Genomic DNA, 144,179 nt, shown 5'->3' with positions numbered 1-144,179 from the left:
TCAATACGAACCTAAGCCAGTAGGTCCATAAGAGTGTAGTGATCTCATTCAGCAAACTCAATTTTCTACTTTCTATCTCCCTTTTCATTTAGAAAATTTTCTTTTTATCTCTAAAAAAATTGTTTACAGAGTTCCATCAGTGATTCCTTCATACTTGTTGAATGCAAAACCACACACAGGCTCATCATATCTCGTAAGATATTTGCCTACGGCCTGTTGTCAGGGGTCTCAATTATTTTAAGAAAGGGCAAATAACACTTTAAGGATAACATAATCAGACATGCTTAGGCCTATACTTAATTTTATATTTATCGATTTTATATTTCTTTCGAATTTACAGCCATTGTGAATATGTAATATGATATTACCAGATCTTAACAACACATACATCTTAATATGGCCTACAGAACTTAGTGACATCAACACACCACTGAGGTTTGTAGTGTGTGGCACACCTCGCAATTGGTGTTGCGGTGACCACGCAATTCGCGTCCCCCCTGCTGAGTGGCGTCGTAGTCACCACCCAATCCGCTACCCTAAAGGGGTACACACGCTGGATCCTATGTGGCAACAGCAGCAAAATGAACTCTTTCGATCCAACGTGTTTACCTGAAGAGGAGTTATATAATGCTCAGGCTGTGAATGATACTTAATATACATGCACTGAGAAATTGTACACGTGGCATACATTTACTGGACGTGAATTTCCTGCGTAAGCCTTTGGGTAGGAAGTTCCTGCGCTGGGAACTCAGGTGGAGCCCACTGTGATGTCGGTGAAAAATCCTATCCGTCCATCCATTTTGTAAGTTCATTTTAGGACATGTTGCAAAAATTAACCGTATCCAAAGCTCAAGTGATCCTAGAATGTGATAATTAAACGTCCACAGTTAAAATTCAGAAGTTTTGTTTCATGCTAATGTTTTTATCTGCAGCTCATCCCAAAATAGAAATGAGTTATTAACAGTATGGATGGCACGTAAACATCATCGTTGAACCCAGAAAAGTTTCAACGGTAGACCTCATTGTTGAAACGAGGTATATCCACTCTGCCGGTTAGCTATGGATCTAGGTGTGCTTTGGATACCAATCGTTTTTGGTAACATGTCCTAAAATGAACTCAAAAAACGGATCGGGGAGAATTTCTCACAAACATCACAGTGGGCCACCTAAGTTCCCAGCGCACAACTTCCTGCGAAATCCACATTTACTGGGACGCGGATTAGGTACTTTCCCCGCCTGTTGAGCTCGGGACAGGCGGAGGCTCTGCGGGGCGACTGAGGGTCCACCGTGATGTTTTCATTTCATCCAAAATGGTTCATCCGTTTTTCCATATCATTTTAGAGTATTGAATCAAAAATGGAGAAGATCAAAGGCTTAAATGGGCCACAAGGTGGGCATTAAATTCTTAGCATTAAAAATTTCTCAGGAACCACAGAAGTTTTGGATCAAGATGATATTTGTTTTTTTCAATTCACCCAGGTGCATGCAATCGTATCAACAGGTTGGATGGCAAATAAAAAACACGGTGAACCCTAAGAAGGTTTCAACAGTGAGCATCCTTAGCAGAGATGCTTCCTGTGGTGTGGTCCAATTGAGCGTTGGATCTGTTTTATTTTTTATTACATACTCTAAAATGATATGAAAAAATTGATGGACGGTTTGGATAAAATGAAAACATCACTGTGGACCCTCAGTGGCCCTCAGAGCCTCCGCCGGTCCCGAGCTCCCAACAGGCGGGGGAAGTACCTAATCCGTGCCCCATTTACTAAGCTGTGGCACGCACCTAGCACTATCTCTAAATCACAATCCCAGCATCATTATTTTTGTTCAATGATCCTAGGATCTGATTCGAGAACAATTGCTTGTTAAAACAGTAACTTAATTGGTTTATAGCCGCCCATCAAACGTCCACTAATCCAATCGTCAGATGTCAAGGAAGGATTTTATTTTAATTTTTGGTTCGTGATGCATCTAAACTGGGAAATATAATTTGGACGGTTTAATTTGACTACTTCCATGCCACGTGAGGAAATTATAAGTAATTTCATAAGTGCCTGCATATCATCATCACACCCTGTAGGAGTATCAATGTTTTTTTCTTACCTGAATCATGAAAATGTTAGAGACGGTTGCATGTTTTTTACCACTGCACGTTCCGTGGAAAACACAAACCTTAACACACACCATATGTGCCAGACTACTTAATGAATTGTAAATCAGAGCCGTCCATAAGGTGGCCCTCACCATGAAGATGACCATATTCAAAATTAAGACGAGTTCATCAATCAGATGGACCACACTCTTCTTCAATCTCAAACCATTGGTAGCTCTTCGAAAAAATCCATTCTTTTCATTTAGGCATGGCCAACCTGATGAGCTGACTAGCCTGATTTTTAACCTTTGGTTATATTCAACGTGGAGGCCACCTTATGGAAAGCTAAGATATTGTCCAACGATATCGCCAGGTTGGCACACGTGCTGCGTGTAAAGTCACGTGTGAAGAGGATGCATGTGTTGGGACAGCAACTGTCATTCCCTCCAAAACCGTCGCTATGTTAGAGGAGGAGATTTCACTGACTTAGTCTTCGCCAACCTCACCAATTCATCACACCCTCTCAATCCGCTATCCTTTCACTCCCATTTTTTCAATTACCTTCTCTTCTCCAACCTCTCGCGGCTGCCGAGATATGGAGAGAACTACATAGAATTGCCGGATTTCACAATCCGATCCACTCCAAATCCGGCACTAGGACTCGGAAAACCGCCTTCCCGGAAATACCCATGTTTCAAAATTCAAATCTTCATTGAGAATTCATCCCAATACAATTAAAAGAAAGAAAAAAAGAAATCAAGAGGAATGGTACTCCGAGCCCTTCTCCTCACATTTTTCTTGGTTTCTTACATAGTTTCTAAAAGCCATGCACAAGACTACGATGAAGAAAAAGCCGCACCCCCACCGGCGTTAAACAACTGCAATGGGGTTTTTCTATCATACGCCTTCAATTCGCGGGAAAAGGAGTTTCCGTTTGTAAAGAATGCGACAGCGCAGGCCTATGCATTTCAAGCCTCGGTGATGATATTGAATGCCAGCCCTAACGATCTCAAGGCGTGGAAGATTTTTATCGGTTTTCAATATGATGAGATCTTGGTGTCAGCTGATGGGGCCGTTCTTATGGATGGTGAGGATTTTCCTGCTCGTGTGGGGAATGGGACGTATCTATCTGGTTATCCGCAGACAGATTTGAAAACTTCGATAGAGACGGCTGCTGATTGGAATCAAATTCAGGCGACCATCGATCTCAAGGGAACGCAGTTTGGGTTGAAACCGCCAAGGACTCCAATGCCAAAGACGATACGGCTTGCCAATGATGGTTTTAAGTGCCCGGCTCCGGTTCGTCACAGTAAGAATTTCCAGACTCTTTCTGTATGTGGGTGTGCGTGGGAGATGATTCAATGCAAATGATTTCACTCTAATTATGGTGAATTTGTTTTCTGTTGAATGATTTGTTGTTCCTGGCATGATGCATTGATAGATCCACTTCGACCATATGATTTGTCACGTCTCATTTCGCCATGGGGCGAAAAATCATACCAATCCGTTACTCAGGTGGACCACACCACTTAAAAACAGTTGAGAAGAGAGGTCCACCATTGGTTTTGTAGAGGGTCAACTGTCCTGTGCAGGTGTGATCTAATTCATTCCTAGGAAACATGTACCTTAGATGAAGGGATGACGTCGAGATCAGGCCATTCTAATACACGGGTGGACCTTACTGCAATCAATGGTGGGTATCTCTCTATCCACTGTTCCCTATCATTTGGCCCACCTGAGTGTTGTATGCGGCTGAATTTTGGTTCCATGGCGAAAGTAATATATAGGCATAGTATGTGCACTTTGCACACTCACCTCTCACATGCATGATTTTAAATATCAGCAACCAAAAGACCATAAAATCAATGTGGCATATGATCAATAAAAAAATCAAGATAACAAAATAAAAATGCATATTTTTATTTACTTAAATCTTAAATAATATTAACTTTATTTTTCAATACAGGTTATAAATTAACATATCGATAATAATAACTTTGTATTTACAGTCTCTTTTATCCTGTCATTCAAAACTATATCATCTTTCTTTTTTTTCTTTTTGTTTTTTCTTTTTTTTTTTAATTATTTTTTTTAAAGGAAGGTGGAAATCATTCCACCTGATCTTTATTAATGTAAATCTGGAATTTACCGCCATTCGGGCAGGTCCCAACAAAAAGGTCTTGTTACAAAACTATATCAAAACTATATCATCTACAAACAACATACATCATGGGATCACTTCCTACAAATGTCTTGTTAATTCATCCATAACCAGTGTGAAAAGGTAATAGCATATTGATTGCTATGATGCAAGCTTATGGTAATTGAAATGACTACGATGCAAGCTAATAGTAATTGAAAACTCATTGATCCGTTTACTAATGTGAAGATTATTAGTAGAAAGATGAGTAAGCTCCCAATTTGTATATGCTGGCACCAGGGGTTGGTATTGAGCCCATAGCTTTTCATGTTGGTTGTAGACAAACTACCAAGGCATTTGCAAGAAGTGATCTCATGGTGTATATTGTCTGCAGATTATATAGTTTTGATTCACATGATAAAAATAATAATATTGTTAAAAAAATTTAAATAAAAAAAAAAAAAAACTGATATAATTTTGATCCCATGGTGAATGTGGTGCATGTTGGTGCTTGAAGATGAATAATGGCATACAATGCTTGTTCTTGTCTGGAAATGCTTCCATTTCAAGTAATATGAGTACAGCTCTACCAATGTAACCTGCGTTTTCATGAGGAATTATCTTATAGTACTCGAATAGCGATAAATTGTTCCTGGCAATTTCTCAAGAGTTTCAAAATTTGCATTTTTCTCGCAATATTATCAGAAATTTTTCGTTGAAGATAAATATTGAAATATTTTTTGTAAATTAGTAAGTTATTTTAAAATTTTAAAAATAAAGGTATAAATTATTTGTTTTAACTGTTAAATGAATTTTGTTTTAGAATCGTTATAAAATTGTGAAAGATTGGAAAATTCGAGATTTTTAAAATCTTGTAATTATATCATCTATTCAGAATTTGGCGATACATCATGGGATTTTAAAAATCTAAGCAATATCTGTCACAATGGTCGTTAACCCAGGATATCAATGAAAGCCCTGGGGCCTGAAGTCACTGCAAGTGGTCCCAATGATTCATTGCTAGAACATTGATCTGATGGGCCCCACCTTCAATGGGCCATTCAAGAAACTTCTCGAATCTGGAACAATCCTATCCCTTCAAACAGTGTCCTACCAATAGAGTAAAGTATAGCTATGGCCCACGTCAAACAATAAAGTAACAAAGACTGGCTGACGAGATCTTCCAATCAGTGGATACTCGAGACCATTCAAGTCCATGATGCGGCCCATCAGATGGACGGTATAGATGATCAAACAACTGGTCCAACTTGTAGGGAATCAGCTTCCTGGGATTATAACCCTAACCCTAATACAGTTTCTCTCATTTAATTTCATGGACAGTTTCCATCCAAACCAAACCCTAACTTGTTATTGCTTCAATTTGTGCAGAGACAGAAATGCATGTGTGCTGCGTCTTGAACCCTAAATTCAAGCCCAACGTCACCAAACCGACTAAGTTCCTACCCCGTCAGGACGGCGATCTCCTCATCTCTTACGATGTAATAAATTCTTTTGGAGGAAACTACATGGCCCAGGTGTTGATTGACAACAAACACCCGCTAGGCCGCCTAGACAACTGGAACCTAACATGGGAATGGATGAGAGGAGAGTTCATCTACTCAATGAAGGGAGCCTACACGCACAAGATAAGCTATGCAGACTGCCTCTACGGCGAGGCCGGGAAGTACTATAAAGACTTCGATTTCACTCCCGTCATGAACTGTGAGAAGAAGCCAATCATTTCAGATCTCCCTCCTGACCGAGAGAAGGACGATGTAGTTGGAAACATACCCTTCTGCTGTCGGAATGGTAGTCTTTTGCCTACTTCCATGGACGAGACCAAATCAAAGGCTGCCTTCCAATTAATAGTGTATAAGATCCCGCCCGACATGAACCGGACTGCTCTATATGCACCCCAGCATTGGAAGATCAATGGAGTCCTCAATCCAGCCTATAAATGTGGACAGCCCATTAGAGTAAACCCGACAGAGTTCCCAGACAAGACCGGGCTGCCGGCGGTGACATATGCCATTGCTAGCTGGCAAGTAGTATGCAACATAACTCGGCCGAAGAACAAGAATGCTCGGTGTTGCGTTTCATTCTCCGCCTTCTACAATGACACTGTCGTCCCATGCAATACTTGCGCTTGTGGATGTGATGACACATCGAATTGCAATCCGGACGCCCCAGCATTGCTCCTCCCATCAGAAGCTCTTCTTGTTCCATTCGAGAACCGGACGGCAAAGGCCAAAGCTTGGGCTAAAATAAAACATTATCCCATCCCCAAGCGTCTACCGTGCGCTGATAACTGTGGTGTTAGCATCAATTGGCACATATTCACCGACTACCGGAAAGGATGGACAGCCAGGATGACTTTATTCAATTGGGATGAATACACATTCATAGATTGGTTCACGGCGATTCAGATGCGCAAGGGCTACTACCGCGGCTACGAGAATGTGTATTCATTCAATGGAACAAAGATGCCAGAAATCAACAACACCATCTTCTTCCAGGGCCTGTTGGGATTGAATTATCTGATTGGTGAGACAAATGGGACTAAACCGTCTGTGGACCCACGTGTGCCTGGGAAGCAACAATCAGTTATTTCATTTACGAAAAGACGGACGCCGGGGATCAACATAGCTGCTGGTGATGGATTTCCTTCGAAGGTGTATTTCAATGGGGAGGAATGTGCAATGCCTACCCATGTTCCAACAGCAGACGCACATCGATCCCGTGTTAATTTACTACCCATGATTTTCATCACAGTAATGATCTTTGTGTTGACGACAGATCGACTCTGCTGATGATAATACAGGTTTCTATTAATAGCTGATTCCATCGGGTTGTTCTTCCGGCAGCAGGCGTTTGGTTTCAATGTGCATATCAAAGGCATGTTGGGATGCTCAATTGAAATGAATTGCAATAGATTGCTCCAAGAAAAGGGGGAAATGACCAAGATTGAAACGCATGGAGTTGCGAAATGGAAATGGTGCTTACCCACTTTGGTCATTACTTATTTATCAATTGTTTTATCACAGTTCAAATCAATTGAGCATCCAAACGCATTCTAACAGTCTAAATCGTAGGGGAATAGCTTTTCATCTGATTGCGATTGTTCCGGTCCTAGCTACTGAACTCCCACGAACAACAAACTGATACTCAAGAGCCAATTACCGAATCGTAGTGAAATGCAGCGGAATTTGAAAATGTGAAGGGGAACGAGGAAGAAGTACTAACCATTGTATGTGCTGGATTAGAAGCTGCAAAATCAGGGTATGAGAAGTACCGGTTCATGAAGCAAGACAATTTGATAGCCGTATGACACTTCCATTTTCTATATTGGCTAAGGATTTGTTCTTTGGTGACTTATTGAAAGGATTAAATGAGATGTTTTCTTTCTTCATGTGCTTTTCTTTGAACATTGATGATGAAGAATTTTGTTGAATAGCTTACTTTCACATGGAACTATGCCTAGTTTTGAGGTATGTGGGTTTGTATATAATATTAGAGTCCGGATCCTCTGTTATCAGGTCAACAGAGAATTCCTGATACCCTATTTCTCATTGGTCCATGTCACTACTCACCAAAAAAATAAAAATAATAAAAAACAGCTTCGGACGCCAAACCATTAGGGTAACAGGAATTTTCTGTTGACCTGATAATAGAGGATCCCGACTCATAATATTATAGATTATTTAGGCCGAATCCACAACAAAGAGATGCGCACATGGCATCTAATCCTTCCATCATCTTCATCACTTCATGTTCTCCTTAGCTGACGCAGGGAAGGACGTGAGGTTGAGCACCGTCTTCCTCAGAGGAGGTAACAGTTCCGAATCCACGAAACTTTCTCTAGACTCCTCACAAGAAACCTCGAATCCACGAGGAAAAGAAAATAGAAATAATTCTAAAATATTCGAAATAATTTTATTGATGATGAAAAATGAGATTACAACTCTTTAAATAATGCTACGAACCCTAGGGAGAAGTTTCGGAATTTAACTACAACTAAAACTCCTAGAAATCGCGACTTACTATAAATAGTAAGCTTACTATTTATAAACGGTCATGATACGCGGTCAGGTCCAAGACATTGAAAGTCCACGAGATCTCTATGTCATCCGGAAGATCAACAACCTAAGCATTGTCATTGATCTTTCAAAGGATCGGCACCAGTCCAATATTTTTACTCTTCAAGTTGTTGTATGTCCCGGTTGGAAATCTCTCCTTGCATAGATGGACTATAACTTAGTCGACCAGCTCGAACACCTTTTGTCGTCGATGCTTTTCAGCTTACTCCTTGTACTTGTCATTCGAGGCGTGTAACTTGTCTTACACTTCAGCATGAATACCTATGATCATGTCTGCCATATGTTCTGCTACAACGCTCATGCTTGAAAACTTGGGCAAGGGAGACTTCCCTATCGAGCAGTTTACCATGTTATTAAATGTGAATTTCGCTTGAGATAATGTCAAATCTCACTACTTCGATTTTTTCCCTGAAATACATCGAAGAAGGTTTTCCAACGTGTGATTCACAACTTTAGTTTGCCCGTCGGTCTGTGAGTGGTAGGCACTGCTGAATTGAAGCCGTGTACCAAATCTATTCCACAAAGTTCACTAGAAGTGGCTAATGAACTTCGTATCACGATCAGAAGTAATAGTCTTAGGAACCCCTTCTAGTCACAAGACATCTCTGAAGAATAGATTTGTCACGTGTGTAACATGAGGGTCTTCTTGCATGGAATGAAGTATGTCATCTTTGAGAAATGATCTACCACCACGAATATTGAATCCATGTCATGCTATGTTCGTGGGAGACCCAGCACGAAGTCCATAAATAGGTCATCCCAAGGGCCGTCAGGTATAAGTAATATAACGTAAAGACTCATATTCTAAGACTACTCCTTGGACACCTGCCAGACATGACAGCGATGCACTGCTCTACCCATGTCATGTACTAACTGCGGCCAGTAGTACTGTCATTCAATAAGAACTCGTGTCTTATCCCATCCTAGGTGTCTACTAAGGCCACCTCCATATGGCTCTTGGATGATCTGCTCCCTTAGCGAGCTTTTGGGAATGCAAAGTTGATTCCCTTTGAAAATGAACCCGTCTTGTATATGTAGGTCATTAGGGTGACCTTCTTGGCATCTAACTTATGCGTCCTTGAACTCGCTGTCGTCAACATATATATCCTTAAGGCGCTCGAACCCGACAACCTCATTGTTCGTATTGATTAACAAAGTTGCACGACAACTCAATGCATCAGCCACTTTATTCTATTGCCCACACTTATCTTTCAACACAAATGTGAATTCCTGCAAAAATAAAATCCATCTAGCATGCATACGATTCACGTTAGCTTAACTATTAATGAATTTGATAGCTTAATGGTCTGTATAAAGAATGAATCTCTTTGAATCAAGTAATGTTTCCAATGTCACAGTGCTTGGACCACTACATACAATTTGATCTCATATGTAGACCACTTTTTGCATGCATTGTTAAGCTTTTCACTGCAGAAGGCTACTGACCAAGCTTCTTGAGACAAGATTCCCCCAATCCCGACGTATGAAGCATCGCATTCAACTTTGAATAGTTTGTCAAAGTTGGGAAGCACAAGAATCAGGGTTGTGGAAAACTTGTGTTTAATTTCGAAAAACTCATGTCGACCTCATCAGTCCACTGAAATTGTCCCTCCTTCATGCAGTTTGTAATTAGAAATACAGTAGTGCTAAAAATTTTCACAAACCAATTATAGAATATCGCCAATTTATAAAAACTTCGTACCTCATGGATGTTTGTTGGGACCGACCATTCCCTAATGGCTTTCACCTTTTCTTCATCCACTTGAATGCTCATGAATGTCACTACAAAGCCCAAAAACAATAGGATGTCAGTCAAGAAGCTACATTTTTTTAAATTAAGATACAATTTATTTTCAGTAAGCACTTGAATAACCTTCTTGAGGTGTTCCATATGGTTTGCTTCGTCCTTACTATATATTAAAATATCATAGAAATAAACTACAATGACCCACTCAATAAATGGTTTCAGAACTTGGTTCATCAACCTCATAAATGTGTTAAGCGCGTTCGAAGGACCGAAGGGCATGACCATCCATTCATACAACCCTTCCTTGGTCTTAAAAGCTATATTTCATTCATCACCTGGCCATATTCGAATATGATGGTATCCGCTCCTTAGGTCCAATTTGGAGAATAATTTTGTACCCTCAAGGATGTCCAACATATCATCTAACCGTGTTATGGGAAACCTATATTTTATGGTGATTTTGTTGATGGCCCGGCTGTCGACACACATGCGTCAACTCCCATCTTTCTTAGGAGTTAATAGAGTTGGTACAGCACATGGGCTCATGCTTTCTGAAATAAGACCCTTGCGGATCAGTTCCTCTACTTGCCCCTATACAATTTTGCACTCCGAACTCATCCGATAGTGTGGACAATTGGTATGCTGGACACAGGGACAAGGTCGATATGGTGCTAGATATCTCGCATGGGAGGCAATCCATCAGGAAGGTCATCGAGCCAAATTTCTTTACACTCAAACAGCAATGGTTTTAGTTTCTCAAGGATGATGGTGGGATTAAGTTCTTTCCCCTTTACAATTAGTGCATATGTTTGTCATGTTTCTTTGGATTCCTTCACAAAGTCCCGTATGGTTAAGAGAAAACAGTCCTCCACTTTAGAAGTTTCAAGTGGTCCCTCCGGATCCATAGGGGCCAATATAGTTTTCCGGCCGTCCTTGACGAAAATATACACATTATCTCACCCTTGATGAGTGGCGTCATGGTCGGATTTCTGAGGTCAACCGAGTAGTAGTGACATGCCTCCATGTCAACTATATCGCATACTACTTCGTCTTTATACTATCTACCAATTGAAAAGGATATGGTGCAATGTTCAATTACATTTGTTTCACTGACCTTCTTGATCCAACTAATTGTATATAAGGAGGGATGACGTTCCATTTTCAATTGTAATTTTTCTACCATGACCATAGAGATGATGTTCTTGTTGCTCCCACTGTCGATAATCACATCGTAGACTTTTTAATTCACCATACACCGAGTTTAGAAGATGTCATATTTTTGTGGGTGAACCTCTTTCCTTGATGCATACAATAATTGCCTCACGACGAGCAACTCCCCATAATCATGTTGAACCCAACCTATCTCATCCGCCTCATCTTTTATGGCATGCTTCGGTTACTGAACATATGAATCTTTATTGGCATTTTCATCACTACCATCATTAGGGGCGAGGTCCACCACTTATCATTGAGGATAAGTATTTGATAGGTGACCCAGCTGGCCACAACGAAAGCAATTGTCCGGTCTTGGCTGAGCATAAGGGTTCGGGATCCTGCTTAGATCAGCAGCAGTCGATATGCCCCTTTGGGTCTTAACTTACCCACTTCCCTGATCTTAGTTCATGGGTGTAGGAGGTTGAGTCTGTGCTCCTATGGGCTCCTTCCCTCTGGGCTGTGGAGCTCCCTAGGGCAAACCGACCACAGCTACCATAGCATAGGATGGGTCCGCGTGTTGGAACGTTCAAGCTGCACTTCTGCTCGGGTAGCCAACTTGATTGCATCATTCATCGTCCAAACAAACTGCATCTAAACTAGATCCTGGATCACCATATGCAATCCACTATTGAATCAGGCGACTTGTTGCGATTCAGTCTCGACCAAATCGTTTCGCGCAGCCAAGCGGTAGAATTCTTATGCATAATCTCTCATCGACCGACTACCCTACCGACAATTCTGGTATTATTGGGATAATACCTTACCATAGTCACTAGGGAGGAATCGGGCATGTAGTAGTTACTCCATCCGTTGCCATGTGCGGATTGGTGCTTTTGTCTACCTAATCCATGCGAGTTGCAGTTGCTCCCACCAAGCTAAAGCTCTACCCTTCAACTTATAGGCCATAAGCTTAACCTTTTTTTATTCAGAGATGTCCGTATAGTCAAAGAATCACTTAACTTCGAAAAGCCAATTAAGGAAATCCTCAATGTGTACTTGGCTATTGAAGTTTGGAATATTGGCCCTCATCTTGAACTCTCGATCTATCCGATCTACTTGATCGTTGCACCTTGTCTGGGATATTGGAAGACCATGTCGTCAACCTCCTCGTCGCTGGATCCCCTTCCTCAGGAATAATCCTTTGGTGCGCTACCGGCACCATCTTGAGATCAGGGTGATTAGGAGTTCTGACAATTGCTGGTGGCGAATTACCACAAGGAACATAGATTTGTCCTATGGCCTCCTTCATGTGATCGATGGAAGCCTGTAGCTCTTACATAGCTTACCAATTCTCTCACTATACTTCTTCAAAAGCTGTCAAAAGACGATTCCATAGAGCACCATCCATGAGATTGTTACCTGACCAGTCGTTAGAAGCCATCGATCCAAGGAGAAAGCCTCACTCTGATACCAAATTGACATAGGGAAGGATGTGAGGTCGAGCATCGCCTTCCTCAGGGGGATAAATGTTCCGAATCCACAGAACTTCTCTTGACTCCTCACAGAGAAACCTCAAATCCACGAGGAAAAGAAAATAAAAATAATTCTAAAGTATTTGAAATAATTTAATTGATGATGAAAAATGATATTACAACTCTTTAAATAAGGCTAAGAACCCTAAAGAGAAGTTTTAAAATTTAACTACAGCTAAAATTCCTAGAAATCACAACTTACTATAAATAGTAAGCTTATTAGGCAAAAATAGTAAGTATCCTATTGGGCTCAACTGCATGTTATTATCCTAATTATTCTAAGCACTTTTTATGTTGGGTGCAAATCCTAAAGCCCGACGGATGAAGAGTTATACTCAAACTAAAACTTATTATAAATAGTAAAAATGAAATTAAAACCGGAATTTGATCGTTGATGTGATTTATTTTGCAAATTCAGCGTGCGCAACCTAGCATAGAAGGTTGGGTGGCTAAAGTAGCTTGTCCTACCCCAAAATCATATATGGTATGTCCGATAGCTCATTCCGGTTTACGAGATATATCCATTGTAAGTAGAGTTGTACACGAGCAGAGTTAGCTCGGTAACTCACTCGACTCGGCTTGAAAAAGCTCGACTCGAATCAGCTCAAAGTGAGTTCGAGCCGAGCACGAGCTGATTTTTTGTGCTTGAAATGAGTTCGAGCCGAGCACGAGCTTGACCTAGCTCAACTCGGCTCGACTCGAATACTACTCGAACTCGGCTCGACTCGGCACAGGATATATACACCCTTCCAAACACAGAAAAAAACCCTACCCCTTTTCAAATCTACCCAACTCGGGCCTCACCTAATTCACTCCCATTCTTTAAACGGTGCGAAACTAACACAGGAGTACCAAGCCATTGGCATGGTCGTAAATACAACCTATTAAATAGTTGTGATTGCGAGACCTTCTCTCCCAAGCAAAATCCCAAATTCCTTATATTTCCCAACTCCTTCCAAAAGCATCCTCTTTCCCAATCTCGGTTCTTCGCTGCTCCAAGAACCATTCATCATGGTTCTCGAGGTTTGCATCTTTCTCTCCCTCTCTTTTTGACTAGGGGTTTTCATGTCATCGCTGATTGTTTGTGTTTTGATTAGGCGACAATGATCTACATTGACAATTCGAATGGATGAGGAATGGCGACTACTCCCCGACCCGATTCGAAGCGCAAGTTGATGTCGTTAATCTCATCTACGGCACCAAAACATAGGCAATGGAAATCTCCCCTTCCTTTTTCATCATCTCTCCATATCTCTCTAATTTTATCGAATTAGGTTTTGAATCACATTCCTTTCTAGGGTTTCTTTGAAGACTCGAACTCGACTTGAAAACTCGGCTCGAACTCGGCTCGAAATTTGCTCGAACTCAGCTCGAAATCTACTCGAACTCGGCTCAAACTTGGACGAGCCGAGCACGAGTTGTTGTTCCGATCTCAAAGGCAGATCCAAGCCGACCACAAGCTAGGACGCAAGCAGTCCGAGCCGAGCACAAGCTGGGCAATACTCGACACAGCTCGTGCTCGGCTCAACTCGTGTACACCTCTAGTTTTAAGTTCTATTGGTCCAGATCTTCTATCATTGACCGGGCCTTTTTTATCCATCTTGGCCATGAAAGTGTCCACGACCTGCTCCACATCATTAGCTCTGATAAATCACTCCCACACTCAAGTGGGCCGCACCATTAGGGATGGATGGCCTGGAAGTCCACATTAGCACTGCGCTACTATAGCAAGTTAGGGACAAGCATAAATCTCATTCTCAGTAAGCTATTCTTGCACCTTTGTAGTAATGTTTTCCACATCCACGTATGTTTGTGTGTAGTGGTTGGCATGGATAACGTGAACCCAACCCTTACCGGACAGTTTGGCTGGTGACCTTTACACCCAGCTGGAAAAGCTCACGTAAACCATTTTTTGGATCATTTTTCGACATGATCCAAAATATGAGGCAGATCTAAAGCTCAAGTAAACTACATCACATGAAATAGTGAGGATCCAATGCCTATCATTGAGAAACTTCTCAGGGCCACAAAAGTTTTGGATAACCTAATATTTGTGTTTCCTCTTCGTGAAGAATTCGGATCCTCTGCTTGCAACAAGCAAGAAAATCCTGCTTATTGCAATCTAACTAGACCACATTATCACATATTGCATTTAATGCATCAATGCTAACATTGTAAGTGATGACATGGACTAATCACAATGTAGAAAAATAAGTGCTTGGGGTACAGTGTGATGTATATGTTTTTATCCTTGCTGTCCATCCAAATCATTTTAGGGCATAAGCCAAAAAGAGGTATATTGGAGGATCAAGTGGACCACACCATGAGAAGCAGTGGGGATGAAAGCCTATTGTTGGAGACTTCTTCGGGGACACAAAAGTATTGGATCAAGTTGATATTTATGTTTTCCCTTCATTTAAATCTACGTGACCTTAAGAATAGATTGGATAACAAATAAATATCATGGTGGGGCCTAGGAAGTTTTCAACAGTAAGAGTTCAATCCCCATTGCTTCTTGTGGTGTGGTCCACTTGAGCATTCGATCTCCCTCCTTTTGGGGCCCATGCCCTAAAATGATATTTCAAAATAGATTGATGGCATAGATAAAGTTGGGCCCCATAGAGCCCCTGATGGACCATCCATCTTGAGCTAGGTCCGAGTGGGGTTGGTACACAATCCACACACAATTTTATGTAGATATTCCTTCCATCCATGGCAAGTCCAATCATGTAAACAGTTTTAATCATTAAGAGGTATTTGGATCATAAGTTACTTTGGATATGCTACTTATGTTACAAGTAGCTTATGTTGGTTTCTACTTATTCTGCTAATAAGTATGTTTGGTAATTAACATATCAACTAAAAAGTAGAAAAATATGTTTAGTTTCGAATATCATAAGTAATTATCCCTTAAGTTTGTTTGGTGCCCTTTGCATCCACCATCCATCATTTGGGGCCAATTTGATGTGGACCATTCATTGTGTGGCCCCGCCTTTGATGTGGGTTGTCCATCATATGGACCCGCCTTGGTTGTGGGCCATTCATCATTATGGCTCGACCTTTAATGTGCATGCACCATTCATTATGTAAATCTCACATTTGATGTTGGTCGTCCATCAAGTGGGTTCCAACATCAATGTTATTATCAACATGTGGGGCCCACCTTCAATATCCATTGCCCATCATGTGGAGCCCATCTTTGATGTGGACCATCCATCATGTGGGTCCCACCTCTGATGTTGGTCATCCATCATGTCGGGTCCACCTTGGATATGGGCCACTCATCATTAAGGCTAACCTTTGATTGGGACTGTCCATCATGTGGGCCTCATCTTGATGTGGATAATCCATCATATGCGGCCCACCATTATTAATAATTGCATGCCCCTCATGTAGAGCCCACTTTTGATGTGTATTGTCCATCATGTGGGCCCCACCTTCAATGTTGGTTGGCTCGCCTTGGATGTGGGTCATTCATCATTAGGGGCTGACCTTTGGTATGGACCGTCCATCATATGGGGCCACTTCAATATGGGTCATTCATCGTATAGGGCCTAGCTTCAATGTCCATTACCCATCATGTAGAGCCCACCTTTGATGTAAATTGTCCATTATGTAGGCCCCACCTTTGAAGTAGGTCATCCATCGTAACAGCCTACTTTGGATGTGGGCTTTTTATCATTATGGACTGATTGTTGATGCGGACCATTCATATGTAGGTCCACATTAATACGGGATCATCCATCATGTGTGACTCACCTTTTATGTGAACTATCCAGCGTGTGAGCTCCAGCTTCAATATGGACGGTCCTCCACGTGAGGCTTTCTTTGATATGGACCATGAGAGAGAGCCTCCTATGAAATGTAATGTGAGAGGAAAAGTTATTTTTAACACAAAAGTTATTTTTATTACTTATTAAAATAAATAACTATTAACACATAAGTTATTTTTATTATGATGTTTATCAAACTAATTTAAGTGAAAAAAATAACTTAATTACTTAACATAAGTTAAAAGGCAACTTATTTGGTGGTATTACACACCCAGATCCATAGCTCAACTGGTAGACTGAGTGGAAATACCTCATTTCAACGCTTGAGGTCTTGGTATCGATCCCTCATGAGGGTGGCTAACATGAAGTGCGTGTACAAAAAAAAAAAAAAAAAAGTTATTTGGTCCAAGCCTTCTGGCCCATAAGAGAGGGATTGAAGGCTCATGTCAGCCATATTATTGGATATCAATGTCAACTGTATGTGACGAATCATGCACATTTATTACGTCTTGTTGCATGGACCCCATATTTATATATATTATGTTGTCCACAGTAAACTAATAAAGAATCCACATTTATCATAGTGACTTAGATGCTGAGCCCTAGTCATCTTTGGTTCATGGTCCTACCAGATGTACCATTTGGATCATCCGAACAGGCAACCATTTGGGTAGATAGGATTGAATCATTAAAAGAATTAAGAGATATAGATGTACATGAGTCAAGTTAGCTCAGTCAGCTTGCTCGACTTAACTCGAAAAAGCGTCGCTCGACTTGACTCGAAAAAGCTCGACGCTTGAAATTGGATTTGGACGGAGTCGAGCTGGTTTTTGGAGCTCGAAGAAATTTCAAGTGACTCGACTTAGATGACTCGACTCAGATCAAGCCTCAACTTGAATCGACTCGAATCAAATCAACTTGATGACTTGGTTATTTTGATATTGATGTTGCTCACCGAGTGTTTGATAAGAGGAAGGAATGAATAAATGAATACAATATATATATATATATAGAGAGAGAGAGAGAGGAACGCTCAGCTACGCACCGACGTGCGAACCTTCCTATCAACCGTTGGATAAGGTAGATGGTCGGGATGAAGGCGCTTAGCACGAGCTTAAAAAAGCAAGTTTCCTTCTCTCGGACACCTCTTCACCCACTCTCCAAAGGATGCGGCGAAAGCCTTTTTACATAAAATTCTTCCGCTGAAATGCTAGGTAGGTCCCACCAAGATGTTAGTGATAAATCCACGCTGTCCATACATTTTTAAAAATAATTTTATGGTATGAACCCAAAACTGAGGTAGATTAAATTCTTAAGTGAGCCACACAGTGTTGATTGAACTCTCACCATTAAAAACTTCCTAGGGCTACTAAAATTTTGGATTAAGCTAATATTTGCTTTTTTCCATCATCCAGGTCTATATGACCTAATCTACAAGTTGGATGTCAAATAAATATCACGGTGGGCCCTAAAAAATATTTAACGGTGAAAATCATTATCACCACTGCTTCCAGTGGTGTGGTCCACTTGAGATTTGGATCTGCCTCAGTTTTGGGATAATGCCCTGAAATGATAAGAAAAAATGGATTGGCAGGGTAGATTTCTCAAAAACATCATGGTGGGCCCCAACTAAATTTCTAAGGAACTTTACAAATTGCGTGCATCATTAGGAGCGGATTTGATTTCATGTGAAAGCCTTTCGCAGGAAGTTCCTGCTCAAGAATGCTGGGTGGAGCCCACCACCATGTTTTTTGGAAATATACTCTGTTCATCCATTTGTCGAGCTCATTTTAGGAAAATCGACCAAAAACGAGGTGGATCCAAAACTAAAGTGGGCCACACGAGAGGGAAAATTGGGGAAAGAAATACCTACCGTTGAAACCTTCCTGGGCTCCACCTTGATGTTTATATGCCATCAAAACCGTTTATAAGGTCATTAACATAGGGATGAAGTGAAAATACAAAAACTTTATACTGAAAAAAAGCTTTTATAGTTATAAAAATGTTTCAACAGTTGTCACTGAATCCCTACTGTTTCCTCTTGTGTGGCCCAGTCGAGTCTTGGATCCACCTCATTTTTTGTTGCTTGTCCTAAAATTAGCTTGTAAAATGGATGAACGGAGTATATTTTCCAAAAACATGGTGGTGAGCCCCACCCAGTATCTTTGCCTAGGAGCTTCCTGCCAAAGGCTTTCGTAGGAAATCTGCGGCACGACAAAGGTTGAGTAGCTGACGCGGATTGGATACTGGTAAAGGTTGAGTAGCCAGAGTCGCTACTAAAGTGGTGTCACCAAGTTCTGTGTGCCCTACATGATGTATGTGTTGTAGCCACCATGAAGTATGGGTTTTATCCACACCATTCATCCATTTTTTAGCATCATTATATAGCATAGAACCAAAATTTAGACAGATACAAGGCTCAAGTGGACCACACCATAGGAAGCAGCGGTGATAATAATTCTCACAGTTGAAAATTTTCTAAGGCCCACCGTGATTTATATTTGTCATCCAACCTATTCATAAATTTACATAAATCAGGATGAAGAGAAAACACAAATATCAGCTCCATCCAAAACTTCTTTGGCCCCCATGAATTTTTCAACGGTAAGGGTTTAATCCCCACTGTGTAGCCCACATCTATCTTGGATCTGCCACAATTTTGGGCTAACAGCTTAAAATGATGAAAAAAATGGATGGACGGTGTGGATAAGACCATAGAAAACATCACAGTGGCCACTCAAAGCTACCGCCTGTTCCTAGAGATGGGCGGAGGTAATACACCATATGCATCCCTAGGGCTATACACGAACCAGGCTAGCCTGATTAAATCACTCGACTTGTGTCACGCCCCAGACTCGGTAACCGGACTCACAAGGAACCCGATGGCCGGTTCTGGCCGCAACAGCCTCCGTAGTACCCCATTCTCGGCTCCTGAGGTAGGTTCCGATCTTGGGATCCTACAAGGAGGATTTTCATAATAATATAATCACTTCCAATGCGAGCATACCCAAGATCACAGCAAGTACATCTGAGAATAACAAAGGCACACATCACAAAATTCACTAAAAATTTAAACTTTTACAATCATCCAAAAGGTCCAAAAGGACATACATGAGAATAAAAGGAAAAGAGAGAGAAATCAGCAACACTGGAGTCCTCACTGCTCAACTCTACTCCACGCTCTGCTGCTACGGCGCCTACCTAGAGTCTCCTGCACGTATCAATCGTGCATAAGCTTATAGAAGCTTAGAGGGTGGTGTAAGTGTGTGACAATGGTGCACAGAAGAATAGTAGGAGGTATAAGTAGAGAAGCATAATCAATGAACATATCACTAGTCTTACCAAGGCTTACCATGAATGCGATGCAATAAGTAATGGGTGTCATACCAAGGCAATGTATGAAAGGGGGGCTTGTACAGCCAATGCTAATGCGATGTAAGTAATGTCAGTGCTCATATCCAAACCATAAGTCAAGTACATTTTCAATCATAAGAAAATCACCGGGGTCCATTACACTGCTGAATGACTGCCGCTCTGCAGACCCCGCACAGTCAAACGAGCGTAAGAGACCTCACTACCCACCTGTGGACAACCAATCACCAACAAGGCCTGAAGGTAGCGGACCCATTTACGAGCTGGTCAGACTCAGCCTAGCAATGCCTCCTCACACCAGGTAGGTAAGGCCACACCCCTATCCAACCGACTACACGACAGTGGGAGTCGCGGCCTAACGGTATAAGGCCCTCGTGCGCTCATGTATTCCACCCGGTCACGGCGGTGGAGCAGATCCTTGGTACCATGGAAGTTTTGGGAATCTCACCCATGGGCATCCTACGCACCCAGTATGCTCAAGTAATATTTTCGGTGTCCACACATGCGGTCATCCACAAATGTCCCTATGGAGGCAAGGCCCTGATGAAGCAAGGGCGGTATCCTCATGAAATGCGATGCCAATGCATGAGTCACACACACAGATCATGCATAAGTTTCAGGCCCTCAATATGTAAAAGGGGAGAAACTTCATCCCTGAATGACCACTATACAATGCAATCAATCATACAGATGATGCATATGGGTCGCAACGATGTAAGTGTGCTACCTGAGGAATATGAAATTGTCTGTCCCAAGGAGGGTCAAGATCTAAGCACATCGACAGGTATTCTAAGAAGAAGAGAAGTCCTCTAGTGGGAGCCCAGTACTTTGGGATGACCCACAAACTAAGAGAGAGTCAAAATTCTAAGGAGGAACAGTCCTAGACAGGCCTAAGGTGGGCCTTTAACCACCTATAAGGGCCTCTATGGGCCTACCTTAGGGCCACCAAGGAGGACATCCAACCTCAACTGGGTCCCAAAAGGTAGCCTACTACATATGCAAAGAAAGGTCTAAGGCACAATCAACCCATGGCCTAGTGGGCCATACGCTAAGCCCAAAAACAAAGGCAACCTGGTGGGCCCTTAAGCAAGGTTAGGGCCCAACCAAAAGGGTCATAGGTTCATTTATTGTGGTGGGCCTAATGGGCAGCCCATTATCCCAGCATATGGGAAATTCTTAAATTTTTAACACATGTAAGTTGGGCCTCACATCTCGGCCCAAGTATGGATTTATTATAGTGGGCAAACAAGGGCCCAACTACTTGAGTATTTGGCCCATAAGGCCCATCACAATGACATGGTAAATATAGGACCCAAGGGTTCAGTGGGCCTATCAAAAGTTCCAGCCCAACCAAGGCTATAAGGCCCATACTTAACTAAGAGACTAGCCCAAGAAGAATCCTATTTGGGATGGGCCTTTAATCATACACTAATTAAGCCTAAAAAAATAAAAATTAAGATGATAAGATACTGACATAAATCCTCCTCAAATCTAATGGGCCATATTGCCCCAAAGAAAATCTATAGGCAACAGTTATTGGGCTCAATGCCAAATTCCAGCCCACCCAAATTTCTGGGTTGGTTGGAGTTCAGCATTAGAAGTATTTCTTAGTATAATTAATTCTGGATGGCTCACACACATCACTGTAGGCCCCACCAGATGAGAGAGGATATACAATACATATATGAAATGGGCCAGACTGTTAGAATGCAAGCCCAGCAGTAGCCTAAGGCAGGGATGTCCCATGTGTAGGCAGACCTATGGGCCTGGGGTATCTGGCCCAAAAATTCACCTAATGTGTTCTAATTAAATCAAAAGGGGGCAATTATGATCGATCCCCTAAGGACCCTACATAGATGGGTGGTGGGACATTCAACACATCAAGGTGGGCCCACGAAGCAGGCTAGATGCCCCAGCCTGGGCGTCCCTGCCTAGCAGACCACTTCTAGCCATACCACGGGCAACTCGAATATATTTTGAGTCTAAGATTTTACAGAGTGATACTTCCATAGGTGACCTACACCCCCACAAAATGTTTTTGGACACTTATAAATATTTTAATTTATTTAAATAAAATAGACTATCCAGAAAATCAGACTGACCTGGACGTCCCAACGTGGTGGGCCAGTCCGGCCCTTGCCACGGTGTACACAGAGGTCCATTGGCCCTGAAATTTGGTAAGTGGGTCCTATAATGGGTGGAACATATCTCCACAAAATTTCAGAATTTTTAGACATATATAAATATTTTAATTTATTTAAAGAAATCAATCTGTCCTAAAAATCGGACTGATCTGGGCACCGTATTGTAATGGGCCAGTCCAGCCACCACCATGGTGTGTACAGGTGTCCATTGGCCCCAAAATTTTGTAAGCGGGTCCTACCATAAGTGAGCCACTTCTCTGTAAAATTTTATGATTTTTAGATACTCATAAATATTTTAATTAAATTAGGAATTTCAATCTGTCCAGGAAGAGATGTTGCTGTCCATGCATTGTTTACCCAATGAGGTGGGCCCAACCTTCATCCAAGAAGGGGAAAATGGAGGTTTAGTATTTTCTTCATAAAATAAAGTAAGGTGGGGTCCATAAAAGTGGCCCATCCTTTAGAGAAACCAAGCTGAAGTGTATGTTTTCCCTCCATACATGTGGGTTGGACAGCCCAACAAGGTGGACCGCCCACCCCTATGGGCCTCCTTTTTGGGTACCATATCATGGACCATCTGAGGTATGACCCATCACACCTCATGGTGGGGTCCACACCTTCTCATTACACCCCATACTTATAAAGAAAATAATGACAATCATGATCCAAAAATCTACGTAAAAGATTGAACATGACAATCCATGCAACAGTCCAGGTTTTTGGACAGCAATACATGGCTGGACACATCAGCCTATATCTCAATAATCTCAGCCATAAAAAGGGTGTGTGGCCTTCCTCAGTGGGCCCCACATAAGTCCAGATCACATACTAGAACTAGGACACTTGCATGCATTGATTAAGGTGTCCGATGATCATGGAGTTAGGTGATAAGAGCATCCCATCTTGCTGGATTTTTATTTTTATTTATTTTGGGACATCCAAGGCCCACTATAAATGGGCCACACACACACTATCATCCATACATCAGAGTAAAGAGAAGAAGGAAAGAGAGTAATCCGGCCATGGGGGTAGGGCCCCGCCACTAGTGGGCCCTCCCAAGAGTGAATCATACCCATACAACTACATTGATTGTACATGCAACATAAAATCACTACATGCATGATATATAATTGCTATGGATGGTTGGGATGCCATCCCAACATGATCCTTAAGGTCTAGATGACCTTAAGATGGAGTGGATCATTAAATACATCATGATGGGGTCCATGGAGAATGGCCCCATCATGGATCATGACATGCATGTAGGATGGGCCAAAGGACCACATCCATGGGATCAAATGGGATCCCCACCATGGATTGGTGGGTCCCATATGATCCATCTAGAAAGAAAAATAAGATCAAAGGGTAGAAAGAAAAATCAATAATTATAATCACCCACCTTGAATCTTCAAGCTACCACCAACACTAGGTACTCCAAGCTCCAAGCTTAAAGGTTCAATGGTCAAGATGAGTTTGTGGTGGCTAGATGGAGGAAGAAAGGAAGGGAAAGTTGCTGGAAATTGGGAGAGGGAGGGCTGAAAATTCTACCATGGAAGATGAAAATGAGAGAATGAAGGAGGAGAGAGAGGAAGGGAAGGTTGTAGGAGAGTCATCATTACTCTCTCTCCTTGGTTAGAGAAAGAAATCATGACCTATGGTGATACAAATAATGCTTGCTTGGGTAGGTTAGGTGTGGGTAGTGTTTAGGATGGATAGTGTTTATTCCATGAAAATTGTAGTGTGTGTGAGTGGTGTGCATGGGAACTTGTGCATGAGAGTGGTCCATATGCTTTTGTACAAAAAGTGGGCCACATGATGAAATGCTCACAACTTTTGATCTATAAGTCGGATGAATGCACAAGACGCGTCGTTGGAATTGCAACGACGATACGAACGAGATAGCATAGGTCTCGGGCCGATCCGAGTCGGGTCAAAGTGACCAGACTCAAGGATGACCGCAAACGCTACCCAAAGATCGCGGGTTGCCGAAGTTTGATCGGTAGGACCGCGGGACCAAAAAGAACAAAATACATACTCACACACACACATGCACACAAGCGAACTCGGGTCGGGTCTCACAACTTGGCTTGAAAAAGCTCAACTCGGCCCGACCTGAAACTGAGTTCGGTTCAAGATGGGCCATTTTCTTCAGCTCGAAACTGAGTTCAAGTTGAGTTCGAATAAGTCCCAGTTCGGCTCGACTCGGTCCAAAACCCAACTCAACCTGGCCCAACTCGGCCGTTTACATATACATTTTAACCATTCATTTGATAGCCGCTGACTGGATAGCCTGGATAGTTTGACACGTTTCAATTTATGCACTGTCCACAATGAGATGTATAACTTGAATGGCCTAGATTCACCCAAATACAAAAAGAAATTATAATGTCCTGACTAGTTAGATTTTTTGTGGAGTCTATAGTTCAACTATCTAAACCATTGATCGAGGGCCTTGTAATGGGATGCGGATTACCTGCCAAAGCCCTTCCCATGAACTTGTTGTAAGGTCCGAAACTCGCCCGATTGCTTACCAAGCCGAGTTCAGGCTAGACATGTTGGCCCGGTGACCGGGCCGGGCTGGGTTCAGGCTGGGTTTAGCTGGTGACCGAGTCAGGCCGGGTTAAGCCCAATTCGACTCGATTCGGCCCGATGTACACCCCTATGCATCCCTCACCTCCCGCACTGATTAGCTGCTGATAGGTTGAGTAACAGACTCCCCAATGAAGTGAACATCACCAAGTTCTATGTGCCACACCATGATGTATGTTTTGCATCTACACTGCCCATCCATTTAGAGAGATCGTATTAGGGCATGATCCAAAGAATTAGTCAGATCCAAAGATCTAGTGGACCCCACCATAGAAAATAGTGAGGAGAATGATGCCCACCATTAAAAAGTTCTATGGGCCACAAAAGTTCTCGATCAAGCTAATATTTGTGTTTTCCCTTCTTTCATGTCTGCGTTAACACATAAACAAATTGGATCTCAAATAAAAATTATGGTGGACCTTTTGAAGGTTTCAATGGTGGGTGTCACTCTCACCACTGTTTTCTATGGTGAGGTTCACCCCAGCCTTAGATCTACCTCATTCTTTGGACCATATCCTAAAATGATCTCTCCAAATGTATGGACGGTAGGGATATAACACATACATCATATTTAGGGTACACATAACTTGGTGACGTCACTTCAGTAGCTACTCTAACTACTCAACCTCTATCAGTATCCCATGTGCATCCGCTACTTAACCTCTATCGGGGATTTGGATTTCCTGCAAAAGCCTTCCTCTGCTGGGAACTTAGGTGGGGCCCCTATCATATTTTTGAGAAATCCTATCCGTCCATCCATTTTTTGAGTTCATTTTAAGATATGAGGCCAAAAATGAACCGTATCTAATTCTCAAGTGGGCCGAAAACATGATAATTGAATGTCCATAGTTAAAATATTCGTGGGGCCAAAAAAGTTTTGAATCATGCTATTATTTGTGTTTTTAGTTCATCCCAGTACAAATAACGTTATTAATGGTATGGATGGCACACTACAAGAAAACCCACTTTTACGAACGAAAATTTTCGCCGCTAAATGAGCTTTTTTCGTAGGTAAAATGTTTTACCGATGAATTTTTTCATTGGTAAATTCATCGGTAAAAGACCAAGGGAAAAGGCTTTTACCAACGATTTTTACCGATGAATTTTTTCATTGGTAAAAAATAAGTAAAAAACTTTTTCTGATGATTTTTTTCGTAGGTAAGAATAATTCACGATACTTTTACCTACGAAAATTTTTGTAAGTAAAAATATTTACAAAACTTTTATCGACGAATTTTTTCGTTGGTAAAAAATAAGTAAAAACCTTTTACCGATAATTTTTTTCATATGTAAAAATATTTCACGATACTTTTACCTACGAAAATTGGATGAGACTTTTACCTACGAAATATTTCGTAAGTAAAAAAAACATGAGTGAAACTTTTACCTACAAAATGTTTTGTTGGTAAAAGTCTCTTTCTTTTTTCCACATTCCAGCACAAAATTCCTGATATACACCTGTTACAATATATTCTTCCTGATATATACTTGTTATATAATATATTTCATCATATTCACATTCACATCCATCTAAACCTAAAATACGTAAATCCATCCAAACATAAACTACATCCATCCAAACACAAACAATCTTATCTACATCACATTCATCCACGCATAAATACATATAAGTTTAACATCATAAATAAAATACAAAAAATTATTCATAGCATATTTCCTGGTGGGGCTCACAAAATTAAGTGTGGTGAACACATCACTGACTGTGCACACACACCTAGGTCCTTACTCATGCCTTCATGGTAGATTCAAAATAGTTTCAATACAAGGTCACAAGTTCAAGTACCCATTGTAGCCGTAAGCTACTCTGGTGTGTGAGTGTGTGTTAAAAGAAAAAGAAAGAAAGAAAATGCTGATTTATCTTTTGGGTTGAGCCTAATGGTACTTGGTAATTTCTCATCAGGTAGAAATTATTATTAGTTGTTTTTAAAAAGGTGAGATTAGGCCACTTATAATTATATTAACATGATAAAATATTGTACGTATATTTGAGCAGGCACCACAAAATAAACAATCCTATGGAAAAAAAAAACAGATGAAAAGAGAGAAAGAACATATGAGAGGTGATCATTATCTCCTTTGATGGATTCAAGCTGCATGTGCCCTACCCAACTTTCTATAAGGAGAAGTTATATGGGTCTTGGAATAATGTTGGTGACAAATTCACCTTTTCTATTAATATTATCATATTGTGCTAGGACATGACTCTAAAAATGAGATAAATCCAAATCTCAAATAATCTATGCTATAAGAGATAGTGGAGATGGAAATAGATGCATTGTGATGCTTGAGTTCAAGTATGCTTGCCAACAAGCAAGATTTTCTTGTTTGTTGCCATGTGATTGGGCTACATTATTACATCAATTCAGTTCGGGTTCAGGATCGGGTTTAAGTTTGGGTTTTCAAGTTTAGGTTAGGGAGTTGAGATTAAGATTAGGTGTAGGTCTAGGTTTAGAAATTTGAGAATACATTTAGGTTTTAGTTTTAGGTTATAGGTTTAGGTTAGGTTATAGGTTATAAGCCTAGGTTATAGGTTATAGGTTTTGGTTTAGGTTTAGGTTTAGGTTATATGTTTAGGTTAAGGTTTAGGTTTAGGTTATAGGTTATAGCTTTAGGGAATTGAGAATAGGTTAAGGTTTAGGTTTAGGAAATCAGGTTCGGGTTCGGGATCAGGTTTAGGTTTGGATAAACAAGGTTAGGTTTAGGTTTAGGTTAGGGAGTTGAGATTAGGATTAGGTGTAGGTTTAGGTTTAGGGATTTGAGAATACATTTAGGTTTTAGGTTTAGGTTTAGGTTATAGGTTTAGGTTTAGGTTATAAGTGTAGGTTATAGGTTTAGGTTTAGGTTAGGTTATAGGTTAAGGTTTAGGGAATTGAGTTTAGGTTATTGGTTATAGGTTATACGTTATAGGTTAAGGTTTAGGTTAAAGTTTATGTTTAGGTTATAGGTTTAGGTTTAGGTTATAGGTTTTGGGATTCGAGAATAGGTTTAGGTTAATGTTGTAGGTTATAGGTTTAGGTTATAAGTTTATGTTAATGTTGTAGGTTATAGGTTTAGGTTATAGGTTTCGGTTTAGGGATTTGAGAATAAATTTAGGTTTTAGGTTTAGGTTTAGGTTTAGGTTATAAGTGTAGGTCATAGGTTTAGGTTTAGGGAATTGAGTTTAGGTTATAAGTTATAGGTTTATGTTATAGATTATAGGTTATAGGTTAAGGTTTAGGTTATACGTTACGTTTTAGGTTTAGGTTATAGGTTTAGGTTTAGGATTAGGTTATAGGTTTTAGGATTTGAGAATAGGTTTAGGTTATAAGTATTGGTTTAGGTTAATGTTGTATGTTATAAGTTTAGGTTATAAGTTTATGTTAATGTTGTAGGTTATAGGTTTAGGTTTAGGGATCTAAGAATACATTTAGGTTTTAGGTTTAGGTTTAGGTTAAGGTTACAGGTTTAGGTTATAGGTTTAGGTTTAGGTTATAAGTGTAGGTTATAGGTTTAGGTTTAGGTTAGGTTATAGGTTAAGGTTTAGGGAATTGAGAATAGGTTAAGGTTTAGGTTTAGAAAATTGGGTTCGGGTTTGGGTTTAAGTTTGGTTTTCAAGTTTAAGTTTAGGTTAAGGAGTTGAGATTAGGATTAGGTGTAGGTTTAGGTTTAGGGATTTGAGAATACATTTAAGTTTTAGGTTTAAGTTTAGGTTTTAGGTTTAGGTTAAGGTTATAGGTTTAGGTTTAGGTTTAGGTTATAAGTTATAGGTTATAGCTTTAGGGAATTGAGAATAGGTGAAGGTTTAGGTTTAGGAAATCAGGTTCGGGTTCGAGATTGGGTTTAGGTTTGGGTTTTCAAGTTTATATTTAGGTTAAGGAGTTGAGATTAGGATTAGGTGTAGGTTTAGGTTTAAGGATTTGTGAATACATTTAGGTTTTAGGTTTAGGTTTAGGTTTTAGGTTTAGGTTAAGGTTATAGGTTTAGGTTTAGGTTATAGGTTATATGTTATAGGTTATACCTTTAGGGAATTGAGAATAGGTTAAGGTTTAGGTTTAAGAAATCGGGTTCGGGGTTGGGATTGGGTTTAGGTTTGGGTTTTCAAGTTTAGGTTTAGGTTTAGGTACTAGGGAGTTGAGATTAGGATTAGGTGTAGGTTTAGGTTTAGGGATTTGAGAATACATTTAGGTTTTAGGTTTAGGTTTAGGTTTTAGGTTATAGGTTTAGGTTATAGGTTTAGGTTTAGGTTATAAGTGTAGGTTATAGGTTTAGGTTTAGGTTAGGTTATAGGTTAAGGTTTAGGGAATTGAGTTTAGGTTATAGGTTATAGGTTGGTTATACGTTATAGGTTAAGGTTTAGGTTATAGGTTAAGGTTTAGGTTTAGGTTATAAGTTTTGGGATTTGAGAATAGGTTTAGGTTATAAGTATAGGTTAAGGTTAATGTTGTAGGTTATAGATGATTTTTGGGATATCTCATAACCTAAAGGGGACACATCAAATCCACGCTGTTAATGTTCAACACACATCATGATGGGGCCCACAAAACTTACTAACATCAATTCTCAGGTTCTCATGAGGTCAGTAAGTTGGGTCACAATTTTGACCAGAATATTTGGCTCATTTTACATGTCTGGTCCATTCACTCTATTTTACTGATCAACACTTTCAATTTGACTAGTTACTCGCCTCAATCAGGCCACATAAGAGAAAGATATTGGGCATATAAGATTGATCAACAATTTCAGTGAAATTTGATTTAAACATCTGAAATTATTTACTCTTCAATCTGAACTGATTAGATTATCCAAAAACGATTAAAGGTTCAATTAGTGGATGTGCCTAATAATTTAGTAATTTTATTTTTCACAGATAAATTTTAATTTCCATTTCAAAATAACATTTTTTTTTCAAAATGTATATTTTTTTTACTCTTTTAACAAAATATCATTTTTATTATAAAATATTTCAAAAAAATTTAAAATACAAATTCTGAATTTTTTTTTCAAAATCTCAAAAAATCTCATATTTTAATTTTTTTCTCAAAAATTTCAAAATTCCAATTTTTTTCTTCAAAAGCATCATTTTGTTCTCAAAATTTTTCTCATAGTTAAAATTTCTAAACTTCTCAATATTATATATATATATATATATATATATATATATATATATATATATATATATATATATATATATATATATATATATACACACACACACACACACACACACACACATACACACACACACAAAAAAATACTATCTTTACCGACGGTTTTTGTTGGTCGATAAAAAATATTACCGACGGTTTTCATCCGTCGGTAAAACTCTTACCGTGAAACTTTTCAAGGCAGCGGGAAAATTTTTTACATTAAAAATTATATCATTATTACCGACGACATACGAATATTTTTTCATCGGTAAAAACATTATTCCCGACGGCTTTGGTTCGTTAGTAAAACTCTCACCGCGAAACTTTTCAAGGCAACGAGAAAATTTTCCAAGTTAAAAATTATATCATTATTCCTGATGAAATTTTTCACTGGTAAAACATAAGTTTTACCAACACATTTTTTTCGTCGGTAAAAACATTATTCCCGACATCTTTGGTTCGTCGGTAAAACTCTTACCGTGAAACTTTTCAAGGCAGTAGGAAAATTTTCTAAGTTAAAAATTATATCGTTATTCCCAATGGCTTTGGTTCATCAGTAAAACTCTTAGTGGGAAAATTTTCTATCTTAAAAATATAACAGTTTTACCGACGAAAATTTTCGTCGGTAAAAACATTATTCCCGACGGCTTTGGTTCGTCGACAAAATTCTTAGTGGGAAAAATTTATCTTAAAAATATAACAGTTTTACCGACGAAAATTTTCGTCGGTAAAAGTGGTTTTTTACCAACGAAAATATTCGTCGGTAAAACTCTTACAGCGAAAGTTTTCAAAATAGCGCGAAAATTTTCTTTCTTAAAAATATAACAATTTTACCGATGAACATTTTCATCGGTAAAAGTGGTTTTTGCTGACGAAATTTTTTTTTGTCGGGAAAAATGTTTTTATCGACGAAAATTTTCGTCGGTAAAACTCTTACAACGAAAGTTTTCAAAACAGCGCGAAAATTTTCTATTATAAAAATTAAAACAGTTTTACCGATGAAAATTTTCATCAGTAAAAACATTATTACCGACAAAAAAAATTCGTTGGTAAATGTGTTGTTTTACCGACGAAAAAAAAGTTCGTCGGTAAAACACTACTTTTACCGAAGAAATTTTTTTCGTTGGTAAAAATTTCATCGGTAAAAGCTCTATTTCTTGTAGTGGCATGTAAACATCACTATCAAACTTAGGCAGGTTTCAATAGTAGAAATTTCCCTAACTACCTTTTCCTTTAGTGTGGCCCACTTGAGTCTTTTATCCTAATAAATTTTGGTCTTATCCCCTAAAATGATCTAAAAAAACAGATGGACGGAGAGGATTTCTCACAAATATGACAGTGAGCCCACTTGGGTTCACAGCGCGGCAACTTCCTGCAAAAGGCTTTCGTAAGAAATCCGCGTCCGGTATCCAGTCCGCGTCCCCTAATGACGCATGCAATTTGCAAAGTTTGTTGGAAATCTAGATGGGGCCCACCATGATGTTTTTGAGAAATCTACCCCGTCCATCCATTTTTCCTTATCATTTCAGGGCATTATCCCAAAATTAAGGCAGATCCAAATCTCAAGTGGACCACACCACAGGAAGCAGCGGTGATAATGACTTTCACCGTTAAATATTTTTTAGGGCCCACCATGATATTTATTTGACATCCAACCTATAGATTAGGTCATATAGACCTGGATGATGGAAAAAAAAAAAAAGCAATTATCACCTTGATCCAAAATTTTGGTGGCCCCAAGAAGTTTTTAATGGTGAGAGTTCAATCAACACTATGTGGCCCACTTGAGAATTTGATCTACCTCAGTTTTAGATTCATACCATAAAATTATTTTTAAAAATGTATGGACGGTTTGGATTTATCACTAACATCTTGGTGGGACTCACTTAGCATTCCAGGGGAAGAATTTTATGTGAAAAGGCTTCCGCCGCATCCTTCGAAGAGTGGGTGAAGAGGCATGTGAGAGAAGGAAACTCGTTTTTTTAAGCTCCCGCGAAGAGCACCTTCATCCCGGCTATCTACCTTATCCAATGGTTGATAGGAAGGTTCGCACGTAATAACGTGTGAACCGGTGCGTAGCTGAGTGTGTGTATGTGTATCTTGATTTGGATATTGTTTGCCAAGTGTATTTGGATATTGTTTGCCAAGTGTTTGATGAAATACATTTGAAGTGTTTGCCAAGTGTTTGATGAAATAACTTTAAAGTTTAGTTAATATTGTTCATTATGTGAGAAATTGAAGATGCACTGTGTTTAAGAAAATATCCCACAGGCTCAAACTAGACTCGAAGAGGCCTGCACTGCTGACCGAATTGAGCCGAGCTGGCTAATGAGGACCAAGCTGAGATGAGATTGAAATAGGGTACGACATTGAACTAGAGTTAGTTACTGGGTGAGCCGAGCCAACCTGTGACAAGCTCAACTCAGCTCGACTTGTCCAGCTCGTTTCATATCAGATGGCCGAATATCACATACAGGAAACAAAAACAAATGAGACTCAAAACTAATACTTGCGGTGAAGTTTCCAATATGAACCGTTTGAAACCTTCTCGAACCGAAGGAATTCTTAGTGGTCAGCCGGAGAACCCATCACCGTAGTCCGCAAGCCCTCCACCGCACAAAGGGTTCAATTCTGGAATCGTTCATTTGCTTATCACCCTAACGGATGGCCCACTGTGCAATTAGCGGCAGTGATCCAATGATCCTGACCATCCCATCAATGGATCGGTGCCTACAAGGTTTTCATTGGCCACCCACCGAGTCATCCAATCAGTTGCATTTCTCATCATGACCCATCCAAATGGGGCCTACGAGATGAAGAGTCTCAATCACAAATTGCAGCTGTCGTTTGGAAGTCCCACCTAACGTCTAACTGCTTCATTCCCTACAAAAGAACATAGGTATCAGTGTCTGACCTCAGAGACACGAGCAAAACCATCACGAGGCCGGCCAAATACAGACGTACAAATCAAAGTGTGGAGCCCACTTTGATGTTTTAATCATATCCAATCCATCCATAATGGGTGCCCCATCGTATAGTCTTTGAACCCTAAAATTAACTTTGATCCAAAACTCAGTTGGACCACACCTTGTAAAATCATGCCTTAAACCTCTAAACTTGCATGTCGTGGTTCACCTGATGTTTGGAATGGAATGAATTTTCTGGGTATTCATTCATCTTGATTGGATGCATCTTATACATGGATTAGATGGTATATGAAAAAATACATTGGGCCCCACATTAATTTGGAAGGTTTATAATGGTGAGCATTCCCATTCCAACCGTTTGCCGTGTTGTGGCCCACCTGAGTTTTGGAATGCCCTAGATTTTGGGCTCCTTGCATAAAAATAGGGGCTTCATATGATGGACATGTTGGATGTCACAAAAACATCATGGTGGGTCCCACACATTAATTTGTTTAACTTAGAAACGATTGTATTCGATTCAGCCTCAACCATCACACCTCTCATGCAAGACACGAAACACTGACAAAAACATGAATAAAAGGTGGATCGTTCTAACCGTCCCTTATCAATATAATCTAGCTCTCAACATTGTTATTATCTCCGTGAAAATTAATTAAAACATTGTAATAAAATCCCTTCCCAAACAATGTACATTGCCCTCTCAATCACTATTTAAACCCTTGTTACCTCTAAATTCTTCTAGTCAAGTTCTATCTTTTGGGTATTCTAAACGACCCCATCGTCACCGTCCATGTAAGCAATTAAATCGTCTGTAACCGTCTATTAATTCGCTTACTATACCACAATCCTAAAATGATTGGACCATAGAGTCCATCATCTAAGGCCTCTTATCAAAATCATATCCCATCCATGATGGCACCACCAAGCAACGGCAGGATATCATCATCAAAATCGTAGTGTCACCTTATTCTTGTTCTACCTTAGTATTTTCTTCCTTTTTTTCTTTTTCTTTTTTCTTTTTTTTCGCATGCACCTGACACACACACCCACGCACGCCATAGTGGGATTTCACCACCTATGGGTATCGCTCCCAAGACCTCGTGTTGAAACTCCTAAGAGTCTACCTTAGTATTTTCTTGCTTATAAGATAGTGACCTCGTGTTGAAACTCCTAAGAGTCTACCGTAGTATTTTCTTGCTTATAAGATAGTATCCTGGGTTTATTCGGAGGCAACTACAGGGGTTTTTACAGATTCCAATGCAACTGCTGCAAAAGAGGTTTTTATGGTTTTGTCCGTTAAGCAACTGACTAAAACAGTTGCTTTTTAGTACTTATTTTGTTACGCGGAGGATAAAAGTGCATCCAAACACACAAACAAACTGGGGTTTGACTTAAAACTGCATTCTAACGTCTCAGGCTCCTTTTGAAATTCTATCCCTTCATTTGACAAAGCCCCCCAAAAAATGAGAGGTGATAAGCAAACACGGAGAGCTTTCATGATCTGTTGTGGGGTCACAACCATTTTCATTATCATTCTCCTAGCAGTCTTGATAGCCTTATTTCTCACCGTCTTTAAACCCAAACAACCCCAAATCCAAACCCAATCTGTTAGTCCCAAAGGCATTGAATTTCAAGTGTTCCCCTTCCTTCAACTAAATGTGACATTAGGACTAGTGGTTACAGTAAAAAACCGCAATTACGGAAGTTTCAAGAACGATAACTCGACGGCATTTGTTTACTACCATGGAGAGCTTGTCGCGGAAGCTCCAATCGAGCGCGGCATGATCCCAGCACGGTCCAGCCGCAATATCAGCACTACTGTGGAGATTCTTGCGGATAAGTTGCTAACAAGCCTTTATTTTTGGGCTGATATTGGCACGGGGTCATTGAATCTCACCTCATCTTTGACATTGCATGGGAAGGCTAGCTTTCTCAAGCTCATAAAGATTCACGCCACGGCCATTAATACATGTGACATTTCGGTATTTCTTCACAGTGGGACGGTGGATTCAAGTTGCCATGCGAAAATAAAGATATGATTAATAGATTTTTTTTAATTTGTTCATCTTTATTTGTAATAAGATCTTTCTTGTAGGAACGGTCCACAATATTTCATGTCTAACGAAGGTTTTGTTGTTCTATTTTGATTTTGTTTGTATTGTAGTGATAAATTAGATCACACAAGGGAGGCGCACGTTTGAAATCAGAACTGCTGGTCAGGTGATTATTACAGGTGTATGCAATTTCGACCGTTGGTCGGCTATTCGCAGCAGTTCATTTGTTTGATTCACACATGATCTCCTTATGATTTTATTAACAGAATAGAGAGATTGGGGCAGTTGGATTGGCTTGGAAGCGTTACAATCTGGTTTCTCATCAACGAGATTTTATCAACGAGATTTTATCAACATTTTCAGTAAATTCCTCTCCCTCTAATGGTCCCCTTAACCCAATGCTAGCCTTTCTACAACAAATCAAGGGATCTCTCTTGTGATGTAGGTGGCCATATCTCTAATTAAATCATTCATTGATAGTCTGTTGAACCTCTTTTACAACATGCACACATCTATAAGTCTATTTAATCCTATGATCCCCATCTTCGATTTCAATCATTTCACCATCCAATACTTTATAAGCTCCTCAGCTAAACTGATAGTCCTGAGGAAATAAAGGGCAATACAAAATACAAGCTTGCATCTCATGATCAGATTTTAGCCGGTCATAAAGCACAGGAAGACTTCATCTTCCACTCCTTCGTTGTCCCTCATTGTAGGGCATGACCCAAAAAATATAAGAAAGATCCAAAGCTCAAGTGGACCACACTATAGGAAGCAATGGGTTAATGATGTCCGCAGTTGAAACCCTCTTATGGCCTATTAGGATATTTATTTGCCATCGAACTAGTTCATGAGGTCAGACAAACATGGATAAAGGGAAAACACAAATGTCAGCTTCATCCAATGCTTCTGTGAATAATAGGAAGTTTTCAATGGCAGGCGCCTGCTGCTTTCTGTGGTGTCGTCAATTCCTGCTTTGGATGTGACTCATTTTTATTTTTTTTTATTTTCATAAAATGATCTTGCAAGATGGATGGACGGTGTGGATTTAACACATACATTATGATGAGGCCTAAGAAACTTTGCCAAACACATCGGGCTCATCCAAGTTGGTGGTATATATATTTGACGGTTGGTTTATCCTATCAGTTGCAAGGAATAATGACGTGAGTTTTACACCAAATTACCTTAGTATATGAAGGATCCAAACAGGCCCTAAATCGTAAGGGTTGCCCCTGCATTTCACACGAAGGCCATCGTAGAGATGGTACATATGACCTTATTAAATTTCTTGAAACATATCTATGATTGTCCAAACTCTTTTTTTTTTTCCCTTTTCTTGGTTAACAACTAACACATATAAGGTTAAAAAAAATAAAAACAACAAAAAATAAAAATAGTTAAAACATTAGTATTTGAGAATTAAATTTTAGATTTTTTTTAAATATTAATCAAATAAAGTTATTTTCCACTAACTGATTATTTATTTAACTTGTTATTGGAGTTTCTAAAGAGTCCTTGTACCCTAGCACCAATAGCCTCATTTTCCTAAGTTTAGTACCACTTAAAGGAAGCGGTGGAGCCTACCAAATGAACGGCCTAAATCAAGTGCAATCATAATAAGTTAACACGTGTAAAATTTTGGATGAATGCATTCTTGGAGTAGTTGGTCATCCTTGTACACAGTTGAATGGCGCTCAACGAAACAATAAAATTATTCTGATTTTTCGAGAAGGAGATGTTAGGGAACCACATAAGCACACAAAGATGAATCAAGTGAAGTACTACCATTAATCGGACAACCAAGTTCAAACACAAACAATCCGAATTTTACATGAAAAAACTCTTTTGGAAAAGAAACTATGGCACAAAATGACGAGGAATGCACTATAAAAGCATAAATACAAGAGACAGAGTATTATCGATTCGAACAAGCCTCGAATCCACTTCACAAGCCCTATGCCCTTGAAACCCTTAAGAATGAATTAAAAAGTCTAAAACTCATCTACTACTTCCCAAATCTCGATTACACCTGATATATATGTAGTATCATAAAGTATAATAATCGGAATAGGAAACAAATCTCGCACTTATGCAATTATGCACGTGCGCTCGATAGCACATTCGATGGGTTTTTGATGGCATCGACGATCTGTCATTAACATCGAGTAAAACACCAAAACATTTAAGCAACAAAACATGGATTTTTTGAATTTTTTCTGATGGCATTGAACATCTGTCAATGGCATCGACAGACACTGTTGTTTAAAGATTTAAGACATTAACAATAATCTCTACCATGTCTTCAATATTCATTCTTCATAACTCCTTATTCTCATCTCTAATTCCGACTTGCATCATAGATCTACCATTGCTTTTTATGCACACTTCGTTTTCCATTTATACCTTCGTCAACCCTAGAGAAGTTGCACATGACTTGAACTTCCCTATGGGAACCACCTTCGTAAGCATGTTAGCCAGATTCACACTCGCGTGAATTTTCTTTAAAGTCACGCCTCTTTCCTCAAGCACCTGTCAAATAAAATGGTGATTCGCATCAATATGTTTAGTATGTAACTAATAAACAGATTTTTTAGCCAAATTAATCGTACCCTCACTTTCATAATTGACTGGCTCGGCCTCCTGCTACAGCCCCAACTAATATATCATCCCCCTTAACCAAGCACCTTACTTGAATGCTTCTGTGACCGCCATATACTCACCTTCGATTGTGGAAAGATTCACCACAAATTGAAGCTTCGACATCCAATTGATCACTCCACCCACTAGCACAAACGAGCAACCAGAAGTCGACCTTCCATTATCCACACTGCCCGTGTAATCCGAATCCACATAGCCTACTAGCTTGTCCCCCGATTTCTCAAATGTTAAGACATAATCTTGCGTACCTTGAATGTATCGAAATAGTCATTTCACTACCTCCCAATGTTATTTTCCGGGGTTAGACAAGTATCTGCTAACAACACCCACCTCATATGAAATACTCGGTCTAGTACAGACTATGACATACATTAATTAACTGCCAACTACGCTCGAATAAGGTACACGACACATAACTTGCTTTTCTTCATCTCTTATAGGACATTGATCATAAGAAAGCTTAAAATAAGTCGTGTGGGGAACGCTAATTAGCTTTGACTTGTTAATCTCATACTTCATCAATACATTTTCGAGGTATTCTTCCTGAAATAACCATAGCCTGCATTTTTTCCTGTCTCTGTGTATGTCAATGTCAAGAACACTCTTTGCAACCCCCAGATCTTTCATCTCGAATGTTCTTAATAACTGAGTCTTCATTATGTCGATCTCATATCAAGATAATGAACTTCTCATGATTCAGTGTCTTGTAATATACATAATGATCATACTCACTCCTAGTAAATTTCTAACTCACCATGAAAGAATTAAACTTTTTATATCACTGCCTAGGCAACTATTTTAGGTCGTATAACGACCTCTTTAACCTGCAAACATTGTTCTCTGCCCCTTGTATTCCGTAGTCTTCTAATTACTTTATGTAGATGTACTCTTCTAATTCCTCATGCAGGAAAGTAATCTTCATATCCATCTGTTCCAACTCGAGATCGTATTAGGTAGCCGGTGCCAACACGATCCATCTGATAGATAATTGCTTCACCACATGTGTGAATATCTTAGTGAAGTCGACACCATCCCTCTGAGCATATCCATTTGTTACCAACCTTACCTTGTACCTATCATATTTTTAAAAAAAATTCACTTGCACCCGATCACTTTTGGGCCGACGGGAAGCTCTACCAGCTCCCATGTCTCATTCTTGTATAAGGATTTTATCGCATCATCCCTTGTTGCTTTCTACTTTTTGACACCTGCCTTATTAAGAGCCTCCTGGAGAGTAGAGGAATCATCCTCATATGTAATGAGGAAAAATGCGACATTTGAATCATCCATGTATCTCGTTTGTAACTTGCGATTCCTTGGTGGATTCCTTCTCAAAGGCTGCTTCACCTGCTCCTATACCTGTGTCTGCATGTCAATATTAGCCCGTGCCTCATCTCAGTCTATCTAAACATCCATAATCAACTTTTCTGCTTCTTTGTGCTTATCCTTACGAACAAGAATCCTTCATCGAATTTGATGTCACGACTAAAGATGATTTTCCGTGTGACCCAGTCATACAACCTGTATCCCTTCACACCATATCATAGTTGACAAAGATGCATTTTTTTGGTCATTTGGTCCAACTTATTTCTCTCAACTGACGGTACATGAGAATAAGCGTCACAATTAAATACACGCAGTCCCAGGTAGTCTACATATTGACCACTTCACACTTCCTTTAAAATTTTATATTCAATAGTCATAGAAGGGAGTCGATTCACCAAGTAACAAGCCAAACTAATGGCCTCAGTCCACAATTTCTTGCCCAACCGAGCATTATTGATCATACATATGGCCCTCTCCAAGAGAGTCTGATTCATCCGCTCAATCACACTGTTCTGTTCTGGTATGTGATGCACTATGTTATGCCTCACGATCCCTTCATCCTTATAATACCTATTAATTTCCTCATAAGTGAATTCCCCACTATTATCTATCCTTAACACTTTTATCTTTTGCCTTGACTATTTTTCCACTATCGCCTTCCACTACTTAAAGTTGTTGAAAACATCGGATTTATTTTTCATGAAATAAACCCACACTTTCCTATGTTATGGATCTTCATTGTCATATGTTGTAGGACTCCATTTTCATCATTGTTTTCATGTGTCACGAATATATGTTGCCCATTGTTATGTGCTACGGATCTCCATTGTCATCACCATTGTTATGTATTACGGGCTGTCATTGTCATGTAATATGGGTATCCATTGTCATGTTTTATGGGTCTACATTGTCATCACTAGAGAATGGTCCGCCAAAGAATGGAATGCCTGAGAGTGGTCGTCGATCTGATGGAGGAAACTTCAAAGAAGAAGAGTTTCGAATAATAGTTCGCTGGAGAGTGGTTGTCCGTCCTATAGAGGAAGCTTCGAAGAAGGGTTTCAAAGAATGAAACACCGAAAAATTGAATGAAATGCCAAATAATGGAACACCAGATAATGTAATGGCTAAAGAATGGTGGTGGGTCCCACAAAGGAAGCTTTGAATAATAAAAAGAAGAGTTTCAAATAGTTTCTTTCTAAAGAATTAGAAATTTCAAATAAAGAAACCAAAGTGTCCCTACAAATTTTTAAAAGTTGTCAGAGGTTCCAAAAACTAAGGAATTAAAAAGTGGAAATAAACACTAACATAGTTCAAACTTTAGCATCGGTCAAACTTCGGGGTCATTTTGATAAAAATCCACAAAAGATGGTGGATGCTTTGTGTTGCACTAAGGTTTGTCTCTCTTGACGTGGTAGCATTCTCAGAACCCATCATGATGTATGTGTTATGTCACGCCCCAAACTCGGAAACCGGGCTTACAAAATTCTTGATCGCCAAATCCGGTGCTGACACCTCCGTAGTACCCCATTCTCGGATCCCGGTATACATACGCCAAATTCCGATCTTGGGATCCTACAAGGAGGATTTTCCAACCTACATTTATCTCGTAATAAGCATAACCACAAGATTACCCAAATCACAAAGGCAGCATCATCATCACATGTCCACTAATATAATCATTTAAGTACAATGCTGAAAGGGAAATACATAAATCGAAAATTAAGCTCCAGAAGACCGTTGGACGCTCCAAGCTCAACGCTGCTGTGACCTAACGCCACCTGCATGCATCTATCGTGCATAAGCTTATTGAAAGCTTAGTGAGTGGTGAAAGTGTGTACACAAGGTAAGTACCAAGTAAGCAATATCAGAGTAATCTGAGTAAGCGGAAATACTAACAAGCCCATAATCATACAATATCAGAAAAATGAGAAAACATGCTGATAGGCCCATAAATACCATCAGCCTTATCCAGGTCATGCGATGTAAAAATATAATAAACCAATATCATATACTGAGTGAGCAATGTAGATCAGCTATGCAATGTGGAGATAGTAAGCCAAATACTATGTATTGAGGATGCAATGCAATATGTGATACGAATGAAACGACCAAACTGGAGTGTGAAGTCGGGTTGATAGTACGTAGTATCGCAGGCTACAGGGTCCGCCACAAGAGACTTCTATCCAAACCAGTCTCATATTTAAATTTAGATAGTCAGATTCAATGTAGTACATCCCTTATCTCAGGTTAGTCGTGCGCCCAACCGAAATCCTGACCATGTGAAGGTACACAATAATTAATTGCGCACCACCAGCCTGAGTGGATAGTGAATGAAATGAATACATGAGTATGCAACTCCTACTCAATAAGTCTACATATCAGTATGATTCCTCTCTGAAAAATCACCGGGGTCTATTACACTCCAAACCAGGTTGCCGCTCCACCGCGCGCAACAAGGTGAGTGGAAAAGACCTCACTATCCGCCTGCCAATATCGGGCCCAGCTCGTCGATAGCGGACTCATTCCTTGAGTTGGTCAGACTCAGCCTAGCATTGTCCCCTCCTCTCGGGCAAGTAAGGTCATACCCCCTTCTAACCAACCACGACACAGTAGGAGACGCGGTCTAATGGTATACGGCCCTCATGCGCTCATATATCTACTCAGTCTAGACATTAGAGCAACCTCTGGAACCAAGAGGGTTTAGGGACTTTCACCCAGGGATATCTATAGCACCCCATGTAGAACAGATTTCTAGTGTCCCATCTGGTCATCCACGAAATACCTGTGAAGGCTACGACCCTGATGTCACTAGGGCATACAGTAATCACAACACACAATACAAGATGCATGAGTCATACAATCCAGTCATGCATCAATCCTGCGCATACTGTATACTCATGTGAGATAATCTCCGCCTATCAGGGAGTCTCATAACAATATACCCAATGTCATATGCAATGGTCAACTACATCTCATAACAAACATGCAGATGATGCGTATGGGCATGTATCATGATGTTATGCTGTCACATACTCATAATTGGTATCAATAACTGGCACCGACAATCGGCATCGACAATCGGCCTCGACAATGTGGACATTTAACCAACATTATCCCCAAGGAGTGGCCCACATAGAGCCTCACATATAGTGGACGCATGGCCTCACAAAGGGCCTGATATACAACACCATGGGCCTCACTCAAGAGCTTAATACACATCACAATGGGCCTTTCACATGGGCCTAACATACATCACAATGGGCTCCAAGGCCTGACCCTCAAATGCATCACAATGGGTCTCATCACATAGGCCTCGACAATCGGCCTCGACAATCAAAATCGACCTTGACAAACGAAATTGGCCTCGACACTCGGAATCGGCCTCGACACTCAGTCTCGATAATTGGAATTGGCCTATACAATCGGCCTTAACAAATCAGAATCGGCCTCGACAATCAGAATTGGCCTCGATTATCAAAACCGATCGATAATCGGAATCGGCAAATCGGGCACATCAACCGGAATCGACAATCGGTCTTAATAATCGGCCTCGATCTCTAATCTACAATCGGCCACAACAATCAGAATCGATAGATAATCAAAATCGGCAAATCGGTTACGTCAATCGGAATCGGTAATCGATCACGACAATCGGAATCAATCGATAATCAGAATCGACAGATCGATCACGGCAATCGGAATTGAGAATCAGTCACGACAATCGGAATCAATCGATAATCAAAATCGGCAAATCGGTCACGTCAATCGGAATCGGTAATCGGTCATAACAATAGGAATCGATCGATGATCAGAATCGACAAATCGGTCACGTCAATCGAAATCGGCAATCAGTCACGACAATCGGAATCAATCGATAATCAAAATTGGCAAATCGGTCACGTCGATCGAAATCGGCAATCGATCATGACAATCGGAATCGATCGACAATCAAAATCAGCAAATCGGTCACGTCAATCAAAATTGACAATCAGTCATGACAATTGGAATCGATCGATAATCGAAATCGGCAAATCAGTCACGTCAATCGGAATCAGCCTCGACTAACGAAATTGGCCTCGTCAATTGGACTCAGCCTCGACAATTGAAATCGACAATCAGAATCGGAATGGGCCTAACAATGCCTAAGGGAAGGTCACAATGTGGACATCCAACCATCATTGTCCATCAATGTGGACATTTAACCAACATTGCTCCTAAGGAGTAGCCCATACAAAGGATTCATACACAACGTAACGGGTCATACATACATCGCATTGGGCCTTAACCATGGGCCTCGAATACATCACAATGGGCCACAGCCCATGGGCTTCAAATACACAATAAGTGGGCCCCGCACATGAGACTCAAATACAAAACAGGTGGGCCCCATCACACGGGCCTCAAATATATTGCATGGGCCTCATACAACAGGTGGGCCTCATATATATTAAGTGGGCCAAATGGGTCAACCCATGGTTTAGCAAAACAGATGGACAGCGTGGTTGAAACATGTTCATCATGGTGCGCCCCACATGCCGATGGGTGGCATGGTAAATACATACATCACGGCAGGTTCCCACACCACCCTGGACAGATGGACGGTTGGAGAACCACATACATTCAAGTGGAGTCCACGTCCTTAAGCATACGGACGATTGGATATAACAATACATCATGGTCCTCATGCCACTCGTCCAGATGGACGGGTGGATATAGAGCATATACATCAGGGTGGATCCCACCTGCCATGGACAGAGCGGATATTCAACATATCATTAAGGTGGGCCGCACAGGTAGGCAGTGGGGATCACACCCACATGCTGCACACGGCAGCTATATAGCTGGTGTGCGGTAGATCAGCCAATCCATTTCACAGTGGGTGGGTCCCACGTGGGGCCCACCAGATATATATATATATATATTATAATATTATATAAACATCTGTTCCACCGCCCAGCCCTGGACGGGCAGCCTGGATAAAAGATATACATCACGTGGGGCCCTTTGGACGGACGGTGTAGATTAACACATACATCATTGCAGGGCCCCACAACACCATCCAAAACTCTACCCAGCACCGTCTAGACACTGTGGACGGTGTTGATGAAAAACATGCAACATGGTGCGATCCACAGCACCTCACACACGTCATGAAAGGTACCCACCGCCCAGCAGCTGCTGGACGGCTGGGATATAGAATACATCATTCAAGGTGGGCCACGAGGGTGGGATCCATGTGCTGGATACAACACACATGCGGATAGGGTGGATCCAGCATATGGGTGGCGTGGATGCAACAGATGAATGTGGACCCCACGTGTGGACGGCTGTGCATACAACACATACAAATGGGTCCCACGTGTCACGTACAACATGTCCAGCATGCCCAGCACGTGCAGCACCGTCCCAGCTGGACGGTGCAGACATACACATCATGGTGGGGGTCCACACGGACGGCTGGATGATGCACATCATCATGGAGGGCTGCCGTGGGTGGACGGTACAGATAAAACCGTACCTCGTGATGGGGCCCACAAGGCTTGCTACAGCTACTGGTGCTGGCTCATCAGAGAAAATAAAATAAAATAAAAAATGGATGGACGGCATTGATAAAACATATGCATCATGGTTGGGCGGATATGGCCCACCCGTTTTGGATCAGCTGCCATGGTGAGGGTCCACGTCCTGAGCTGGACGATTGGACGGCGTGGATGCAAAACACCTACATCTGGTGGGTCCACACGTGTGGCCCACCAGTCCATCAAGATGGACGAACGGAGTGGATTTATCAATCCAGCAAGCAGTGTTCGCTGTAAGGGGCCCACCGTCCTGGCCTTCTACGGATGGTGTGGATCAACACCCCATCAAGGTGGGTCCCACGTGGGGCCCACCATAACATAATATAATATAATAATATATATTATAAATATATATATCAAGGAATGCTCCAGCGTTTAACATCCTGCAACGGATGGACGGCCTGGATGTGCTCCTCACCTGGTGTGGGGTCTACGGTCGGCTAGGATAAAACACATACCCCATGGCTGGTCCCACCGTCCCAAGGTCCGGATGGTGGACAGCATAGATGAAACGCAGGCATCGTGGCAGGCTCCCACATCCAGCGTGTTTGGACGGTGTGGATGCCACACCTCCTCAAGGCAGGCCACACACCAGTCACGTTTGGACGATGAGGGCATACAACACATGAGAGAGAGAGAGAGGCGGTGAGATAAAGGGAGGGACCCCGCCACTATGGGCCCTCCCTATACAATGCATACACCAAGATAGGTCCCACCAATGTGGGCCCTTAAATCACAAAAGATAAATACAAGATCATCCACCGATTGGCCTTCTTCTTGGTCCGATGGAACGCCAAACTCCTTGCCTTCGACTTTAACGAAGGATGATGGGCATGGGACAGTTGGATGGTGGAGATGGGGGGGTAAGAAGTGGGCCACACAAAGCTCTCTCATGGAGCTCTCATGTATGGACGGTTGCTTGCTTTAAAAAAATGAGGAAAAATAAGAGAGAGAGAGAGAGAGAGAGAGAGAGAGAGAGAGAAGATGGGATGTAAGGAGAGAAATGGGTGTGAGTGATGGGTGATGTGTACTTGACATGTAAGGGATGAGTTTGTAAGAAAGAGAGTTGACTTTAGGGGAGGGGTGGTTGTACTTGACATGATGTGATGATTGATGATATTGATGGGATTGATTTGACATGTTCTCTCTAGGATTTTACAATTACGCGGCATTTTCTCGAACTGAACGCGGGCCCACATCTCCTGGCCCGGATATCGCCTCAGCGCTCGAGATGCGGCATTGGAACCGCGGCGATGGCGCGGTCGCAATGATATAAGTCTTAGGTCGAGCCGATTCCGGAATATGAGATATGACTCAGGGTCACGCGCAACTACCAATTATAGGTCGCGAGTTGTCGAATTCGACCGGAATGACCGCGGAAGCCTACGGAACGGTACGGGTTAGGATACGGGTCTTGCATGTTACATCCACACCGTCCATCCATTTTACCATATCAGTTTAGAAATCAGCCAAAAAAGCAGCAGATCTAAAGCTCGAATGGACCACCCCATAAAAAGAAATGCAGACAATAATACCCATCATTGAAACCTTCCTAAGGCCCACCATGATGTTAATTTTCCATCCAACTTGTTTATAATATCACATAGGTCTGGATGAAGGGAAAACACAAATATTAGATGCCACACCAAAATCTAGGCTTGAGATCCAAAATTTAATTCAATACATGATTTAAGTGACCCACATCAAGGAAAGTGGTTTGGAGGGTAAGCTTCATATGTACATTGGTTCCAATCCTATGCTTCACTTGAACCACCGATGAGGCTGATTTTCGGGTCTTTGGGTCTAACATGAAGTGGCTCACCTGATGGTTGGGATGAATTTCATGTGAACCCACCATGGGGTCCACCAAAGCCAGGAACTCATTTTACTCTTTGAAATAACTTTTATCTCTGCAACATTTACTAATATTAATTACTCATTATGCAACCGTTGGACATACAACTAAATGTGTGTGAGCATTTATATATATGTATCAAAACACAAATTGCCTACTGAATAAAGAATTTACCTTGTGGTATCTTTTTCAATAAGTTGCCTCATTAATCTAATTGGACAACATATGTAAAATTTGGAGTGGCCTAAAATAATCAAGGTGGGTGAACCTTTTTTTTTTAATATATAAGGGTTTTTCTTCTTTTCTTATTTTTTTGGAAAAAGTTGGGAGAGATACCTGCCCTTAATTTTTAACAGGGCTCCCCATGATGTGTAAGTGAAATCCACTCTGACCATTAGATGTGTAATTTCATGTTAAGTTCAAGTTCAAAAAATCAGGTGAGTAGGGATTCAGGTGGACCACACCAAAGGAAATGATTGAGATAAATGTCCACCCTTTATTTTTAGCCCACCATGATAATTGTATGAAATCCACTAACAATTAGACACCACTCCAAAATTTAGGCCTATATATGGCCCAAAAATCAGGACCATCCATGATTTAGGTGGGCCACGCCCTTTATTCTTACAGGACCCACTGTGATAATTATATGAAATCCACTCCAATAATTGGACGCCACACCAAAATTTGGGCCTAGGCTTAAAAAATCAGGACCATTAATAATATTAAGTGGGCCATACTAAGGGAAATAGTTTGGACAATGTGTGTTGTCTCGTAAACTTAATTCCAATTGTGTAAATGGAGATGTGTTTTCGGACGTTGACCTAAGAGGAGGTGACGAACCCAATGGTCAAGTTAGATTTCACATGAACATCACGACGAGGCCTACCCAAGCTACCACCCCTTTCCTCGCTGGCCCTTAATAAATCCAAGAGAAGGTGCACTACTAATAAGTACTTGGGTTAGTTAGGTCCATCATTGGAAACTTTTTTGAAAAAAAGTGCCAGAATATAAATTCTATAATAATGAGGTATTTTTTTAAAATTTCCTAAAATAAATAGGAGCCATCCCAAGCCCAGCTCAATTTTAACTGGGTCCAAGATGACGGACCCAACTCAAACCCGACTAGACCTGAATCTAACCAGGTTGCAAGAGGTGAGACCCAGGCGGACCCAACTCCATGACGGGTCCAAAAAAGTTTTGACTCAAACCCTTTAAAAGTGGGTCCGGTCCATCAGAACCGTTGATCCGAGTACCCTAACAGCCCTAAACACAATGCCCCGTGCAGATTGTCAAATCTCGTTCTAAGCAATTTCTGGGCCCAGTAATTTCTTGGAGATTTTCAAATTTTGAGGTTTTTTCAAGATATACCGTGAAATTTTCCCTGAAACTATAAATGTTTATTTTAATTATATTTTAAAATTCTTGCATATTTTAAATTCTATAATATATTTTATGACGTAAATTGCTTAGGTTTTTTACTATTTTTCACAATAATATCATGGTAAAGTCAAGATATTTTAAATATGTAGATATTTTGAAAATATCGTGATAATATCGCGAGAATTTCAAAATATCGAGAATATTTGTCACAGTCGACCCCGTCCACAATCGCCGAAGGCTTCAACGGTGTTTGTCCCCATCCCAACTGTTCCTTCCGGTGAAACCCACCCGTGCTCTTGATGAGCCTGATTTTCGGGAAAAAGTTGTGTAAATGGGTGTGTTGTATCATACTTTCGTCCGTTACTTCGAGAGCTGATTAAAGGGAGACACGTGTAACACTTACTTAGAGTATTTAAAAAATTTTGAGATATCCAAAGAGAATTTGGTGAGTATACAGCCGACATCTATCACGCGATACCAGGTGCCACGTCATCCATAAAGTAATAATAGCCGTGCAAAACATGTTCGAGTCAACAAGAAATCTTAGAGTTGTTATATATACAAGTGTTAATCTAAGAAGAAAAGGCTCCAATGGGCCAATGATACCGAAGCAATTAAAACAGCGATCAGAATGTAGGAAGAATAAGGTTAAGGTTATAAATAATAAAGGAATTCAGTTTGATACCAACCGAACCAAATCAAATCTATTTTTTAATTATTTGTCATCTACATTCTTTAAAGTAATCTTTACCCATATCTGTTATTTATATTTCTTAGTATAATCCATAACAGTAATCAAGCAGTTGCTAACTCTAACTCTTATTCAAGTTTACGTTTATACATTGGATTCAGTTCGAATATCAAACAAAGTTTTCCATCTAAAGAGATTTTCTATTATTGTTACAATTGGTCAATTGTAAGAAATTCCTTTTTGGTTTATCCGTACTGAAGAGAAAAAAAGTCATTTTATAATGAATGTAAAAGTGTGGCTCATTTTTAAAGGACGAACCTCACCTTCTGACAATCACCTGATCGTCTGATCATCTTAAGCAACGTCATGCAAATGGTTGAATAGGCGACCAATCTTATTAGATCTCGGTCATATATGGTTGATTTTTTATGTATGTATCTATCTTAGCACTTGAGGTTGTAGCTGTTCATATTGAATTGAGCTGCACATTCAATTCTGTCACAACCACACTAATCACGTGACTGAGATTGAAATATAGCAACATGGTGAACGGCCCACCTTATGAACAGAGTGAATGTGTATCCTACGTAACCGTGTGGTGGGTGCAAAAAAGCTCCATCCATGCCCATTTATTTATAGGGCCTGGAATTTGCGGGGCCTATCTATGGCTACAGGCCCAAGCCCATGCATGGGAAAACCTATCAAACCTGAGAACATTTTATTGGGTTCCATCTAACCACAGAATCAGGCAAACGAACCAAGAGCCCAATGGAAATTTGGGAGGGGCCCAGATAAATGAGAGTCGCAGACCAGTAGGATTTTATTATTATTATTATTTATTCCTTCTAATATTGCAAATTAATATGCGAGGCCCAAGTTGGCCCACCTCTGATCAGATCTGATAGGAAAGTGAGACATGGATTGACATGCCCCAAATATCACGATGATAAGATGATCACAGCCATTCAAATAAAGCCTAGGAGTAAGATCTTACAGTCCATTTTGAATAGCTTAATAGTGGTGATTAACCAGTCTTTTTTTTCTTTTTTTTCTTTTTTTTCTTTTTAATTTTGAGGCCCATTAGAGGCCATCCTATCCACTGGGTCTTTCTTTATCACAGTTGTCCCACTTTGTTCCCAAAGGACCACAATTGGGTGTGGTGTTGTATGTCTGGGGTCCACTTTGATTTTCCATGACATCCAATCCGTCCATCATGTGTGCACACTCATGTTCTCCTTCTCACCCAAAAATCAGACAATCGAAAACTCAGGAGAGCCACACAATGTGAAAGCACACCTAAATCCTTCAATCTCTTGGTGTGAGCCACCCGAGTTTTGGAATGGACACCATTTTAGGTTTTCCATTCATCCCAGTGATGCACAACTTCTGAATGGATTGGATAGCATATACAAAACATTTTGGGCCCCAGACACAATCTGAAAGGTTTTTAATGGTAGGCATTCCCATCCCAATCGTTCCCCACGGTGTGGCCCATTTGAGCTTTGGATCTACCTGATTTTTTTTGGGTGCCAAGTAAAACCTTAGAGAGCCAACATGGACGGATAGGATGTCGTCATGCACACATCGCCATTGGCCCTACACATCACATTGTAAGTAAAGCTTAACTTATAAAGCTTTACAGTGAATCCAGCCTCAAATAACTGTCTTTTCTTTTCTTTTTCTTCATGAGTGATGTCCAAGACATCTTAGATACATGGACACAGTCGCCACAGTACCATTTGAAATTGTTGTATCCTTGTCACAATAAATAACAATTCTAAGCCCTTACACTTGGAATGAACCTCTCCAACCTGAACAAAAGAAGATAGCTCTGACTGTAGAACTTAGGCCAATCTACCTTTAAACATCCAATGCCAAATTACAGGGAGAAGGCTAAGATGACAATGATGAGATGATGATTTGAGGGTGGAAAACTGCCCTTTTTTTTTATGCAAGTCAGAAAAGGTCCCTGTCCCAAACACTATAAAAATCGATAAACGTCCAATCTTGATTTGGCTGCATCCAAACAGTACTCGTGCAAACCTTGCGAACCTATATGCCGTGGAATTTCAGCTTACGCAGATGCAATACTAAATTACAAAGTATAAAATTGATACCCGCGGGCCTTCAAAACAGACATTTCAGATTCCATCATAACCTGACATTGAAGCAAGGAACGAACAGGTATCTTTACCTCAAAGCAATTCTAAAATGCTGATTCAAATCAACCCTAGTTCTGAAACTAGCTTTACATGAAAGGTGAAACATGAAAAACCATCTCATCACTTGTTCATCTTTTAGTAAACGACTAGCAGCCTTCAATCCTGACCCAAAACACAAGATATGAATCTGCTTTATCATTTCAAGACAAGTATAGATGCCAAATAACCCAAAAACAACTCAATCTCTCTCAAACATAAAGTGCCCCATATGCTTTGCACCAGAAGCTAAGACATCCAAAGGAGAAGAATAACAGAAAAAAGCAAAATCTTCACTGCCACAACTTGTAAAGTTCTCTCATGATGGAAGCCTACAAAAGGCCATCATCAGATGGGAAACCTCATGCCATCCCTTCAACTTCTCTAAATCTTGCATTTCTAGGAAAACCCATATTGTTTTTCCTCTCTTTTCTTCTTTATCTTAATGGCTAGCAAAACATTAAGATCAAATCATCATTACAAGGCATTTCATGCCTTGGGTCTCTTTGTTATTTTGATCCTGGTGCAAAGAGCTGGTGCAACTGAGTTCAAGGTTGGAGGCGCAACTGGGTGGACGGTGCCCACGGATGCCAAGGCACTTAATCAATGGGCTGAAATGCATAGGTTTCAGATTGGAGATTCCCTATGTAAGTTATCCGAGTGGCAATTGCAACCCTTGCTACAAATATCTCTGAGATTTTCAAAATCTCAAGATATTTTCACGAAATAGCATCAGATGATATTATCATGATACTATCATGAGATTTTCAAAATCTAGACTATTGTGAATTTATCGCAATTTAATCCCAAAATTTTCATGAGTTCAATGTAAAATTTATTTAACGGTTAATATATTCACTTGTACCTAAATATTTACTAATTTATAATAGCTACTTTTAAATATTTTATTTTCAGCAAGATTTTCCCAATAATATCCTGAGAAAAATGTCAAAATCTGAAAATCTCTAGAGAAATTTGTATGATGAGAGATTGCCAAGAATGAGATTTGTCACTATGACCTCACAATGTCACCATAGTTTCCTGATAGGGAGCTAATATTTACATCCCGACCCCTGTTTTTTTTTATAGTACACCCCATTTCACTTAGGATAAAATATATCATATAATATCCAATGTTTTAAATATCGACAAGATCGGCCTATATCCCACGATATATCTTGTATACCACCTGTGCGATACAAAACACACAGGTAGTGCCAATATACCCCACATGTTCGATCCCGTGAGCATTTTCAGTTTTCCATCCCTTTATTATTATTATTATTATGTTAAATCAGTGTCAAATGGTTATAAATCCATTGTTTCTTCATGTTTTGCATCAAAAATCATGGAGTTGGGGCTTTGATTTCGATATCCATTGGTTCTTCATGTTCTCCATTTTTTTCGAAATTTTCCTTCAACTGGCTGTCAATTGAGACTAATTTCTTAGTATTTAGGAGTATTTGATAAAATGATCATCACATACATTCTAATTTTGAAATTTGAGTGTAGGTTTCTCCTAAATTTCTTGTGATGTTGCACTCCAGACATCAAATCAAGCATGTATGAGGGCTGATCTACTGATTTGTTAAGTCCTTGTCAATTTTTAGAAAAGAAAATTCATTTTTTAATTAAATATTATTTTTAAATTTCCCTTCGACCAGCTGCTATCAATTGAGACTAATTTTGAAGTATTTAGGAGTGGTTGATTAAATAATCATCACATGCACTGTAAATGTTATGCATTCAATTTGAATATAGTTGCATTAATTCAGTCAAACAGCGCACAGCTTGGGACCCTATACAAAGGAAGCCTATCATGTGCACTTCTTTTTTGAGATGTTATGATTTAAAAGTGTGTATTAAGATCTTTTCTAACAATCTCAGAAGTTTCATTGAAAAATTCAACCATTTTCCTAATGTTTCCCCATGTTTCCCAAAAAGTGCGATAAATTATCTGATACAAACAATATATCCCGTGCAATAACCGATATGTATCTATATCCCAAGGATGCAACACGTAACACAATTCCGATATTTCGAATACTAATAATATCAAAGTGTCTTGAGGATGTAGTTATCAAAAACCAGATGTAAATATCATTATCTTCCTATATTGGGGTTTTGCTATTAACTAGACGTCGCCCAATTATTTTTTATTTCCAGATTTCATGTTTTAGCTGTGATTACATCTTCTTTGCAATGACTGCATCTATAACATGCATTGGGTGGTCATTGCATCTATTATTAACCAGCAATCAATGCACAATTATATCATGTATAATTGATCATCACCATCCATTCCTAAAATGAATTTTTTTTTTCCAATATTAAGAAAAAAATTATCAAAAGAAATGAAGAAAAAATCAACACTGCCAATACAAAGATCTATCCTTTTCAAACAAAAGAATACATGGGCAACTCCATTCCTAAAAATAACTAAGTGCAGCCCATCAAGCTGATAGTACATGATCTCATAACAAATTTTGGGAATGGACAGACAGTCAATGATCTACTAAATACCAGACATTGGTGTTTGATTCATGCATGTTTGACTGATAACAATGCCCAATATATGCATGGATGCAGTGTTTGTCTACCAACCCAACAAAGACTCCGTGTTTATAGTAAACAAAGATGATTATGAAAATTGCAACGTAGAAGCACCCAAGAAAAAATTCAGTGATGGGAACACTATCTTCAAGTTCGATCAATCAGGTTCATACTACTTCATTAGTGGAGTTCGAGATAACTGCCTTAAGAATGAGAAGCTATGGGTTGTAATCATGGCAGATAGAAGCACCAGATCCTCGAGCTCGAATCAGACAAACCCTGCTTCTCCTCCATCTCCTTCGGCTGCAGGATCTCCTGAGACCACCCCATCAATGGCTCCTGTAGGAGAAGAGGCTCCTTCTCCTCCACCTCCTCCCCCACCTCGAAACGGAGCTTCTTCAAAGGTTACCAGTCTCATGGGTTGTTTTGCAGCACTTCTTGGGTCACCTCTTCTATTTGTTTTGTAAGACAAGCGTGTCTTTGGAGTAGGTGTTGTGGCTTTAAATGTTACAACTAGATGTGGAGGGCTATGGAAATTTATGTGGTTTCATGAGAGAAGTTGGGTTTTCTTGTTATTCTCTTCTTCTTCTTTTTTAATTCTTTCATTTTCAACTTGAGTGAATCAATACTTATTTTAAGGATAGCTTGATTGATGATATTTGTTTGTGACACTTGGAAATTACACTTAATAATCACATGTATTAGTTGGGCTTATTGGCTTTTGAAGATGTATTAATGAAATAAATCGGTTTTTTTCTGTGTGCTACTCCAGCATCTTTTTTTTTCCCCTTATTTATTCTCTTTTATGAATGCCTACAGTCTACTTTTACTTGCAAGATTTGTAACTTGGATAGGCATGCATATTGCATTGAACATAGATGCAGGGACTAGACATGGTGGCTTCTAGAGGCCAGTTTACTTGACACGTTCGTACAAATGCTCAAAATAGTAGAATCTTATATTTTAATGGTATGTTGTAATTATTTGTGTAAAAAGTTCCAAAAGTAAATGATGATGATGATAAACCTTTAAAAAAAAATCAATTAGATCATGTAAAAAAGATATCCAAAAATCAAAGATAATAATAACTAAGCATAATAGAACTATGCTTATATGAGCCATCAGACACATAGATATGAACACATGTCGACAAGGAGCGATTTCAAGAACGTGAGTTGTTCTTGTTACAGAAGAAAGAGAGGACGAGCTAATTTTGAGAGGGAAAAGAGAAGAAGGGGAGAAAGAAAGAAGAAAGGGAGAAGGGAAAAAGAAGGTGAAGATCAGAGATTAATAATGCTCTGACACCATGAAAGCATTCACATGGGTGAAGAAACAGGAAGAGAATAATTCTTTTTGGAGAAAAATATTGTGTGAAGAATGATTCTCCCACACACCCACTTAAAATATTATTAACCCAACCCTAATTATTTATGGAAATGGCATCTTGACGAGCACCAAAATACACACACAAACACTAAAAATAAAAGAATACCACTCTGCTCTCCTACAGCTACCAACATGTTACATCCTCTGGACAAAATGTTCCCACCAGTTCATACATTGTGCCGGATCAAAATCCACCAAGCAGGTGGTCAAGCATGCACATGGAGACACATCCATGCATGAACAACAGAGGTATCAAAATCTATATAGAATGGACTTTCGGCAATAATAACACTACTGATCAAACCAAAAACATAAATGACTGAACTTTGGAACTTGAAAACAATAATTTTCTATAAATGCAACTGTTAATGTTTACAGTTACATAGTGCTTTGTCAATTTAGCTACAAAGAATGGAACTTAATCGCAGGGACAACATTACCCTAACCAAGAGGGGAGGAGGGGGGGAAAAGATTGAGCAGTTTTTTATTACCAAAAATTCTTCCAAGTCAAAAATGCTTCCCTAACTCAACCTTTTTCAACACCCGAATTGTGTTGTACAGTATCGCATCCATTATCCCGGCAACCTGAAATCCACAAACATGAATTTTCAGGACCAAAAAAAAAAAAAAACGACACATCCACGAACTATATAAGGTCCTGTTTGGATTGAATGTAATCCAGGGGGAATGCAAGGGAAAGCATAAACGCGACATAAGCAAAAGGTAAAACTAACAACAGCACCAAGGGAAGCAAATGCTTTGCATATGTTTGTTTTGCTAAAGAGAAGTCCTGGAAAATGTTTTTCCTTTGCATTTGCAATTGTTTGGATTGCAATCCCACAAGGGGAAAAAATTTCCCTCCAGAATTGCCATTTAAAACATCACGTCAAAGGCAAACTCTTTTACCTCCATTTGATTTGGAAAAAAAAAAAAAAAGAAGTTGTACTTTATTATCAAGGAGGAAAAAGCAAATGCAAACACTTTGCTACAACATTTGCTGCTTCTTAAACAGGTGCAAATGTCTTGCCGATACAAACTCATTGCATTCCCCAATTTGCATTCTATACAAACAGGATTGGGAGAACTGGAGATTCAAATGCAAACCGTGAAAACACCCCCAATGATGGCACAGACATTCGTTATGAAATGTGAAAAGGACTTCTGAGTTTCCGTTATTAGCACCTGATACCAAAAGAAATATTAATAATAATAATAAAAGATAAGGATATGAAAATGCTTATTTGGGATGAGTTCCCATGTGGACATGGCACGTGGAAGATGTTTACAAGATCTGGACCTCACATAGAGAGCCTCACCATACATGATCAATTACCAGAGAGAGAAAACAGGTGAGTGGGAGAATTGTGACTTCGGCCTGACTCACCCGACTTGGGGTAACCGAGTATCGAGCCGGATCAGGTACTACCAAATCCAAGTTGACTAAGACGGGTCATATCGGACTTGTGTGAGTCTTAGAACCATGATCCTGATGGCACCACTACTCATTTGTGGGCTCTATTCCAATCAGCCTTTCTTTTGACCTTGGCCCACAAAAGGTGGGGCCTTCCAAAACTGTCTGGATCTTATAGATGTCTTCCGTGTTTAACCATAAAATCAATGTGCAATTAGTGTTACTTAAACATATGACATTTAGCACCTACTCAGCTATTGCAAGAGGTTGGATCAAAAACCTGCATGGGGGAAAGCTCGAAGTGGAATTTCGCTACAGGAACGTGCACACTATGTATCAAACTACTATGGGCCGTATACTCGTACTCTAGCAATTTGAATTCTGCAGGAATTCTTGATGATATGATCTCAGTCTTTACTACTTGAAGGTAGTGCTCGATCTGGAAACACAAAAAACAGAAAGTTACAAAGTAACCTATATCTGCCACGTAACAGACCATTACGGGACTGTTATGGCCTTTACAGGGGACGTAACGGGCCGTTGATGGAGCTTAGAGGTCCTTTTTTTCCATAATGGCTATTACAGTTGTTACGACCCAGTAACATGTAACAGTTGCCACCGTTACCTTACGTAACGGCCTTTATGGCTCCATAACAGCCTTTATGGCACACCATGCTCCTCAGCCTTTCTTGGAAAAAGATGGTACAAGGATACCTACAGAATCGGCCAATCTAGATTACTTCAAAAGCAGTTTTGTTGCCATTAGTGAAGTCATGGTCATGTATTTGCAACATCCAACCCTTCCAGTAGGTTGTGCCGACCATGAGGATTATTTTGTGCAAAAATCTACCACAGAAAAAAATTTCTAACCATTGATAAATAACAAAATATAAGTGTGGTCCACCTGATGAGTGGATGTGGCTGATTTTTATGCAAGTTGATGCTCATGGTCATCACAACCTACTGGAAGGGTTGGATGTCACATGCACATGATAGAATAGAAGTTATTTGCCTGGTGGACTAAATTATGGTCCGACTGATTGGAGTTGAGACCTATATATATATATATATATATATATATATATATATATATATATATATATATATATATATATATATATATATATATATATATATAGGGAAATGATACTATGAGGTGTAGTATGAGGTCAACCTCATGGGAGCTTCCCAAGAGTTGGCTGTGTGGGCCCCACGTGATGTTTCAAACATCCACCCCATCAATCAGATGCACCATTCCATGTGGGCCATGGGCCTTAAAATCAGGTCAATCCACGACTTAGGTAGGCCTCATCACAGACAACAGTTCAAAGTGGTTACGCACCCATTGAAACTTTCATGATTGTTTAGGGTCCACTGAGATGTGGCTCAGGCATCCAGCCCATCCATTGTGTGTGTCCCACATGGATGAGGGGTCACATCAAGTTTCAGCCGTATCCAAAACTCAGGTGGGCCCCGCCAAGTGCTTTTATATGTTTTAGTATACTTTCACATGGTTTTAAATGGTGCAACCCACCTGAGCTCCTTATACAACTGATATTTGGGATATCCCGTAACTTGGAGGGGACCCACCAAATGCACAGTGTGGGTGTATGATACACATCGCGATGGGGCCCACATAGGTTGACCTACCTCATAGAACCATTTCCCCCATGCACGCGCACACAGTTCCACAAAAGGACTGCCACATCCAAATTTAATGCCCCACATTCAACGTTGATATCTGGCCCACTGTATGAGCAGGATCTCAGTGATAAATGGCTATGAACTCATGCAAGTGTGCCACAATCTCATTTTGCCTGTGGTCCCGATGCACATCTCTCAATGTAAAACAAATGCTTCAATTATTTAAACTTTTCAAAATAGCACCCAACAATGATTGGGCACATCACATATCATGTGCAAGTAATCACTACAGATGCATGCATATTGGATGCTATAAAAATGGCATTCCCATGGACCTGCACAGTTTATTATAGTACTGATGGAGAAAATAACAACAAAGAAAGATATTACACAGTTCTAAAACTTACAGTAACATTATCATTTGTATCACCATGGTGTATCATGTAAGACCGGCCTGTTAATCGATCGACGTTTTCACCAAGATAAGGTGTTAGGCGCCTCACTTCATAAAGCATCCTTGGAGAGAGCTTTCTACCGAATGAGAGATGGGAGATGACGTGCGACACGTTAATTAGAGAAGCATCAAAGGAATGTTCTCCTGAATCAGCTGAAATGATAAGGTTGCCGGGAACCTGCACGACAAGAACTAGAAGGATTTGACATGATCTTCACAGGATGTTGGTAGCTCTATATTTGCTTTAGTTTAAATTTCCTCATGCAAAAGGCTATAGAGGAATACACCCTGCTAGATGTTAAGTTAAAATCCACCTTGCCAAGCATGCCAACATTTCCTGTCTAGGCGATCTGATTCATGCATAAGGTAGCCCACTATTAAGATTGCCTGATGCAAAGTTCAGGCAGGCGACCCTGTGTGAAAACAGTGGATGATTTGAATCAGACCAGCCACTTGTCAGCTTCGAGTCTCTCGGCCTGATTTCTTTATGCAATGTGATCTTTGTCATAGAGGCTATATTTTGCATGGCTCAGATCTCCTACACATGAAATGTGTTGGAAGAAAAAAACATCAGTGGCTAAAACTCTCAGGGATTGGACAAATCTATCTAGTTCTAGTTGAGTTTTGATGGTTAAATGAGGGCCGCTGCTCTAATTGTTACTTCTGAAGGCCAATGATCAGATGGCCACCACATTCCATCCTCTTGTTTCTTGAGACAGAGCCTATCAACATGATGGCCCACAAGAATAAAAGTCTCTGTGATCAAACATGTTTGCCATGTGTGGTGCGAGGAGGAACCTGTACTCCTATGCAGCAGCCCGCAAACTAGCATTTCTCTAAAGATATTAGATCTAAAATGTGTCTTTAGCTAACAGAACCCTATCTTATAGCAACTATCTACCCAATAGACACTAAAATCCTGGAAAAAGTAAAAATGAAAAATAAATCAAATAAAAAGAAGAGTTTCTAAAAAAGGTAATTCAGAAATTGTAACAAAACTAACACTCTCTAAAAGCTACTCAAATCTTCAATTCAAATTCAACTTGCATTTCCTAACCCAATTTAATGAACAACCCTCAATCAACATAAATAGCAACTAACGGGCCGTTTGGCATCTCTACAAATAAGAGCTTATTTGCTTATTTCTAAATTTATTTATTTTTATTTTTATTTTTTATTTTTTTTTTTAAAAGTCTTTCTTCAAAAATAGAATGTTTGGTAATGGTCTAAATTTATATCTACTAATTCTCTAGCTCTTATTGGATTAGACAAGAGATGCCAAACAGACCCTGAATTCTTTAGATATGGAGAGTTCACTTTTTTTCTAAGATTTTATTTTGCTAAAGCAAGTACACGTTTTAGGGCTTTTCTTGGGACAAGCTTGTCCCTAAACTTTTTAAGAAAATCCCATATTTCCCTCTTCTCCTCTCCTCTTTATAATCTCACCCATCACATTGAAGGTGGGCCCACATGATTAACAACCCATGTGGGCCACACAATAAATTGTCCACATGAAAGGTAGGACCCACATAATGGATGGTGGACATTGACAGTGGGCCCACATGATGGACGGTTGACATTGAAGGTGGTCCCACATGATGAACGTCCCATATTGAAGGTGGGCCACACACAATAGATGGTCCACATCAAAGGTGTGACCCATATGATGGACAATGGACATCAAAGGTGGGCCAACATGATGGACAGTTGACATCGAAGGTGGAACCACATGAGGAACGACCCATATTGAAGGTGGACCACACATGATAGATGGTCCACATCAAAGGTGGGACCAGTGTTCGAAATATCGGTATCGCATTACGTATCGCACCTTTGGGATACAGATACGTATAGGTTATCGCATGTGAGCATGTGATATATTGGTTGTATTGCATAATGTATCGTTATTGTTGGAAACATGGGAAAACATTGGAAATTGGTAGATTTTTTCAATGAAATTTTAGTGATTGTTAAAAAAGACATCAATACAAACTTACAAATCAAAACATTACAAAAAACAAGTGAACATAATGGGTTTTCTTTGTATGGGGTCCTAATCTATACGTTGTCTAACTGAATTGATACAAGTATATTCAAAGTTTATTCATATAATTTATAAATGTAAGAAGACGTATGGAAACACAAGCAATATATTCAAAAGCAAAAGAAGAATCATTAAATCAGGTTACATACATGTTTGATTTTATGTTTGGACATAGATTGCAACTAATTTGCGAGAAATTGGCAAAATTTTATTTTTTTTCAAATTTTCGCAGCTTGGTCCTTCTTCTACAAATCTCAAAATTGAAGCTCCCAATCGAAGTTCCCAATCCATAATTTTTCATGCAAAACATGGAAAAACATGGATTTGTAATAATTTGACACTGATTTAACATGATTTAAAGAAAAAAAAAAAAAGGATCGAAAACTAAAAAATGCTTACCGGATCGAACATGTGGGATATATCTGTTGGGAAGCGCGGAAGGTGAGCCCTCAAGATCTGACAGTCTACACGAAGTTTGGAACCCTCACAAAGCAGAAGAACGGTGCTTCAACGGCCCGCCTATCTACTACTGGAGCAGATGGAACTATTCACACCTCTGATCCTACGGTATATAGTGGCCCCGGATTGCGATCTATGGATCAGATCGTCCCAAGGACAAGCTAAGATGGACAGACTATAGTGCTCACTATATCTCTCTGTATACTCTCAGTTTATCGTATTGTAAATGCAAGAAAGAGCGCATCCCTTTTTATAGGAAAGGAGGGAGAGATCGGATGAGATAGGATGAAACCATATTATCCGGTCAAATCCCTATCTCTTATCATATTTCAAATTCAAAGTTGAATTTGAAATCTTAACCGAATGGAAAAGGCCGGAGAAAGCCTAAACATGTGGGACCCACCCACTAGTGATTGCTCACCAGTGGGCTCCACTGGCCTACGTCCAACATCTCCCACTCAATCACATTGTGGGATAGGCACATAAATTTGTCCATCTAACTTGCCTAATAACAATCAAAGAACCAAATATCGCGATCAAAAGAATCAGAGGCGTAGGACCAGCTGGATCACTGTAATCTTCTCACAGGTGCTTAAGTACTAAGTGACCACCTAACTAGTACTCAATAACCCAAGCTTTGCAATGCCTGTCCTAGTCCGCATGACGACACCGGATGGAGTTGACTCCCGACCTAGAGTACTCGGCCAACATACGCACTTATCCAACTTATCGAGTTATTATGAAAACTTGATTTTTCACAAATTTCGACTAAAACCAATTCAAAGCAATACTTATATATATATGCTTTTTAAGAAAAATACTATTTGCAAAAGTCTAATAAAAATAACTCGATACTGCCGGTGGATAAGTCTTCAAGTGCGTATTTATAGTTCTAGAAACTTGGTGTAGCTGTCACGGGATCTTCCCCACGCAGATGTGTAATTTGGAATTAATCAAGCTACTTTCCTAGCATAACTGAGTCTGGCCAATCAAGGACCTTTCGTCATAGTACACTAAAGTAACAACACTCAATCTCATCCTCATATACACAAGAGGAGGATAGCTTAGGACACAAAGAGTCACCTACGGGACTGGCTACTCGCACGTTGCAATGATTAGATCGAATCAAAGCAATCTGTAGGTAATAGGTCCCAGCACGTGGCTACAATCCACGTCGTAAAGTAGACAATACTAGGTGAATGTTGGGTCTACAATACGCAGGTCATTCTACATAAGGTACGACTCATCTTATAACCTCATAACCTGGCTTTAATTTCAGGCCATAACATTGATCGCATGTAACAGAATGAAGCGATTATGTTATTCGACTGTATCAGTCTCATCTACAATCTTTATAAGATTATAGGCGGATACGACTCACTCATATCCTCATCCTTTATTATTCACAATAAAGGGAAGTTCATACCTCAATGTATAAACATAGCCCCAAATGTACCTCTCTTGTACATTCAAGGTTGGTCAACTCGTGCGAGTGGGTGACCGGCCTGTCGACAAAAAATAGAAATCCTACATGATTTCAAGGTAAATGCTGATGATCTTCATACCTAGTTATATTAGTGTTCAATACTGAATAAAAATGAATATAATATTCATTAATGAAAGATCAAAGGTACTACAAAACAAGTACATCAGTCAAGCTTTCCTCAATCCCATCTGCCTGACGTGAACTTGAAATAGATCTCTAGTTATAGGTTTCGTCATGGGATCGGCCATCATCTCCTTAGTAGGAATGTAGCTGAGGGCGACCTTCTTATCTCTCACTTGATCACGGACGTAATGATACTTGATCTGAATGTGCTTAAATTTCTGGTGGTGTTTAGGGTCCTTTGCTAAGTCAATGGTAGAAGTATTGTCTATCTTCAGCGATATAGGCTAACTAACACTCGGTACAACACCCAGACTCAATAGAAATCTGCGAACCCATACACACTCCTGAACTGCAGTACAACATGCAATGTACTCGGCCTCCATAGATGAAAGAGTTGTGGATGTTTGTTTCTTACTCGACCATGAGATAGCTCCTCCTCCGAGTAAGAATACATATCCTAAAGTAGACTTTCCCTCGTCGGCATTATTACCCCAAGCAGCATCTGAATATCCTTTGAGCTCGAGGCTTGTGCCTTCATAACACAACATTAGGTCTTTTGTTCCTCTGAGATAGTGGAATATACGGTTGACGGCTTGCTAATGAGACTGTCCCAGGTTACTCTGATAACGGCTGACTATGCCAACTGCATAGCTAATATCCGATCTGGTGCAAAGCATAGCATACATTAAGCTCCCTACTGCGCTTGCATAAGGTACTGAGGACATAGCCAATTTCTCGGCTTCAGTCTGGAAACACGATTTCCTGTCTTGCTTGGTAGCTTTATCCATAGGGGTTTCAACAGCTCTTGAATTTTCCATCCTGAACCGCTCTAAGATCTTTTATATATAGGTTGCTTGAGACAAGCCTAAAAATTTCTTAGGGCGATCCCTGATGATTTTTACCCCAAGAATAAAGTTGGCTTCACCGAGGTCTTTCATCTCAAAGTTCGCAAATAGCCAATCTTTAGTCAATATCAACAATTGCATGTCATTACCAGCTAACAGGATATCGTCTACATATAGAGATAGTATCAGAAAAGATCTTCCAGATCGTTTCATGTATACACAATGATCTTCTTCACTCATCGTGAATTCAAAAGTGGTGATGGCCAAGTGGAACTTCATGTACCACTGTCTTGAAGATTGCTTCAGCCCATAGATAGATTTTAACAACTTGCGGACTTTCTTTGGATGTTTTTTGTCCACATAACCCATGGGCTGTTGCATGTATATCTCTTCATCCAAATCACCATTTAAGAATGCGGTCTTTACATCCATCTAATATAACTCTAAGTTTAAACTTGCGACAATGGACAAGATCATGTAGATTGAGGAGAACTTTGCAACAGGTGAAAAGGTCTCCTCGTAATCAATGCCTTCTTGTTGTGTAAAACCTTTAGCAACTAATCGTGCTTTATACTTGTCCACTGTACCATCTGCCTTTCTTTTGATCTTAAGTACCCATTTATTACCTATTGCTTTGCGATTGGAAGGCAGATCAATAAGTTCCCAGACTTTATTCTTCTCCATGGAAGCGATCTCTTCGTCCATAGCATTTACCCAATCAGCCAAGTTAGAAGATAATAATGCATCCTGATACGAATCAAGTCGTCCATCATCAACTGCAACGCAAGAGAATGTTTGCCCCTCAATATCGAAGTATCTTCGGGGAATCAATCCTCTTTCACTTCGACGTAACTCAGGAGCATGCTGAGATGTCCTCCCACTGTCCTGGTGAACTATAGGAGCATCTTCATCTTGAGGAGCAGAACTCCCACTCTCCTGAGATACATCGGGTATTTCAAAAAGTTCTATTGGAACTTTTTGCTTCATTCGGCTTGGGTATCTATCTTCAATGAAGGTCACGTCTCGGGATTCTATCTCAATCCATCGTCCATGGTCCTCATAAACTAGAACGTATCCCTTTGAATGCATAGGGTACCTAATGAACACGCATTCAATGGTTTTACTATCGAGTTTACCTCTATGTTGAGTAGGTAGCAAAACATATCCAAAAGATCCCCAAGGGCGTAGGTTGGCTAAAGAAGGAGTCCTCCCAGACCACATCTCATATGGAGTCTTAGGAATGGATATGGATGGGACTCTATTAAGGACGTAGACGGCTGTTAACAGTGCGTCTCCCCAGAATGTGGTAGAGAGATTGGCTTGTGCCATCATCAATCTAACCATGTCCAATAGTGTCCTATTCCTTCTCTCTGCAACACCGTTTTGTTGTGGAGTGTAAGCCATTGTGTACTGCCGAACAATTCCAACGTTTTCACAATATGATTTAAACGTTTCAAATGTATACTCGCCACCTCTATCAGATCGAAGGATTTTAATCTTTTTCTCAAGCTGATTTTTCACCTCAGCTTTATATTTAAGAAAACAATCAAAAGCCTCAGATTTGTGTGAGATGAGATACACATATCCATAGCGCGAGTAATCGTCAATGAAAGTGACAAAGTATTGACATCCGTTTCTAGCATGTACATTAAAAGGTCCACAGATATCTGAATGGATTATCTCTAGTGTGCCCTTGGACCTAGCCGCTTTGGGAAATGGCTTTTTTGATGTCTTTCCGGACACACAATGTTCACAAAATGGCAAATCAACTTTGGATAAGGAGTCTAACAGACCAGAACGTACTAGTCTTGTCATACGATCCTTTCCGATGTGACCTAACCTCGCATGCCATTTTTGAGATCCATATACTACATTTTTATTCGACATAGCAGATAAAGCAAGAGGGGCATTATCACAATCTACGTCTAGAATAAATAAATCTGAAATTATATTTCCCCATGCAAAGATGAGGTTATTCAGTCTCAAAGAAACTCTAGTCCATAAAAATCGAATATCAAAACCATCAAATAATAACCTAGAAACAGAAATTAAATTCCGACGCATCCCCGATGCAAAAAGAGTATCACGAAGGATTATTGTTTGCCCTATGCGCGTACGGAGATGGAGAACGCCAATCCCTAGTACGTCTTCAACAGCGTTATTGCCCATGTACAGCTTGTAACTACCTTTGGCTACAGGCTGGAATTCCTCGAGTCCTCGACGACTCTGTGTCATGTGCTTTATTGCGCCTGAATCCAAAATCCACTCGTTAGATATAGTATCAACGGAAAGGATTTCAGAACAAACGCGTACATACAAAGTATCTTGTGACTGAGAAATTACCATCTTTTTGTGAGCACACTGCCGAGCATAATAACCGGAATTTTCACAGACAAAGCAGATTATATTTGTCTTTTTCTACTTCTTCTTTCCATTCCCCTTCTTGAGATTTGGAGGAGGTGTTGTGGTCTTTTGTTCTTGATTATTCTTCTTCGCCTTCTTGCGAGCTTGAACCGTTTATTGTTAGCTTTTCGCTTATGGGTCCCTGCTACAAAGGCCTTAGCCGAACCTGGCTGAATTGCATTCATTTCAACCTCACGTACCAAGTGGCCACAAAAGTCTCTTAACGTAGTGATAGAATCAGTATGGTTCAGAATTCTTTTGATTTGGACCCAAGATTTAGGCAAGGAATGGTGCATGGCTATAATCTTCTGATTTTCAGTCAATTTGCACCCAACATTCCCAAGGGCACCCATCATTTGCTCCATCTTACGAATATGATCTTTGATGGGGCAGTCGACAGGCATCCTGTACTCCTGGAATTCTAATTCCATTGCCCTAATTCTCGCATCTGACTTCTGCGCATAGGCATCTGTCAATGCTTTCCAGATTCCCTAGCAGTTTCATGCACTTCATACGTAGGTATGAGTTCTTTGTGCATAGTGCTAAGAAGGACATTACGGGCTGATCGATTTTGTTTTCGCCACTTATTATAGTGAGTCATCGCAACCCTATGTTCTTGTAAATTCCCGCTTTCGGCTAGGATGGGTTCCTCTTGAACTACATCGAGTGTGTGAGATATGTCATCCTCGTCCAGAAGGCATCGCACCGCGCGAGACCAGTCTTCGTAGTTGTTGCCATCGAAATGTTGTCCTTTCAGTTGTTCAGCGATTAACGCTTTGGTGGCCATCTCTACATTGCATGAGTATCACTACTTAGCTATGATCTAAGGTATTGACACTAATCATCAGCATTTCTACGTGTTACACAAATTTTCAAAGTATAAAAGTAGTAAATGCATTTAATAAGATCTGAAAGTCCACATACCCGAATGGGCGGTGTAGAACAATCAAGTTCTCCTTTTAAGAAGAGATTTAATGCTTTTATAAGAATAAATTTATATAACGTGCAACCTACCATTACTTAGTTGCATGCATCATTTGGTGGAGGAGAATAAACTCCCACTCAAGTTATGCACAACCTATTTTTTATGTGTATAGGGAGTATCTAAGCACTAAGTTTTACAATTTCCAATGAAAAAAATAAATAAATAAATATGGGGCTTAGATCTAAACACATCAAGCCAAATATTTTCTCATATATAAACATCATCATCAGAAAGAAAAATGAAGTGCTAAGATATCAGGAGAGTTCTATCTTCACCTGTGATCATGACCATTAGTGATGGATCCGATCATTACCGATAATGATCATTGTTGATGATGGATCCTTTCATCAACATTGATCATCATAGTTGATGATCGTTTCAATCACTAATGAGCTTTAGATCAACAGTGAAGAAGATATAATAAAGGAAACAACATACTTGATATGTGTCCATCAACTCATAAAAAATATATATGATCACATCCAAAACTCAGGATAAAGTAGTAGCATGAAATATAAATAAATAAATAAATAAATAATTCAAGGTTCAGGTGGGCCACATCATTCTAGTTTATATCTCTCAGGACCATCTTAAAAAAAATGGTGGTCTGACTGATTTAAAAACGTTGGGGGCATTAGGCCTGAGTCAGCAGTCAGCACTAACCCGTAGCCCAGGTTAACGTAGTACCCTCCACTCTAGGAACCAAGTAGCCTAGGCTTTCGCCCAAGTTACATGGCCAGCAACACTGACAGGACCCTTTTCTACGGACCCAAGCCAGCCGCAGTTCGATAATGACGTCACGATCTACGACAAGAAGATCAAAATTAATCCTATGCCACCACAAAACACTGCACAGAAAAAAGGTGAGAAGGCTAGTGAGCCTAAAGAAGTGAGGAAATCCACACCCAAGTCTCTCCACATCATCAAAACAAAAGAGTTTGAAAGAGAGACTGGGGAGGATTCTACGGTGTATGCCTTAGTGGCTAGAGAGGCTACACTAAAGGTACCAGTAGGGTTACCCCACGAGGTAGCCCCGGTCTTAGAGGAGTACAAAGATGTATTCCCTGAGGATTTGCCGGATGAGTTGCCACCCATGAGGGACATCCAGCATGCCATTGATCTTGTCCCTGGGTCAACTCAACCAAACCTTCCTCACTATAGGATGAATCCTGCAGAGCATGCAGAGTTGAAGAAGCAGGTAGATGAGCTCCTGCGAAAGGGATTTATCCAGGAGAGCATGAGCCCATGTGTCATACCCGCTTTACTGACACCTAAGAAAGATAGCACTTGGCGCATGTGTGTGAACAGTAGAGTCATCAACAAAATCACGGTTAAGTATAGGTTTCCCACACCTGGGCTTGATGACATGTTAGACATGATGGCTAAATCCACCATTTTCTCCAAAATAGATCTCAAGAGTAGGTATTACCAAATCCGTATATGCCCCGGTGATGAATGGAAGACAGCCTTCAAGAAGAATGATGGGCTATATGAGTGGTTGATCATGCCTTTTGGCTTGACTAACACACCTAGCACTTTCATGCGGGTGATGACCTAAGTCTTGAGACCGTTCATAGGAAAATTCTTAGTGGTGTACTTCGACGATATCCTGATCTATAGCACCACTAGAGAATCACAACTTGAACATTTGAACTTAGTCTGTAGCGTCCTTAGGGCAGAGAAATTATACGTTAACCTTAAGAAGTGTTCGTTCATGTCCAGTCAGGTTGTGTTCTCAGGGTTTATAGTGTTAGCAAAAGGGATGCATGCAGACCCAGAGAAAGTCAAGGCCATAGTTGATTGGCCTGAACTGAGGAACGTCCATGAAGTGTGAAGCTTCCATAGCTTAGCCACATTCTATCGTCGGTTCATTAGGAGTTTTAGCACGATTATGGCTCCCATTACAGAGTGTATGAAGAAGGGAGAATTTGTGTGGTCAAAAGCCGCAGTTAAGGCTTTCAAAGAAATTAAGGGCAAGATGGTCGAAGCTCCCGTCATGCGCCTTCCCGACTTTTCTAAAGTCTTTGAAGTTATGTGTGATGCATTTGTTGTTGGTATAGGTGGAGTCCTGAGTCAAGAGGGTCACCCTGTTGCCTATTTCAGTGAGGAACTGAATGAGGCAAACAAAAATTCTCTACCAATGATAAGGAATTCTATGCGGTAGTGCAGTCTTTGAGACATTGGCGCCACTATCTCCTACCGCAAGAATTTGTCTTATTCTCTAACCATGAGGCCTTACATTATCTTCACTCCGAGAAGAAACTTAACCCAAGGCATGCTGAGTGGGTTGTGTTCCTTCAAGAGTATTCGTTTGTCTTGAAATACAAGGCCGGAGTAGAGAATAAACTAGTCCATGCCCTTAGCCATAAAGCGGCGTTGATTGATTCTTTGAGTGTAGGAGTTGTCGGCTTTGAGCAACTGAGAGACGAGTACCCCACATGTCCAGAATTTGGGGGTACCTGTACATCACTCTCGAGTGAACAGTAAAGTGTGGGGGATTTCGTGTTGAGAGATGGATTCCTTTTTAAAGGAAATCGTTTATGTATGCCCCGTACGTCCCTCCTTGAATTCCTCATTTGGGAGCTTCATTCGGGAGGGATAGCTGGCCACTTTGGCCGTAATAAAACTATTGCCCTCGTAGAAGATCGTTTCTACTGGCCAAGTCTCAAGCGAGATGTCGCTAAAATTTTAGGACAGTTTAGAACGTGTTAGATAGCGAAATAGCAAAAAAAAAAATAATTCTGGATTATATACGTCATTACCTGTGCCACATGCTCCGTGGCAAGACATTAGCATGGATTTCGTGCTTGGATTTCCTAAGACGATTAAAAAGCACGATACCATTTTTGTTGTTGCAGAACACTTCTCTCAGACGGCACATTTCATCCCATGTTCTAAAACTTCAGATGTGTCTAATATTGCTAAGGTTTTTTTCGATGGTGTGGTCTGTCTCTATTGTTTACCTAAGACCATAGTGTCTGACCGTGATATCAAATTTACCAGCTATTTTTGGAAGACACTATGGCACGTGATGGGAACACGTTTGTAGTTTTCTACTACATACCACCCCCAAACTGATGGCCAAACCAAGGTGGTTAATCAGAGCCTTGGAAACCTCTTACGATGCTTAGTGGGTGAACATGTGAAAACTTGGGATTTGATTCTACCTATAGCCGAGTTCGCCTACAACAGTTCAGTCAATAGATCCACAGGTTTGAGTCCATTTGAAATTGTTAGTGGGTACAAACCTCGGATGCCCATAAACTTGTTACCCATGTCAGTTACCCAAAGATCTTCTGAGTCAGCCGATGCATTTGCAAAACACATTCATGATTTGCATGCGCATGTGATGCAGGACATGAAAATTAAATATGATATGCGAGATTTCAGGCTTAAGATCACGTTAGTTCAGAAGCAATTATACAAATTCCATATCCCGCATGAAAGTCCAAACATTCAATTGAGGGGAATCTATGCGGGTATAGGCCTACACATGATAGAGCTGGATCAATAAAAATTATGAACCAAATGATACTTAAAGATAAGAAATAATCATCCACACATGCGTAGTAATCAGTCTCTAATCCAAGGGATTCACCAATTTCAAATCAAGGAACCCTAGGGTAAGAAAAGGGGCATAAAATTGGAGATTTGAGTAATTTAGGGTTAGGTTTAGGGATTTTGGGTGAAAGCGGAGTGAAAGAGAGGAGAGAGACGAACCATAGAAGTACCGCATGCATAGACAACAACAATGGCCTAGACGCACATGCGTGTGATCTCGGCCACACGTGTGTGGGGCCCACTATTCAGAAAAAGGCCACCTTGGCCCTGGTCGGCCAGGGATGGACTCCAAAACTCCCAAATCGCAGCTCGATCCGATGTACGGTTTGTGTGTGGTGCTCCGCCAAAGTTCCAACCCTCCTGTAGGGCCAGATTCTGAAATTCTGCTATGGGGAAGAGAATTGCTGCAATAGATGATTGATTCGAAGTGTAGATGATGGGGTGAGATGAGAAGAAGGGATGATAGAAGATGGATAGTAGAGATGGCGATGGATGGGGGCAAATTGGAATAGATCTGGCTTCGCAGCACGATAGTTAACCCTTCGATGAAGGGAGGGCTTCGCACCCAATTAGGCTTTACAACTTAGAGAGTAGGAAAACGCAGAATTTTTATTAATCTTCAACGAATGAAAAAAAACTACAAGGGGTGCCTATTTATAAGAAAACCATATACCCCAAAACTCGCGCCATGTGCGCAACCTATTACTTGGCGATAAAGTAAACCAAAATAAAAACTAATCAAAGAAATCTGAATCATCCATGATGTTCTAAATAACATTAATAAGCAAAACCTAAAATATGAAATCAATCTGACTAGTGGGCCACGATTATGAGATCTCATGATGGGCTTTTCTTGACTAACGGGCCCACTCTTTTGAATCAAAACTTCGTCTTCTAGCTAAGAAGGCCCTCCCTGGATGCCGTCATCGATCCAGATCGACGGTGGGGGCTCTTCTTCTTCTGGCGTACGTGCGTAGGGGGGCGATATGAGTGCGCGTGTGCGTGTGATGTCCCCATCAATTCTCCCCGGCTACAAAGATTTCGCCACTGGCGAAATAAAACTCCTGGACTGCTCCAGGATGTTAGGATCAAGTCTCTGAAGCTCCTCCTCAGTGAGCCACGTGCTGTCTGAAGCTGGGCGTGACTTCCATTTAACCAGGTACTTCTGAAACCCGCCGTCCGACGTTGAAACTATCTAATGGTCCAGGATATCCTCTATTTCCTTTTTGGGTGTGTGAAGATTAGGTATGGGAGGTAGAGGCTTGGAAAATGGATCGAGAAGGATAGGTATGAGAGGTAGAAGTTGGAAAGATGGATCGAGACGGGTAGGTATAAGAGGTAGAGGCTGGGAAAATGGGTTGGGAAGGGTAAGTATGGGACGTAGAGGTTGGAAAAATGGGTCGGGACAGGTAGGTATGGGAGGTAGAGAGTGGGAAAATGGGTCAGGATGGGTAGGTGTGAGACGTAGAGGCTGGGAAAATGAGTCGGGAATGGTAGGTATGGGAGGTAAAGGCTAGGAAGAAAGGTCAGGAAGAGTGGGTATGGGAGGTAGAGGCTACGAAAATGAGTCGGGAATGGGCCATGGTTCAAGGGATAAATATGGGGAATGAGGACGGGTAGGCGAATGGCCGGACAAAGTATCAGCGGTCCCCTGAAAAGTAACTAGAACCTCCACGTTGAATGTGGAACTGATTCCCATAGAAGGTGGAAGATCTAAATCATACGCATTGAGACCGTTTTGTTTTATAATTTTGAAGGGTCCAGCGCTACATGCGTGTAACTTCCCAACGACCCCCAAAGGGTACCACTCAGGCCAGATGCGGACTATCATAAAGTCCCCAATATTGAATTCTTTGAAACGTTTATGTTGGTTTGCAGAAAATTTGTAATGTTCATTACTAGTAGTGATCTTCTACCTGATTTCTTGATGTCATGAATGAATGTGATGCGCAAAAGACTCTGCAAGCTTTGACACCCTATGGGATAGTGACATAGGGACAAGATCAATAGGTTTTCCAGGTTTATAAACAGTAACGACTTCATAAGGACTAAGACCTGTGAACCTATCGACATAACTATTAAACACAAACTCGGCTGTAGATATTACGGTGTCCCATGTTCTGGTGTGCTCTATCTCCCTCATAGGGGGAGACTCATCCAGTAGATCATCAGGAAAGACATCATGTAACTCATCCATTATCGGAATGGCCATAGTGGGTAACTCTACACTAGCCTCTGGTGCACTCTCTCCAGCCACAAGGCCGCACATGTCGTACCCCTCAAAATAGTAGTCTTGATGTCTCTCATAGGGTGGGTGCATGGGTGCACACCCATAATTGATTCCTTCACCAACTCCATTAATTGGTTTATCCTCCAGGCCACCTGCCTGAGATTGGACATCTACCCCAATAGTGGGGTTTGTCCTGGCGATGGTCTTTAGTTGGGTAATGCGTACATCAAGCTATTCAAAGTATTGGTCCATTTCCAAGCGCTTAATCAAAAACTCCAACTTCTGGGACAGCTTGTTTAGTGACTCTTTCAATTGTTCCATGTTTAGTGTAGGGTGCCAACCAAAATTCAGCAATATAGCTGTCAAAATATAAGATTTTTTTTAATTTTTTTATTTTTTAAGAAACAACCTAGTTTCCAAAAACGAAAAAGGAAAGTTTTTTTAAACACGTTAGGAAAGTTTCTAAAAAAAAGCAACCTAGTTTCTAAAAACGAAAAAGGAAAGTTTCTAAGAAAAACAAATTAGGAAAGTTTCTATAAAAAAAAAAAAAAACAAATTATGAAAGTTAAAAAAAAAAAAAAAAACAAATTAGGAAAGTTTCTAAAGAAAAGCAACTTAGTTTCTAAAAACGAAGAAGGAAAGTAAACTAATTTCTAAAAAAGAAAAAGGAAAGGAAATTAGTTTCTAAAAACAGATTAAGAAAGTTTCTAAAAAATTAGTTTCTAAAAAACAGAAAAGGAAAGTTTCTAAACCTAGAAATAGAAAGCTAAGTTAATTTCTAAAATAATTCAAATAAGGGGATAACAAAAAATTTCAGCAGCTTATGTCAGGGTTTATGGACTTCTAAACAGCCGTATATGATGAGAATTGATGCATAATGGACATAAACAACCAAACCCTAAACATGTAATGAATTTCCCTACAAGAACCCTAGGCTTTGATACCAAATTTGAAGCGGGACATGAAAATTAAATATGATATGCGAGATTTTAGGCTTAAGATCACGTTAGTTCAGAAATAATTACACAAATTCCATATCCCACGTGAAAGTCCAAACATTCAATTAAGGGGAATCTATGCGGGTCCAGGCCTACACATGATAGGGCTGGATCAATAAAAATTATGAACCAAACGATACTTAAAGATAAGAAATAATCATCCACACATGTATAGTAATCAGTCCCTAATCCAAGGGATTCACCAATTTCAAATCAAGGAACCCTAGGGTAAGAAAAGGGGTATAAAATTGGAGATTTGAGTAATTTAGGGTTAGGTTTATGGATTTTGGGTGAAAGCGGAGTGACAGAGAGCAGAGAGACGAACCATAGAAGTACCGCAGGGGTGAACAACAACAATGGCCCAGACGCACATGCATGTGATCTCGGCCGCACGTGTGTGAGGCCCACTATTCAGAAAAAGACCACCTTGGCCCTGGTCAGCCAGGGATGGACTCCAAAACTACCAAATCTCAGCTCGATCCGATGTACGGTTTGTGTGTGGTGCTCCGCCGCAGTTTCAGCCCTCCTGTAGGGCCAGATTCTGAAATTCTGTTGTGGGGAGGAGAATTGCTGTAATAGATGATTAATTCGAAGTGTAGATGATGGGGTGAGATGAGAAGAAGGGATGGTAGAAGATGGATAGTAGAGATGGCGATGGATGGGGGCGAATCGAGATAGATATGGCTTCGCACCACGGTAGTTAACCATTCGATGAAGAGAGGGCTTCACACCAATTAGGCTTCACAACTCAGAGAGTAGGAAAACACAGAATTTTTATTAATCTTCAATGAATGAAAAAAAGCTACAAGGGGTGCCTATTTATAAGAAAACCATATATCCCAAAACTCGCGCCATGTGTGCAACCTATTACTTGGCGATAAAGTAAACCAAAATAAAAACTAATCAAAGAAAGCTAAAGTGTCTATGATGTTTTAAATAACATTAATAAGCAAAACCAAAAATATGAAATCAATCTGACTAGTGGGCCATAATCATGAGATCTCATTCTGGGCTTTTCTTGACTAACGGGCCCACTCTTTTGAATCAAAACTGTCTTCTAGCTAAGAGGCCCTCCCTGAACGTCGTCATCGATCCAGATCGACGGTGGGGCTCTCCTTCTTTTGGCATACGTGCGTAGGGGGGGCGGCGTGAGTACGCATGTGCGCATGATGTCCCCATCAGCATGTTAGACAACGAATAAATGTGAGTGATAATAATTATAAATGTTCAGTTGACCAACATCGTAGGTGGACAGAATTTAATGAAGGGGATTATTTAATGGTTAGGATTAGACCAGAGCGGTTTTCTTCCGGGTTCCGCTAAGAAATTACAAGCTCACAGTACTGGATCATTCATAGTATTGCGTAAAATTGGGTCTAATGCATACAGGGTAGACCTTCCACCTGAAATGGGAATAAATCCGACGATCAATGTGGAAGATCCAGTCCTCTGTCATAACCCTTCCATTGTTTCTTCTTCCCACCCTTGGCCACTTTCCGGCTTTACTTCTCAACACACTCCACCCTTTCCACCATCAATTGACTGTAAGGAAGAGATTGAAGGGATAATGGATGAGGAGATTGTTTCCACACAAGATGGGGGCTTCCAAAGGTACCTTGTCAAATGGAAGAACAAGCCACCATCCAATTCCACGTGGCTTACAGAAGCGGAACTACAACGGATTGATCCGGACCTTCTCGAGACACGCAAAAGTTTTAACTCATCGGAGCCAAGTTCTTCTCACCCGAGGGGAGTTGATGCGGACATCAGACCCTTCAAAGTTTATCAAAGAGGAAAGCAGCTGACGAACACATTTTTATGGCTCGATGATGGTTCACGGTACAACGAAGGATGATTTTGAAGATCTGATTAATTGCACAACTAAGAATGATTTTGAAGACCTTACACATGCCCTTAGATTAATTGAAGGCCCCACATTAGGAGGACACGTATGTAGGATGAGTTAGAAGACTGATCTGTTACGCATAATTTTTATTTTTTATTTTTAGAAAGCTTTGTTTTGCACAGTTTTTTTCCTTTTGTTATAGGGGTAGTTTAGTCATTTTCTTTTAAATCCAAATTTTATAAATAGGGTGCTTTCTACCCTAAACCTAATGATATTTTTTTAATGAAAGCTCAGTGCCTCCTTCCCATTTCTCTCTGTAGTAAGTTCTTCTCTTCCCCTAATCTCCTCTTCTTCTAACTTCTATTTCTAGCCCTCCAACCTTCTCTTCTCTTTCTATGCCTAGTCCCTTCTTCTTCTTCTTTTTTTTGGCTATTGACCTTGAAAATCTGAGAATTGATCCCAACCCTCTCAAATTTTCCAGCCGTCCCTATTCCAGAAATCCTTTGATTTCCTAGACTAGAGAAGTTGCATTGATTGTTGGATTGAAACCATGTAAGATCGGGAGGTCTCATCCCTCGCCGGATCCAATCCACGCATAATTTGAATACGGTACCGCAGGATTGTGATGATGGTCTGCAACCATTGCATGTTCCCTTTATTATTATCTTTACTATGATGTGGAATGTGAATATTTTAATTGATTTGCTTAGTTTATTTCGCTGGATCATTTTTGTGCTCACACATGCATTCTAGTTTAGACCGTCCTGCATCAATGTGTGTGTGTGTGTGTAACCCTACCTAAAACTCCTTTCTCACAAGCTCTCTTTCCTCATGGATTTCATCATTCTATCCTTGTGTTAAAGACTTTCATTGAGCATTCAAAGCTCGAATTGAAGAATGAACTCTAACATTCATTAATGCTCTAGCAACCATATTTATTTGCAAATCTTTTATGCTAGATAGCATTGAATGCTTAGCCTTGGGAATCCTAACCATAACCATAAATACCCATCATTAGCAAGTTAGGATTCACCTACTTCAACGGGGCTCATCCACTTTCGGTAAGAAAGTCTATTTGAGTCCATTGTGTCTGGAAACTGATCCTTGTGTAGGATTGGGTTTCAAAGTTTGAAATATCGAACTCGCCAAGTCCTTTTGTAGGCCTCTGATGGAAGAGTACGTTCATCTTACATATGCAAGACTTCGTGTTTGAGTTTAAGATCCAAACTCTCTAAGACCTTGTGTAGGCCATCGACGAAAGCAAATTGTATAGACCTTGTATAGGTTGTAAAGGTTTATGATGAACCTGATTTAAAACTATTTGGATAGTGAAATCTAGTACACTCTAGGAGAGAATGAGTTAGCCAAGAGTGGAGTAGGCACATAGCCAAACCACTATACATCGTGTGCAATGGGTCGAATGTTTTATCTCATCTGTTAACTCTTGCTGAACAATATACATGATTTACTTTACTGCAACAAACATGTTTGACATAATGTTTGAATGATGTTTTCACTATAATAGACTTAATAGATGCACTTCTTCTTGTTTGTATTATTTCACATGAGTGTTTAGAAGTAAGTGCATGTAACTTATCCAGTTAAAATTTAAAAGTCCTATTCACCCCCCTCTAGGACATTAGTCATATATTCAAGCTTCACTTGTAACGGTAAAACTGCAATTTCAAGTGGACATGGAAGGTTGGCCCACATGATGGATAGTTGAGATCAAAGGTGGGCCCACATGATGACCGACCCATATTGAAGGTGGGGCCCACATAATGGATGGTCCACATCAAAGTGTAGCCCTGCATGATGGACAGTCCACATCAAGTGGGCCCCACCTTATGAACAGTTCACATACAAGGTCTCGCATGATGGACGACCCATATCCAAGGTGGCCCAACATGATGGATGCTCCACATCAAAGGTGTACCCCACATGATGGACGGTGGACATCAAAAGTGGTCCCCACATGATGGATGGCCCACATCAAAGTAAGCCCACATGATGGATGGTCTACCTCAAAGGTAGGCCCCACCTTTGGTTGACCATTTTTTAGATATCCAATCAATAGCTAGAAAAAACAAACAGTCCACATTGATTATAATGGAGTTGCTGTAATTAAAGAAAAAAATAAAATTGATAGCAACCAATGTTCGAAATATTGGTATCATGTTATGTATCAATAGATCAGCCATCATAGATGCTTGATTGCATGTTCGGAGTGCAACATTGCAAGCAATTTGGGAGAAATTGGGAAATTTTCGAATTTTCCTCAAATCGGACCACCTACACTCAAATTTCGAAATTAGAGTGTTTGTGATGATTATTTCATCAAGTACTCCTAAATACTTTGAAATTAGTCTCAATTAATAACTGCTTGAAGGAAAAAAAAAAAAATTAGAAAACATGAAGAACCAATGAATATTGAAATCAAAGCTTTGACTCTATGATTTTTCATGCAAAACATGAAGAACCAATGGATTTGTAACCATTTGACACTGATTTAACATAATTTCAAAAAAAAAAGGGGGGGGATTGGAAATTGAAAATACTTACTGGATCGAACACGTGGGATATATCGATTCTACCTGTACATTTCGTATCGCACGGGTAGTATATAAGATATATCGTGGGATATATCGGCCGATATCGTCAATATTTAAAACATTGATAGCAACTACCCTTAAAAAAGCTCTTATTTGAATGTTTCATCGAACATGCTAATTTCAAAATAAGAACCTTTTTAGTTCTTTTATATAAAAAAATGATTTTACCAAATGAGCTTATTGTAAAGCAAGAGCTAGAATTAAAAGTCCTAATTTTTTAACTCTTATTAGAGTGGCTCTTATTAAAATAGATAAGAATTGAAAAGGGGGCTCTAAATTCTTAAGGGTGTGTTTGGGAATGCATTGATAAGCTACTTATTTAACTTACAAGAGCAATAAAGTACCTTATGTGACAAAGTTTAGTAAGATATCATTTAAAAGTTGTTGAACACCTTTCTTTTTCTCTCTTTTCTTTTTTATCTTTACACACACACACTCACGTTGTAGTGGGATTTCACCACCTATGGGTACTCGAACCTTTGACTTAGGACCCAAGTTGTTGAACACCTTAGAATAACTTGTGGCCTTGAGCAAAAAAATTCTTGCATATTACTTTTTTTTTTTTTGGGGGGGGGGGGGAACATGATGTAACGACCCTGAATTTCGGTACTCTTTAAAATCATAATTCATAATTATAAATTTAATTTTTAGAATGAGAGCAAAAACAAATCACTTAGCTGGTTGGCAGAACACTCTTAGTTGAGAGAGAAAACGGGGATTGACTCATGCCGCTGTGACTCTCAGTTGCAAGTTAGGTCGGAGGATCAATTCATGTGACTATAATAATAACATTTTGCCAAATTCCAGTAAGATTTCAATTTCTGGATAAGGAAGGATGTGCTTTCTTACCTTATCTGGAAAGGGTTTTTCTCTTTAAGATGACCTAAAAGAGAGAAAATCCTAGAGAGAGAGAGAGAGATCTGAGGAGAGGAAGCCTAGATCGGGTAAGTCCCCATCTCTTTTTCCTTTTCTTTTTTTTCATGCTATTAGTTTATTATTCTCAAATCAATGCAATGGATGGTGTGGATCAGCTACACATTCCTTGCATTGGTCTATGGGGAGATCTAAGGAGGAGATGATGTGAAATTTGAATTTGAGCAGTAGCGTTTGTTTTAGAAATTGGTTTGATGATATCTAATGATCTTAGATATGATCTAAACGGACCATTTGGTCTTAAGGGCCAAAATATATCAAAGCCTTAATTTCCAAATCGATCTGATCAATGGATCGGCCACATAGCCAGATCTAATCTTAGCCATGAATAATATACAAAATGAGATTATGGATTATCCAATGTGTTAGATCTAATCCGAACCGTTTATATAAAGGATTGATCGGATCTATGATGGCAACCAAAATTTAATAAGGATCTAACCGTCTGGTGGGCCATAGTGATAGATGGAAGGAATTGTACATAACATACATTGATTTAGAGTTTGAAATCATAAATGGTCTGAATCTAAGAGATCTATTGACCCATCCCTAATTTAAGGATTGTGGGAGTCAACGAATGGTTCAGATCTTTCCCACATGATCAGAAAATCATTCAAAATAAGAAAAACTAGGGAAACCCAAAAAGTTATAAAATTCAGATCGTCCAGACTTGGTGCAGCAGTGCCAAATCAATCAATCGACTGATCGGTTCGATTGATCGAAGGCGGCCAAAAAATGTCCAGCAACCAAAATCCGAAATTTAAAATGAGATTGATCAATTAATAGGGTAGTTCGATCGAACGAAGGTATAGTTAGAGCGACCGAATAAGTAGTTTCGATTGATTGAATGGGACAAAAGGTGTACATAAAGTTGTGTTGGAAATTTGAATTAATTTCGATAGATCGAAGTGAATTTCAATTGAACCTCGACAGTCTGCTGGAATGTTTTGTTTGATTGGAACTTCAATATTTAATTTATGTGATATAAATTAGTAATAATCCTAAACTTTCTCGGAACACTAGAATGGTCAGAACACCATGGCCAATTGAATGGGCCCCACCTTGAAAAGAGATTTTTTCAAATTTTGTGGAGGATAAAACTAAGATCAAAGATTTGATTTCTATATGAATTTTATATTTGGGGAAAACGATTAACCATAGGTGGGCTGATTTCACAGATATACACTAATAGAAATATAATTTGAATTACGATTACTTAGGTGATTGCAAACTGATTGATCTTTAACACCCTGATCCATAGCTCAAGTGGTAGACTGAGTGAAGGATACCTCGTTTCAACACTGAGGTCTTGGTATCAATTCCCTAGTGGGGGTGGCTAACTATGAAGTGTGAACTAACTGTGGGGTGTACTAACAAGCTCACAAAAAAAAAAAAAAAAACTGATTGATCTTGGGGTAACATCTCGGAATACACATCACTAGATTTCAGGTGAGTATCCCAACATGTTTCCTCTTCGTTGTGATTAAAAATAGTTGTGTGATTGCTCTGTTTACTGTATTTTTTTGTATGGAATGCTTTGTTGAAATTGTTTAAACTGAAATGATATTATTAAACCGTGATGATATATATGACACATCAATCATTCTCATACATAATGTTCTTGCACTAATTCCCTTGGGACAATCTTTGGAAGACCTGTAGGTACTTGTGTAAGTGCTATGTTTTCTCCTATGATTGTCAAATTTTGTAGTGCCAAAACCTCTTGGAATCTGTATCTTGTTTAGTTCGTCTTCAAGTTCCAGATGTTCCATTTTAAGATTCAAGTACAAGTTCAAGATGATCCATTTCAAGATTCAAGCATCACAAGAATAAGAGTTCAAGAACTACATCAATTGATAGTTCAAGCTTTCAAAGCTTCATGTAAGTCAAGACATTGTGCTTTACTTTGGTACTCAAAGCTCAAGGTGAAATGCACTTCAAAGTGTTTCAAATTCAAGCTTCAAAGTGTTTCAAATTCAAGCTTCAAAGTGTTACAAGTTCAAGCTTCAACATACTTCAAGATGTCAAGCTTCATGTGCTTCAAGATCAACTATCAACCGAAGCAAAAGATGACTCAATGTTCGAACATCACTTATAAGGTATGAATGACCCTAGATTGACCATAGGTTAGGTCATATTGATTGCATACTTTAATTGAGTCACTATATAAGTGTATAGGCTTTTTCTCGACTAGTCTTAGCCTATGTTCGACTAGTCTTAGTACTGGCTCGACCAGTCCAAGGTTTGTTACTAATTTTTGGGATTTTCTGTTATAGCCTCGACCAGTCTTGGAGACTGCTCGACCAGTTAAGTGAACAGTGCTCGACCAATTGAGTAGGCTCGACTCAAAGTCCAGCAACGAAATTGGGTCCCACACGACCAGTCGAGTGCAGGGCTTGACCGGTCGTGCAGGCCACTCGACCAGTCGTGGAACGGCCTTATCTTATCGCGCCTGAAAGTTCAAAATTTTGTTGGTCCTTCAACCAGTTAAACTGACCTCTGGGCCAGTCGAGTGAATAGTTTCTGCACTTATAAATAGAGCACGATTTTCAGAGTTTTTCATTCAATTCAAGCAAAATCAAGACACCACTCTGAGAGATAAGTTAGTGATATTCTTAAGCTATTTAGTGCTCATTTAATATTCTCTTTAATTAGCCTTTTGTATTTGATTTTGAGTTCTACATTCCAATCTTATTTGAAGAAGGGATTGAAGTTTTCCCATTTCTTCGAATCAAAATCAAATCTAGCTAGCTCAAAGTGATTTAATCTAAAAATCATTTAGAACCTTTTCATAAGTGAGTGTGGACATTGAACATCTACGTTGAACTTACTACTCCGAATTGGTTCTTCCGGGCTACATCAAAGGAAAATATCTAGATAAGTATTTTACATTTCTGTAAATCTATTCTTTTGGTTTCTTTGAGATTGTGCCAGGAAAAATCTCTTTCTTTTGGTTTGTCTGAGGTGATCCAGAAAACTCAGACTGTGGGATTTTTGAATTGTGTAAGCCCACTTGAAAGACAAAATTGTGAAGGTTTTAGGTTAACCTTGAAAAACCTATTTCATAGTGAATGTCGATATCCACTGTGTGAGGATATTGGGAGTGGAGTAGTTGTGTAGCTGTTTTTCTAAACAGTTGGTGTACACACAAGCGAACCACTATAATCTCTGGCCTTCTGGTGAATGATTGATTGTGACATTGTGTGGATGTTGTAATTTCTTTTTTTAAGCATTTGTGGAGAATGTTGTAATCTTTTATGCAAGTGTGGGAATGTTGTAATAGCTTAGTTATTTTCTTTGCTATTTTATTCTTTATTTCTCTTTCCTCTGTATTGGTTTGAGATTTTGATACAGAGACCGTTCTAGGAATCAGGTTGTCCTACCATAAGCCATTGGTTTTTGGTGTAAGGTTATCCTTAGAACAACATCAACATCTGTATCAACCTCTTAATACTTGTACATTTGAGGTTGTTATTCATTTATGCTTTGTTGGATTGTTTATGCTATCTTTATTTATAATTGTTTAATTCTGCATTTAAGTTTTTAATTTGGCATAGTCCTATTCACACCCCCCCCCCCCCCCCGCGACTTTTAGCTCGGCCTTTTCAACTTAATAGTACCAGGTGACCTAGGAGGCCATCCTTGGATACCCACAATGTGTGAAAGCCTACCAAGATGGTGAAAGCCTACCCCAGAAGGGGAGACGCAGGTTGATGGAATCCAATTCAAGCAAGTGGATTGATCAACCCACTTGATGCATTAACGCACTCATACATTGCATAACATTCATGCATTCCTATTTTTAATTATGATGTGCATGAACCACAATGGGTCACTCACCGAGCCTGGCCAACTAACGTATATTAATTTTAAAACTGTACAAATCATGTTGAAGATGAAACAGTTACCCAATTTCCAGGGTAGGAGGTTGAACCACTGGATGATCCTCAAGGGCAATGGCCCTATCTTGAAGAGGAGGAACTGAATGCATTGACTTAGTAGCTTGTGGGATGGAACTAACATTATTTCTTCTAGTCATACTTTGGAATTCAAAACTGAATCAATTGTGAATGTCTTATTTTATTTTGAGTTGGCTACAATTTAATAAAGCCCCAGATCGGTGGGTTGGAGTACAATGATTCGAACTTTATGAAGATAAACAACATACGAGACGAATGATTTTGAATCCTTCAATTAGTTGATGTGTGTGAATACTTAGTGTAGGGTGAAAGGTTGGAATAATTGAATGTGAAATACATTGATAAGTGTTTGAGTTTGTAAACTTAAAGTACATTTAAATTATGCCTTTGGGAAAATAGTATGAATAATTGGTTTGAGTACACATTATGTACAAGTCATAGTCTGTAACTTGAGTCTGAGGGTGCACACTCTGTATTCTGAATTGCAGGGCATGACAAATGGGATCGAAGGCTCCATATTATGGACAACCAACATCAAGGTGGGCCAAATGTGTTGGACAGTCCATATCAAAGGTGGCCCCTCATGATGGACAGCCCACATCAAAGGTGGGGCCCACAAGATGGACGGTACACATCAAAAGTGGGCCCCACATGATGGCCAATGGACATTACAGGCAGGCCCCACATGATGGACAAGGAACATCAAAGGTGGGGCCCATGTGATGGATGACCCTCATCAAGGTGGGCTCACATGATGGATGATCCACATCAAAGGTTGGCCCCTAATGATGAATGGTCCATATCTAGGGGAGCCTTGCATGATGGACGGCTCACTTCAAAGTTGGGCCCTATATGATGGACGACCACATTAAAGGTGGGCCTCACATGATGGACGGCTACATTAAAGGTGGGCCTTACATGATGGACGACCCACATCTGTGGGCCCCGCATGATGGATGACCCACATCGAATGTCCGACATGATGGACGACACATGTCTAAGGTGGGCCCCACATGATGGGTAGCCCACATTGAAGCTAGACCCCACACGATGGATAGTTCACATTGAGCATGGAGCCAAGTTGGCCCAACATAATGAACGGTCCACATCAAAGGTTAACTCCACATGATGGATGGTGGATATTAAAGGTGGACCCCAAATGATAGATGGCCCACCTTCCCACATGATGGACGGCTACATTACAGGTGGGCCTTGCATGATGGATGACCCACATCTGTGGGCCCCACGTGACGGATGACCCACATCCAATGTTCGACATGATGGACGACCCATATCTAAGGTGGGCCCCACATGATGGGTAGCCCATATTAAAGCTAGACCCCACAACGGATAATTCATATTGAACATAGGGCCAAGTTGGGCCCAACATAATATACCGTCCACATCAAAGGTTGGCTCCACATGATGGATGGTGGATATTAAAGGTGGACCCCACATGATGGATGGCCCCACATCAAAGGTGGGTCCGAATGATGGACAATCCACATCAAAAAGTGATGTTGCAAAAGTAATTTATGGATTATTTTCAGGATTATGTTGTTTACCAAACATACTCGTGTGCTAAATAAGTAGAAACTAAGATCGGCTACTTGAGGCATAAGTAGTTGAAGCAAAACGACTAACGATCCAAACGCACACCAGATCAGCTTTCTATGCTAAACTTCATGAATGTGTGAATCGAAGTACATCTAAATGGGCCAAAGTGCATCTAAATGTGGTCCAAATGTGTGTTTAAGTGCATCTAATTACATTGAACTTAGATGAACCTAAACACACTTATAAAATGTATTTAGATGAACTTACATGCACTTAGACGCATTTAAACATGTTGTATGTTAAGAGTACAATAGCTTTGTATTGGATCAAGCCTCTATATCCTAAATAATGCCCATTAAAGATGTTTTTTTGTTAAGTCCCTAAACAGTAAGAGATTATAAGTTTTACTGGAGGTCTTTAAAATGGCAAATTCCCGTCTCCAAAGTTATAAAAATATATATATATGTGCATGAATTTACTTTTTCATTTTTTTTTTATTGTCCTTCAACTTGTTGATTGTAATCAACCTACTTATAGACTATTAGATAGCACTTGACCTAATCAACATATGTAATAATCTATTACATGCACTTGTGGGAGTTTTGTGCTTTCGTTGCCGGTTTTTTTTATTATTATTATATTGGATGCCCTACCTGATGAGTGGACCATCCTGGATTTTATCTATGCTCTTCTTCTTTTTTTCGATTAGCTTGTTAGTACACCCATTGTCAGCTCACACTTCACTGTTAGCCACCCCCACTAGGGAATCGATGCCAAGACCTCAGTGTTGAAACGAGGTATCTTTCACTCAGTCTACCACTTGAGCTATGGATCTGGGTGTTCGTTGCCGGTTGCCAACCTAGATAAAGGAGGGTTGCGTCAGGTTGGCAGTCTTTGTCAAACTTATGCCATAACTTTCATCATGACTTCAAACAATATGACATTCCAAACTCATGCTAGGGTGTTCCCTGTAAGAGAAGCATTGCATTGTTACTCGGGTGTGATGAAAAATGGGCAAGCGTTGACTAAAGTGTCCCCTAGAAGTGAGTGTCATAACAACACTCGGTTGCTATGAGAAGTTGAGGATTCCATCACCATTTTGGATGCGCTCGGGTAAATAAGCTAGCCTAGGAGAATAGGATTTGCCTTGCCACATGGAATATTAACAAATATGGAGTTAGTAGATACGATGAAACAAAGGAGAGTTAACATATCTTGCATTCAGGAGGCCAAGCGGAAAGGGGACAAACTAGAGAAATTGATGGATATAAACATTCATATATAGGAAAAGACAAGAATTGAAATGTGGTAGGGATAGTGGTAAATAAAGATTTAAAAGATGAAGTTGTAGATGGTAGGAGAGTAAATGATGGGATTCTATTAATAAAACTTGTGTTAGGAGAGGAGATAATCAATGTTATTAGTGCATACGCACCACAAGTAGAGTTAGAAGATGGAATCAAGAAACAATCCTAGGAGGATATGGATGCTTTAACGCAAGGAATTCCAAATGGAGAGAGAATATTTATAGGAGAGTTAAATGGTTATGTAGAAAATGAAAGTTGAGAATATGAGAGGGTGCATGGAGAACATAGTTTTAGAAGAAATGAGATGGACAATGCCATCCTTGATTTCGCTATGGCAAACCATCTAGCTCTAGTAAACACATACTTTAAAGAGAGAGTTGAGCATTTAATAACTTTCAAAAGTGTAGAAGCCAAATAGATTACTTTCTACTAATGAAAATAGAATGATCGGCACGTAAGGATTGCAAGATTATACCAAGAGAGCCTGACTATGTAACATAGGTTAACGGTTATGGATGTTTACATTAAGGGCCGATTTGGATTGCAAATTACATCAGTAATGTACTGTAAAAGTGCAATAATTACAAATCACTATACTATCTCCTAAAAATAGGTAATTTGACCGACAATTCCTGTGTTGGTTTATCACGGTAAAATCATAATGACGATACTCTTACAGTACTTCAATGTCAAATCAAAGAGAAAAATATATTGATGTGCGTGTTTGGATAGGAGATTTCCACCGCAATGCAATGTAAAATTATAATGTTTATGAATTACAATGCATGTCTCCTATTATATCTACATTTGACTGCCATATTACATATTTAATCAATCATGGTAAAATCCTAACAATGACGCTTTTATAGTACATTACTGATGTAATTCAGAATCCAAATAGGCAAAGAGATGGAAGAAAGGAAATGAAATTACTGAGTGTCTAAAAACTAGGTGGTTGAATTTAAAAGGAGAGAACTGTATCAATCATAAATCAAGTAATGGAAGAAGGTAAGTGGAATGTTGATAAATGCTATGTGGAATGAGGTGTGCATTATGAAACTGGCAAAAGATGTTTTACTAGTATCTAGAGGAAAAGGCCAATCATATAAAGAAACATGGCGGTTGAATGATGATGTATAAAAAGACATTCACAAGAAACATTCATGTTTCAAAGCCTAGAAATGAACTAAAAATGATGAAAATTTTGAACAATATAAAATTGCCAAGATGATTGCAAAGAAAGTAGTGAGGCTAAACTTAAGGCTTATGATCATCTTTACAATAGATCGAGGACAAGAGAAGGGAGAAAGATGTCTTCAAACTGGCAAAAATTAAAGAGATGAACCGTAGGGACCTAGATCATGTTAGATGCATTCAGTGTGATAACTAGAGGGTACTATTAAAAGGACAATGAGATAAATGAAAGATGGAGAAGCTATTTTTCAAAACTTCTTAATGACACCACCCTGAAGTGCATAGGGATAGAAGGAACCATAAACTCAAATGACATCGGAGAGCATAGAAACTTTCCTAGGATTAGGATATCTGAAGTGAAGGAAGCTTTTAGAAAGATGAAAACAGGAAAGGCCCCTGGACAAGATAGTATATACCAACAAAGGTTTGGAAGTGTATGGGAGATATTGGGTTATTTTCGTTGACATAGTTGTTCAACAAGTTGTCAAGATTGTAAGATTTAAGAAATGCCAAACAAACGGAGGAAAAGTATTGTGGAACCTATTTATAAGATTTAAGGAGAAATACAGAGCTGCATGAATTATTATAGGATTAAACTAATGAACCATACTATGAAACTTTGGGAGAGTTATTGAGCAAAGATTAAGAGATGAGATTAATGTATCAGAAAAATCAATTTGGTTTCGTGCCTAGGAGGTCCACCACTAAAGTTATTTTCCTACTCAGACAAGTCATAAAGAAATATAGGGAGAGGAGGATCTGCACACGGCCTTTATTAACTTAAAGAAAACATACAATACAGTCCCTAGAGAGTTAATCTAGTAGGCGTTGGGAAAGGAGTTTCAAGAAGATATATTGACATGATTAAGGATATGTATGGGGGAGTGGTAACAAATGTGAGGACCACTAGTGGAAAGAAAGTGAGTTCCTAATTACTGTAGGCTTGCACTAGGGGTCGACATTGAGCATGTACCTTTTCACATTGGTTATGGACGAGTTAACGACACATTTGTAGGAAGAGATCCCATGGTGTATGTTGTTATCAGATGACATTTTTTTTTATTAACAAGATGGGGGAGCGCATAAATACGAAGCTAAATTTATAGAGGAATGCTTTAGAATCTAAAGAATTTAAAATTAGTCGGACTAAAATAGAGTATATGGAGTGCAAGTTTAGTGCCCATTTGTTTTTCCAATTTCCTGTGTAATTACAAGCAAATGAGCCATCATCATCTTTGGAAGGTGTTTGTTAACAAAAGAATTACAACACAAGAATCGATATTCAAATGCAATCAAAGCAAAGGAAATATTGATCATTACAATTTTCTATTGCAAAACTACCTTATTTTTGGTGATTCATGGAGAAAACAAACACCCTAAGCTCAGCCATCAATACAGTCAAATTACACTAACATCGATAGGGAATTATAGGGGTAAGTAAACATTACACATTTGCAGCCTATTACTGCTGTAATTGGAAAAACAAACAGTCCCTTAGAAACAATAAGAGTGAAAATGAGGAATTAGTTAAGATTGTTGACCAAGAAGTTTCCCAAAATCACCACTTTTGATACCTTGGGTCAATAATTCATGAGAATGGAGAGATGAAGAAGGATGTTGCCCACATAATTCAAGCAAGATGGAAGAAATGGTGATGTGCCTCTGGAGTTTGATGCATTCGTCGTGTACTACTCAAACAGAAAGGGAGATTTTATAAGATAGCTATAAGACCAGCCATGCTATATGGGACAAAACGTTGGGCAGTTAAGAAACAACATGTTCATTGGATGTGTAGCTGAAATAAGGATGCTGAGATGGATGAGTGGCAAGATGAGAAAGAATAGAAATAAAAACAAATGCATTTGAGGGAACTTGGGAGTAGCACCAATAGAAAGTAAGACAAGTAGACTTGGATGGTTTGGTCATGTGCAACAGAGACCAAGAACCATGCTGATTAGGAGTGAGTTGGTACAAGTTAAAGGCTCCAAATGGGCAAGAGTAAGGCCCAAAAGGATGCGGATGGAGTTAATAAGAAAAGACTGACCTATGGTCTAACTGAAGGTATGGCCCTTGATAGAGTGGAACGACAAAGTAGGATTCATGTAGCCAACCCCAACTAATTGGGATACGGCTTAGATGATGATGATGATGAAATGAGTACTACTTAGAAACCACAAAGATTAGTGATGGGCCAACTTTCATTCTACAACTGCCCTCATCTCACATGGATAAATCATTTAATGCATCACAAGATTGACAAGTTCTGGCACACCAGAGCTGGAAAGAGACTGTAGAAGTCTTTGAGATAATGGATTCCTAAAATACAAGTTGATGAAAAGTGCAGAATAGAAAACTAGGAATTAGAAGAGTTGAGGTTCGCCTGTTGCAGATTGATTGGAATCAATAAAATGGATGTAGAGATGAAATGGAATTGGTTGACAAATTCGGTGGGAAGTAGATTTGTACAGGATTAGCAACCTCATCTAAAAGATGCGTGGCTACGTCAATTTCTTAGTCCTCCACGGCAAAAATAAAAGTAGAGAAGTGGTTATCAACCAATTAAAAAAGAAAGAACCTTGTTCTATATTTAAGAACTATATAGAACAAGGTTCCTTTGAACTTGTCTGCACAAAACTGTGATGGAGAAAGAGCCACAAGAAATGCAGAATAAAATATATTTTACCTTCTTAACGCGCACAAAACCTTCGATTCTGCATCCATCTGTCAATGGTGCAGGACGTTTTGCAGTGTCCTCATCAGTTTTGTTCTCAAGCTCATGATTCAACTCCAATGGGACAGGTGCAACAAGAGCTTCCATTGTCTACAGTGGAAAATTCAAACCAACTACTTAGCAAGGTCCTTCCGATTAATCACCAGGAGGCACTACACAATATGCAAGTGAAACGTTTCATGGTAAACTCTAGTTTTTAGTTTGTATAGGTGGGGCCCATTGTTCAGTTATCCAAACTGTTGACACAATGGATCCCACTATGGATGGCCCATGCGCCATAAAAGTCTCCCATATAGGAGGATCCTGGCCTTCAAATACTTGGCCTTTTTGGTTGGAACTGTACTCTTGCTATTAAATATTTCTCAACTCTGTTTGCTGGTCACAAGTTGAAGGTTTAGGATTTTCCCATCTTGGATATTTTGATAATCATATCAACAGTTTGGATCATTGAGCCATGGGCCCTACTTAAAAACTCTCGAGCCCAAAATTGTATAGTGCCTCAACCACTAACAACGTCAATACTTCTGAATTTCAATAACACCATGCAACAACCATGTTGGCCAATGACCAGTTTGAAAATGACACATTTAAACAGGAAATAGAATACAGCCAACTCAAAACTAGATGTATGCATACCGAAACCAGACTATCTGTGTCTCGCTCCCCATAATAAGATTCATGGTCATGGTGTCCATGCTCATCCCTATATCAAGAGCAATTGTCACAATAACTTAGTGAAATCAAACCAGCAAGTTTATCCATTGGAGACTAATTTAAACCAACCCATATTGATAGATACACCCTCTCTTTCTACTTTTAGTAATACTTTGTTGGGAAGTCTTATCTAACAAGGTGGGTACAAGTATAACTTATTTTTATTTAAAGCAAATTGAAACAGATGAAGAAAAACACTAATTCATAGAAGACTACCAAAACTGAAACAGGACTGATGTTTTACCTTATGTCACTTCCTTTACGAAAAATGCGAACAGATGGATATCCTTGGACATGATGCCTGCACAAAACATGTTTACAATATAATTCACATCTAATTTCCAAATTTGGTAAAAAAAAAAAAAAAAAGGAGCAAAATAAATGACCTGAACTTATTTATCAGTTAAGTAAGAAATTGCAGAGAATGGAAACCAGTATAATTTTCTTTTAAAAGATACATAATGAATATTCACTCTTCCAATCTCCACACATATGTAGAGGAAAGGATTTACATGTTCATTGAGGGATATACATAATAGGCTAGGCTTTGGTGTTCATCCCTTTCTGTTGAGTGACTTGCTTCTGCACATGAGGGAAGCAAGTGTGATTGCCACATGTGAGAGATCCACACCTATCATCATTATCATCAGATAGGTTCTAGCTTGAATGGGCCACACCCCAAGAATCACACCGATTTTGTCAAGCGAAACCATTGCGTTGGAGGACTTGTGGGGAAAGAAAATAGATGACTACAAAAAAAAAAAAAATCAAAATTCATTTTATTGTTCATTTGTTTTCCTAAAAGATCACCCAATCCATGGATAAGAAGTTTCTGATTGGTATGAACTTTTGGACATGGCCCTTCCAATGTGAGGCATCGACGATGATCGTTTGATTCTTCTACAAGTTTGCAATGTACCAAGGAGCCAGACAATTACAATCAATATGTTGTCCAACCATCCTCGAAAAATATCCCATCTTGAGCTATATTTTATTGTCCATCTTCTATTTCCCCAATCATCTTTCATAAATCCCCAATCGACTCTGACAGTTCATAACCGAGGTCTTAACAAAAAAATTTCGTATCTTCTATCCTTCTAGGGATGGTTAGGGAATAACACCAAATAACTTACAGTTTGAATGGATTGGATGAGGACCTAGTATGCCAACAACTCTCTCTCTCTCTCTCTCTCTCTCTCTCTCTCTCTCTCTCTCTCTCTCTCTCTCTCTCTCTCTCTCTCAGGGATGAGTTACAAGCCATGCATATAATCATTGTAAAATCCTTGCAGGCCATGTAAAATCCTTGCAGGCCATGCATATAATCATTGTAAAATCCTTGCAAACAATAAAGCAAGTTGGGGTTGTAACTCAGTTAGTACAATCTGATGCAGGACAATTAACCACTTACTCTAAAAGCTCAAATTGATAGAGTATGGCAAATTAATTCCTTCATCTCATAGCCCAAGTCCCACATCGCATGGGTTAGGACCTCGGTCGAACCCCCCTCATGGGCCCATATCCCATGGGGACCGCATTACACGAGCCACCCGCCTCACACAAGCCACCCGCCTCACACGGGCCGCCCGCCCCGAGTGTGCCCCTTCATCCCACTAGCAACCTCACTCGAGCCCGATGTGAAAATGCCCCTGCATTAATCACCCTCGGTGAGGAGTTTCAAACACAAGACTTCCCGCTCTGATACCACTTTGATGCAGGACAATTAACCACTTGCTCTAAAAGCTCGAACTGATAGAGAATGGCGAATTAATCATTTTATCTCATAGCCCAGGCCCCACATCACATGGGTTTGGACATCAGTCGATCCCCCCTCGTGGGCCCCATATCACATGGGTACCGCCTCACACGAGTCAGCCGCGGCCCACCCCGAGTGTGCCCCTGCATCCCACAGGCAACCCCACTCGAGCCTGGTGTGAAAATGCTCCTGCATTACAATCATTATAAATTCTCAAGAAACAACCAGTATAGAATTTGAAACCTCGATAGATTTGGAGTTTAATTATAGGCGAATGGAGAATCCCTTATCTTGACCAACATCAGAACATCTAAGTCAAGTGTTGCAGTTTCTCAAAGGGTCCAAGATGAGGGACTTAGGAAGGAAGAGGTCCACGAACGCGTTAAACTATTGTGGTGCTACTCACCTTGTGCCAAAATAGATTTTCTACCTCTCCTTAAGCCACAATAGATGATGTTGAAGAGTGGTCTTTGGTGTGAAATTCACATGTGGCGTAATGGGATTACCACGGTAGGAAAACCCATTTCGATCATCCCTTAAGCCATAGGATTCTATACCTCCTTAACATCTTAGATTGGCTTTAAAGGGTTGTGTTGCTGAAATAATCATTTGAATTTAGCAACATTCAGTCCAATTGAAGATGGTTTCGATCAGACCGAAACTGGCCATTGCAGGACAAAACAGAATAGGTAAATTTGGCTTCAGTTCGATTTGACTCGGTCTAACCGAATGACAAGTTCGGTTCGACCGAAGTCACCTTCGGTCCAACCAAAAATGGCCAAAACAGTCCAGCAACATTCGGCCTTAATTCGGTCCAACCGAACCAATATTTGGTCCGACAGAGTGCGACTGAAGGTCAACTTCGGTCCGACTGACTCTGGCCAAAACAATCCAGCAGCTTTTAGTTCCAATTCGGTCCAACCGAACCAAATTTCGGTTCGATCGAAGATATTTCGATACGACTGAAGGCTCTCTCGGTGCAACCGAAATGTAGCCGTTAAAGATTCGTTGGAGCACTTTTCTATATATTTAGCTTCCAGATCTTTGCACAGATGATGGATTTTGGCATTTTAGAGACTCTAGTACATCCCAAGCCTAACCAAACATCCTAGACTCTATCCCAATGAGATTCATACACTCTTTTTGGTGATTATTCACTCGAATAAGCATTCCAAGCTTCTATTCAAGAAGAACATGATCGCATGCCTTCTCTAGAGTATTGAGACCAAGCTTATTGGTAAATCTATAGTCTCTACAAGACTCCAAAGTGTCCATCAGGTGAATCCCCTAGGAAAAATTTCTCATTAGTTGTAGGAGATTCAACCCACTCTCATCACCTTGGTCATCTTGAAGGAGTATTAAATGCAAAGAGATTGATCATGGAGCTAAAGCCTTGGCGAAGCGGCAGCAACATGATCAGGAGAGCATCGGGGAGCTGATTAAAGCACGGGAGAGCGGAGATCAAACAACCCATTGAGGCGCAACAAAAGGGGCTCAATCCAACAAGTTGTCATTGTAAGAGTCCAAGTTTACTCTCCTTCCTTGTGTGGGATTGCGGGTAAGAGTTTGTAAATCCAAAGTCGCATCAGTTCTTGTGTAGGACCTTGGCTCTTTTGTAGGGCCTAAATTTCTAGGTTCTTACGTAGGACCTTGACTCTGATGTGGAGTCTAAAATTCAAGTTCTAGTGGTAGGACCTCGACTCTTGTGTAGGGCCTAAAGCTTTGGATTCTTGGGTAGGACCCTTGCTCTTGTGTGCAGCATAAACTTAGAATCATTGTGTAGGGCTATAAAGGTTTGAGGTGAACTTGATTTAAAACCTCCGATAGTGAAATCCAGGACACTCATAGGTTGAGTGCGTCCACTGGGAGTGGAGTAGGCAAGTAGCCGAACCAATATACATGCTTGTGTTTGAGAATATTATTTGTCCATCTATCTGATTATGTAAATGTGTTTGAATGCTTAATTATGTATGCATGATTAGATGATTGCTTAAGTTATTAGGTAGTGCATCCCAGACACATATGTTCACTATCATATTATAGACTAGTTGCTTATTTGCACATCTTTTGTAGTCTATGTGATTGGACCCTCTATTGGCTTGGAAGCCTTAGAGTTACATTGCCTCACTTAGTTTAATTACTAATTAGTTTAAGTTAGGCATTGTTGTTTTAAATTGACATAAATTTTAATTGGTCCTAATCAACGCCCATCTAGGACTTAGCCTACATTCTCTAGCTCCGCAAGCTTCCGCAATTAAAAGCATAGCGGCTCATAAACTGCAATTTCATTCCTGGGGCAAATCAGGATAGGTGTGGCTTCGCTCCACGATAGTCAGCCCTTCGAGGAAGGAAAGGTTTCGCACCCAATTGAATCTCCAAAAATCAGAAATTTAGACTAGAAAAACGCAGCAATTTTATTAATCTTCATTGAGAAAAAAGACTACAAGGGGTGCCTGCTTATAATAAAACCCTATACCCCAAAACTCGTGCCATGTGCGCAACCTATTACTTGGAAACGAAGTAATAAAAAATAACAACTAATCAAAGCAATCTGAACTGTCCATGATATTCCTAATAATAATAATAAGCAAAACCCAAAGTAATAGGTCACATAAGGTAGTGGGCCACGATCATGAGATCCAATGATGGGATCCACATGATGATCAGGTCCACCCCAAGGAACCAAAACACATTCCTCTAACTAGGAGGCCCTCCATGGATGTCGTCATCGATCCAGATCGAAGGTGGGGCCCTCCTTGCGTACGTGCATAAGGGGGGTGTGCGTGTGCACAAGATGTCCCCATTAAGAGAAGATGAGGTTTTGGTACAGAAATCGAGATTGAAGAGTGAGTGGGCTGGAATTGCAAACAGTAAAAAAAATTAAAACAAAAATCGAGAAGAGAATGAAATAAAAAAACACCATACATGCTCTCTCTCTCTCTCTCTCTCTCTCTCTCTCTCTCTCTCTCTCTCCTGCTACACCTAATCTTTTCAAAATTAAAAACCCTGCAACATGTCTTTTATTTCATCATATTTAATACTCCGGCAGCTCAATGGGCCCCATTGTGATGTTTATGCGAAATCCACCCCCAACAACTGGGTGTGTCACCCCATTTTAGGCCAAGAGCCCAAAAATCAGCCCCATCCGTGATTCAGGTGGACCAGATGTTTGGAAACAGTGTTCAAGGCCACAATCACCCTCCAAATTATTTTCCATACAATGTTCCAATCGTGTGGTCCATCTAAATCACGGATGAGCTTGATTTTTGGGACACGTTCCTAAATTTTGTTGTGACATCTAATGGTTGGAGTGGATTTCATATAATCATCATGGTGGGGCCCTATAAAAACCAAGGGTGGACATCTCTCTCTAAATTGTTCCCTTTGGTGTGGCCCATCTAAATCACAAGTTAGCCTGATTCTTTTGCCCAGGTCCTAATGTGAGATTACACATCTAATGGTCGGAGTGGATTTCCTGTACTGCATCACAGAGGACCCCGTAAAAAAACAAGGGTGGCATCTTTCACGAATATATTAAAAATATTATCTTACAGGAAATCCTTGACTTTTTTATGGGGACCACCTTGATGTGTATGTGGCAACCACTCCGACCATTCGATGTGTAATCCCACGTTAGGCCCAGGGCCAAAAAGCTGACATGTGATTCGGGTGGGCCACACTAAAGGAAATAGTTTGAAGAGAGACGCCCAACCTTGATTTTTAAAGGGCCCACCGAGATGATCATATGAAATCCAACCAACCATTAGATTCCATACCAAAATTTAGCCAAGGGGCCCAAAAATCAAGCCCATCTGTGATTCAAGTGGACCACACCAAGGAAAATAATTTGGAGGGTGAACGTTGCCCTTTACACTATTTCCAACCGTGTGGTCCACCTGAATCATGAATGGGGCTAATTTTGGGGCCTTGGGCCTAATGTGGGGTGACGCACCTGGTGGTCTAGTGAATTTCACATAAACATCATAGTGAGCCAACCTGAGCCACCAACCCCTTTGCTTGCCAACTTCCCTCGACAAAATCTAACAAAAGGGGAGTTGTATGATACTTTGCAACATCTAAAACTTGATGTGCATAACATATGCACTCAAAAATTGTACACGCGTCATATATTAACTCAAACTAAACCAATAAAATTGTGAATTATGAACCCATTGTTGTTAAGTCACGGTCCCAAAAGAAGATTGTTTGAACAATCCTGAACTTTGATTCATGAGCACTTGTTTGTTGAAAAAGGCCCATTGGATATTTTCTTTAATAATTGTCCTATAAATGTCCAACAATATCATTGTCAAATGAGTAAAGAAACCTAATTTTGGATTATAAGACAATTTGGACAATTTAATTTCAATTACTTGTACACCACATGTGCAATTTTAGAAACAATTAATTGGTTGTGTTTTTATACATGTCTTCTATGATTTATAAATTATATGAACCGATTTTTAATATAGTTGTATTAATTATGTCGGACAAGCATATAGTTTAGGACCTTATACAAAGGAAACTTATTATGTGTACTGATTCTTTTGTGATCTCGAGTTGTAAGTGCATAATGATGTCTTTTTTCAAACATCCCCTGAAGTTTCATTAAATGTTTCGACCAAACTCACAATGTTCCGCAAAAACAGCAATACATGTGATACTTTCCATCCGATAACCAATATGTTTCCATATCCAAAAGGTGCAATACATGCATCGATACCGATACTAAAAACAATGCAAATGAGGACCTTTATATGGGGATAGGATTCTTCTAGCTGATTTACATGAATGGCTAAGATGGTGCCATGTGCTATCACCCGATGGCCAAGCATACTCTAGAACTTAAATAGATGAATCTAAATAGCCCTTACTACAAAACCCAGTTGAGAGCTCCAAAAATCTCCATACTACATGCTTCCACCGTTCCCTAGAATTCTCTACACTCTTGTACAATATACTCACCTCACTATATGCATTAGTAGAGTCAAATTTGGTTGAGTCCATGATTTAGCTCCTGCAAATGTTCCGTCAGTGACAGCCTGCTTGATACACTGAGGGCCTGTTTCATACGTGGGCATAGATGGTATTAGGTGGGATGGAATTGCATTTGGTCCCGTGCAAATTCCATCCGGCCTTTGGGGAGGATGAAAAGGGTTGGGATTAGGTAGGATGGAATTGCATTTGGTCTCATGCAGGATTTCCGATGGATTTTGAAAGCCACTACACATGTGGACCCCACATTGATGCATGTGTTTTATTCACGATGTCTATCCTTATACACCCTTTACCCGTGACATTCTAATTATATGTGTACAAGTGACCGACATCCATTGCGAATTGGGTTTGTTGATTACAATTCCATGGTCCACCAAATGGGGTTTTGCTTAACCGAGTGTTTTTCCCATAGCAAGAATTTTATACCAGACATGGGGATTGGATGGCCTAAATACCATGGTATTTCCAGACATGCAATCATTGTGCAATAATGGTGGTAATCCCATCCAATACAATTCCATACCATTTAATCCAATGGATTGGGTATATTCCATGCCCATCCTTTTTACCATTTGTAAATAAAGATGACACAGCTTTTGTATCTCCCTGTACCGTTCATATCTAATAGAATCTCTTTTAGCAAAAAAAATGCGAAGAAAAAAAAAAAAAGAAATGTCCAGATCCCTTTTTATGAAAAATCGTCCTTACATGAATTTAATTCAGTATGAGTTTGATAAAAGATCTACTTCACAATCAATAAAATAAAATGTATAGTACCTCCGACACAAGACTCCTTGATCAGTGCAATCAACCTTGGCCAAGAGGATTCGTCCATCCATTTCAGGGTCATATCTGAAGAAATGAGTCCAATGGCATTCTTGAAAATAATTCCCACAAACTAAACCAAAGGAAATCAATTCACAATCAAGCCAATACAGAGTTTTATGAGTTCCGCTAACCCCACACACACCCTTTCACGTGATAACAGTTGCCAAACTGGTAGTTGCATGTCAAACATATGAGCCATACACAAGGCAGGCATCACAATGTAGATTACCTCACCAAAGAGCCAAGCCAGTCTATTCATTTGGTAGTTTACATATTGAATGTGAACTATTTGCAACTTTTGAACTTTCCATTGTTTTCATACATGTGAGCCACCTAATGAATTAAATAACCAGATTTTTGGCTAGGGAATCTACATGGTGGGGCCTGCCTAATGGATGCTTAGATGTTCCACACATGCCAAATTGGTACGTGTTTCCACCTATAGACGTGTATGCAGAGAGGTGTCTCTTTGCCACAGGGTGTGTGGATGGGTAGCACAACAAGTACACTGTTTCAAAAACGTTCATGATTTTAGAAAAGAAAATGCAGATTTGGAGTACCTCTCTCTTATTCTTTTAGCCGCTTTCTCCCAAGATGGTTTCTGGAAGAAACAACTCGTGAGGCTGTTTATAGAACAAACTAACTCAAAATCGACTGTAGACTAAGATTTTAAAGAATCATTTCATAGATAATCATTATAACCAAATATTAGTCTACTGCTGAAAACACACAAACACCAATATTTCAGAACATTTATGAATATGAGCATATGAGCAAGCAAATGAAAGTAATAATATTGGCTAGCAGACAGTTAAGATACTCATAAATTTGCATATATTTGAATATCATTCAAGAAAAATAAGCACTGCCAAGGAACAAGTGACACTAATTGTTGAACAAAGGGTATTTGCATTCAATGAAAAGCACAAAAACCAACATGATGTCATGTCACAAAGCACAAAAGTCACGGTAAACAAAAAACAATTAGTGCATGTGACACAGGACCATCCAATGGGAGACCACAAGTGGTCCCATTACTGTTGATTGAAGATCAGGCCCATCCAAAGGTCCTGATTACAAATTTGTCATATCCAACCATACATATTAATGATTAGACTATCCAGCCATCTAAATTGAAGATCTATAACGAATTAATCATCCAGAATGAGATGATGAAAGATCAAGACCCTATCAACTGTCCTAATGAATGGCCTAGACAAGATTAACTGTTTGATTCACCTTTGGGTTGCATAGATAAATCAGAGGGCTAAAAAGTCACCCATTGATTGAAATGTAGTCCACAAGTCCAATCAAATACCATGTCTTTATATATGAATAGTTTGAAGTTTGAGAGGTTCTGTACCACCATATGCATTATATACGGCAAACACTTGGGAGTACACACCCATATAGATGGTAAAGAAAAAGATGTCATGAGATTAGAACACTTTATCTCGTTTCCTTTAGTATGTCTCTTTTTTTAGAACAACCTTGAGAGAGTTGGACGTGAGTTGCCTACGACCTGGCCTGCAAGAAGTTCCTGCAGTCGGAAGCTACATGAGGCCCACTGAGATCTCCAAGAGAAATCCACCCTATCCATCAGTTTACCTAGGCCAAGTTAGGTCATGATTCCAAAAATGAGCCAAATCCAAAACTTAAGTGGACCACACTACAAGAAAAGGTGGGGATAGAAATGCCCACCATAGTCACTCGCTCGGGGGTATACCCTAAGCCCGACGCATCCATTGAGAGACACAACGCTCCATTTTAGGTCATGATCCCAAAAAATGAGCCAGATCCAAAACTTTAGCGGATCACACTACAAGAAAAAGTGGGGATAGAAATGCCCACCATGGAAACCATCCTGGGGCCCGCCATGATGTTTATTTGTCATCCAAATCATTCATAAGGTCATTCTAACTTGGATGAACTGAAAATATAAATATTAGCCTGGTCCAAAACTTCAATGTTGCCAAAAAGATTTTGACAGTGGGTGTTCCATCCCCACTGTTTCCTGTAGTGTGGTCCACTTGAGTTTCGGATTTGGCTCATTTTTGGGATCATGCAGTAACATGAGCGGGCGAAACTGATGGATGGGGTGGATTTCTCAAATGTCTCAATAGACTCCACATAGCTTCCGACCGCAGGAACTTCCTCTAGGTGGGGGTCACAAGCAACACTCATTTGAGAGAGTTTAGGGCATTTTTATGTGTGAGCCAATTGGATTTAAGTATTGGCTTCTTTAAGTAGGAGTTTATTCTTAATTAAATTTTGTATCATGGCCATACTACAAAGCCGTACATTGGGAATGATGCAGGACAATTAACCACTTGCTCTAAAAGCTCGAACTGTTAGAGCATGGCAAATTAATCCCTTTATCTCATAGCCCAGGACCCACATCTCATTAGTTAGGACCTCGACCAAACCCCCCTCGTGGGCCCCAAATCACATGGGTACTGCCTCACACAGGCCGCCCACCCCGAGTGTATCCCCGCATCCCACAGGCTACCCACTTGAGTCCGGTGTGAAATGCGCATTAATCACCTCCAGTAAGGAGTCTCGAACACGAGACCTCCCCCATGGCCCCCGCCCACCCCGAGTGTGCCCCTGCATCCTACAAGCGACCCCATTCGAGCCCGGTGTGAAAATGGCCCTACATTAATCACCCCCGGTGAGGAGTCTCGAACACGAAACCCCCCGCTTTGATACCAATTTGATGCAGGACAATTAACTACTTGCTCTAAAAGCTCGAACTGTTGGAGTATGGCGAATTAATCCCTTTCTCTCATAGTCCAGGCCCCACATCTTATGGGTTAGGACCTCGGCCGAACCCTCCTTGTGGGCTCCAAATCACATAGGTACCGCCTCAGACGAGCCGCCCACCCCGAGTGTGTCCCCCCATCCCACTGGCTACCCCACTTGAGCCCGGTGTTAAAATGCGCATCAATCACCCCTGGTGAGGAGTCTCGAACTCGAGACCTCCCCTGTGAGCCCCACCCACCCCGAGTGTGCCCCTGCATCCCACAGGCAACCCCACTCGAGCCTGGTGTGAAAATGCCCCTGCATTAATCACCCCCAGTGAGGACTCTCGAACACGAGACCTCCCCTGTGGGCCCCGCTCACCCTGAGTGTGCCCCTGCATCCTACGGGGGACCCCACTCGAGCCTGGTGTGAAAATGCCCCTGCATTAGGGAACTTTTGAAGGAGGCTACGATGGAATAGAAATTCCTCCTTTTCGAATATTGGATAGGATTCTAGCTATAGAAGTGTGACTCTTCTATGAGCCCCTTTGGTAGTATCTATCAAATTTATGGTCTAAGTCCACATATCTATCAAATTTTATATTTATTTTCCTATTCTTTGTTGCAAATTGAAGAATAATAAATTAGAGCATCCTCAGTAGTATTTCAAGAATGGCATGTATTCTTATATGAATAAGCTGATTTAGTTCCATCTTTGATTCCTCCGTTATCATACTATGAGAGTATAATGGAGTTCTATTAAGAGGACTAGTTTAGGAGTTGCAATAAACATAGTTCACATTTCCTGTGGCTTCCCAATATTTGCTGAAATTGGGGGCCAACACAAAACATGGGGCATCTTGTCACTTTCATGTGAGCTCCCATGCCTTCGGAAAGCAGTATAGTTCTTTTGGACTACCCAACGTTGGATAAAAGTAGGCCCACTTGTGCAAACTGAAAGCCCAAACATACTCTTCAATGTCTCAGCTCGAACATTATATACTACATAGCACCTCTTACCAATGTTTTATGTATCGGTGGTACAAGTACAACCAATCATGCAACTAATATTAAGCACCTATGTCACATAATTGAATAAACAAATATACATGATAAATTGGCCGATAACTGATGGTCAATGTACGGGAACAAATGTCCTCCTCTGTAGCTATCAGTGATCCGTGTGGTGGCCCAAACTGTTTCACCAACTCCATACAAGCAAAACTAGAGCACAGTGTACTCATCCACACGAATAAGAGGAATAGACTGAGGTTAAAATTTAAAATAAATAATTTAAAAAAAAAAAAAAAGCAGCTCTAGAAGTTTCTCTTCTGCCACTATAACATAAAGCTATGACTACGGAAGAAGTTGTAGCTTGTAGGTAGACAAACAATGGGAGGAAATTAGAACGTGAACACTTGGACCTAATCGCTATTGGTAGAAATGCATTCATTAGTGATAAGAGCAGGGGAGACCTACTTTACGAGTGGGTTAAATCGGCTGACTTGGATAACAAAATTGCCACCCTGATCCAAACATTAACCAGAAAGGTAGCAACTACACGCATTGTCATTGAAAGGGTTATGGCTGAGGTAAGGAGACTTCTTTCATGCATTGGCAAAGAGCCCAACACCTAAGGAAGAAGGCCTGTTGGACCCACCATAATGCCCTAAAAATCTTCCAAACTAAAAGATCATAGACACCTTAATCATATATTGGCAGCCCACTTGTAGAAAATTAGGATTGCCCCATCAGGGAGATTTTTCAACATAATTAACCCATGGTAGGACACATCAGATCAAGAACCTGAGCTCCACTAGTACAAATTCAGGGCAAAAGGATACCATGCATATCCTGGGACCTAGGATCATATAATTCCTCCCATGTTAAATGTTCTAGTCCGTTACAGTATATTTCCAATGTCACTAAAGGTAACACTACTGGGGAATGAAACCTGGATCACTCACACACAAGACGTTATCTCTACCAGCTCATCCAATGAGCATCTAAAGAAAGTTCAAGCTATGTGATGCTTAATAGTGACTTAAGAATGAGCATGTTCATTCTATCTACATCAAGAAATTAAACTTTAAATTAGAGTTGTAAAATAACCAAACATTTAGGTGAATACATAGTTGCGTATAAGAAAATCTGCCATTTATAATCATTTAAGTAGGCATTGATATTAGACATTACGAGCAACTTAAAACAGATATTTCACAAATTCTACATAATACAGTGAAAAGAAGGTGGAAATATTACCAAGCGGTTACTCCATTGACACCAAGGAGCATAAAAGTTTACAACCAGAATTGGAAACCTACAAAAGAAACACTTATTGCAAAGTTAATGGGAAGAAATAAAACATTTTATCATTTTTTCTTCATAAGGGATTATCTCAATCTTAATTAAGAAACTGATTATCCATAACCCTTCTTGATTCAAGGAGTAACACAGGATTCAAAAACATTTAGCATAATAGATTACCTGTTGAGATGCAAATTTTGAGTTCCAAAATATACAATAATCATTTCATGTTCAGGCTTAGCAATCTGAATTTGCTAAAGAAACATATCACTACGCATAAAAGGAAATAAAAATGATTGATAAGCATAGTCAGATTCTATAATTAAGAACACCAAAGCCAGTATCCAAAACATAGATATTAATATAACACATACAAGCTAGGGAGATGGAACTCCCAGTTTCCCAAATTCCCAGGCTTGGATATTACCAATTAGTATGCATATCCCATTTACAACTTACTAGTCGTATTGCATTTTATGGTTGTTTCATGAAACATATCACCCATTGGTTTTTGGACTTCTAGCATGCTAAATTTTCCAAAATATTTAAATATTTAACGACTTTTTATATAAAGGCTTTTCACAATGCCCCTTTCACCTTCTTCTTCATAAAAATGTATGAAAACTAGAGTTAATCACACATGGAACGCAACAAGAATCTGTTCAAACCTAAAACACATGCTATGGGTATATCATATCATGTTTGGGTATCTTAGCACTAAGGGGCATTGAATATTAGATGTAAGTCTGTTCCTTTCTACAACAGCATTGGCCACTAAGCCTTTGCATTTCAACCGCTTTGTTCAACTAGTGATAATGAAAAATAGCTAGAATGGTCAAATGTGATTATCTTCTTTAGAAATAGTTTCCATTGGTCTTCACTTTCTTAATACATAGTTCATTTGAAAAACATGATTTTTTTTCCTTTAAAAATTTCCATCATCCCTTCGCATTCCTAATATTCAATTCATTCAAAAACGTAACATTTTTCTTTAAAATAGCTACTACAAGTCTTTGCTTTCTTAATATGCAATTCATTAAAAAAAAAGTGATCTTTTTTCCTACAGAAATAGTTTCTATACATCTTTGCTTCCTTAATACATAGTTTATTGAAAAAACATGACCTGAATTATATTTCTGACTAACATTTGAAGGTACAAAAAATCATGAGAAGTTGTTACAAATATGGAATTCAGGAGGTTGTGTTGTTCACCCACACAACCCCCCAATGCAGGTCCTCATAGATTTGAAAGGCAATTGTTGATGTCTTTGCCGATTTCCTTGAGGGAATTCCTTGGATGTTGGAGACAACTGAAGATTCAGAATATGGGAAGATCTCTGGTGTGGAAATTTACCGATCTCCTGTGTGTTCACTGGACTCTATAGCATTTCATTAGCCGGTAAGCTTTCATCTCTCAATGTTTTAGTAGAAAAGGTAGTGGGGTGGTTTGGACCCCATGCCTTTGCAAAAATATAAGGGCTGATGACTGTAGCAGCAAAGAAGAAGTCATGTTAATGAGGAGAATGAGGGAGAGAAATTGATTTTGTTCTCCACCCAAAAACTATTATTTATATCCAAAATAGTTACAAAAAAAAAACAGGGAGATAAATCCTAACCACCCAACCATAATAAAGTATTGGGCTTTTAGGACCACACACATCAGTATCCACACTCTTTACTGCTCACAGAAGAATATACTCAAACACTCCCCTCAAGCTGGTAGATGCCATACAAGTCGGGCTTGCTGATAATGGTACATCAGTGAGTGGAAGAAGCTAACTTGGTGAAGATATCCACATCTTGATGATCGGAACTGAGAAATAAGGAGTGTGACAAAATCTTGGCCACTAGATTTTCTCGAATAAAATAGCAGTTGACTTCAATATGTTTAGTATGTTCATGAAAAAGGGGATTGGAAGCAATGTGTATGACCGCTTAATTGTCACAATGTAGTGGGGAACAAAGGATAGCATCATGAAGCCCATGTCATGCAGAATCAATTTGGCCCAAATTATTTCATATGTTGCATGAGCCATTGCTCGATATTCAGCTTCAACAAAAGATCATGCCACAACAGTTTGCTTTTTGCTCTTCCACGTACCAAGATTGCCACCAGCAAACCAACAATACCCTGTTGTTAATCTATGATTAAACGTAGAACTTGCCCAGTCAGCATCACAAAAACCACTTATATTCAAGTGTCCATGATTAGAATAACGGACTCCTCAACCCAGAGCAGCTTTTATATGGCGAACAATTCAATATACCACTTCAAGGAGATGACGACATGGGTTTTTTCATAAATTGATTGACAAGCCCAACTACATAAGTAATATCAGTGCGCATGATGCTATGATGAATTGAGCAACAAAGAAAGCATCGGCACATGCCAGGATTATCAAACACTTTAGACTGTCTATCATGTAGCTTGCGATTTCCTCCAATGGGAGCATCAATAGGATAAGAAGAAAGTAACCCTGCATCAGAAAGGTGTGGGACATACTTTTGTTGGGGTAAAAAGATGCCTCTGGAGCGAGAAATTTCAATCCCAAAAAAATATTTGAGATGTTCGAGGTCTTTCATTTCAAAGGGAAATTCCAGAAATTTCTCAACTCGTTCAATTTCCTAAGTGCTGGTCCTTACAAGAATAATATTATCAACATATACCACTAGAATTGTCATGTTCTCATCAGTACATTTGCCAAATACAGAGTCAAAAGAACACCATTGGAAGCCAATCTCAGAGATTGTTTGGCCAAGTTTCTCGAACCATGTGCATATGGACTGATTGAGCCCGCAAAGTGCCTTCAGCAGTTTGCATACTTTACCAGTCTTCCCCTAAGACAAGAATCCAGGAGGGAGCTTCTTGTCGACCTCCTCATGTAGATCACCATGAATAAATGCAATTTTGACATCAAGTTGGTAAAGCAGCCAAACACGATGAGCTACAACGGATAGAAGTATGCGAAAAGAATTTAACTTTTCACCTAAAGCAAAGGTTTCTTGATAGTCTACCTCATATTGCTACATGAAGCCCTTGGCTACAAGATGAGCCTTATATCTATCAATTGAACCATTAATTTTGTATTTGAGAGTGAAACCCATTTGCAGCCTATAGCATGTTTTCCAAAGGAAGAGGAACCAAATCCCATTGTCTTTTGTTTCTCAAAGGCAATCATTTCCTCAACCATTGTTGCTTTCCAATGAGGATCAGCCATTTACAATTTTATGTATTTATTTATTTATTTATTTATTTATTTATTATTATTATTATCATTATTATTATTATTATTATTATTATTTATATATATATATATTATGTATTTATTTATTTATTTATTAATTATTATTACGATTATTATTATTATTATTATTATTATTATTATTATTATTATTATATATATATATATATATATATATATATATATATATATATATATATATATATATATATATATATTGGGTGGGGGGGGAGGTAACAAAGAATTTATTAGAAAGCTCAAACAACGAGCAAAGAATACAACACCATCTATCTTAAGGGCGTGTTTGATTTTCCAAGCATTTGGTAAATACACTACAAGTGAGTAATAATTACTTCACTGGGTAATTACAGCATTGTTATCGATGCTTGATTTGATACTTACTTTTTTGAGCTCTAAACCCGAGGAGATTGTGAAATATATGTGGGGCCCACCATGATGTCTGTGTCTTATCCACACCGTCCATCTGTTATGCCAGCTGAATTTAGAGCTTAACCAAAAAATGAGGCTGATACAAAGATCAAGTGGGCCACATCACAAGATTTAGGGAATCGAACATCTACCGTTAAAAACGTATCGGTGTTTACTTTAGTGTGGGCCACCTGAGTGTTCGATCAGGCTCATTTTTTGGCTCATGCCTTAAAATGTTACACTAAAACTGATGGATGGCTCAGATATATCATATATATCATGGTGGGGCCCAGAAATTTAAACCAGTCTTTTTACTTGGTTTTCAAGACAGAAATGCAAGTGCATTTTCAAACAGGTGAAGTAGTAATAATTACTAATTCCCAATGCATTTACGCGCGATTTGGAAAATCAAACACGCCCTAATACAATGAGGCTATACAAATAACCTCTTCAGCCCTTGCCCCAAGATTGTTGAAATAACAACGATTTCTCGCGCCCCAAATAGCCTAGAACACTGCCATAATGAGGAGTCTCCACCTAGCTTTACCGAACCTCCCAACACCTCCACCATGCCAAGCCCAAAGAAGGTCGTCCACTGAGTTCGGCATCACCCATGTCAACTAGAACAGCAAAAAAAAGTGACTCCATGCGTTAAAGGAAAGGGGACAATGGATAAACAATTGTCTCCTCATTACCTATGCACATGCAACAAATATTCAGAAGAATCATTGCCCTCCTCTCCAAGTTATCGATCATAAGGATTCGCTTCCAACAGACCAACCAAATGAAAACCGCCACTCGGGGGGGGGCAGGCATAAAACCAATGATGAAACAGATGACATGCAATACGAAGCGAGGAATCCAAAACTAATTCAAATAATGACTTGATGGAGAACTTCCCAGAAGCGTTTCTGGCCCACACCATAGAGTCTTCCTCAATAGGATTAATCTTGACATTTCTAAGAAAGTCTTGGAGGTTAGAGAATTCATTGACCTCAATATCCAAAAGATCTCTATGACAAGGCGGCATCCACACTACCGATTCCACCATAACTGAGAAACAATAAGCTACCAAGATGAATTGGTCGAGGGCCAGCATAGCCATACTTGGGAACATAGCCTGCAATTCAAGATCCCTGCACTACTTGTCAGTCCAAAAATGAATGTGGGACCCTTTTCCCGAAGCAAAAGATGTGCCCCTGCGGACAAAATGCTCAATAGACGGCACTGCTTTCCAAATGGCGGAAGCTCGATAAAGTGACAAAGACTTCACGAACCAGCCGCTTTCCTGCGTACCATATTTATTAGCCACTACTTCCATCCGCAGCTTCCCTTCCTCTACTCCAAACCTCCAAACCCACTTTCCAAATAAAGAGGTGTTCATATCCCCTAAAGGTCTGATGCATGCCCCCCTTCCTTAATTGGCCTACACGCGTCGGCCACTTGAGTAGATGAAATTTCTTCCCTTCACTATTGCCATTCCACAGATAATGTCTTCTCAGCTTTTCAAGCCTAGAGAGAACCGACTTCGGGCATTGGAATAAGGACAGGAAATAGATGGGCATGTTCGAGAACGCCGCCGTCTTGATGATCTACAACTTTAGTTGAAATGGAAATAGAAGAAATGGCTGATAGATAAGAGTGATATCAAGGAGATAAATCTTCGTAAGATACATGGGATCAGAAGTGCAATAAAGAGTGCCTTTCCGGAGAGCTATAAGAAGAACCAAATTATCAAATTCCAAAGTTAAGGAGTGGTGATCAGGTTGTATCTTAGGCGATTTCTTCTGTCTAGAAGATACTTTTAGTTCTTTGCTCGGCCACTATTTTGGACCACATCATTGGAAAAAATGTCAATGGTGAGAAGAGGAAGAGGAAGCTAGGTTAGTGTTTTACCATGTCAATTAAAGTAAGAGATGTTTTCAAACAATGAAACATCTTTGGAAACATATCTTCTCTTATTTACACAGCAATACCACTTATACACTTTATGAGGATTAGAATATCTCAAAAAGACATTTGATTGCTTTAGGTCCAAGTTTGGGTTTAGACAGTCCAAGTAGATGGACAAAACATGGACAACCAAATACTTTGGGTGGGAGGATGAATAAGGAAGCATTTGGTTTCAAAACTTCAATGGGTGTCTATAATCTACAACAGTTGTGGAAGCTTGATTGATAATGTAAGTGACTAAAAGTATGGCTTATTCCCAATATGTTTTTGGAATTAGCGTGCCAAGCAACAAGGAACAGTGACCTAATAGATGGCAATTTTTATTTTCCGCAACATGGTGTGTATGGGTAGGAGGTTTGAAATTTTCTATGCAAAATCTATGAAATACTTCTATAGATCATGGTGATGTAGATATTCCAGGCATTGTCAAACTGGAATAATTTGATTTTTGTATCATATTGGCTAACAACCATTTGATGGAATGTTTTTGTTACAATCAGAACTTCCTCTTGAATTTTCAACAAGCCCACGTGCCCATCAGAATGAATAAACTAGAAGGGAAACATGCTCTTCGTATTACTAGGAGAAAAAGAAGTCTTACAATGCTGTGCAAGTTGAACAGTCTCACACTGAAACCTATCACAATTATCGAACGTGCAAGGAAATAATTAACGAAGTGATGTTGACATCTTGGCCATTAACAACTTGTACAGTCTAGATCGTGCCACAAGTAACCGGGCCCATCTAGCATGAAATGGTCATGTGTTCGGCATTTTGTAATTTGGGTTTTGAGAGATATACCTGTAATTTTCTTCTTATGCCGGTTTAATGATTGAGGGTAGTTAGAGTTGGTTCTGGGTTTGTTGGAGTTAGTTGGGATTAGCAACTAATTATGTAAGATTAGTTAGTGAATAGTTAGGGGATTATAAGAGGTGGTTAGGATTGGTTGTACAAGGCCTATAAAAAAGAATTTTCTAGAAATCATGTAGTTTCTCATTTGTAAGAGAAATTGGAAGAAATTGTGAGAATTTTCTCCTTGATGTGTGTGAAGTGTTTGGATTACCAAATCACAATTCAACCCAATTTTTCAATGTTTTCCTTTCATTCCTTTGGAATCTGTCAATTCTAGTATACTTGATAAGGACATAACTACATGTACACTTTTGCATATGAATCAGAGGAGGCAGGCCGCACCGATTTTCCTATGGCTAGGTGAGTACCCGTGATCGTGCTGAAAACCTCATGTGCATGTGCAAGCATCTGCAAGACCCCACACTAGGAAGATGCACATGGGCTGCTTTATGGAGTGACCTAGACCGTTGGATCGAAGGGACGTGACGATCAGGCCGTTGGATCACATGATCGGGCCATTCATCGTGGATCGTCCACACTAGTTTTCTTAGATTTTATTAGCATCATAGGATTTAGTTTTTTTTATGTTATGTTTGGACATCATTATGAGTGTTTTAGTTAATTTTAGTTAAACTATGGATTTTTCGTCAAAATTCACAAAACATGGTGTTAATTGTAATTTTTCAACTTTCATAAAGCTATAAAAAGAGGGTGGCCGTGTGACCCTCCCCCTCATTAGGTTTTGTGATTAAAAATAAAAATTAAAAAATAAAAGGCTATTGTTTTCTTCTTTGTCTATCTTCATGCTATTTGAAGATACTTCCATGCGATTTGGAAGGGAGATTGGTGCGAGGCTAATCTTCATCAACGGAGGTGCGATGTCTCCATCTATCCCCACATCACCATCTCTTTTCTCCTCCATCAAGGTATTTTCTTTTCTTCGATTCTCACAACCTAAGCCTTCGTCTTCTCCTATACCTCTTTCTTCCATTCCCGAAACCTTAACCCTAAATCTAAAATCCCTAACTTTCCTACTTTCCCAAATTACCCAAACCCTAATTTTTACCCTAGGTTGTATTAGGTTTTCTACTTTGAAAGAGACTATACCCTATGCTAATTGGATGTCCCTACATCCACTAGATCCTAGTTTCCTTTTATTTAATGATCTTGTGTGATGATGCGGTTAACTTAGGCTAGGATTATGCATGATGTTCTTTTTTTGTTCATGATTGTTGTGGTGTTTAGGGCAATGCTTTTGTCTTTTTTGTTAATTATCTTAATATGTTCTTGATCTCACAAGTTATTTGGTTAATGCATCGGTCCTGCATCAATACCTAAGTTACATCAGGTGGTATCAAAGAAGGAGTTCGATGGAATTCTCTGAGCAGAGCAAAAGACGCTTCATATAAGTAATTTTGACAGTGCATGGAGAGCATGCGAGCGGTTGATCAAGTGTCGTGGCATGCATGAGTGAGATCATGAAGCATCTCATGATTTCTAAGGTCTCTTACAAGCTTGGGCTCTTGAAAGGGAGCAAGGACTTCATAGAAGTAGCAGAGACAGATCAAGTGACCACAATCAATGGTTCATGACTGGAATAAAAAGTGTTCTATGGAGTTTGTTTAGAAGCGTGTGGATTAGCAAGATCGTGAATTCTCTAGACGTTTGCATGGGATTGAATGATAAGAGCCTTTCGAGAGGGGGTGTAAGTGAGTGGGAGTGTGCGGGATGGTCAAGATAGATCCCCAAGATGTAGAGATTAAGCATCTCCAGTGACAAATCAAGGAGATGTCACAACAAAGTTCACATAGTTCATCATCGACCTACAGTGGCATGGATCCGAGGTCATTGAGTCATTTAAACTCCTTTCTTTATTGACAGTTGAGGGAGGTGAGAAGGCTAGATGAGAGCATGGCATGTTGATGACCATGGGGCGATCTTGCATCAAGGTCAAGCTTTTGTAGTTCCACAAAAGGCCTCGCATGGAGGGGCTTTTTTATTGGATCAATATAGTCGAGCAAGTTTCAACTTCCATGATGTGCCAAATGACTGAAATTAGTGGCAATCGGCATCAAGAGGCATGCCTCAATTTGGTGGGAATAGATTCATTGAACCCATGAGCACCAAAGGGTGACCAAATAGCAATGTGGGATTCGATGTGGAAGATGTTGTAAGATATGTTACTTCCATTCAACTACAAGCAATAATTGCATATGCTCCATAAAGGGGATCACGATATGGATGACTACACTGAATTAAACCTTTTATTAGCCCGTAATGATCTCTGTAAGACCAAAGCTCAAATCATTGCAAGATACATGGGGGAGTTACACCCATCCATCTGGGATGAACTCATGATGTTCCCAGTGTGGACCCTAGCGAAGGCATCTATTAGGGATCTATGGTGGAGGCACACCAATGCTGAGCTAGCGCGAGGTTTGTCCAAAACGAGTGGCCTTGCGCTCAACACCATGACCATCCCTAACAAAGCCTGTCGTAGCATAAGAACATCCCCTGCCAGCCCAGGTACCACAGGCATGGTGTGCCGTAAAGGCCGTTACGTAAAGGTAACAATGGCAACCGTTACACGTTACAGGATTGTAATGGTCGTAATAGCTGTTATGGAAAAAAATGACCCGTAATTGCCGTTGACGGCACGTTACGTCCCCTATAAAGGCCATGATAGCCTTGTAATGGTCTATTACGGGACAGACACAAGTTTTTCATACTTTTTAATCAACATCACGGGGCAGATATGGGTTTTTCGAGGGGTTTTTCAATAAATAAAAAAATTAAAAAGAGAGACCATTATGGGGTCGTAACAATCGTTATGCCCCACATCGTAAAGGTAACGGTGGTGGCCGTCACGGCCACCGTTACCGTTACGAAACACCTTGACCACAGGAGGCAACAACTAGGCATGTGCAGTCACCTCTAGCACTTTACAACCAACTTGATGGCTGACCTTTTGCATGTTACAAGTGTGTGGTGATCCGATCTAATAGTGTTCGATTATTGCAAGTAGTCGAGCTACCAAGACAAGTTGGATGCCAAAGCTGAAGTGAAACACGACCCATTGTACCTACGGTGGTGGTGAGACCACAAGACTCACCTACGATGATGATAGGGAGGCACTTATTCTCAATCTTCGTAAGAGTTTCTTGATGCTACAAAGCACCCAACTGGAGGATTGGTGTCGCACAAGCATTTTCCTCATACCATGCATGCTTGTTTGCAAGCATAGAGGGTTATCATTGATGGTAGAAGTTGCAAGAATGCGATCTTGAAAGAGGCCATCAACAAGCTTTAGCTCCCCATGGAGGTTCGCCCTACACCATACAAACTCTCATGGATTAGCAAGGGCAATAAGTTAACGGTCTTTAAATGGTGCCTTTTTTGTTTTCCATTGCTAACGTTACTTTGATGAGGTACAATGTGATGTGGTTGACATGGATGCATGCCACATCGTCTTGGGCTAGCCATGGCAATACGAGCATTACACCATCCACGATGGTCATTGCAACACCTATGTGTTTCAAAACAATGGTGAGAAAATAATTCTCGACCCAATTCAAGAGGATGTCAAGCCCAAACCCACTAAGGGGGACAGCAAGAAGCTTCTATCCATGGCGACATTTGTCTGGGCCACCTAAGATAGTGGCAAAATCTACACATTGGTGGCACAAGGAACGACAGTTGAGGAGACACATACTCGAGGCAGTGAAGCCATTGTTAAAAGAATATGCCGATGTGATGCTCAATGAGTTACCCAAGGGCTTGCCCTCAATGAGGAGACCACGTAGATCTAATTCCGAGTGATAGCCAGCCAAACAATACCCCCTATCGAATGAGCCCAAAGGAACATCAGGAGCTCAACCGAAAGTGAGAGAATTATTGGAACATAGCTACATATATGAGAGAATGAGAGCACGTGCAATACTAGCACTTGTCACCCCTAAGAAGGTCGGTCATGGCACATGTGCATGGATAGCCGCACCATTAATAAGATCACTATCACATACCATTTTACCATTCCCCGGCTCGATGATATGTTGGATCAGTTAGCTAGTGTTATGGTTTTCTCAAAAGACCAACCTCAAGAGTGAGTACTACCAAATACACAACTACCTTGGAGACGAATGGAAAACGACATTCAAGACAAGTGAAGGTCCCTACGAGTGGCTTGTCATACCATTTGGTCTATTTAATGCACCTAGCACTTTCACAAGGGCATAAACTACCTCTTGAAACCGTTTAGTGGCAAGTTCGCCGTTGTGTATCTCGACAACACTTTCATCTATAACCACTCACATGAGGAACATTTGAAGCACCTTAGGTTGATATTTAAGGCCCCATGGAAAGGCTCTATGTTGATGCGAAGAAGTACTCCTACATGGCCGATAATGTCACCTTCCTTGGTTGCGTTGTTTCAACAAAGGATGTAAAGCTTGACTAAAGCAAGGTGCAAGCAAATGTTAGTTGGCCCACTCCATGCAACATAAATGAAGTCCATAGTTTCCATTGGATAGCTATGTTCTACCGTCAGTTCATTCAGGATTTTAGCTCTATTGTTGCACCCATTACCAAGCGCATGAAGACCGGACCGTTTCTTTGGACCGACGTAGGGGAGGATAGTTTTTGGTTCAACAAAAGGAAGATCTTGAAGGCTCTGATTCTAGCCATGCACAACAATGTCCTCAAGATTAGTTGTGATGTCTACTATGTTGGCATTGGGGCCATCCTAAGCAAGAGGGTGACCCGTAGCATTCGTCTCCGAGAAATTGAGTGGGCCACAACTCAACTATCCAACGTACATCATCAAGTTTTATGCCCCCTATCTGAGCTCTACAACAATGGTGACATTACCTGATTCATTGAGAGTTCATGTTGTTCTTATATCGTGAGGCACTCAAGAATATCAATGGGTAAGATAAACTCAATTGTTGGCACGCTAAGTGTGTTGCCTCCTTACAAGAGTACAGCTTCTCTATCAAACACAAAACATTTATACCCTGACACAATAAAGACTCGAATAGGTCCCCAAACATCTGCATGAACCAAAGCAAATGGAACTAAACTATGCTTTTGGGCAAGTAGTGAAAAATTAACTCATAATGCTTACTTAACTCACACACTTCGTACTCCTAAACTATGAGAGACACCTTGAGAATCTTCAAAGAAGGGTGATCGAGACAACAATGGCACTAGTAAGAAGAGATGTTATTTTGCATTACTATAACAATTACCTCATGGTCCTCATGGTCAAGATAGAAAAGACCACCATGTTCATGTCCTCAGCCAATCTTTTAGATCATGGAAAACATAGCATGAAGGATAGAAAGTCGTAGACAATTAAGTGATTTTATGAGTTTACTAATAGACAAGGTTAATAGGAAATTTAGGTACATAGAGAACATATGACATGAAAGAAAGGAACTTGCATGAACAGTACCCATTCCACCCACTTTATATGAAGTAGAAAGGAACTTGGATAAATAGTACCCATTCCACCGTACTTTCTACCAAAGTGACCAATGAACTCAACAACAATATATCAATAGAGGAAAAGGCATTGGATTCACCTGTCATATGGTCAAAGGCCCCAAATTCAATGACCCATGGTGCAATGGACTTGGACCCTAAACAGGCCATCCTTGAGTTCATGAATGTAGCTATAGAAGTAGGAGTATTAGAAGAGATAGGTCGATTCTTCAATAACTTTCAATATTCATCTTTGGTAAGTGTGACTATATCACTAGATGTACTTGGTTGTTGAGTTGTAGGACTAGAACCATCCAAATGAGACCCACTACTCTCTTCAGAATAAGATGCCTGACTTGCACAAGCTAGCTTCCCATGGATGTCACAACATTTCTAAACATTGTGATTTATAAGTCCACAATGAGTAAAATTCTTGGGTCCATGACCTCCCCCTACATTACTACGACCACCTTGATAACCTTTATCACCTCCTTGATTACCTTGGCCACCACAAGTACCATCCCTAACATGTATATATTACATAAACCTAATAAACTAAAGAGAGGTACACAAACAAAACTCAAGATTAGGTGGACAGTACCATTATATGGCCCCTTATTAATTCTTCCTTGTAGATCGTACAATCAATGGCCCAAATCAATATTTGGATCCATGGACGAGAAAAAGATCCTTTTTTTTAAGTTTGACAAGTGTAATGATGCTATTGGTAGTTCCAACTTCCAGCTATTTAGACAATAAGGGTGTGTTCCATTGAGACCTGTCGTTGGCTCTTCTTAAAAGCCATACAAGTGGGCCTACCCTAGTCGAGCCTGGGTTATTTAGATAATAAGGGTGCATTTGGTAGCAGCTTCTCTCTCGGAATAGAAGCCATTTTACACTTTGAGACCTTTGGTTGACTCTTCTTAAAGGCCAGAAAGCTGGGCCTACCCTAGCCTAGACCAAGCTATTTAGACAATAAGTGAGCTGTTAGTAGTACCTTCTCTTTCAAAATAGAAGCCATTTGACACTTGAGAATAGCTTCCATTTAATAAGAGAATCTGCCAAAAGTAGCTTCTGGTGGTGTTACCAAATGAACCCTAAGGTAATACCAGTGCTTTAAATAGAGTGTAGCGTATAGCGCAGCATTTGGCCCTCCATAGCGTGCAGCATAAGCTACATAGCATATAGCATAAGCTACACGATACCTAATATTTTTTAATTAAAATAATAGAAAAATATGATAAAATTTACAAAATGCATATTTCCTATGAGTTTTTAACTGCGAATCTGGATCGTCAACTGCATTTCCATGCAAAATCTAAGTCTCTTTGCCTTTGGACATCTCTATGTGTGACCTCTTTTTTTATTGAAATATCACAAATTCACAATATGAACCAGAATTTGGATGGTCCAGATTGATCTAAGTGCTCTATCCATGATATTGAGCACAATTTAGATGGTCCAGATTGATCTAATGTAGTGTTAGTGTGGTGGGGATGAGTCACCGCCATTTTAAAATAGGTGTTGAACTATCATAGAAGAAAAACTAAAAGAAAATGAGATTTCAAGTAGCATATGCTACCTGCGCTACGCTACATGTAGCATAGACTACATGCTCTATAACTAACGTTACATGCCCTGTAGCTTATGGTACCAGGAAGCCGCTACCTGCATGCGCTACGTAGCATTTTAGCAACGCTATGCTATGCTACGAGAGCTACCAAAAACACTGGGTAATACATACAATTTAGACAATAGAGTAATATAGTGATTGTCCCATGTGAGCAACATGCTACCAGAGTTAAATGTTGGTTGTACTGGATTTGGAATACAGTATATTGGCATTAATCTTCAGTTGGAAACATGATGCATGGCTGTACAAAATCCTTAGGCATATAGGATACATACACTCACAAGTCACAAAAATAAAAATGTAAAACTACAACAACCTTATAATATGACCCGTGCTATCACCAATGAAATGCAGTCCAGTGAAAGAGAACATATTCGAAGAAAGTAACCAAGAGTTTGGAACTCAGACTTTTCTGACTTACTGTTGTGCATATCTATCAAAAGAATTAGCAGTTAGTGGAACAGCTCCTTCAACATATTCCTGCTCATGTTCATCTCCATGATTAATAAGTCTTGGAATTGGCGCCGCATGAAACTCACCAGTCGGATTTAAATTGGGATCTATTGAAAATTTGCGAATTGTTTTTGTTATATTCAACCTGTTCTGCAAACCAAAGAACTTGGATTTAGGTTACATTCACATTATTAAAAATAAGCTGTTCAGAAGAGAGATGCAACTTTGATGGAAAGAAGGACAAACAATGTATACCTAGACCATTGTAACTTACATTAGAAGCAAATAGAGAATTCTTAATTAAGCTTCCATTTGACCCAACAAATAATACATGTGGGAGTCTTATTAATCCTTTTGACTCATATCACGGGCCTCATGATGCAGGACATGGAAATTAAACATGATATGCAAGATTTCAAACTTTAGATCATACTAATTTAGAAACATTCGCAAAACTTCCACATCCCGCATAAAGTCAAGCATTCAACAAGGGGGATCTACAAGGGTCCAAGCCTACACATGTTAGGGTTGGATCAATTAAAATTATAGACCAAACAATGATCAAAAGAGAATAGATTCATCCACACATGCAAAGGATTACTTCCCCAATCCAAGAGATTCACACGTTTCAATTTAGGAAACCCTAAGGTTGTAAAAGTATAATAGAACTTTGGGATTTGGGATGATCTAGGGTTAGGGTTATGGAAATAAGGTGAGAGAAGAGTGAATAAGAGAAGGGAAAGAACCTGTAACCAATCCGCACACATGGGCAGCAAGCGGGCCTGACGCACGTGTGTGGAGTGTGGCCCGAACGTGTGTGGGGGCCGACAAACCCAAAAAGGGCCAGCAAGGGGTTGGTCGGTCAGGGATGGGCCACCCGCACACCAATTTTCAGATCGAACGGATGACTAGTTGGAGCACGGTGCTCCGTCGAAGTTTCAGCCCTCCTGCAGGGCCTGATTCTGGAAATTTGTTGTAGAGAATGATTGGCTGCAAAATAACGGTGGATTTGAAGGTTGGATAATTGTAGGAGAAGATGAATATGGATGGTAGGAGGTGGGGGCAAATCGGGATGGGTGTGGCTTCGCACCACAGTAGTTAGCCCTTCAAAGAAGGGATGGTTTCGCACCCGATTAGGCTCCCACAACTCAGAGATTTAGAGAAGCAGAAAAAGCAAAAATTTTATTTCAATCGTCAATGAAAAAAACCTACAAGGGGTTGCCTATTTATAAGAAAAACCTATACTCCAAAAGCCGTGCCATGTACGCACCCTATTACTTAGAGACGAAGTAACAAAAATAACAATTAATCAAAGCAATCTAAATTGTCCATGATATTCCTAATAACAATAAACAAAACTCAAGTACTAGATCATCTAGAGTAGTGGCCAACGAACATGAGATCCAATGGTGGGATCCACATGATAATCGGGTCCACTCCAAGGAACCAAAACACAGTCCTCTAACTAGTAGGCCCTCCCTGGACATCGTCATCGATCCAGATCGATGGTGGGGCTCTCCTCTTCCTTACGTACATGCGTAGGGGGGGCGTGCGTGTGCGGGAGATGCCCCCATCACCTCATGTAATATGAAAGGTAACCCAATGACTCTCAATCAGACTGTCCAGAGCATCTGATTGGTCAGAGTTAAATGTAAATTGTTGGTTGTAACAGTCCATTTACACTAGATTGCTAGGATCATTTGATAAGGGAAATATAAAGGAATGGACCATCCATGATGGAGATCCCTTGAGGGCATCAGATGCCACTTCAAAAATCACTCCAAATGATTTTTTTTTCTTTTTTCTTTTTTTCTTTTCTTCTTCTTCTTCTTTTTTTTTTTTTCTGGGTCAAGTGACACAAAAATTACTTTCGTTCTCTGTTCTAGACATTGATACTTGACTAATAACAAAACTTAGTTGGTAAGAATCAGTTTTGGCATCCAAAAATCATTTTACAATAAATTAGCTCAAAGCTCTCTTCACTCCCAAAATTATTTTTTATCACTTCTCTCCTAATCAATACCTACCAAACCCCTCAAAACCTTCCCTTCCAGATCAGATGGTTAGGACCATCCAATCAGAAATTCTTGAGGTGGGACCCAAAGATGGATGCCAAGATTAATGATCAAACCTTTTCCAATATAATCACTCTACACCATCCAAATTCCTAGCTATTTCTAAGTGGTTTGGATCACCTAAAGAAAGTATTTTAGAGATACAAAAAGTGGCCCACACATGATGGACAATCAAGGTTTGTGATTAGGATATTTCATCATATGATCAATCGAAACATCCATTTTCCTCAGCATTAACAAATTGATAGGAATATCTGATCAAAGTGATTCCTGAGAGTATGTGAATTGTGGACCACCCATTTTCCCAGCCACTAGTCAAGTGGTTAGGATTGTTCACTTAAAAGTAATTCATGAGAGGCACAGGAAATTAAAGGTGGGCTAGTAAGTAAAGGCTGGAATGCACTAGCGCCTTGTAGTTTTCCCCTCCCCTTCACCTACAAGTGGACCTCTACAGAAACTAGGCACTATGCCTCCTCAAGAAGGGTGCCCTAGATCCATGATCGGACCATTTCCAGTAAATCATTTTGGATCGTCCACTTTCCTATATCATCCAATGAAAGTGATTTTCAAGAGGGATGGGGAACCAAAGGTAGGAACAACATGATGGATGTTCCAAATCAATGAACTTCTATTGTAATCAATTGAAATCAACCCACTTTTATGGATCATCTGCATGAAGTGGATTTTGAGAGGGATGCGAAATCAAAACAAGATGACTTGTTGATCATTCCAGATCAATGATCGGACCTTCTCCAGTGAATAAGATAATTTGAGACTTTCAATTTTTATGCCATTGGTCAGATGATTAGAATCATCTTATCAAAGTAATCATTAAGAGTCATGGGGGAATCAAAGGTGAGCCCAAGTGGCCACGTGAATATGTGATAGATGGCCAAAATCAATGATAGGAACTTCTACATTATAGTTGATCCAGACCATCCACGTTCTCGCCTGTTGATCATATGGTTTTGATCATCTGATGAATTTTCAGATGCCCGGGCAACCAAAGGTAGACACCAGAAATGGAAGGTCCAGCCCAGTGATGGGCCTTTTCCAATACAAACAACATGTAAGCTGCATTTAATAACAACGAAATAGAAAATTGTTTATACGAATCAAATAGTATCATCCAAATAGCATGTTTAGGAAAGAAAACAAAAACATCCATACTACTTTCTAGGAAAATCATTCACACAAATTATTTCCTTAAATCACACCAAAAAAACAGCATCGAAACTCTCCCATAGGTTACCAAAATCATATGCGCCATTTATCCGTCCAATAAAAGATGGTGTTACTTCAATTGAGAAAAATATAGTATCTCTAAGTAGTAAGTACTACTAACGTCAAATATCATTGAAGTACTTCAACATGGAATTGGATATTTTGAAAAAGAAAGTTCTTAATCTCTTAGACGAAATATGACCCATAGTTCAAAAACCCAAAAACTCAACTCAACTCAATGTCCAGCCAGGTCAGGTTGACTCAAAGACTCAAACCAATAATTAATAATGAAATTAAGATAATATAGCACTAAATGTTCTTAATCTAGAACAACCAAAATAAACAACTTCATTAGTATTCCTAGTTAAGAACCTTGGCTATCTTGAAGGAGCTGAGGATCTGAATCTCTCCCTCATCACTACATTTTGTTTCCAAAAATAAATAAATAAATGTTTGACTGGCGAGTGACTCGGCTCGAGTCATTACAATTCGTGTCGACTCGACTGAGTCTTTGAGTCAACTCAACCAATTTCTATGAAACTTGGCTCAATCAAGCTCAATGGCAAGTTTCTCAATGACTCAGCTTGAATTCTCACCATGTGGAATTGACTGGACCAAGTTTCTAGTTGACTTAGCCAGTTCTACAACTGTGATATGACCTTGATTTAGCCATCATCATATCCTTATCTTAACTACCTAGGATTGTCCTTACAAACCATATTTCACTGAAAATTCCTTTCTAAGACCCTATATTGCTTGGTAAAAAAGCCTTCATATGAGCTTTTGGGTTCTTTCTCTTGCTCCGGTGGTAGACTCTCAGGAGTTTCAACACCTGGTCAAGGGTTCGAGTACCCATAGGTGGTGAAATTCTACTACGGTGTGAGTGTGTGGGGGTATGTGTGCGTCTGTTAAAAAATAAAAATAAAAAATAAAATAAAATAAACTCGATACAAATCCTTTTGGGACTTCTCCTTGTCCTCTTTTCAAGCCCTTCAATGCTAATCAAAGTTCCTTTTCTTACTGAGTGCTTGGCTTTTTGTAACCATCCCTATCAGATCTCCATCACGTACCCTTAGATTGCTTCAAATATCCTGATTCTTGATTCTATCCTTCCTAGTTTCCCGACACATCTATCTAAACCTCCATCTCTTTGCAATGATCATCATGTACTCTAGCCTCAATTGCCCAACACTTAGCCCAATAATGAAATATAACCCTGATTTAATCCAAGCAACGGGAGTGTGGGGTGAAACCATAGCCTTCCTAAAGAAAATAACCATCGCCACTTGCAATAACGGGAGGGAAATGATAGATCCAAAGGTCGACCGGCAATCCACAAATATGGGTACGATGCATTGTCTGCATGTGGCAAGACTAAATCTATCATGTGCAGTTCTCTTGCAGGCGACCTGCAGGATTTCAAATGTATATGAGGTCTTCTATAAGAGGAGGAACTATATGCTCTCATCAATATTTATATGTTTTTTTCCGACTTGGATAAAGATAGGGCATGTTCTCTATATGATAGGCAATCTATGTTCAGTGCCTCTAGTCATCTTATTAATAAGATGAAAAGTTGCTTCATGGCATATGAGAAAGCTGCAATTGTAAAAATTATAAATCTTGAGTCTCAATCAGGATGATTCCATATGAAGCGATTTCCTGTTACTTGCCTTGGTGTGCCTATATATGTGGGAAGGCTAAAGAGAGTCTATTTTCATGGCACTCAGGAAAAAAGTCACAGAATAGAAAGGGAAGCTTCTGTCAGCAGGAAAAAAGCTTATTCTCGTTAAACGTGTATTGAGCATCATTCCGATTTATTTGCTTTCAATAAGTTCTCCCCATCAACTATTTATCTTGGGATGAAAAGATCTTCGCCAAGTTCCTTTGGGATGAAGGAGAGAATGGTCTCAAGCGTCATTGAGTCAGGTGGAGTAGAATAAGTTAACGAGTGCAGGAAGAAGGTTTAAGTACCAAGAGTATTTAGAATGTAGAGAAGGCTTTTAGAATGAAGATGCTATGGAGGATGGTTTCAATGAATGCAAAGTGGTCACACTATGTGAAAGGCAAATATGTGGTTAACCCTCATTTGTTGACGGTGGTCAACCGAGGTCTTGCTCTTGATCTTGGGGTAGGACAGTTGAGTTAATAGAAGATTACCTGGCAGCTTCTAAACGGTTGATGGGTCAAGGTGTGATCATTCCCCCTAAGGATAGATGGTGGGGAAATCAGCCTCTAAAGGATTTTCTTTTCTTTTCTTGTATGATTTTTTAGACGGGAATGAAAACTCACTGGTTAAAGACACTTGGAGGCTTGATGGGTCTTGGAATGTTGGTTTACTTAACCAATATTAGCCTCAGAATCTGGTTCAGAAAATTGCTCAGTTGGATATCAAGCCATCAGTAACCAGTATAAACTGATTTGGACAGTAACTTCTCATGGAAACTTTTCAACAAAGCCTGGAATTTCCAAGTGCTCGGCGTCCAGCTTTGTGGCTAATTATCTATGGATTTGGAATAAGGATTTGAGTTTCATTCTTCTTCTGGAAAGCCTTGTAGGAAAAATCCCTATTGATTGCTCAATCAAAAAAGTCAGGCGTCCCTCTCCTCTCCAGTTGTGGATGCTGTCCTAATCGGGCTATGGAAGACACTAATTATTGCACGCTCAATTACAGTGTACTAGATGCAGGGATGGGGGGATACTTCTGCAATATCTTGGACATTCCTCTTAGTGCTGATCAATCATTTCATCAAAGATCTAATATGCAGTCCAGCAGGGCATCTTACAGAAATCGGGTATCCTAGATAATTGGTCTGGTGCCCAGTCTCATTGCTTGGGAAGTGTGGAAGGAATGAAGGCATAAAATGACAAACCTTTTTTTCATTATTAAAAAAGTTATTTGATCATTGCAAGTTTTGGAAAATCGGAGAGAATTTATAAAATACTGCAGTTTTCTAAATAAGCTATAAATCAAGAATATTAATCTATAGATCAAGCCAATTAATCCAAGGACACACACACACACACACACACACACAAAAGACGGTTACGTCCTGTAAATGCATTTCTCAAACTTGATGTTGATAGGGAAACTGAAGTAATCCAGGGATTGGTGGAGATGGTAGCATCATCAGAAATGTCAAGCATGATCTCCTCTTTGCATTTGCTCATTTTTACAGGAATTTCTCTAATATCATTGCTGAATTCAAGCAATTTTGGACAACCAGTGGTTGTGCAAATAGTATAATCCTTCAAATGTCATAGGGGAGTGTGATTCTAAAATGGCGGTAGAGATGAACCTCAATCGGATTTATTTGGCCCGGATGCATGGTGTATGAAATCAGATATCCAAAATTTTGTGTGACAAATGGGAGCTGATATATCTCGTATATCCAGGAAACCAAATGTTGAGATCAATGCTTTAGCAAATTGTGCATGTGACTCAGAATGGAACCAAGTTATTTTAACCGCTCAGTGGTGCCTTCGAAAATTAAAGTAGATTGAATTTCAGACAAATCTGGAATTCCAAATATCAGATAACTGATTAAGTTTTAGTTGAGTTGCTTTTGTTCTGAGCCTCTGAGGAGTTAGGTCTAGTCTCCCCCTCTTTATTGTATTCCTTCTCATTGTATTTATAAAATTCAAGAAGGATTGTCAACTCCATTGAAAATAAAAGAAAAGAAAAGAAAAAGGGACTTGTGAGGACTTTAGAGGCAAGAGGAATCTAAAATGGAAGTCCAAAATATGATTTAGGAGTACAAGTGACGAACATAGAACAGATAATCAGAGTTCCTGATTTTCAGCAATCTCAGTATAATACAAGCACTCTACCAACTCATCAATACCGGCAGCTGTATACCATTGAAAACAGCATTTGGGGAATAATAGGAAAACAAAAGGATAAAGAAACAATAGAAAGAAAGAGGGATGGTGTGAATGCATGATGCATCCATGCCATATGTCGCATGGGTGTGGACACGTAGGGCCAAGGGTGCTCCGCATCTGCAATCAATCCATGATTTCTAGCCTTAGGACTGTATGAATGGTATTTGGGGCCCACATACCACTGAATAGTCCAATTGGTGGTCCAATTGGAATGTGGCGCCCACGAATCCAATCAGTTGACCTACTTAGTGGTTTGATTGACATGTAGGGACCACAAGACCAATTGGAAAATCCTGTTCAAGAACAGTGGAGCCTACTAGTCCCATTTTGAGTTCAGGCAAGCAATTGAGCTTCATGACTTGATTTAATCTATGTAGAAGTTTATGCAACCATCATTCATCAGAAGTTTGTATCCGATCGGAATCCTGCAGCAAGAGATGATTAAAAGAGAGTAGAATGGTCCTAAAAAATCAGATGTTTAATCCACAACAATGTTTTAAATATCGTTATAGCATAATATATCGCACCATTGGGATACAGATACATATCAGTTATCGCATGGGATATATCCGTTGTATCGCGTAATGTATCGTTGTTGTTGGAAACATGGGAACATTGGGAAATTGGTCGAATATTTCAAGGAAACTTCAAGGATTGTTGAAAAAGACATCAATACACACTTAGAAATAAAAACATTACCAAAAAAAAAAGTGCACATAATAGGGGTTTCCTATGCATGGGGTCCTAATACATGCACTGTCCAACTGAACTGATGCAAGCATATTTAAAGTCTATTCATATAATTTATAAACATAAGAAGACATGTATGGAAACACAAGCAATACATTCAAAAGCAAAAGAAGAATCGCTAGATCAGGTTAAATGTTTGAATTTGTGTTTGGAAATTGATTTGTGAGAAATTGAGAAATTTCGATTTTTCCCAATTTTCCACTACTTGCCTCATCTCCCCCAAATCTTGAAATCGAAGCTCCAAATCCATAATTTTTCATGGAAAACATGAAGAATCATAGATTTGTAACCATTTGACATTGATTTAACGTGATTTAAAACCAAAAAAAAAAAAAAAAGGGATCCAAAATCGAAAATGCTCACCGGATCGAATAGGTGGGATATATCGGCACTACCTATACATTTCATCTCGCACAGGTGGGATACAAGATACATCGTGGGATATATCGGCCGATGTCATCGATATTTAAAACACCGATCCACAATTGCTGTCATTGATCTTTGTGGTTTGTTTCAATCAAAATTTTACACGTGTACAACTCCAAAATGATGCCCCTGATGTTCTAATACTAACTTCATACATGCTATGAATTTATATCAATGGAATCTATAGATTTTGGTCCTCCACTTTGTATGAATTAGAAATTGTTCAATTTTCACAGAATTATCTATACACATGCCTTACTCTTCAAAAAAAAAAAAAAAAACCTATACACAAGCCTTTCTCTTGTCACTTGTAAGAAATCAAGACCTAAATCTCCAATAGGTGCATTTTACAACTTAAAAAACCGAATGCCGTGGATGGAGACTCATGTAGACATTGAATATATTCATTAGATCTGCATTTACGAACCATGACCTTTAGGTGTATGTTTGCAAGAAACTAAGTTGTATCAACATTTTGCTAATTTAAGCTGGCTCTTGGCATCCACAGTGTGATAAGGAGTAAGGACTATCATAGACAATTCCAAAGAGGGAGAATAAACAAGGTTTAGAAAAAGTGCAACAGAAGAATGATGGAAACCAACATCGACCATCATTAAGCCTTAACCCAACTAATTGGGGTTGGCGGAAACCAACATCAATATTTTTCAATTTTTTCGACAAAATTGTTGATAGAATAATGAAAATTCTAAACAAGAGACTTGAAATCCTCAATCTCAGGTCTTTATTTTCTTTTAATTTATTCTCTCTTTCTTTCTTTCTTTTTTTCTTCTTTTTTTTTGGGGGGGGGGGGGGGAGGGAGGGAGGGAAAATGAAGATAAACTAAAATTTCATACTCAAATGAATAAACTTCCTATTCAAACTAAATCTCAATGGCTCAAATAATAACATGAACTTCTTCCTAAGATATGGGAATTGATACAGGAAGAGGCTCCCATTTCTCAATATTCAGGAAATGAAAATTGCTGATAGAATAACGAAAATTCCAAATGACAAGACTTGAAATCCTTAATCTCAGGTCTTTATTTTATTTTTCTGTTGGGGGCGAGGCAAGGGAAAATGAAGATAAACTAAAATTTCATATTCAAATGAACTTGCTGCTCAAACTAAATCTCAATGGCTCAAATAATAACATGAACTTCTTCCTAAGATATGGGAATTGATACAGGAAGAGGCTCCCATTTCTCAATATTCAGGACATGAAATTGCCAATCACCAAAATTCAGGCCAAACCACTCATCAGGTGGGCCACGCCATATATGTTTCAATTTATACATTTGTGCCATCTGATGAGGGGATTGGCCTATTTTTGCGCCATGTAATCTTCATGGTGGGTCCAGTTTATGGACAGCTCGGGTGTCATACATGTGACACGCTGGCTTGTGTGCCCTGTAAAACTGGAATTCTAAATGCAGAAATATATTTTATAGCCAATGATCAGCTACCGACTAGCAACACGACCAGACATATTTGACCTAAAAGGAAATTTTTGAATGGCAGAAACTTACTGTTCCTAACACATCACTCACATCAACCGACGCAAATTCACATGAGAGTGCAGGAAAACTGCAAGCAAATTGAGGTAAGCAAAAGTAATAACAAAATGAGAAGTAATCAGAATGTGAAATTGACAGATAACTCTGAAGAAGGCACAAAAAAAGCTATGTGCAAGATACATTAGAGTCAAGTGATGCTGGTAAGACCTGTACACATATAAAAGAAAAAGATTTCAAAAAAAAAAAGAGTTGAGAAGAATTATAATGCCCTGCACATCAGCAGATGTATAGTTCTCTGATACCAACAATTCCGTACATGTGGGCCATGTGGTTGGCCGAAGCAAATCTATGATCTGATGGGACCCACAACGAATGGGGGATACCCCCACAAATCTACATAATTGGAAGATACCAAAACTTTGATCTTTGGATTATTTTTCAAATGTTCCTCCAATCTGGAAGATTTTAGAGTTTCAAGGCATACACCATCCTCACTGGCACCGCCAGCTCAACCGTTTGGATCACCAAAACATCAACCCCACAAGTAAAGGATCCTGTGCATCAGCAAACTGGTAATTCCTCGTGAGTATGTTGAGAATACTCAAACATTCAGAAATGACAAAAGAAAAGGGAAACAAACAAACCATAATCTCATTACCTTCAGGATTCTGTGAAATGCATACCCATCATTGTTAAATGAAAGAAAGACATTTAATTAACTTGCATTAGAAGTCACAACATACTTAGAAGGGATATTCTGTGGCAAGGTGGGGAGGCAAGGAAGAAATTTCATCTCATGAAGTGGGTTGATGTTTGAAGACCGAAAGAGGAACGGCTAGTGGGGATTCATAACTTGGGTGTAATGAACGGGGCTCTATTTGGCAAATGGATTTGGAGGTTTGGGATGGAGGAGGGAGGATTGTGGAAGGAGGTTATTGTCATAAAGTATGGAGTGGAGTGGGAGGAATGGTGACCTAAATGTGTTCCTCTATATATAGGGTCGACTGTTTGGAGGTCCATTATGAGATTTAAGGATGTGGTATTAAGAGGGGTGGACTTTGGGGTGGGTGATGGTTCAAGGGTGAGATTTTGGAAGGATGTATGGCTAAGAGGGAGAAAATTGCAAGACCAATATCCAAGGCTAGCTCAAGTGGCCATGGATGTAGACATCTCAGTTAAGCAATGTTTCTCGCCCCATGAGTCCAACAGGGTTTGGTCTCCTCTATGTCGAAGGGATCTCCATGAGGGGGAATTGAAGAATTGTTGGCGATATTAAAGCAGTTGTTGGGGGTGTCTCTTTCAGAGGGGGGCAACTCGGTGTGTTGGTTGGAGGCAAAGTAGGAAAAGTTCTCGGTTAGATCTTTCCATTCTATGATATCAAGCAGCTTTAATGTAGGCAATAAGGTCTATACCTTTTTCCTTTAGTCCTACAGTGCCCCCTCAAAGGTTGTGGCATTTGCATGGCTAGTGGGGTGGAATAGAGTGCTACCGATCAGCAATTTGAGGAAGAGGGGTCTTATCATAGTTAATGTATGTTCCTTGTGTTGGCAAGACGAGGAGTCAATGAATCATCTCTTTATACATTGTCCTTTCTCGAGGGAGGTGCGGGAAAGTTTCTTCAGGCTCTTCAGTGTGTCATGGATCTTGTTGTGATCAATTGATGATTTTCTCAGGCAATGGCATGGCGGTGGGCATGGTCTTGTGTTGGCAAGACGAGGAGTCGATGAATCATCTCTTTATACAGTTAATGTAAGTAGAGCGAGGTGGAGATTGTCTCTTCTAGCTATGTTGTGGGCTTTATGGGGAAAAAGAAAGAATAGGTGCTTTCGGGTTATACGGCAGCCCAAGGGGGGTCTTGCTTAGAGCAAGATCAAACGTTATTGAATGGGCAGCTGCTGCTTCTATTGCAGAGGCCCATTATAAAGCTGGTTTTTGAGTTGGGCTGTATCACCTTGTCTGTTTTTTCTTTTTGTAATTTTTCCAGCTTTTCCATTTTTATTAACAAATTTTCATCATTCCAACCAAAAAAAAAAAAAAACATATTACTTCAGAAATATGCACTCCATGCATCATCTATAAATACTTCATTCATAATAGGTGGGGAATTAAGCATCCATCTATTTATATTATGAACTGTATGAAAGGCGAAGATGGACATTGAATCTGGACTCGAAATTAAAACAAAAAATACAGATAGAAAAAAGTCTAGAAATCCGGTGACTCACCATTTGAAATCTGTGAATGCATCGGTGAAATAAGAAAGAGAAACTAGATAAAGAGATTCAGCTTATCATGATTTTTCATGACATCTTTTCTCAAGAAAATGTCTAGGAAGGGGAAACAAATTAAAGAATGACTTGTTACCACAAAATGGTTGGCTACCCCCACATGCAATCTTTTACGCATGTGCAGGACATCAGTGCCATGCATAAGGAGGACCCAATCTGCAGATGCAATGCCACAGCAATCCAGCTGGTCCATAAGGCGGGCCACCCATGTGTGAAGACAAGGGATGATTTAGGAAATTTTGAAAGTTGTTCAGACTGTCCATTGTTTCCATACATGTCCCGCCTACCTAACAGTTGACCGGCCTAAGTTTCGGGAAAATTGATCTACTCAGCAGACCCCACCATAAACTAGTGTTTGATTATTTGATCAATGTACAAGAACATATTCCAAAATGTTCCAGAGCCAAAGGTTGTAGGAGAGAACATCAGTGTTTCAATCAATTCTGCCTCATGTGTTGGTTTTGATAGATGAAGCTTGATGATTTTCAATCAGGACCCAATTTCATATACAATCATGATAAAGGATGATCTATCCAGTGCGTATCCACTACCATTTATCAAGCCATAAAAGATTGTTGAATCTGTCAATCAATCGAAGTAGACAAACTGATAGGCAAAAACTCATGGATGGTCCAATTATCAAAATTTGCAGCAACTGCCTGTTCCAAATCATTCAACCATGAACTTTTTTCTGGACCCTTGTTCTAAACTTTTATTGACCATCAATAACTTGGTGATGGACCAAAGAGTTACAAACTTTCAATCAGTGCAATTGTTGGGTCATGGTTCATCCAAGGTGGTCTAGACCCTTCACCAAAAATGCAACCATGAAGGTCTTGTATGGATGATACCATTTACTAAAAATGCAACTGAATGGACATGAGAACCTACATTTCCATGGTAAATTTTAAGCTTCATGTATTACGAGAAAGGAAAAACAAACCTGCATCAAGGACGACACAAAAGGAAAATAAAAGCTCAAAGATTGCAGTTCACAGAAAATGGCAGAACTACCTAATATTAAAATCAATGCGTAGGAATTCCCCATCGGCACTCTTATCAACAACAACGGCTGTGTCAGTGCTGACCGTCAAGTAATTACTCAGCTCCTGAAAAACAAAAAAGCACAATCTCCTACCATAAATCATAGAAAATAAAGAATGGGTGGCAACCATTTGTTCTAGCATCTTATTCTTAATACCAATAAAAAAGAAATTTTCCATTAGGTATAAGAATACGTGACTGTTAATCAGGGTGGGAGTAGATATTGATTTTCTAAATAAATGTGTTTAAGCACAGAAATGGGTGGGAAGAAGGGATAAATTTGTTAACAAAAATGTCATGTTGTTTAAATGGTTTCAGATAATTGTACCAAACCACCTAACAAAATAAGGAAAGATGTAGTTAAGAATTTCCAAAATGTATTTCTATTTTGGTCGATTGATTGAACTCCGCCCAGTAAAGATGCACCAGCCCCATCAAGGAGTGCTGAAGTCAGGTAGGAAGCCTTTGGATGAAATATTGCTGAGAAATCTTGACATTTCCCATATCAAATATTGATGACTGGCAAAAAAAAAAAAAAAAAGGCCTCGAAAATCCAAAATAAGGAAAGATGTAGTTAAGAATTTCCAAAATGTATATCTATGTTGGTCGATTGATTGAACTCCACCCAGTGAAGATGCACCAGCCCCGTCAAGGAGTGCTGAAGTCAGGTAGGAAGCCTTTGGATGAAATATTGCTGAGAAATCTTGACATTTACCATATCAAATATTGATGATTGGCAAAGAAAAAGGCCCCGTAAATCCAATCTCAAATAGCTGGGACAAGGCTATGATGTTTTTTTTATTGGCACAAGGAAATGATGATGATGATGTCAGACGGTAAAGACATAAAAAGCATCTAGCAAAAATCGATTTCACTGGACACAAGAAAATCGAATTATATTGAATGCAAATCAATGATGAAACAAGCAGATTAAAAAAATTGCAGTGAATCTCCTGAGCATATATATTTAAGAGAAATGTGATGGCAACTCTTGGGAGTCGGATTTCTACTCGTGTGCGAGATCCGAGCTGTCCAGAATGTGGGGCCCCCATGTACATGCAGTGGCATGAAAATCAAGCTGGTACAGTCATTAGGTCAGGGTTGGGTGCTATCATCATCATCATCATCATCATCTTAGCCATTCTCCCAGAAATTTGGCATTGGCTTTCAAACGGTGGATTGGCAAAAAAAAATAATTTGCAACTGGCTGCCCACTAGGTGTGCAATGAGAGAAAAATCGGAAGGTCAAAAAGGATTGAACAACGGTCCACATTCAAAATCATATCAGCTCATGATCAGACATGTCTGATTTTGGGCATTGCATGCACGTGACCAACCTATATTCTCTGATCTCAAATATAGAAGCCCCATTAGCCTGCATAAAGGAGAGTACAATCTGGAATCCTACCTCGATGAGTAGCCATAGCAGGATTCTAAACAGTTAAGGGTGTAAACAGGCCATCCTCTAAAAACTGGGTTCAGCAAATTAAAATTCTGAATAGGCCTGACCTGACAAGCCAGCCCTGAACCGTTCAAAATCCAGTCCCAAACCAACTCAGGCCCACCCTGTTTACACCCCTACCAACAGGTAACTAACTTGTGAGGATAAAAAACCAAAGTAATCAATAAAGCATTAGATCGAAGCCTGAAGCAAGAAGAATAGAACATGTATCGAACTATAAATACCCTTAATTCCTCGATAAGAATAGGTGCAAGTAAAACATACCATTCCAAATAAAAACATCATGAAGAGTGCTGCTATAATGGATAACCCTGCACCTGATATTGATGCCTCTGTCAAATCTCTAGGAATTTTCCTGTCATTGAGAAAATATATATACAGATGAAAGATATACATCCACTCAAGGTAACCACTATCCTGTGAAATACACAGATTACATATGTCAACCAAGAAACTTACGAAGGGTGCATTGGGATGCACAATCGGAATGAATCACAATTATAATCTAATAAAGTTGAAAAAAATCAAATTGCAACTACCTTCCCAGCATTAATATTGAGAGACTAGGTTCCAAGGTGCAATTATGTCACTCTCAAGATCGACTTGAAAGGAATGTAACTGCAATTTGAGGGTTATTTATTATCTATGCTAGGAAGCATAATTAGTTCTTCACCATTTCCTCTTGATTGAAAGCAGATGTTCATAATTGAATGTACTTGTGCAGCCAAAGCAATAACTGCTTTTTCATAAGAAGAACATGCTCCATTTCCATCCGTCCAGATAGTTTAAGTGGCTAGTGACCATACTAAGCAATTATTTATGTTATTCTAGTTCAGTGTACTTGTAGAGATGCACATATTGAGAACTAAATATCCTTAAAACCAATTGAGATGAATCCCAATTGGTTTACTCGTGTGTTGGCACTTTTGGGCTTTGCAAGATCTCCAAGGTAATATAAATGAATTCCACTGTTTGACAACCGGTGTTTGCCTAAAGTCCACATAAAAATTAATCTGTGAACAGCCATCTGAGGGTCATAACCAAACTATCGTTCATTGTATTGTTTGAAAAGAGTGGAATATACACATGCCGATATGTGAATGATAGTGAACCTGTGAATATGCCGGTCTGTAAGTCGAAACACGCAGAGTAGTAAACTATGATTCAAAAGGTGTTTACTTAGGCGCAGTGCCGGGATCCATTGAATAGGTTTCAAGGTGGGCTACTTAGGCCATGCGTGCAATTATGCATTTTCCCTCAAAAAGCCAGTCCAACCAAACCAACAACCCATTACATCAAACAACAGTGAGTTGCAAAAGAGCAACACGGCTACCTTACTCGGCAGGTGATCTAATCTGTGGAGCAAATATGTCTTCTTAATTTTTACAGGCACACCATTCTCTGCAGCCATTTTTATTTTGGTTTATTTTGAATTAATGGCATATTTTCAGGCCAGCATTCAATAAAGGAGGAGCCCACATTCCAATGATTTAGACCATCCATCGAGTGTGCCTCGAGGACAGGAATGGATCAAGAACCTCTTCTATCAAACACGGGCATGCATCCAAACAATGGGCTTTCACATACAAATAACCATATATATTTGTTTCTAAACATCCAATTGCAAACCAATAATCAGACAGTTTAATTGTTTGATGGGGAAGTATGTTGAAGCATCAACCATCTGATGTTGGTTTGTTTGATTAACAGCCTGGATCAGTGAAAAGTGGGCCCTTTTCACAAAATACTGGCCCGAAATAAAAATGCCACTACTTCCTACCAAGAAATTGTATATTCCCTCAGCTTGTAACTCAGAAGAGGAACACTTACCTTTCATTCTCTGCTTCACTATTTTACACCAAATAACACAGTGACATGAATCCAAGATGGCAAGACCATTCCACAAAGGAGGAATGATTTGTATGGTCTGGGATTTGGATCAGCATGAATGCATGCCATGTCTACATGGATAATTCATAATTCAAAAACACAAAAGCTCGACTGACTCAATGTCCAGCCAGTTTGAGTCAACTTGAACGAGTCTAACTCGACTAATTATTTGATAATTAAATTTTTTTTTTACAAAAAAAAAAACATGTATTAAAAACAGTGATGTTAAGTTAATATATATGAACTAGCTGAAATGAAGAAATCCATGGTGTGCTCATCACAAACTTTTGCTTTCTTAGTGACTTGGCTAAAGTCAGCCAAGTCATCAAGATGACTCGACAGTCACACTCAAGAGCGAGTTCCCAAGTGACTCAGCTCCAAATATCACTGAGTCAAATTGGTCGAGTTTCGAGCCAATTCAATTAGCTTAGTAAACTGTGGCAAATACACATACCAGCTAGCTCTCTCCTCCTAATCAAAACAAAAAATGCACAAAGGCTACTCACAAGCCCCACATGTTCCAACAAGCAAGATCCAGTACATTCGCCTTGTGGGCCCCACGGTCAATTCCCCGTGTGGCCTGAAATCAGGCCAATCCGATCATCCAAAGGTCTGAACATTAAAAAAAAAATTAAAAATTAAAAATAATAATACTAAAGGTCCACATTCGGCATACACACGTGGCCCACCTGACCTCAAAACAGGGCTGATTTTCAGGGCGACGGCAGATATTCAGCAGTACCCACCAGACCAACATCCCGGATCTCACAAGCACATGCCACATTGGCACAGGCAAGGATGGCAGGTTGGAAATCCTACTCTGGCCTCAATTTTAGAAATGAGAATTCTTATCAAATAATGAATATTATCAAACAGTTAATCTAAACTTTTAAGATGTCAATGCATAAAATCTAATAAACCTAATAACGTAATCAAAATTCATGTATATATGTATGAATGAGGTCGACCTCGCGGGAGCTTTCCATAAGGTCGAGCTCTGTGGTGGGCCCATCGTGATGTGTGTTGGATATCCACCCTAATCCATGATTTGGGTGGGCCACACCATAGGATATAGTTGAGAGTGGATGCCCACCCATTAAAACCTTCCTGATTGTTTGTGGAGGGCTACCCGAACAAATGGAGAAAGTGGGATTTTCTAATGGCAGATGAAAGCGAAGGAAGCAAACGAATGGGCTAGGAGGGATCTTACCTGTAAAAATCAACGGACTTGATCTTGCTAGAGGAGAACATGGTTGCAGAGAGAGAGAGAGAGAGGATCTCTGTTGTCTGGTATTTTTGTCTTTTGATGCATGAAAATGGAATGCCATCCTCCTTTTGCTTTCAAGGAACGGTTACGTGACCCGCGAGAGCACTCGAAATCCTAACCCGCATCAAGACTCGCCCCTAATCTAGCAATGGGCCCCATTAGACAATGACTAGCTCATTACAGGTCATTTTCAGCTGGACCTGGTCATCGCTTTAAGTGTGTGTGACTACGAGGCGGATTGCGTCCCATCCCGCCTGGGAACCGGCAGGAGCTTTGAGTGGCTACAGTGGTGTATGGGTCTTATCCACACCGTCCATTCATTTTTTCGTATTGTTTTAAGATATCATCCCAAAAATGAGACAAATCCAAGTCTCAAGTGGACCACACCACAGGAATCAGCAGTGATAATGATTCTCTTGAAACTTTTAGGACCAACGTGATGTTTGTTTGCCATCCAACCTAATTATAAAGTTACATATACCTAGATGAAAAGAAAACACATATAATATCCATCCAAAACTTATGTAGCCCTGATAAGTTTTCAACTGTAAGAGTTTAATCCCCATTGAATAGCGGGCGCACTCGATCCTCCTATCTATTTCATTTTTGGGCTTATATCTTATAATAATATTAAAAAATGAATAAACAGTGCAGATAAAACCCATACATCATGGTGACCACTCAAAGCTCCTGCCCGTTCCCAGCTGGAGACGGGCTGGGGTAGGACGCAATTGGCGTCCGCGTGACTGATATTAATATCAACCAAATGGCCCACTGATAGCCCCTGTCTGACCCATTACATAAACGGTCTGGAGCGGGCACGTTAGGTTGGACCTGGTCTGGCTGCGATCATGGCCTAGCAAGACTCACTCATCTGTTGCCCGGTTCGTTAGCACGTGGATAAATCAGAACAGTCCATAGGATGGGCCTACCTTGGCAAAGGATTGGACCTGAAGCGGCTGAGCCGTTGAACGCAACATAACATCAAGTTGGTGTATATAAAATGTTTACGGCCGTTGATTGGATGGTTAAGATTGTCTGATAGGATGTGACGTCCCAACATACAGGTGGCCACAACGGTGGATACCGTGATGGTGAGGTTTATTATTTTAGGCTGCTCACGCGGACCACCTTTCCTGCCTCCTTTCCCGTTTAGCTCGAGACGCTCCACCCGTTTTCCGCTTTATATGGAACTTTTAATATTCTCGCATGCGTATCCTTAACCACACGTACCTTAACGAGAGACGAGAAAAAACTTTGATACTCGGGTTGAGCGTGAAGGATGATACGCAAGCACTTAGAAATTGTATACGTGGAATATAAATAAATGAAACAAAACTAAGTTACATGCCCCTGTTTAGATATGTATAATAATGAATAACTAACCTTATTTGGTTATCTGGCTGTTGGATCGGTGGATATTGATTACATGGTTAAAAATGAAAATCTCCAATGGTCCTATTTGTACATACAGGTGTCCACAAACCAGAGATTAGCATTATTCAACCAATCTGATTTTGGGATGTACCCTAACAATAGGGACTTCTACCATTTAATTGGTTTATTTTGAGTTAATGCATGCCACGTGTATAATTTTTATACACGTGAAAGATCCGAATAACTCGCCAGAGAGTCAGGGCTGTCAATGCGCCGGGTAGCCGCAACATGTCTTAGGGCTTGGCCGGTATTAAGCCGGGTTTGGGGTGGTTTATCAGACCCGAGGCTTGATCTTGGTTGGCAATCCTACCGTTCTAGTTCATTTTGTTATAATCTAAGCTTATTTTGTCTGATCTATGCAATGAACAGGTTAGATTGTCTACATATTCATTGCATCAATCTATTTGTTACATATAGTAAAGAGACATCAGTCATCTGTGCAATCGCTTTTGCAAATTAGCTTAGAGAATTGTGTGGGCCCATAATGACCTATGAAATTAGATCCACACTATTCATCTGTTTTTCGAGGTAGAAATGCGTAGGAATCTCAAGAATCAAATTTACGTGATCGTCAGATGGACCATATAGATTAACGATGAGGGATAACACATCATATATTGTATACCTCATCGGGTCACCGAATATGTGAGATCTGATCTAGATGGTCCATCCAATTTTTAGGATCGAAGTACACCAATATCCTAAATATCAGATCGATTTGACCGTCTGGCGGGCTGCATTGATCAGACAATGAATATTATCAAATCATGTGATTTTGAGTAATGTGGGCCGTGAGAGTTTCAAATCAAGCTGGACCTCTCTCTTAATTGAACATGAGAGGGCCAATGGTCAGTTTAGATCTGACCAATACGAATAATTGGATTCTAAAAAAAATGTATTTAATTCGGTTCATCAAAACTGAATCAAGTTCGGAGACATTCGATTCAACCTTTGATTGATTGACAAGTCATCGATTTGAGTCAATTCAATTGATAGTGTGGTCGATCTGATCGACAAATAACTAAACAACTATGTTGATACGAAAATTGAAAATTTGGATTGATAAACCCATTATAATTATACATTCGAATAAATTATGCATGTCCATACCATATTAGTATCGTTGGATGGTAGGAAGTCACTTTGATTTGATCAAGTGGGTCTCATACTAGGTTGTGGTGATCACAAACCCTATGTTAAGGGTTGGATCTGAAGGAATTCAATTGAACAATGAGTAATCTTTTTTGTAGACCCTAATTTGAAAACTGATTAATCAAATGCGACCCCGTCATATGAATTAATATGATCAACAAAATAATTTCACTTATATATTATAGTATAGATTCTCAATTCATCCTATTTTGGTTAATATAATGAAATATATATCACGGAGTTACAAGTGAGTGATCCAAACATGTTCCCTCTCATTTAGAGTTAAAATAACTTTAACGTATCTATTATATTCAATTAATGCCTGTTTATTGGTTAATTTGAAACTATTTGATTGAATGGTTGCTGAAAATATGATTCAATTTGTTTCAATTGAGAATTATCTTGTTGTTGATTTCTTTAATTCACATGAAATCTGTGTTACCTCTAATCTAGGATATCAATTATATATATAGACACACACACACACACACACATTTGTGTACAACTGTGTAATTGCAATCGAACATTAACTCCATGTATGCACACTACGTGTCAAATTTATCCTAAAGACCTCTCCAAATGTGAGCCTTACCATGCTTACCAAACTGGTGGAAATCTGCCCAAACGGCGGATGCCGGTCATGCCCATGCCTAGTAAACTGGTGGAAACCTACTTAAATGGCAGATGTGGGTTGACGGTTATCCAACTCCAACAAGTGGACGATTATCCTACTTGAAGCATTCATATATTTCATGCATTTACATTACTTGATGCATTCATACATTTTATGCATTTACATGACTTGATGCATTCTATTATTTTCTTGTATTTACATGACTTGATGGTTACATTGTGCATCTAATATTGGTTGTACTATTTTAATTTTAATGTGATGAACCATGCAGGGAGTTCTCACTAGGCTTGGTCAGCTTACGCTCTATTAATGAAAAATAGTGCAGATGTAATTAAGGACAAACCTATGATATAAGAACAAGATGATGCGGTTGAGCCAACGAATACACTCCATACATACGTGCATATATATATATATATATATATATATATATATATATATATATATATATATATATATATATATATATATATATATAAGAAATTGCTTCATTGGATTGATTATCAAATTTTATCTATTTTTGAATATTTAGGACAAGTGTATCATGTCCTTGGATCGGTGTTGGTTTTACATGATATTGATATTTTCGCTTTGGTTAATGCTGGACATAAAATTACAAATATTAGATTTTATGTGAATAAGACCCTAAATGGGTGGGTTCTTTAATGCTTTATTGATGTTGAGAATGAATGGAAGTTAATTATGATATAGGGTATGTGACTACGAATGGATGGAGCTTGGAATCCACATTATTAATACCGGGTTAATGCCTCTATGCAAATGCATTAAATTGATTAAGTGCACTTAGTGTACAAGTCATGACACGGAGCTTGGGTTTGGGATGCATGCTTTGTACTCAAATTTCGAGTAGTGACAATTAAGAGTCAACTCAAAGAGGCCCATCGAAGCCAATCAGAACCTGATTTGATTGCGCAACCTCCTTATTAACTAGTTTATGGGCTAGTTTACCATTAGGTGAGGCTCGCACACATACAAGTATGGACATAGTATATTACATTTCACAAAAAGTTTATGAAAGGTAAAAGCTTTGTGAACGCTCCTACGAGCTAAGGCCTAGGATTCCTCCTCTCTTGGTTATGGTCTATGAATTGGAATTGTTTTTGTTTCCTTAATTGTGCCATGACATAGGATGTGTTTTACAATTAGATAATTTGACTGGAGTCACCATCAATCAAATACATTCCAAAATCCATGATTGGTTAAAAACTGTAGAATCGCTCGTGAACTGAAAGATTGCTAGACTTTTTAACCTACATGACTCATATAGTTGATTTGCACCATAGATTCTAGATAAGGGCCTTGGTTATGGAAAATGATGGGATTAGGCACCTATTTCCATTTTTGTTGCACACGATTTGTACTTTATAGGATTTCACTATTTTTTAAATCCAAATGAACTTTAGTATCACCACATTGGGCCATATTGTATAGGATAATGGGATCCCCATATAGAAAAAGCAAAAAAAGAGAGAAAAAAGAAGAAGAAGAAGATAATAAGCATGTGTGGATGTTATCGATGTCATTGGAATGTGCAAGGTGAAGCATGAATTGATTTAAAATATAAAAAGGAAAAAAGAAAACCAAACACCATTTATTAATAAAAAGGAGTGGTCGAATGTCCTTAATTCCAACCCTAATCTTTCATGTTTAGTATCTTATTCGGCTTGGACCGAGTGTGCTTCCTATGTTGGAAATAAAAATCGTTATTATGATTGTTGGACTAGAACGGGTAACATTTTGGCAGTTGTCTACCAAATCTCAACAACCCTAGATCCCCACAAGTTGATACAAGTGATTCCACAGATAGATTACAACCCTCGCCACCTTTTGTCATTGCTCTCCAATGGTTTCTTGTGGTGGGATTCATATAGACCTTCAACTGGCGTCTTAGGCACATGTGAAGGCTCATACCTTTGCCTTTTTCTTTTGGCATAGGGCCCACCCTAGGGAGGTTATTATTACTATGATGGGGTGTTGCGTTTTATAAATGGTACCCCAGGTACATGTGTACGAGTTTTGTCACTTTTTGCATGGTAGTCGAAGGACTTTGATTAGGCCAAAATCAAGTTGGCAAGCCCCTTGTTTGGCCAATCTAATTGGACCAACATTTTTAAATCCTGCCTGCAAGGCATTTTATTTAACCTGTATTTCCCCTTGACACATGTTCATCCCTTTCGTTTGAAGTTGATATTGAAATCGAAGAATAGTTTGGATTTCATTTTGGATGTGATGTCTACAGGCTTATAAACTAATTTACTGTACCATATTTCATCCGATATAAGACTAAATGTTTTATAAAAGACAAAACAAAGTGAAATTACCTTTTGCTTTTATATTTTCTTTTATTTGTATTTTTTAAATACATATGACATTTAGGTGGTTCAAATTTGTTGTATTTAAAAAGTTTGATCTATCAACTTGAGTCAATTCTACTTTTAGAAGTTTCAAACCCCATGCTTCTAGAGGTAGGGTGTTATTTTTCACTTGAGTTAGTGGAAGTAATTCAAATTCAATTTAGTTTTTGGTTTTTAATACTTTTATTAAAGCAATGACACTCGAGGGACACAATTATCTTATGAACAAATCAATGCTTTTCTCCCAACCTTGATTGAAAGGGTAGGTAGAAATTGAGGGTATTTGTAAGAGAGTTATATTGATAGGAATGCTATGTAGATGACATTATGGATGACATGGTTTAACTAGAGTCACAACTAATTGATGGTTTCACAATATATAGTCAACTAGACACGGAGGCCCATAATAAGCCAAGGAATAAAAAACTCCTCTAACTTGAATAATTTTTGTGATTGGTGTGCAACTGTTGATCCTAATTGAGGGTTTCATTGTGGAGAAAGAAGAGGTTAGACACTCTTCTTTGCTCGTACCAAAGTACAAACTCTACTTTATAGATTTAAGACTTTTTCGGAGATTATATATTTCCAACTTAACTATAATCATGACCAAGGAAATAGAGCACTTCACAATGATCTTGACTAAAAAGACAATTATTATAAAGACTAATAAAAGAATCACAGTATTAAAGATGTATTAAAAAAAGCAAATGTTGCACCTACAAATTGAAATGAACCTACTCCAAACCCTCTTTTAGCCTTTGACTTGACAATCGATTTATCTTTAACATTGACCGTTAGCTTTGTTCTTGTGAAATGTCTATTTTGTGTATGTGTGCCCTACTTTCTCAACGGCAAATTAAAAAAATTCAAGTGGTAAATAGAGATCTTACCAAAATTTGGGTTAGGCCCGGTCTCAATAAATGTTTTCCATGATAGGGTTGGATCGGGCTAGGCCTTGGGTCTTAACCGTCCAGCAGGGTCTGGACTAGCTTGTTCAATGTTGAACAGAATACTTGGATAGCTACTTTTATTAGATTTTAATGCTAGTTTTTTTTTTTAATTATAATGAATTTTAAGTAGAGCTATGAGAGATATTTAGTAGAAATAAATGATTTGGATTATGAATTCCTGTAGCCTACTAAAAAATTTACATTTAAATTATTATGGTTGGGATAATTTAATTATGGTTTAGTTTGAATATTTAATAAATTAAATGAGTATGTGATGAATGAATGTATGAAATATTAGTTCACACCCTAGAACTCGGGATCATAGTCACCGTACTCAGGTTTCGATTTTTGGAGCGTGCCAATGTTTCTCTTTCAACCCTCGTGAAGGGTTTTGATTATCTTATTTAGGATCTCCGGAATAGTAATTATGAGAGGACTTGGATTGAGTTGGGTGGGTTATATGTTTATTTAGTGCTTTTTATAATTGTGTTTATGGCATTATCCACTTCCAATTGTTGCATGGCTCTGGCGAAAACTTAGTCATCAGATGTCCATCAAATGAGCTTTTAATGGACGAAATCTTGGTTTGATGATTAAACAGGATTCCACGATGTTAGGCACTTGGTGAAGAAGATGGCCACATCTCAAAGGCATATTTGCACCTGCAGGTTGTCTCTCCATTCCGTCGCATATGGATAGTCTAAATTAGTCTAGGGAAGCTTGCCGACATGAGAAATCCAAGCTTTAGAGGGATTTGGTCAGTTGTTCATGAGAGAGAACTATTTGGGTTGCCACATATTGTTTATGAGAAAATGGCCTTTTGAACATTGAAACTAGTTCTTTCAAATGGAGCCCAGTGTTATGAGATGGCGATAGGTCCTACAAACTCTATAATTTAGATTTTTTGATTATCTTTGGGATTTTTGATTCAAAATTTCTCCTGCCTGTCGCACATTTTTGAAAGAAGTGGCAAGAAAATAAAATTACCGATGTTATGGTCTTTATTAGAATTCATCTATAGGATTCAAAGATCCATATATATATATATATATATATATATATATATATATATATATATATATATAATGATAGGTATATTATTCTTCTAAAATAGGAAAATAAGAATAAGTCTTTTTAGATGTTGTTTCCACGTCAAGGGAAACTATGGTTTCTGAAACTCGTATGCACGTGCATCGATTAGGCTACTTCACATGTGTGTAAGGTGGGGGGTTGAGCTATAAGTTTATTAAGGATTGTGGTGCTTAGTGGCCCACCCTTTGAGTAGTTGAGATTGTCAAAAGTTGATGTTAATCACTTATTCTAAATCTAGCAATTAGAAGATATTGGATTTGAAATTAACGGCCAGATTGCCTTCAAAATTGCAAATCAGGGTTTCACAGGGTTCTTAAGGTGTTTAGGTGTAGATGAACGGTCAATCCTTCAGATCGATGGTCGGCTGATGATTCTACTGAGTGAGGTGCACAATGTAAGATGTACATAGGATCATCAGATCTTTTTTGTTTTAGAAATGGTAAAATGCATAGGATTCTTCCTAGATGGCTTAAGGGCTCTGAATATAGGTTCAGACATATTCCTATGTGAAATGTAAACCATTAGATTTATTGGGGGTCATTCATAGATCGAAATGATAGCCTTTGATTGATTTTTAGGCGGGTAATTAATACGATGAATATGATGGAAAATTTGATGGACAGTAGATCTTCGGAGTTAGATGCTAGGATTGAAAGTATATAGCTCAATTGGATTTAGAATGCATTGATTAAATTTTCATCACTGTTAGACCCACACAAATAGATTTTCTGGAGAGTTAGGTAAGGTAGGGACATCTACACCATGGAAATTTTAGATGATCGGTAGATGCACTATTAACCGTTTGGATTGAAACTCAGCAATAAGATACGATCACGTAAGGGTATGAAATATGAGGGATGGTTTAGATTCACAAATGGACAAGAGTGAGTGCAGGGGATGGGGTTTAAATTCACAAATGGACAAGAGTGAGTTTTGTTTGAACGATCTTTTTTATTATTTTTAGTAATTTTACTAATTTAAAAAAGTTTTGAATTTTAGTCAGTTTAGGAATCTAGGATTTCTCTAACTTATTTAAGCACATCAATACATTGTAATCAATACTTCCATCTATAATATTAATTTTATTTTTCATTTTTAAAGATTTTTTTCTTATATATTTAAGGGCTATTTTTTAAAAGAAGACAATGATCTCTTCTCTTCTATCATTGCACCCACATTAATTGATGATTTCTTTGGAGATTCTTTCCATCGAAAAGGCACTTCAGGTGGACCCTTAATCATTTATCCATATTTATCAAATATTCATTTGTAAAGAGGTACCCCTAATGATAATGATAGCCGATTCTTGATCGGACACAAGTGTTATATAACCAGCCTGGGCCTATCCTAACCCACTAGAAAAGCATTTTGGTCCAAGTCTAGCCTAGACTACTAGTGCTTTTCTTTTTGATAATGTATGATGTCACCTACTACATTGCAGTACGTATCAAGGTCAATTTCAACCACAGGCATGCATCTCAAACGATGATTGAATCGTTCACATTTCGGGTTCCATGCTTCCCTCGTCATATTAAGAAACGTTTCTGGAATGGGTGAGTTAGTATGAGGATGGATGTTTCTAATGACTCATAGTTGAATCCAAGATCAAAAGGACACAATAATCAACAAATCATGATTGTAAGAACATGTCTTCTATATGGTAGAAGTGGAAACACAAAAGGTTAAGATCAGTTTAGGGATGCAATCGAGGGGTGGAAACCTGCCACGGTACAGGAGTTTGGCAATGTGTCATCGAATTATATCAAAGTATCACTATGTCCACGCCCAACTTTTATAGTGTTGAATGAGGGCATTTTCCCGAAACACTATGGCAATGGGGGAGTCATTTGAAACTCTGGCGGCGTATAACGGTTGATGATTGGCACTAGGTCACCAAGAGATTGTATATTCTGCATGCAATAACTCAAAATAAACTAAGTAATTAGTGCAACCCAACTTTCATTTAAATCACAGCATCAAGATGAGACTTTAAAAAAGAAATATTATCCGCCGATTTGTGGACATTTCTTGTTGAAATAGGACTGTAGTCAATCTCCACCACTATGATAGCCACATGATAAGGTAATGTTAAATTTTCGGTCCTGACACATCTATTTCAGGATGATAATTTGGAATGTTTAAGTTTAATTATTTTATACCATGCATGTAATTTGAAAGTAATT

The 144,179-nt window shown here is 39.5% G+C and overlaps 4 protein-coding genes across 4 annotated transcripts; 3 read left to right on the top strand and 1 right to left on the bottom strand.

Moving 5' to 3' along the window:
- The first annotated feature begins 2,593 nt into the window (after positions 1–2,593).
- Positions 2,594–7,477, top strand: LOC131220519 (COBRA-like protein 10). Its single transcript, XM_058215388.1, has 2 exons — positions 2,594–3,401; positions 5,622–7,477. Exons 1-2 carry the CDS (start codon positions 2,858–2,860, stop codon positions 7,040–7,042), a joined length of 1,965 nt encoding a protein of 654 aa, XP_058071371.1. The 5' UTR covers positions 2,594–2,857; the 3' UTR covers positions 7,043–7,477.
- Positions 7,478–34,178: 26,701 nt separating this feature from the next.
- Positions 34,179–34,754, top strand: LOC131220064 (uncharacterized). Its single transcript, XM_058215036.1, has one exon. It carries the CDS (start codon positions 34,179–34,181, stop codon positions 34,752–34,754), a length of 576 nt encoding a protein of 191 aa, XP_058071019.1.
- A 16,054-nt stretch (positions 34,755–50,808) lies between these two features.
- On the top strand, positions 50,809–53,774 carry LOC131221384 (early nodulin-like protein 9). Its single transcript, XM_058216644.1, has 2 exons — positions 50,809–51,112; positions 53,055–53,774. Exons 1-2 carry the CDS (start codon positions 50,911–50,913, stop codon positions 53,483–53,485), a joined length of 633 nt encoding a protein of 210 aa, XP_058072627.1. The 5' UTR covers positions 50,809–50,910; the 3' UTR covers positions 53,486–53,774.
- A 945-nt stretch (positions 53,775–54,719) lies between these two features.
- Positions 54,720–134,404, bottom strand: LOC131221385 (protein disulfide isomerase-like 5-4). The gene is made up of 15 exons (XM_058216646.1): positions 134,300–134,404; positions 131,464–131,554; positions 129,708–129,802; positions 126,418–126,475; positions 116,500–116,681; positions 102,444–102,501; positions 98,001–98,041; positions 97,390–97,464; positions 90,106–90,162; positions 89,784–89,850; positions 89,100–89,237; positions 57,867–58,091; positions 56,096–56,254; positions 55,509–55,586; positions 54,720–54,989 (listed from the first exon to the last, which is right to left on the bottom strand). Exons 1-15 carry the CDS (start codon positions 134,338–134,340, stop codon positions 54,912–54,914), a joined length of 1,443 nt encoding a protein of 480 aa, XP_058072629.1. The 5' UTR covers positions 134,341–134,404; the 3' UTR covers positions 54,720–54,911.
- Between the last annotated feature and the right edge of the window lie 9,775 nt (positions 134,405–144,179).

Source organism: Magnolia sinica, chromosome 12 (genome assembly GCF_029962835.1).
Source record: "Magnolia sinica isolate HGM2019 chromosome 12, MsV1, whole genome shotgun sequence".
NCBI classification, from domain to species: domain Eukaryota; kingdom Viridiplantae; phylum Streptophyta; class Magnoliopsida; order Magnoliales; family Magnoliaceae; genus Magnolia; species Magnolia sinica.
This window is presented reverse-complemented; position numbering and strand designations above follow the sequence as displayed.

Bases quoted from the DNA above. Each gene is read 5' to 3' on its own strand.
- LOC131220064 (XM_058215036.1), top strand. From the start codon at position 34,179: ATGAGAGGTGATAAGCAAACACGGAGAGCTTTCATGATCTGTTGTGGG.
- LOC131220519 (XM_058215388.1), top strand. From the start codon at position 2,858: ATGGTACTCCGAGCCCTTCTCCTCACATTTTTCTTGGTTTCTTACATA. The intron at 3,402-5,621 runs GTAAGAATTTCC...CAATTTGTGCAG, and splicing joins CCCGGCTCCGGTTCGTCACA to AGACAGAAATGCATGTGTGC.
- LOC131221384 (XM_058216644.1), top strand. From the start codon at position 50,911: ATGGCTAGCAAAACATTAAGATCAAATCATCATTACAAGGCATTTCAT. The intron at 51,113-53,054 runs GTAAGTTATCCG...GCATGGATGCAG, and splicing joins TCAGATTGGAGATTCCCTAT to TGTTTGTCTACCAACCCAAC.
- LOC131221385 (XM_058216646.1), bottom strand. From the start codon at position 134,340: ATGTTCTCCTCTAGCAAGATCAAGTCCGTTGATTTTTACAG. The intron at 126,476-129,707 runs GTAGTTCTGCCA...ATTTGCTTGCAG, and splicing joins CGCATTGATTTTAATATTAG to TTTTCCTGCACTCTCATGTG. The intron at 58,092-89,099 runs GTAAAATATATT...CTTGTCGTGCAG, and splicing joins GTTTTGTGCGCGTTAAGAAG to GTTCCCGGCAACCTTATCAT.